General features: G+C 37.7%; 3 protein-coding genes, 1 long non-coding RNA gene and 1 pseudogene across 7 annotated transcripts in view; 1 reads left to right on the forward strand and 4 right to left on the reverse strand.

Moving 5' to 3' along the window:
* The window catches only part of LOC124169178, a 23,728-nt gene extending 22,722 nt beyond the window's left edge, over positions 1 to 1,006 (reverse strand). For both annotated transcript variants that reach the window (XR_006867049.1, XR_006867048.1), the window contains exon 1: positions 841 to 1,006. This is a non-coding gene — a long non-coding RNA (uncharacterized LOC124169178). The remainder of the gene's footprint in view (positions 1 to 840) is intronic.
* Positions 1,007 to 15,841: 14,835 nt separating this feature from the next.
* Positions 15,842 to 99,891, reverse strand: LOC124168767 (alkaline ceramidase). 3 transcript variants are annotated; one of them, XM_046547053.1, is made up of 6 exons: positions 18,396 to 18,834; positions 18,219 to 18,313; positions 18,026 to 18,125; positions 17,695 to 17,951; positions 17,454 to 17,591; positions 15,842 to 17,328 (listed from the first exon to the last, which is right to left on the reverse strand). In XM_046547053.1, the coding sequence occupies exons 3-6, from the start codon at positions 18,116 to 18,118 to the stop codon at positions 17,007 to 17,009; spliced, it is 810 nt and encodes a 269-aa protein (XP_046403009.1). In that variant the 5' UTR covers positions 18,119 to 18,125; positions 18,219 to 18,313; positions 18,396 to 18,834; the 3' UTR covers positions 15,842 to 17,006. The 3 variants fall into 3 exon arrangements, with proteins under 3 accessions (XP_046403009.1, XP_046403010.1, XP_046403011.1); XM_046547054.1 differs by having other exon boundaries at positions 18,219 to 18,335; XM_046547055.1 differs by lacking the exons at positions 18,219 to 18,313; positions 18,396 to 18,834 and adding an exon at positions 98,581 to 99,891.
* Positions 18,934 to 100,855, forward strand: LOC124168766 (mitochondrial uncoupling protein 2-like). Its single transcript, XM_046547052.1, has 9 exons — positions 18,934 to 19,031; positions 29,786 to 30,027; positions 36,214 to 36,499; positions 43,033 to 43,172; positions 93,970 to 94,085; positions 95,900 to 96,145; positions 98,162 to 98,302; positions 99,924 to 100,065; positions 100,678 to 100,855. The coding sequence occupies exons 3-9, from the start codon at positions 36,326 to 36,328 to the stop codon at positions 100,784 to 100,786; spliced, it is 1,068 nt and encodes a 355-aa protein (XP_046403008.1). The 5' UTR covers positions 18,934 to 19,031; positions 29,786 to 30,027; positions 36,214 to 36,325; the 3' UTR covers positions 100,787 to 100,855.
* A 4,256-nt stretch (positions 100,856 to 105,111) lies between these two features.
* Positions 105,112 to 119,540, reverse strand: LOC124169379 (zinc finger protein 836-like). The gene is made up of 7 exons (XM_046547969.1): positions 119,027 to 119,540; positions 116,786 to 116,947; positions 116,330 to 116,584; positions 116,145 to 116,240; positions 112,592 to 112,709; positions 107,362 to 107,473; positions 105,112 to 107,267 (listed from the first exon to the last, which is right to left on the reverse strand). The coding sequence occupies exons 1-7, from the start codon at positions 119,156 to 119,158 to the stop codon at positions 106,070 to 106,072; spliced, it is 2,073 nt and encodes a 690-aa protein (XP_046403925.1). The 5' UTR covers positions 119,159 to 119,540; the 3' UTR covers positions 105,112 to 106,069.
* On the reverse strand, positions 109,973 to 110,073 carry LOC124169882 (annotated as a pseudogene).
* Positions 119,541 to 134,779: the final 15,239 nt, after the last annotated feature.

Below are 134,779 nucleotides of genomic sequence, written 5' to 3' on the forward strand. Positions count from 1 at the left end.
GTTTTTTTCTATAAATGCACATTTTTTAGCTATTAGCGAAAAATCGATTAAAAGCGTTGATTTTTTTCGTCGACAAACTGTAACTTTCAATCGGAAATAACTCGAAAATATTAATTTTACGAAAAATATGAAAGAGGGATTTTTTCCTAAGAATTGGTTTTTGCATCGATTCCAATGATCAAAATGTATAAAAAATTTCCACCCCCGAGAATGGGTGGAAACCACCCCCAAGGAAATTCGCCCATCGGTATGATATAGATTTTTATCCTTGGTCTATTCACTAACTACAGTCAAAATTTCACGAAAATCGATGCAGTTTGAAAAAATTGTAAGCCAAAATGCTTCATTTCCTGGACTATGACCTCTCGGCCACATTGGCACTTGTGAAAGAGCAATATTGCTCAATATTACGAGTAATATTACTCAAGGGTAGCCAAGGTGCGCGAAATCTTTACATGTGAATGTCTCTCGAACCCGGGCCTACGTGGAAGAAAGGCGTCACACTTTTCTACATTTCTGCCTGTATGGTTACAGAAATAACATCGGAATTCAGATCCCGAACATCACACTCGCGATGTCTCGTTGTGAGTTTGATATAAACGATTGGACCAAAAGCTAGTTGGATATACCAATTTGACCGTGAGAGATGGTGCGCGTCCGTTGTATCAAAATTTGATAGAATACTTTTGATGCAAATTTGTCCGAGGGACACCGGCTTTAGAGATCGAAGGAGAAAAAACCCAAAGAGCCATGGTCCATGTCCTATAAGGGCCTTACCTGACGGAAATACGACAAAATATACGAACTCTTAAACGACTAGGATAACCGCGAAATACTTACCTATAGACTGACTTTCCATCCGATCAGGATGACTCGTGCTCTCTGAAGCTGACTAGTAGCAGCTCCTCCTTGAGCCCCACTAGGGCAATACTCCTCGTCGTCTTGCAACCGACTCCAGATTGCGGCTCCTTATGGAAAAATACAGAGCCTATATTATTCAGGGCGATATCGCCTTGTATCGTCGCGTTACGCCACGGATTGTCTTATATAAAGAAATCCTCCCCTTCTTCTCAACCTCACCTCCCTCCCCCTCCGCTTAAGCCTTCGTCCATCTCCCCCATTCGTGGCCATCCTTCTGCAAGGGGAGAGCGCGAAAACGCACGTTTTACGCACGATCCGGAATCACATAAAGCCTAAAGAAAGCAATATGAATCATAATTTTCTTTTAGAGCTATTATCTAGTATAGAGAATTTTTTTAACCGCTTAAAAGCGTTTTAAACGGAAAATAAGTCATGATATCATTTATTAGAAAATATGTTTCATATTATTATTTCATACTCCCATTCATTAAAATTTTACACGAAGTGCTGCATTTTCAGAGGCTAAAGGTAGCTACTTACTTGTAGATGTATTGGGTGAACATCTTTGCGGCTCACAAACGACTGAGGATCTGCTCTCGGTGCGTCAATTCTTATACGCGTTCCGTCCACAGCCCCTATATCTCCTGGAAATTCGTATTTTCGCTGAAAATCTCTTGACACCTCAATTGCAATTCCCCCTTTGGCCTTTTTATTATTCTCAGTGCCACACAATGGAGAGAGTACGTGACTCTTTTAACGGCTCTGATTGCTGTGGCTTTCCCCACAGAGAGTATGAAGGTTCAAGGTGAACCCTTCAGGGATACAACACACCGGGGCCGGAAACCAGGCCAGCTTATAAGCCCGATCACCCGGGGAGGGGCTGGGGAGATAGGAAAAAGGAAAGAGGCGCCGCCGCGATAGGAGCCCGTCGACGCCTCTGGGTAAGGATAGGTTCGGAAGGGATGGGACGGGGAAAAACACTTCAACGCTATAGAAGCGAAGAAGGCCCACTAAATAGCGAAACCAAGCAAAGCTATTAATGTTCTAACGATTTTGAAGGATTATTCTAAGAGGAAGAATAATCCAACGATCAAATCGTTAGATAAGCTTTCCCCATAGTAATTTTCTCACAAAGAGATCTGAAATAATGACACACTCGTAGTCAATATTTAGGGATTCTGTCAGATATCATTAAAGTCAACCGCCAACTTTTTACAATGGTAGGTACGGAAAAATTACGTACCTGTAACTATTCGGTGTCCTTAAATACCATTGCGCAACAAGAAGTGTCTTATCGGCATCTATGGGCTTCCTGCCGCTTTCACTTAACCTATTTGTCTCAGCAACTGCTTGGACGATAATGGAAAGGACGTACTCAAAATGGTCCGGTTAAAATTGAAGATATTTTTGAACTTTATACGCCTAGCGGAATTCCGTCTGCTCCTCGTCGGCCGATAACCCGGATTGATAACGGGGGGCAAACCAAGATCGCGCTCCATTGCATCGCAAGACACCAAGGTCCTTGGATAACTCCTTTACGGACCTAGCAAAAAAGCCAACAGAAACTAATTGTGGGCATGTTTCCGGAGTTCCCGTTATGAGATAGATATTACATAGACCATGTAATGATGAAAACAGGCAAGAGGACTAATCAATCAAAGGTTAGAGAGGAACATGTGGTGCTAGTTGAACAATCGGGGAAAGAACCTTTGGCGAAAGAAAAAGTAGATACACCAAATTCAAAAGGAATTGGGTATGATGGTACCAAGTGAGTAGGTACCGCCCAGAAAGGACGCATTATCCGTTTGCTAAAAGCCCAATACCGATGTCCTTTGCAGTGGTCCTTTTGCTAATTGCACTAAGTTGACTAAGCATTGCGACAAAAAAATTGGGAAGGCGAACTAGGGGCCCAAATTTCAGGACCTATTTGCTGATTGCTTCAAGAATGCCACAATGCTGTGGTAGGGAATGATCCTATATCAACATTGTCTCCCGAAATTGACTTAAATACGCTGAGAACTGATCGGCAGTATCCTTTGAAAATTTTCAATGTTGTGTTTTTTGTAATTTACTCCGAAATTTGGCATAAAAAGCTCCAGGAAAAGTGGCTTATCCCCCTTACAACTGCCAATAGGCTGCTGAAGCTCGGATTCCAAGTGCCAATTTAATAGATCTAATAACTGTAATTCAAAATGTTTGTACGACCGTCTGGCTTTTAGTAAGACTGGATAATTTCACGCACAATGGTGTTGTCAATTTGTGGAGGCTCATCAACTGGTTGAGAACTCTGCCGAAGAGCTGAAAGCAGTCATGTATCCGGTAATTCAAAGGCTGACAATGTAATGCTCGCTATAATAGCTGATGTGCGCGAGGAAGTGAGAGAGGGCGGAAAAAATATTAGGGGTACGTACGAGACGAAGTTGCCTCACTACGCATTCCTGTTTGCCTTCCACCATCTGCCTATGTATATTATCAAAGATGCAGGAGCGCAGCTAGGAATTAAGGCTAGGAGGGGTTTCTGGCGCAACTAATACTGGGGTGCCTGGGGGTGTGGTATACCCGCCAGGGTAAGCGGTAGGTGCGGGGGCCCACCGCTGGAAAAAAAATTAAGATAAATGGTTCAAAATGTTGAGTTTTACGGCCTTCTGAGGGATATTTTGTGGATCCTCACACTATTCTAAAAGAAATATTAATCCAATTAAGTAAAATAGATTAAAGTTAAAAATTTCTTTGACCTCTGGGTGGGGGTTTTATCCCACAAAACGCTGCGCCACTGCAAAGATGAGCGCCCTCCTAGCAGCACACGCAGGATGAATTTTGCTGTATTCGGAGTGCGGGAGGTGGAGAGGCGAGCGGGGAGGGGACGCGACAGGCCAGCCTCTTATCCTCCGCGCAGCGTGGGCGTATTGGAATATTTCATTCTCGGACGCGCACTCAAATTTGGGATTTTGCGGCATGGTCAGCATTGAAAGTGTTAACGGCGGCAAATACGTCAAAATACACTACATTTCTGAACTTCAAGTAAAGGAACTCGGCAGGATGCATGAAGAAAAGCATAAAAATATCAAATTTTTCGATTTTTGACCCTCCCCCTCATAAATGGCATTTGACTGAGGGTCAGGGGTTCACCTAGAGGTCTCAATTTTTTTAAGGCTTTCCTCTTTGTCAGTCCCACAATGTTTTTCATTGGAGAAGATGGATTTGAAAAAAATCGATTTTTCCAGGCCAAAACAGAAACATTACAGCAATCATTAAATGGACGCTGATGAGTGGCTGCATGTTTTGCCACAGGGAGGGACGCAAAGTGGGGAGAAGTGCATGATTCCCTGTGGTTGTTAATTCTAACGTTGAGGGGAGTTGAAGATTTACCAGTGTAGAAGGAGGCAGTGGCGCAGCGAGGGGGGATTTTGGGGGATATACGAATTCCCATATTTATCCGTTCGGCAAAACATCTCTCTTAATTTATCGCTTCTATCGGACCTGGAGTATTAGTTGCGCCTAAAAACCCCCCTAGCCTTAATTCCTAGCTGCGCCCCTGGAAGGAGGGACAGTGTTTGCATTGAATAAGGTTACATTCCTGGAAGTCGGGGAGAGCGGGGTAATACCGTGCACCATAATTTTAGATCCACTGGAGTATGTAGTGTTGGGTTTTTTGGTCAATCAATCAACCGAGCTTTTCTCAATGGGGTTTTATTCGGTGAAGTCGAATAATACAATGACATTACATGACACAATCAGGTGCTTCTCCTCCCGCGTCGACGACGACGATCCTCAAAATTTGACGGGCTTATATACCCGAAGCTCGTCCAGCCTCCGGTGTGTATATATACCACCTCTTCCGCGGCGATGATTTTACGCGAAGTGCGGAAGCAGGGGAAAAATGACGATACGAGTGTATAGGGACCAGTGTAACCTTTCCAGTGTTAGTGAAGGAGAATTAGAAAGACAGGCTTCTAGTGAGCACGTGCAAAAGCACTCTAAAATTAAGAAGACTACAAACTAACGGCGTCGGAAGCCGGGAACGGCCCTGATTGGCCCCAAAATGACACTTCAAAATTTTAACAATTATTTTTGAGTTTTACACAATTATTTCATTTTTTGTTGCATGACAATGCATTTTGTTCATTTTATATTTTTTTGTACATATTTTATCAAGTTTTATCGCGTCCAGCTTGCGTCCGCCTTATGTACGGAATGAGAGGAGAGGGAGGGAACCTTCCCAGGGAAGGAGGGGAAAAACCCAAGAATGGGAAGGAAAGAGGGAACAGGATGGGTTCCCCTATGAAAAAATTGTATAAACCTGTTTCAAAATTTTATACAATTTATACAATTGCCATGGCAATTGTATAAATTGTATAAAATTTTTTACATTCTCGACACTTCCTGTGCCTACCCCAATAGTAGTGAGCGCAGGGAAGTACTTCTGCATAGCGGAAGGTAAGTGAAACCGATAAAGGAAATCTGGGAGCCTCTGCCTTTAAGCCCGTGCATGCGACGAAAGTTTTTCTGTTTTGTCAACTTTTCTTATAATTTTAAAGACCAACTCGAACTGAGGTAAGGGAAACATTTTATTAGTGACTTTATTCAAACTAGTGGTTTTTAATAGCCCATGTCATGAGCAAATTTTTAATACCAAAAACAAGTCATATATTTTTTTATTTTAGGTTAGGGTTGAAAATGCTGCGTCATGTCTTTTTGAGGCAATTCCCTACACCTTGCAGGGGGCAATACCGTACAAGGCGCTAAGTGCACGGTATTGCCCCGTGTTGAACTATAATGTCCCATATAGTATTATAAGTTTTCTGAGCAGCTCGAACATTAAAATGCTTATGTGAATTACGAAGGACCTTTGAATGTGTGAGTTGCCAATCCTCTCAAGTACTGGCAAACCTCGATAGTCCGAACACACGACAGTCGGAACACCTCAATAATCCAAACGACCTTCATCCGTCGTGTCGTCAGTTTGTTTGTACTAATTATGTATTTTCATATTTTAATGCTACAATAAATATTTTATCGTAACTAGAAAAGGATTTTATTTAATTTTAGTTTTATGTTAGCTCACTTTTATTACAACTAAGATACGGGGTTGTTTTTATTTTAATTTTAATGGATGATGGATAAATATAAGTTTAAATTACATTCTTCATCTTTGTTTTACCCCACAGTCTTAGCAATATCGTTCATCATCACCAGTTAGGGGCAATAACAACTGATGTACGGTATTGCTCCGGCACTCGGGACAATACCGAGAAGTGTAAAGGCCGTTTTACACGGTACACGGAATTGCGCAGGCTAGAGCTGCATTAATTTCTAAAATGGCGTGGAATTGCGCGAATGCATGAACGAAATTAGAACAGGGGCTATTTTACCGTCCCGCATCCACGCATGTGTTCTAGCAATTCACCGCTTTACACGACGCAATTTTGATTGCGCCTTCACACGTACGTCAGACTGCGCAATTCCGTGTACCGTGTAAAACGGCCTTAAGGGTTTTGTAAAATAGGAATAGCACTAAAAGTAAGTTTAATTTTCCAAATATGAAGAAAAGAATTGGTGGGAAATCGAATTTCCTTCAAAATAATATGATTGCATATTTTGTTGAAGTGTTCAATTGAAAGATATAAAATAAAATTGCTAAGGTGTACGCTATTACCGCGGTCCGGACTCCCCCCCCCCTTCCCCGAAATATGAAAACAAAATTATCAATTAATCAAAATTATTAAGAATTTATCAGAAAGCCGTAAAACTTACCATTATGAACCATTATTCTTCAAATTTTTCTGGAGAAGGGTCCCAGCAACTCCAGCTTACCCTGGTGGGTATGCAATACCCCACACCCGTAAGTATTAGTTGCGCCTAAAACCCCCCCTAGCCTTAATTCCTAGCTGCGCCCCTGGAAGGAGGGACAGTGTTTGCATTGAATAAGGTTACATTCCTGTAAGTAGGGGAGAGCGGGGTAATACCGTGCGGCGGGGCAATACCGTGCACCATAATTTTAGATTCACTGGAGTATGTAGAGTTGGGTTTTATGGTCAATCAATCAACCAAGCTTTTCTCAGTGGAGTTTTATTCGGTGAAGTCGAATAACACAATGACATTACATGACACAATCCGGTGCTTCTCCTCCCGCGTCCGGCTTGCGTCCGCCTTATTTTCTAATTCAAACTAAAATGAGAAGAGAGGGAGGGAACCTTCCCTGGGAAGGAGGGGAAAAACCCAAGAAAGGGAAGAGAAGAGGGAACGGGATGGGTTCCTCGACACTTCCTGTGCCTACCCCAACAGTAGTGAGCGCAGGGAAGTACTTCTGCATAGCGGAAGGAAAGTGAAACCGATAAAGACAATCTGGGAGCCTCTGCCTTTACGCCCGTGCATGCGACGAAAGTTTTTTTGTCAACTTTTCTTATAATTTTAAAGACCAACTCGAACTGAGGTAAGGGAAACATTTTATTAAAGACTTTTTTCAAACTAGTGGTTTTTAATAGCCCATGTCATGGGCAATTTTTTAATACCAAAAACAAGTCCTATATTTTTTTCTTATTTTAGGTTAGGGTTGAAAATGCTGCGTCATGTCTTTTTGAGGCAATTTGATGCAAACTACCTCCCCCTCTCCCAACGCACTCCTTTCCTGTTCCCCATTTACTCTCAGGCTGAGAAAGAAGTTGCAACTTAGAAAGCTCAGAGTTGTATTTTTCCTGTTTTAGTTTTTCTTTTTATGTTCTATGTTTTAGTGATAGTGACTTGAACCAATTGTATTATGTGCTCCCTGCATATCATTTTTCCACAACATTGTGTATAATAGCCATTCAGAATTTCATTGCCTCAATAAAGGGACTCCTACTGGTCAATTACATTTGCAAACATACTTGTATGGAATTTTATAGTTTTCAGTTAACAATGCCAAGATTGCTTTTAAAAATTTGATCCACAGAAAAATATATTAAAGCAAAGTGCTAATAAATTCTTAACTATGAAATTGTTATTATTCAAGTGTCTCACTTTTTGTCCCTTTGTCCTCCATTTTCACAGGGTTCTCTTTTGAATTTCTGACAATTAGCAACTGATCACCCAAGAGCCTCGTCCTGCCAGAGCACCCTCAAGCGATCGCACAGACCGAAAATGTGCCCGGCATGATGCCAAGGGATCGCACACTTGTAGAGCGGTGAATTCGAAAAGGAGATAGCTGTAGCGTTCGGAGGCTCATGTTTCTTGCATATGCAGACTGTACTTATATCCTTCTCGTTGCAAAGGAATAGTTTTCTTTTATAATTTATTCATCTTTGGGTGTGCACTTGCTAACATGCGTATACGCACGCGCCGCCACTGCCCTAGAGGTGAGAAGGTAAAAGGCATTTGCGTAGTCATAATTTTGAAATAGGGGGGTTTACCAGAGATTTTGGGACCCTTACGGGGTCTATGGAAAACACCCCAGGGCAATGGGGGTCCAGGGAAATTTTGGAATTTTTGACGTTGAAAACATGTTTTTTAGACTCAAAAATAATAGTTTTGTATCAGTATTTATTAAAATAGAGTATATTATACCTATAAAATAAATAAAGACTCAAGGGGGGGGATTGTAACCAGGAAATCGCACCTGTGGTTACCCCAATGCCCAAGAGTACAAGTGATTTTTTTCTGAACAGATTTAGGTACACCAAATTGATGGAAGAAGCATACGTAAACTTGGTGGCCAAGGTATATGAATAAGTCTCTGTTCTGTGCCGAAAATTAGTCGAAAATCAACTGCACTACTAAATATGTATCTAGTTGATCTCGCTTGTTTTCTTTACCTAATTTCTGTACCAAACTCTGTTTAGAAAAAAAATCACTCGTACCCCATGCCTTCTCACACCCTCAAATGAGATTGTAGGCTCTCCAAGTGAACTAGTCTAAGGAATTCCTCTTGCGTCTCCTCCAGGTCAAATTTTACATGGATAGATGTTTCGAATCTTAATGATTGCATCGTCATCAGCCCTAGCCTCCCGCACCACTCTTTCACTCACCTATCTAGATGGCGATGCAAGTCAAGCATCGGCAATGGAAAACTTGACCTGGTTAAGAAATCCTTCATGTAATACACTCACTCAGTGCATCAGGCTGGACGTTGGTTCAGGTACCTAAGTGTGCAGATAAGACATTTGTGAATTTATAACATTCAGGTTAGGAGGGGCCATTCACATTTATTTTCCCCCTCTTGCAGCACGGATTTCATCCTTGCAGTAAGAGGTGGCTTCCCAAGGCAACGTACTTGCTGTGGGAACGTTAACTCCTACTACCCACTGACTGCCATTTGCAAATTTATTTTGCCTTCTTCCATTGTCATCTGATGTATGGCATTGAAAGTTGGGGTCATGCCTCTAAATTAAAAGATGTTTTTGATGCAAAAAAGGGCTATTATTTCTGGTTCAACCTCACTGGAGCTTTGTAAACCAGTTTATATAGATTGGGTATAATGACCCTTTATGGTCACTATATTTATTAGTGTGCATGTGAAGTACACGAAAACCTGAGCTCATAAGTAACAGGAGTCTATGTTCATCATCATTGCACCAGGATAAAGGAAAATTTATTAATCCCCCTCTGTAAATTATCTAAGAGTACTAAATCATTTAATGAAATAAAATTAAAGCTTTTTAGATATGCAACCCAACGAGGCCAGGTTTGTCAGCCTACCAAGATTTTAAATGATCGTTTATCACTGTCTCTCACCTAAAGCATTCTATTCACTACAGGAATTTGAGAGTAATAACTCTGAAATCAAATTTAAAGTGTCAGCTCTTGTTTTTTATATTCTATGACAATTACTATGAGGGTAGCCTTTTTAGTGTAAGGAATAGAATGTTCCTTATCACCTAGAAACTATAAATGGTGTTTATATAAACTTTTTGAGTTGGTTTATGCCCATGCAAAGTTTCATTAAGATCGGCCTGAAAGTTTTAAAACGGTGGCATGTCAAAGTTCCCAAATCACTGTATGAGATGGAATTACAGTGGGTGCAAAAAGAATTTGGACAGCTATTGTTTCTAGCTAAAATTTTCATTTTTTCTGTGTTGTGCTTATGTCATCGGCTTGAAATGATTCTCATTGTGTACCAGAGGCGGGGCGTGCATATACGCATGTTAGCAAGTGCACACCCAAAGACGAATGAATTATAAAAGATAACTATTCCTTTACAACGAGAAGGATAAAAATTCTGTCTATTTATGGATGTGATATGAAGCTCCGAATGCTACAGCCATCTCCTTGGCGAATTCACCGCTCTACAAGTGTGTGAACCTGTGGCATCGGGCCGGCCGCAAATTTGGTCTATGCAATCGCTTGAGGGTGCTCAGGCGGGACGAGGTAAGCGGGGTGTGCTGATCAAATGGGAGGTAGGAGCAGACTTAACACGACATGAGTGCGCACACACACATTTGGTGAGTAACACGTTAGAGTTTAGTGTAGAGTGTATATTTATAGAGTATTTATGGGCCCGTCAATGCATCCAGTGCCATATAGCGGCATTCATTTGAACTTCATATTAAAAATGCTTTCCTTTGCGTGCTTCTAGGCGCAATCTGCTGCTATGCCTTCTATACTAGGGGAGAGTGGGGCAAAACCGACCAGGCAGGTCAAACCAACCCCTTTAATATTCCCCAGTAGGTGTTGTTATCCAGCGGCAAAACTATGAACTAGTTGAAGAGGCCGCCATTTCGTGCAGATCGAGCTTGGTTTCGTTGGCATGCTTGACGATGTTGGGGTTATGTAGAGTTCTGAAGTTTTAACCAGTTTCATTTCCAACTTTAATGTCATATTTATTTTGATTTGAGAAGTGTAACAAAAACCTGGTTTACCGAAGGTGAGTACATGTGTTTATTTACTGTGTTTACTTATATTTTAACGTACGAGTAGCTTAGCTAATGATTTTGGATAACCTCAAATTGTCATATTTGTTTTACTGTGTACCTAGGGGCAAAACCATCAACAGAAAGCGGGGCAGAACTGACCGGGGTCGGTTTTGCCTCACGATATTTCAACTTATCAGCTGTGCTTCACTATACCTAATAAAATAATACAACCCAATTTATTAAGTTCTAGCTGTACCCGTTGCGGCTTTGCCCTCATTAAATTGAGTTTTTAAACTACCATATTACATTTTATATAATTTTTTTGATTATTTTACATTTTATACATTGTACTTTTTCCCCCGTATTATTATCTATTATATATCGGCGTCAAGTTCTCTCCAACCCCTTCCAATGGAAAAAAGTGTGTGGAAACAAATTTCACCCAAACCACTCATGCCACCTCCACAAGAAAAGGAAAGAGTTAAAAAGAAAGGAGGCTGTTTGTCGTCACCTTATAAATTAGAACTGGAGGAAGACGAGAAATAAAAGGAGGAGAAAAATAATATTAAAAAAGAAAGAATGAAAGCTAAAAACAAAGGAACAGTGGCGAAGAATGATTAAAATAAAAAGGGTCCTAAAAGAAAGCTTGCTTTCCAAGCCACAGCCCCCCAAATGTACAAAGTGAAGTCGAAGAAAATGAAAACCGATGCTTTCGAAGATGAGGAAGAATGTGAAGAAGACGAGGTGGCATGCATTTTTTTGCAATGAATTATATTCAAGATCTAAAGAGAGGGAGGGGTGGATTCTGTGTTTGAAATGTAAAGGATGGGCTCATGAGGTGTGCGCTAATTGTGAAGAAGAAGATGACAATTTCATATGTGACTCTCGCTCCTAAAATGTAAATCTAAAATTACACAGCGTTAATTTCTTATTTTTAATTAATAAATATTCCTGTACATTGTAAAAACAGTGGGTTTTGTAATGTAAATTCCCAAAAATAGCATTATAAACTTTTTTTAATGTAAAACATATGGGTGTCGGTTTTGCCCCACCAGAGGGGAAAAACCGTCATTTTGTCAGTATTAGAAAAAAAACCATATAAATTTAACCTGTATCAGTAAAGAATAATGCATCAGTATTTTATTTCTTTAAATAGTAAATATTGCAATTACGCTAATTTTGTGTAAATATTTGTAGCAGAAAGCCAAATTTCTCATGAAAAAGCTTAGCAGGTCGGTTTTGCCCCACTCTTCCCTACATTGGGAATAGTATCAATATTCCTAAATTTCAATTGGAATTGGTGAAAGTCTTGTTGAAGTAGTTGGAAAGTGAATTCCTGGCGTGTCAAATGTGAGATGGAATTTTAAGACAAGGTTAAATGAAACCATTTATTGTGTTTTAGTGCTATTGCTCAAGGAGGAGGATTACGCCTTAAAATTGAATAGCCAATGCTTAAGTTATGGCTAAAAGTCTTCCATAGAGTAATGCCACAAGTGAGTATACTCTACGATAAGCTACAGAGGAAATTGATAGACTCAGTGTCAGCAAAGGCAGCTATTAAGGATTTCTAATTGGCAGTAATGAATGTCAGGGAGAGCATTGACGCTATTTGCAGGCATTGAGGAGGAGAATAAAATGGGAAAGATCAAGAAGAAAGTCAGTTCTAGGGTTTTGAGGTGTGGGTCGTAGTGAAAGACAGTTGCGGAGAGCAGCGAGTCCCTCAGAATGAGGGATTGAGGTATGCAGTGAGGTTACATTAATGGTGGCCATGACCATGGTCTGATTGGGAGAGAGGGAAATAGAAATGAGTTTGGAAAGGAAGCCATGGGAATCTATGACGTATGATGGAAGGGACTGAACAGAGATGCACTCCATAGGAGAGTTTCGGGAGGAAACTATGGGGTGGCCTAGGTTATTTTCTTTATGAATTTTAGGAAGGATATGGAAAGATGGCGTTTATAGGATAGGAGAAAGAGGATATAGAAGTGGTGTGAGTCCGCTGCCATCAGGAAACTCTGAAAAAACCCGAATATGTATAGTGATTACCTCGGCCAATAATGATTCTACGATCGTTGCACTGGACACTAGCGACTATACCCCGGATTGCAACATACTATTAGGAGACTCCTCCTCCTACTCCCTCTCTCATCAGACCTTAACTCTGATTAAACAGGGAATTGAATGCCCCACTAAAAACAAAAGATCCCTCCGAGGGCCTAAGCTAGTAGGGCATTTCCCTTCTTTCACTCTCTCACACTCCTCCTGCAATAGCGTTTCCTCTCTTTACAGCTCAGCAAACAAGAAAAAAATGGGAGGATTTTATACCATTGAATATGCATAGATGCAACTACTAAACTATGTGCTAGATCACCTTAAATTATTTTTAAAGTAATTAGAAAACTTTGACAACTCTCATTAGAAATCATGGCATTATAGCCATGATATGCCATGGAAAATATAATATAACTTTGGAAAATTCCACAGTTCCAGATCCTTAAATGGTTTTCCAAATCTAAATCCACCCTGCTAGACAGTAAAATTAATCTTTAGCTGCGATCATTATTATTATTATTCAAAATCACTGAATGGTGGATTTAAAGTCATCGTTAGGTCAGGAATTCGGTACATTTTCTTAACATTTTTGGATAGCTAATAGAGACCACAGGCAGTTAAACCATATGACATTTTATCTTTTGCCTCAAGGATAAAAATACTTTCTTCTGCACAGGTACCTGCTTTAGTGTCAGAGGCATTTGTAATACTGAATTTTAGCCTTCACCTAATTATAGGTTTTCCAGTGATGGCCTTATAATTATCCAGGAAAACTTTAATGTGTGTAGGAATATATTTGGATAGATACTTGTAAACCTTTCTTGGTAAGATGGGATTTTACTGTATTTCTGCATTTGAATAAGAGTTAGCCACACTTATTACTTAAATAAATCACAGGGCACACACAAATTTTATAATTTGAATTTAGTTGGCAGAGATGCAGTCTACTTACATTACAAGAACTTGACAGCAACTAGAAAGTAGTCGTGCCTAGAAACAATGACTGCAGTGAACAAATGTGAAACTTTTATGTTTACAAGTGAATACTTGGCAGTGAAATAAGTAAAGTTAATCATGATTTCTGAACTGCAGTCATTGGAACATACATTCAGGAAGAAAGCGGTAAATTCCAATGATTAATTTGCATATTAACTCTTAACCTCCTAAAATACCAATGATGTTCACAGCCCATGGGACATTATATTGACTATCAGGCAATTGAAAACTTTAATAATACGAGTAGTGACATCATATGCTCAGCAGCCCATTACACCATGTCCGGTATAGTCCACAAATTTCCACATTGGAGAATGACGCCTTGTTAGCTTAACTGGCTAAAGCACTCATCTGGAAATCGGGGGATCCAAGTTCGAATCTTGGTGTAAGCGATTGATTTTTTCTCTGTGGATTTTTCACACAAAGTATAGATAGCACTCTGAAAAACCTTGGGGGAATTTAATGATTTGTGAAGGCATTGAATGCATAGATAAAGGATCTTGCAGGTTAAGATGGTGAAAAGTGCCCCCAGATATTTTGAAAAATAAAAAATATACACTTAAAGCGCACCCAAAATTATATGTTTCCCCAAAGTTTCAGGCCTCAACGATGGAAAATAACCCAAAATAATTGAAACACGATTTTTAGTTTTTTAACTATATCTCCAGTTAATATTTTTGTAAAATCGTTTTCTTGATTTTAAAGTGTATATACATACTATTACATTCTAACATCCTGATTTTTTTCAAAATTTTTTGACCGAAAAATAAACTTCTATATGAGTTTGAAATATTCAAAATTAAATTAAAAATTTTAGGAAACAATAGACACGCCGAAAAAAATATATATCCGCCACTATCCACCACTATGTTGTTACCGCTACCTTGAAGTATAGTTCTAATTTTTTCAGATTTTTGAAATTGGTGGAACACAGTACATAGTGACATTAGAAGATAGGATCGTACCCTTGCATGACTTATGAAAGCTCGCAATGAAACACCATTGGAATCAAAGAGTAAGTTGGCTAAGAGGTAAATCGGAGGACTTTCCATGTTGGTGGTATGACTTCTGTGGTCTGAACCTCTCCAAAATCATTTTTTTTCAGACACATAATACAGCCGTAACTTATTTTTCTCATCCACTTTTATGCATATTAACCACTGTCGTCATTACAAAACTTTAAATAGCAAAAATTCATTTTTCGTTTTCTGCTGATATCGTTATTCGTTTCTATCGAGATCTCTATGCACGAGCATATGTAAAATATTTCAGTCAGGTATTCTGGCCAACAAGTCCATTTTTGTATTACCTGAATGCTATATCATTTTCAATTATATGTAGACACTCACGAGACCCACTTAACTAATGGGGCCGGGTCGGCGAAAACTTGGAAGGTTTGTACATGAAGCAACAAGCATCATCCTTTGCCTTCACAGCACCATGAGCCGACAAGGACAGATGCGGATGCGACTGAGCTACCGAATGAGGAGTAAAACTCCATGAGAAAATGCACTATCGAAATTAAGATTAGCAGATGGAATGCACTGGAAAATTCACCTTCCCGCAGATGCTGGACCGTAGGAGTGTTTTTCTTTCGGGCTCTGTGGCGAGGTTTTTCCTATCTTTAGATTCATATTTGGACTCACCATTTACCTCTTATTGATACATGGCTCCGTGGCTGAGTAGGTCTGTACTGTTCGCAGTAGTTTGCAGAGGAGCACTGGAAGGGATCGAGTCCCAAGTAATCATGTTTTCATCTTTTAAAAGACAAATTTTTAACATCCACATAATCTATGCTGACGACTAATGAAACATTCTATGTTGAATTTTCTAAAAGATGAATTTTTAACATCAACATAATCAATGCTGATGACTAATGAAATTTTCTGCATTGAATTTTCTAAAAGATGCTGCTCCATGTAAACTTTCTTGAGCCACTCTAATACCTTAAATGATATTAAAAGTACAAAGTAGAGAGCTGCATTCAGCCAATCTAATAATATTGACCTTTGATGATGATTGCACTCTAAAAATTAAGAGTGATACATCTAACAGAACCAATTTCAATAATTGTTGATGTCATGAAGAAAACGTAACAGAAAAAGCATGTTGAAATTGTGTACGTTTATTACAGAATATATTGCATACATAAACGAGCTTAACCAAAATAAGCTCAAGAGATGATGTACCTCATTAATTTATCCAATTTAAACACATAAATATTGCATGAACAACTTCAGAACATAGTCATATGTAAACTACATTTCATCTCATATATTTCACATACCAAGAACATTCTTTCCGATGTATAAAATCATCATATACTTATTACAATTTCTGTAAAAAAATATTTCCCAGTAGCGGGGTTTCCTAGACTAGAGAGTATTTCATATCAGATCCTTCATAAAGATCACAAAAACAGTGTTTAGGCCAGTTCTATATAAGGGTTCAAACTCTGTAATTGGCAAGTATACCTCCAAAATATAGGTATACAAAGAAAATTGCTCAATTTTGGACACCCTTATCAGTCAGCAATAAAATATTAATAGATAACAATTAAAATCTATGACAATGTCTTCTGATTCTGACAGTGAAACAGATTAAGGATAAAATTGCACCTCCCAAAACAGAAAAACAGAAAATAATAAAGAATTAAACACGAATGAATGATTTTGAACAACTAATTTAAATGACAGATTAGTCATTAAGTAAAGGGATGGTTAAGCTAATTTATCACTCAAGTCCTAACCGTTAGAACAAGTTCTACATACATGAGCGATAGGGCTTAAGTTAGCCCAATCTCGTCTACTACTTCCCAATGACCTTACCCACAGAAAGCTACACCATATTACAATCTTCCATATTATTCCATTGTCACAGATAATCTTTGGCTAATGGAAGAGTTTAAAGGTAAATACTGAAGTGAATCCTCAGCCAAATTGGCTACAGTAAAAAAGAGGGTGCGAATCATCACATGCAAAAGGTAACTTGTACGTAATTAAATATTATTGCAGATTATACATGCTTAAAAAATAAATAGAATTGGAAAAAATTTGTAAATACATTAAAAAAAGGGTGAATAAATGAGGATATTGCAAGGAAATGCTTAAATTAAGCGTATAATTTATAGAGGGATATATAGAAGAGTATTTCATGTTATGATTTGTTGGATAAGTACTGTCTTAATTCATATCACAATTTACTCATGGAATACTATCACACCATGAGAATAAAATAATATCATTGTTCATGCAGATCAAAGATACTCCTCTATATTTCATTGTTACTAACAGTTTTGTAGTAGCATCGAATGGAAACATAGGGAATTCCCAACTCGAAATCATCTCTTGGCCAATATCTTAGGATTGGAGTTTGCTCCGGCCTTTCATCCTTCACAGAGAAGTAAGCAAATAGAACGCAGGCTGTGTAAGACGCTATGAATATGAAAATATGCCATAAACCATGAAGGTAAGGAAAATTAATGGATGACCATGCATCACAGAAGAGTCTATCAGTGACCCAACATGTTACAGCCAGCATCCATATAGCTGCACAGCGAATTCCTAGACGGAAAACTCGTTCACAGCGGCACCTAGCAAAGAAGGTTATCACTCATTTTTCGTACAAATTGAAACTAATGTAAAAATTAGCTTTAATTCTGACTAGACACGGTACAGCAAAATGATGACACGCGACTATCTTAATGCCATTACTTACCTCCTCATTTCATGGATCAAGAGTAAAAATGCAGGGAACCCTAGGCTCATCAGTGCAAATGCATTAGCGGCAGGGTGCAAACATCCAAGCCCAGTAGCGAATATAGCAAGTACTATAGCTGCCATGCTAAACAACTTCCTACAATGAAACATTACAGCAATAGTAAGATAAAAACCATATCAATTAGGAAGTTATGACCTAAGTGAAAACTTTGAACTTAATAACAACACGAATCACTTACCTGTCGTTCTGGAAAAAGTATGGAAAAAACCTTCGTGGAAAAAACAATGAAAAGGCTGCCATAAATACCCAAAGGATTGCAACTTCGTCCAAAAGCTGACCGATAAGGCTTAGTGTGGCATGGAAATAAGCAGAGCTGATCCCCACAACAATTAAAAGTATCCATATTATGTGGATTGCAGGGTTAACAAACCGGGCGTATTCTTTAAATAAATGTATGAGCACCGGAGGCAGCAGGAAGAATAAGAAATTGCTGAACTGGAATGAAAATAGTTTGTTATAGAAAACAAGTTTGCAGAAATGATATGGCATGAACACAGTCTTCTACTTACAGTGTTAACAAACTCGGCAATTAGTGGAGTAATACTGTAATTTCCTTCACACCAATCTATTGGTGAACTTCCTGGCTCTAAATTATGCCACATGTTGAGTCTGGACGCCGAAATGAATGAAGAAAATACAAATTAGATCGTATTCACGACTTCATTAGGATAAAATAAAACTAATTAACTCTATTTCCATTACCTCTAATTTATCCACAGACAATAGTCATTAAAATTTGAGCGCACACAATACAACGAGAGAAGTTAATGCGTAGGAGTCAATTTCTTCGGATTTAGCTGTATGGGACAAAAGAACGAACTGCTAACAATCCATAGCAACAATTTCGAATGAATTTCAATCCTCCTTTAAGATTATTACCTAATTTTTCTTTCCCATTCTGAGCAATTGTCAATTTTAAGCACGTTCTCAAAACAAAACAATGATATCGCAAACAGCTGTGACTTTCACGCGGCGTTGCCAAGTTTCCGGTCTCACATGAATCATCGAGCATGCGACTGCGATAATAGTGATTGCTCTGGCATAGCAACGACAGTCTGAGTTACTTTCAAATCCTTATTGTGGTCCTTCAATCACTTAAATAAAGGTATAAATAACCTATAATGTGTTCCTTATAGTCAATGCTCAAAATTAAGTGAAAGAGCATTCTACTTCAGAATTTTACGTTAAAAAACCTCTAGAGACAATTAATAAAGGACTTTCAATACTCTTTCCTAATGAAGGCCGGAAGAGAAGAGCATTTTGTACAAAAAAGCGATGGAAATAAATTAAAATAACGTTCCGTCGGTCGACTGCTGGTTCTCTCTCCTCTCTCGCTTGAGGAGGGGAACAGCGGCGGTGGTGGTAGAGGTACAGGCCAGATCATGGAATGATTTGATTGGACATGGACTCACACACCCACTGTTCGGGCTGCTTTTATTGGTCAATGATTTACTTATAGCTCCCGCTCGAAAAGAATCAGTTTTAGTCGCTTTTCAGGAATCTTCCCTGACAGAGGTAAGGCAAACCTAATTCACTTGTACAATAACACACTTGTAAAGGTATCATTAGTTTTCACTTAACCTAGAGCACTACCGCAGGCATGATATTGTTTTCAGTTCACGATTGCGAATTATTACACGCTTTCCTCAATGATTCCTATTTTGTGTCTACGCTCTTATTTAATTTTGAATCTTTCGAGCATACAGAGAGAAAATGTACAGCCACAGCATATTTGGAATACATAATGTCAGGAGGTACAGCATTAGTGAAGTGAAATATAGCGCTGTGAATGGGAATGAAGCGGTGTTTTCAAATCATTTTTTCGGGCATTCAATCCGATATTCTTATTATTATTATTATAGTATTCTACCGATTGAGGTAGGTTTCCATGGAGCATTCGAGAAGCGATCTGGTCTTAATTTATTTAAATTTACAGTTGCAGCGAACAAAATTGAATCGTGTACCTAGCGGTATGGCGCAAAAACTTCACCTGAATCGTTCGCGACCGCGAAACAGTTGCGTAAAATAGGCGAAAAATACAAGTTCGTTTAAATACACATGAAATCTCCCTATTCTGTTTGAAGTGCTTCTCGTATACATTCGATTTCTGGACATTAATTAAGAATTCACAATCCGGCACAACAGGGGCGGATCCAGGATTTTTTTCTGGGAGGGGCACAAGCAAGGCCGTATCCAGGATTTTGATCAGGGGGGGGCACAAGGATACCTCGTAATACAAAATGAACGCAATGGTAATGGGACCGTATTAAAAATCTTGCATATTTTTGAGGGTCTGGGGGGGGCCCGGGCCCCCGTGCCCCCCCCCCCCCCATGGATCCGCCTATGCGGCACAAGGTTAAGCGCATTTGCGAGTTTATGAGTCGAAAAATGACAAAATAAACACCAAAATAACAGTGTGGTCTCAGACATCTATTACGGAAAATCTACAATCACGAATGTACCATTTTAGATATTTCCGCCGCGTGATACAGACAATTCAAGAGACGCCAACATATTTACCGCCATTTATTCTTCAAAATTCATCTAATTATTTTTCCCGTTTCATGTAAGCCGACATTTGCCGGGAGTTTTCCATTTCCGAAGTACCGGCCGCGTTCCGTCTTCAATGCCGTTGCGGTCGGACCGTGGAAACTCGCTTCGCCTTCCATCACGCTGTTCTTATAAGTACATTAGAAAAACTTTCCCTTACGCTAAGAGCCAGGATCAATATATTTTTCCTTTGGATCCTAATTTTTAACGGCGAAGAGCTAGCGTTTTGTAATAGTTTTTGATGAAGCTACGAAACCACCCCTTGGTCTTGCATGACTACAGGACATATTTCCAAGATACTACACATTGGAGATTTGAGGTTCAAACTACTTTTCTCTTGGAGACACGATATATGTGCGAGTGAATTTCATCTGTAAAAATCTGTTTAGCCAGTCCAGCAAACGTATCTACCGTTTAAACAATTATTGCGCAAACACACTGGAAAGTTGAGGTTCAAACTACTTTTCTCTTAGAGACACGATATATGTGCGAGTGAATGTCATCTGTAAAAATCTGTATAACCAGTCAACCAAACGAATTTACCGTTTAAACAATTAATGCTCACATTTAACCTCACCAGTCGTCTCCCGCTAATCTTAAATACTTCATTAACGATACTTCACAACCCCTTCATCACGACTTTCGACGATTATAGAAATCGTATGCTTGAACTACAATTGTAAGAAATCGCCATGGAGAAGAAATCATTCGCCCTGACCGGGATTCGAAACCGGATCCCCCGATTTCTGGTCGAGTGCTTTAGCCAGTTAAGCTACCTAGGCGTCATTCTCCTGTGGAAATTTGAGGACTCTACCGGACAAGGAGGCTTTGCTCTCCGGCTGTGGCGCTACGCGCACGATTTGGACTGCTTGTGGCATCATATGCTCAGAAGTCCACACCACCTTGTCCGCTATAGTCTTCAAATTTCCACAGAGAAGAATGACTCATCGGTAGCTTAACTGGCTAAAGCACTCGAAGGAAATCTGGGGATATTGGTTCGAATCCCGGTCAAAGGGAATGATTTCTTCTCTGTGGATTTTTCGTACAATTTGTGCATTGCGAGTGATTCCGTTAAGTTATCACCGAGGCTAGCCTATTCCTACCTTAGTTGAACTTCAATGACAAATATACATTCCACCAGGAATCCCCACCAGGCGATTAAGTAAGCGATAAGGTAACAGTGAGTTTTTTCAGTCGGAGCCACAGAAAGGATTTTCCTCACTAAATGCGTGCACTTTCTGCAAATCGTGGCCTCTTCATCTTCACCTGACCCTATCTAGCAACCAAATGTATTATGACTTCGTATTCAATATTAAGGCAAAGGTATTTCGAGGTATTTCACAAGTGAAATTCCAATTTTAAGCTGGTAAAAAATATAGCACCAGTCCTGTGATGAATGTGCATCCAGTTTAATGTTGGTTTAGGTTCAGTGAGTTCAGGCACTGGTAACTTCAGCGCTTACGCCGCGTCCGCTGAATATAAGATCGCGAATAAGACCGGAATGAACTCCGTCCTACAATATATACTCGACACCTAAAGGGTATCGGGTTGGCATGGTGGCTAGAGAGTTGGCTTCCCACCCAGTAAGCTTGGATTCAAATCCGGCAGTGGCAGATAATTTTCAGAGACAGCACCGATCCCTGCTTGAATGCTGTGAGGAGGAAATCACAAGCGCAACACTCCGTCCGTCGGATGAGACGTTAAGACGTGGTCCACTAAGTTAAGGCTAACGCCGACGCCGAGTTTCTCTCCACCCTTCCTTCCATACCCTTCCCTGATGGCGTAAATTATTTCAGCTTTGGATCGCCTCCTCCGAATACCAAAACACCTCGATACCTCCACAGCACAAACGCTCAGCAATTGCCCACCGAATCAAATCCGCTCATCTAGTAGGCCATCAATAAGAATGCGCTCAGCTGGCACTAAGCCGGAGCATAAACGTTCACCTCCAATTCTCTAAGCTTCGGAGACGAGCGTTTGTGCTTCGGCTAGTGCCAGCTGAGCGGATTCGTCTTGTTGGGCTCCTAGATGAGCGGAATTGATTCGGTGTGCGATTGTTGAGCGTTTTTGCAGTGGTGGTATCGTAATGCCAAAGTTTTCCTTCACAATACTAGGAACTCAGTTTTCAACCGTTAATGACCAATTCGCTAGGACGCCAGCGCGCACCGCACGTCACAAGAAATATCCCGGAACGCTGTCGCTATAGGCGGATATAGGGGGGGGGGCAGGCTCTTACAAATTAGACAGCATTTTTAATCCGGTTAACATTACGTTCGTGTTATTTTGTGTATTACGGAGCCTCTATCATTTAATTTCTTTCAATTAATTTCAATTTTAATAACTTTCATATTAAAATAAAGAGAACATTTCGTAAAGTAATTGTTGAATCTTGTTTTTAGTCTCAAGTATGGGATGGTCGCCTGCCTGTCGGACCCTTGTGCCCTCCCAGAAAAAAAATCATGGATCAGCCCCTGGCTGTCACTTTTATTTCCCTTATTTTTAGTTCATATTACTATGTTAGACTTTGGAAAGGAAGGTTCAAACCGCTTTCATCTTAACCTTCCGTCGGGCGCAGTGGATCTGAAAAACAGCACGAGTGTTTTTTTTTCATAGACCATTGACGCTCATAGTAGCTGTTTGTTTTGACATGCTCTATGCAGAATCTTCCTTTATGAATTTATGCTGACATATCAGCGGCGGATTATTTAGCATATTTAAAAAAATAATGGCACAATAAAGCAAAATAAAAGAATTATTAGCTATACAAGTTAGCAAAATAAAAAACACCGATCTTATAGAATTCACATGCTAAAATACATCACATATACTAGTACTAACGTATACAAGCCTAAAGAGCACGTTAAATCGCACCTTGCTGGATCGGTCCGGTGCCTTACGACGGTGTGTAAACGGAATCGCAAATAAGACATCATTTAAGTGTTCGTTTACACTTATAATGGTGGTTTAAACTTCAAAGGTTAAGAGCCATGAGCCATGTTAAGAGTTAATAATGTTTATTCACATCCGTGCCTGTCAGGCACATTGCGCCTGAACTCAGCAATTCCAATATTGCGCCTGACGGAAGGTTAAAGACGAGCGAGCGGTTCATACGAGTGAATTTCATAAGGTTGCGGGTACTTTAAGGGCGAAAATCTGTATTAATATTGCCAGCCGTGAAAGCGAATCTAGCGACAGCAGCTTTTTCCGTCCCTGAACACATGTGAGTAATACCTGCGGTCATACAATACCAATTGGCTTGTGTGATACCGCTCGTCAATGGAAATTGTAAACGCTTAAAACGCCAAAATTAATTAAATCTACATCTCAACAACTTACATTAGATTACATCTACATAATACCCCGCAAGCCGCCTAAAAGGCGTGTGGCAGGAGGTGTTAGGACATCAGCCGTTTACACATTAAGTGAAGTGCTCTAACGAAGTTGGGACTAGCGTTTATTCAAGTCCTTTATGGTTCAGGGGAAAAACGAATTCACATATCTATCCGTTTGGCAAAATATCTCTCTGAATTTATCGCTTCTATCGGACTTGGAAATATAGTGTGGCTCTAATATTATGTTCTCCGTGTCGCTCTTAAAGATGTCCATTCTCAATTGTTCAAGCAATCTAAGCCAAGCGCGCAGCCTCCGAGGCTACAGCTGCTCCCAGCCTAATTCGCACAACATCTGGGTAACGCTATCTGTACGCCCGTAGTAGTTTTTGACGAAACGCGCAGCCTTCCTTAGTTATTTTATTCAGTTCCCGGATTAAGTCTTCCTGCACCAGATCCCATACGCTCGCTGCATATTCAAGGTGCGGTCGGACGATTGTGATTAGGTTAGATTCAACTTAGATTAGGAATTACAGACTTGTGACAGCCCTTAAAATGCATTAAACTTAGTATTTTTTCCCCGAAAAAGTTGGAAGCAAATATTTTTTTGAAGGAACTCCCAATAAACATAATAAAGGAATAAATTGAGTTGAATTTTCCACAAAAGTTTAATTGACCAATCAAACTTTTGTTTAGGTGTAACAAACTCAATGTCTCTTTTATTATGTTTCCTGTCACCAAGTTCCACCAAATATCGCCATCCAACCTTAAGTTGGTTACTCCCAATGTTTCAAAAATGAATTATTTTCTTCCCCGGATAGCATGTGAAAATTATATTTAACAGCATCTACCATGATCAAATTCTTCAAGTTACAAATTCCATATGATTCTTCAGAATTAATTTACGCTAATACATTTTTAAAAAATGCGAATTCATGAATTGTACGAGAAAAATTTATCTCGTGGAAGCACTGCGGTGACGCCCGGCATGCGCATTAAAATTATATTGACCGATCGATGTCAGAATTATTTCGGAAAATGTGGTTGCAGTAGAAAAGAAATGCCAGCAGTCGGTGTCCCCGGTGTAATTTTCAACGAGAAAATCAGCGTAAAATTTCTGCGATGCTGAATATCTTGATGCAGGGTGAAGTGGTATTGAACAGTGTTTAAGATTTGTTAAACCAATTACTGAAAGCATTCGGTAGGGAGACGTCTTAAATGGTTGACTGAGTGATTTTACCTCCATTAACATGCAAAAAATCGAACTATAAAACTCTGTTTCTGGTTGGTGAAGTAAACAGATGAAACGACTTCGCTAGATATTAAAGCGAGTTCATTCAATGATTAAGATATTTCTTTATTCAATTTCTTTGACATATTTTAGTTATTTCTACAAGACGATGGCATTGATTGTTTCTCTCCATTTCAAGTATCTCCTCCGAAAATTTGACCATAGCTTTCCACAAGAATTCACTTCAGAAATATGTTCTTAAAGCATAAATTCGTTCAATAAAATTTTATGAACCTCATGAGAGAATTGTGAATGGAGTAGAGGATAGAGAAAAATAGGCGACATTAAGCGAATCAGATTATTAACTTTACTTAATTATTGGATAAATATTGTATTTCAGTGTTTTATTTGATTTAAACTTCGAATTTTGGCAGCTATTGTTAATTTCCTACCGTATAACTCTACTTTTCACGAAAATCCTTCTGACCACAGTAGTCACCAATCGAAAAAATTAAATTTTGCTAGTCCAACGCTAAGTATCTATAAGGAGGCTGTTCAAATTATATATTGGACATTTATTTTTGTATTACTGCGTTGTTTTTTTCATTATTCTATGGTATTTGTTATTCGGCGACTTGCTAAAGAACATAAGTAACTGTGTTATCATTGTTTACTTATTTTAGTATAAGTTCGAAATTTAAAGTTGATTTTAACAAGGGTGTTTAATGATGATGAAGTGTCATTAATGCCTTAGCGATGTGGTTCACAAGGTAGAACTTAGATTTTGGAAAATGTTCATACTAATTTTAAACTTTGATTCTATCGCCATTTATTTTGTCTTCGATGGCTTACCACAGAGCATAAATGACTGTATTATTATCAAGTGCAGTATGGCTGGAGAAACTGCAGTCGCCTTTAGTCAATACTACGCAGAGGAACGCACGAAAACCATTACTAATATGAAGAAATGCCGCGGAAACCTCAGATCCAATCTGCATTATTGTTATTGTTAATTGAAGTAAAAGTTCAAAATTTTAAGTTGATTTTAATAGGCATACTTTCCGAGGGAATAGCGACTTCCACCGACTCGTAAAGGAGGGTACAAACACGTTGAGCGTGATGAATGTGCACATGGCACAGAAGGACAAAGTGATCCGAGTTTCACGGGGGCAAAATGTATAATTAGGGGGTGTTAACCAAAATTTAGGTACGAGATTATGTGATCTATAAAATTCATACTTTTCAATGCTATTCCTAGCAATTACAAACACTATATAGAGAAATATTTTCATCGCAATTACGAACTCTATACAGAGAAATGTTGAAAAAAAAGGGGTTTACACTGTCCTCATCACCGCGCTGCGGATATTTTTGGAAGCTGATTAAAATGCGACCGAAGTAACAACAGAAATTAGTCTTTTATGAGATGAAATTGGGCCTCTTCTTTGCAGTCCGTTTGGGGTAAACACTTCCAAACTTCCTCGAGTTGTTGTGCACGAGAGAGAACCGCGAACAAAAGTGAGCTCCGGGCTTCATTTGGCAATGTCGTCTTCAAGAAGTATATCTCTTTAGTTGACCTTGTTATCGACTTAGCGGAAGCGAGTCAAAATATAGAGAACTGGCAATCGGAAGGCAAAGACGGCAGACGAAACGGGGAGTGGAAGGACTTTCGAGCGAGGGAGGGAGGAAAAGGTACGGGACCGGTTTAAAGGACTTGCCGTCGGCCGTCCTTCGTCCTCCTCACAATCGATTCTTTCTCACTCCCTGGCTATTATCTAGATATATAAAAGAGGGTGTCTGTTTGCCTGTCTGTCCGCTATGCATTTCCATACGGCAGCAAGGATTGCGACCAAAGTTAGTAAATTATTGCATCTTATGCTACCAGACCCCTTAGTACTACTTTCGGTTGCGTCCGACGCGTGCTTAGCGTCGTTTTCTTTGTATATATATATTTAAAAGAGGATGTCTGTTTGTCTGTCCGCTATGCGTTTCCATACGGAAGCACGAATTGCGCCCAAAGTTAGTATAGCGCCCATAGGTGCATCTTATGCTATCGGATAGGTAGTAGCGGATACATAAAAAAACTCAAGGTGTGAGCCAAAGATATATCGAGCTACCTTTGCTTTTATCTTAATAAAAAAATATTTAAGTCACCCGCAAAGTTTAGGAAAGTTTTATTTAAAGTGATTATACACATATAAAACACATGCCTTCTTATGATACGCATAATTCCAGGGACTAAAAAATAACGCACAATTCCCGATTTTCCCGGTCGCTGGACACCCTGAATGTGTCTCACAAGGAGGAATGTAGATTTTGGGAAATGATTCGCTTTTTTTTATTTCGATTCAACCACTTAAGGGATCCTGACTAATAACAGCTGTGTTCCTTTTTGATGGAAATTTTGGGACAGAATATTTCTCTCACGCGTCCATAAAGAATGCAGCATTTAAGACATTATCTTAAGTCACAAGTCTTCTGAGATTACAGCCTGCCTTTGTAATCGATGCCTTTTGAGAAATCTCGGACTTTCTATCTCCGCACAATCAATGACTAAACGTACTCGAGGAAGTCACCCGGAATTTTTTGCTGCGTGTTTTCCCTTTTTATGATCTACCTTACAAAGGCAACCTTCAGGAAAACACATGGTCCTCCTATCAGAAACGTTAAATAACATTTTAAAACTTTCAAAATAAAAAAAAACTGTGATAATTTTAAATATTTCTCAAATGAGCACTGTATCACCATTCACCTGTCAATAGAAGAGCTATTAGAATTAGAGCCCTACATTATATTATTGATAGTTCTTAGTAACAAATGGACATATTACAGGTAACAAAGGGAAAGGTGAATCACTATTAGCCAGAGAATTAGGTACCCACTCTAAAGAGAATGTCGTTAGTCAACTATTGCGTGAGGAATGTAATAGATTGAAACAAAGAAGGTTAATTCCCGGGAAAAAGGGACAAATATTTGTTTTTAGCACCATTAAAGAGGGACACAAGGAAGGGCAGGATGTATAACCGATCAAAGCAGAAAAAATCATGCATAATTTCCGGTTTTCCAAGGAAATGTTCACAAAATTCCGGGTTAATCCTACGTGATTACTGCGATAGATAAGATTTTTAAAACACCCGAAATTACTTCATTAGTTTTAAATAATATTATATTTATGTGTTTACAAGGACTAGGAATGGAATAGTTAACAGAACTTATATGTTAAATTTATTCAATGCAAGCCAAGAGGCTGCTTCGACCTCTTAAGTAGATGCTGACGTCACCTGGAATTATATTCTTCGTGTTTTTTTATCTTACTTGAGTCAAAGATGCTAGGCATTTCGATTCTGTAGTCTTTTCTGACACTCCACGCTTCGAGGCGGCTATTAAAATTCCACTAAAAAAAATAAGGCACTTAAAATTACAAAAACTTCGTTATTTCACATAAAATAAAACGTAAAAACTTGTCAAGTTTTTCGAAAAAATAAAAGTTCGATCGGTAAAAACGTGATCGCGATGATGCCACACCACAAAAAAACTGGGTTTGCATTAACCCGTTATTCTTTTCGGAAAAATAAAACATTTCAATTTTTATTTTATGCGAAATAAAAAAAATGTGTTACTTCAACCATTAAGGCTTTTCATAATTCCGTTTTCGCTGTTCCATTTGCTACATTTATGCGGGTAATATAGAATTGTTAGAAAAATAAAAAAAGCCAAGCCACAGTTTACAAGCAAGAGATTTAAGAACCATACCCATTGTTAAGGGTCTGGAAAACTTTAAAAAGCATGCACAATTACCACCCAAAATAATGTAAATACGTTACGACCTAAAACGAAAAAGGAGTGATAGTTTAGGTATAATGTAATTCAATTAAATACGAATTTATTCACCAATACGAGGCTTTAAAATGCTAAGACGATTCTGAGTCCGGGAACCGGCACACGCGTTTCACTTTCTTAAGTTCTAGTTGTCTTTTGAAGCTTCTCAGCTCACATTCAAAATAGTTTTCGGCGGGCTATACTGATCAGAAGAGCTAACTTTCACCTTTTCATATATGCAGCCAGACGTCTGGTTCCAGGTGACTTTATACGATGAGAACGTTTCAGCCACCGAAAGAGCTAATGCGGAAGAAAATGTTCTAGGCGTGCTGAATCGGTAAAGAAACCCAGTTCAGATGATATATACCTTTTCCGTAATATTATATTGCATGATTTTAAATATAACGTGACGCAAATTTTATTAACTCATTCAAAATTAGCACAAAATGTTGCCTACACATTGGTTACATCGCCAAGGGACACTGCAAATAAATTCCTTGAGTGAATGAGTAAATTCATTTAAAACAGCACAAATTACCTTGCAAGACTTCTGGCTTTTTAAAAAGAAAATCTTATTAGATTTTCTTAAAAATAAAGTGTTAATACTATACAATAAGCTCTCAACTTCAACTTGCTGACACAGCTATCGCCAAAAATAGCAATAACAGCTTCAAATTATGAGAAAAGTATTGCACATCCATGGATAACGCTAAGAAGAAAAACAAACCTAGAGTTTGATTAAAAGAATGTAGTAAAAAAGAAACGAAATCGATAGCGATATATAGCGCATCTGTTGTAATACCAGAATATAATAAATTATTTGATATAAGGGGACTTGAGTGTCTTGTCGGTAAAATGACACGAATCGCAAGTAAACAACAAGTATGAAGTAGCTCCTTATTTGTTACGATTGAAGGCTTTTATTCTTTCAGCAACAAAAGGGCAACTTGCGAATTAATTCGCGTAATTTTTAATGATTTGAGCAACTTCATACAATGTGGCAAAAACTACTTATGCAATTAATCCAAAAATTTTATGTCCGAGTACAAAGGCAAGGCTTTACGAAATCAATATAAGTATTGAAAAAGGTTAATAATTAAGTTAAATTCATTAATAATTACTTAATTAATAAAACGAGACATAACGGTTATTTGGGCCTACCTAAGTCGGTCAGCGAGCCACGAGCGCCGGGGGGGAAGCAAGGACAGACCATAAAAACTATGGGACCGACTCAGGTAGCCGGCGAGCCCGTCAACCACCCTATGGTATACAAACTATAGTCTCGATTAACCGTAATGTACTGTGTTTAAGCTCAATAAGTATTTTCCCACTCTTTACAGGATTTATACAATTACAAGAGTATGCCGTTGCGGGCGATAACCCACGGCACTGCTCTCATCCGTCTCCAGGACGGTAGGAAGAACCAACAGCACGCCTCCACCCGCTGCTCCAAGCACGCCTACAACCACCACTTCAGGGAAGGAAAGTGCTAGTGTCACTACGTCCCTGCTCCCTCTTCTTCGCCTCCTCGCAACACCCTTCGGCATCCCGGAGGGGTTTCAATCGCCACTGGTCGAATAAGGTACGTACACAGGGCAGTGGCGTATCCAGGGTTTTGAAATAGGGGGAAGGGGTTACCGGAGATTTCGGGGTCCCTCCGGTGAGTATGGAAAACACCCAAGGACAAAGGGGTGACCGGAGATTTTTGATGATAAAAACATGATTTTTAGGACTCAAAAACACTAATTTTGTAATAGTAGCTATTAAAATGAAGTCTTTTTTATTCATTCAAGGCAATCTTACTCGCTTTTGGCGCCTCTTTCAAACGTTCAAGGGGAGGTGGGTTTGTAACCCGGAAACCCCTCACAACCGAGGCTAAGCCACAGACTACAGTGTCCAGCGACCGGGAAAATCGGGAATAGGGTAATTTCCTTCATCAAAGAAAACGAAATGCATTGATTGCGATTCCTTACCCACCATTAGTGTATTCATAATATACAAATTATTTGGTTTTAGAAATCCCGGTTAAGACGAATGGCCACGGTCAATTTTAACCTCATTTGAAAAAGGCCTAAATTGGCGCCCATGCGATTCCACTCCACGTGACGTCATAGGGACCAAGTTTCCATACGAGTAGATAGGAGTTTTACATGGTCTGAGATTGCCAATGCATACATGAGGCACAGAGCTCAGGGAAACATCTCATAATAATCACTTATTAAAACTGGCTAAGGTCGGAAAGTTTCCTTCATTTGATAGGGGAATAATAATCCTTATTTAAGCCAAGCGCTACCTGCCAGCAGGGTACTCAGCTACCTGCTAGGAGCCTGCGTCGTATCAGCGCTCAAGCCTCGCCCCAAGGTCACCTCACGCGCCGACAGCTGGAACCAGAAATACGTCACACGGACTTTTCCCATCATTCCAACTAAGCCGTCGAGTTTTCGCGCGCTTGACATTTTTAACTTTTCATTTAATCGCGAAAAATAGATATCGTCATTCGAAAATCTAAGAGCGTGAAACGCGAACTCCAGGAGTAATAATCTTTCGATTTAGGCTATAAAAAAATAATTGGAAAACACCCTATTGTACGTGAATATTTAGTTCCAGGAATTATGTGTGAATTATTCGTAAATTTTTCCTCCAACAGCAGGATCTTCAAAATCATTCAAAATAAAATTTTGCCGGGTCAGCACCCATTTTCTTGCCTAAAATGTGTTCGTCGTAATTCTAAGTGCAGCGGCCAAGTAAAAATTTTACAGCCGCATTGGAACGTGGAATGACAGACAAAACCAAAAAATCGAAAATTCTGGTACTCTTGACTCAAGTAAGATTCGAAAACACGAAAAATAGAATGCCAGGTGACGTCAACATCTACTTAAGAGGTCGAAGCAGCGTCTGGACTTGCACTGAATAAATTTAAATTTAACATATAATATGCGTTATTATCCTATTCCTTGTCCTTGTAAATACATAAATATAATATTATTTAAAAGTATTGAAGTAATTTTGGGTGTTTTAAAAATCTTATTTATCGCAGTAATCACGGAAGGTTAACCTGGAATTTGGTAAAAAGTTCAGGTTAATCTTCCGTGGATTTATATTTGGATATTAAGAATGTGGATATTAAGAATGAATTTCAGGTTAATCTTCCGTGGATTTGGGTATTAAGAAAATTCAATGAAACTGCAGAAATAAGAAGAACTAAAATTAAAATTAATGCTTTAGCAAACAATTAGTTAGACGAACTTTCGCCTCTTTACATTTGGGATAGGTTTGAATTATCAACAGGTGAATAATATCTCTCCTGTATTGTTCTCTCAGACATTTATTGCAAGCGAAGAAAGTAGAAATATCTAACATATCCGTAGGTATGAGACTTCTTACGTAATAGAATTCATCCTCACAATAATAATCAGTGGCGTAGCGAGAGGTGAGTTCCGGGGGGTTTGGACCCCCCCCCCCCACCCCGAAATGTAAAAACACAATTATTTTCTTTCATAAAAAAACAAAATATTGAAAAATCATGACTTTAAAAATGATTTCTTTCACAAATGAAGTTCTTTTGATGATGAATAGTTTTAAAATTAGTTTAAAACCCTCTAATTATTGTTAGTACCCAGTTTTTTTTATTTACCCCTGGTTTGGACCGCCTCCCCCTTTCCGAAGGAAATTCATGGGTACCCCACTGATAATAATATTAGGTAATTAGGTAAGGTGAATAAGCATGTTACGGAAACGATGTAATTGGGGTTTAAAATTGAATACATTGTAATTATTCTGTCGTAATCGCTGAGGCAATGTTTTGGTATGTTGATGGCATTAGCGGATACGTCGTCCCATAATTGTGAATCACCATTGCTCAGTTTTAGTAGCCGATCGGTGAATACGATGTCGTCGTTTATGTTACTTTCCTTTGGCTTTCTAATGAATAACGGGTTTTAAACCTTTTTATGAAGCTTAGAATTAAAAAAATTTGTGGAGTAGATATATACATTTATATAAATATATATGTACATATGTGGAGTAGATATATGTATACCTCGAGCGAGTAATCGACATGAAAAAAATCGAACATTTTAAGTCTATTAATGGGTAAATAGTGAAATTCGAGATCGAGATTTTATTTTTCGTCGGAATCCGGTGAGTCAACCTTTAAAATGATACCTCATTTATCATTGTAGTTGCAGTAATTACGGAGCATACACGGAATGACAGAAAAAGGCCTTTCCGTAAAAACAATAGATACAAAGGATTTATTATGTAACTTAACTTAGAAAAAGACGTCAAAAGACATAAATAATACTGAAGGTCGTCAAGGGAATAGTAAACCTGAAACGTTAATATTTCAGCATTTTTATGAATGTGTCTTTTTCAAAATTCACCGTAAACTACGAGGCAAACGAAATTCGAATGCAAGAATAAGAATGTGTATTTATTTTTCTTTCCAATTTTATATGTTTTAACTATATGTGACCATTATCACTAACTTAAATACGCAAAAGAAAAAAGTCTACAGGCATTAATAACAAACTTTACATGTATTTCTTATCGAAAATTTCAAGCCATATTAATAGGTAAAAAGTAAAATTTGAGATTGAGAATGCATTTTTCATCATAATCCGGTGAGTCAAATTTTTAAATGACACCTCATTTATCACTGTAGGTGTAGTAATAACGGAGCATATGAATGACAGAAAAAGACATTTTTGTAATGATATATACGATTGCTGTAATCGCAATGCATTAGCCAAGTTTCTGTCTCCTTTCATTCCCAAACACATAATATCTTTACCATAAAAGAGAGAATTATTTTTGTAATTTACCACTGCGACACTTGAAAATGCCGGTAGCAAAAATTATAACCTTTGGCAGTGGCAGTGCGCTTCATCCGTAAATTCTTACCGCATGCTCCCTACGACTCGAGTCAACAATCGCCTTCCGTCACCTTGGATATGCGATAAGCCGCCGGCCAAAGTCTGAGCTCAATTTTGATGTTACAATCGAGTTAACTTAATCGATCAAATTCGTAGCACTATCAGGAGTTGGGTGTATCAAGATACGGACTCAGCACCGAAACGATCAAACTCTTCACAGATACCTTGAACTTTGAGGTACCTTCCTCGTCGAGGGGAAGAGGGGAATCCTCTTCGGGGCGAAGTGGTTACCCAGGGCCCCTGCGGCTACGAGGTCAAGGGCCCCCAAAAGGCCCGCAGGCCATTGAAAAAAAGTGAGACTAAACAATTATATGATCATTTTTTTAAAAGAATTTAGCAAAAGAGTTTAATTTACAACTTGATACAATCGCAAGTTCAATTTACGAAGTGATAGAGTTTTAGGTACGCCTGATCTCTGAATAACCATGTTCACAATTTTACTTTATTCAACCCGACAGCCTTTCAACGCCTCAAAATTTTATTGAGAAAAAGAGCAATCCAAACCGAGGTGCGAAATAAAATATTTTTTTTAAACATCCCGTAATTTATTTAGTTCTACACCTAGTTTTTTAGTAATCTCGGGAAATTTTGTTTTTTGGAAAAAAATACTGATTCAATTACACTAAATACATTATAAAAAATAGACTAAATTAATGTCCTCGACTTCAAAAAAGTTCCCAATAGATATTATGCACTTGTGCCAGACCATCTCCCGATCCTCGATACACTTCTCAAACTCGATCTTTGCTTTGCCTTTAGCTCTGTCAGCGATTTCTTTGAATGTCATCTACACTTGTACAATTACGGTTCTTTAAGGCTATTTGATGTTTGGAAATAGGAAAAAGTAACACGGAGCCATGTTTAGCGATATGGAGGCTGGGGCATCGTTGCAGAATTGTTTTACGCCAAAAATTTACGAACAAGCAATGGTGTGTGAGCCGAGAATCGCAGAGCTCATAACAACGTGTCTAACCTTAGCGGCTGCCACAGACAAAGTAAACAACGAATACAACTGAAAATTTTATCATACTTCAGGGGCATATCGATGGTTAAGTTTTAACAACACGTATCTCAAATTTGGCCGGTTTGGGACGGCTATCTTAAACATAGTGTAATAACATCAAAAAAATTAAATAAAAGCGAAAAACAACTCTTTCTTTGAAAATGAATGCTTCTTTTTTAGTTTTATGAACTTTTGTTTTTTAATTTCAGCGTACAAGTAAAAAAATAATCGTTTTTTGCTCTCCTGAAAAGTTGCTATTTTAGAGATACGTGTTGTTAGAACTTAGCCATCGATATATACCAACATAATAAAAATATTGGCAATCGGACTCTTCAAAACAGCGAAATTTAACAATTCCCCTCATTTCCAGAACACACTTCGTATCTTAAATTCAGAGAACACTTGCTCACAATATACTTTGGTGCACGGAACTGTCAGCACAGGTGCATTACACAGTTACAGGCCCAGAGCCTTAACAGGGTCGGAGGCCCTTATAGGGATTACCACCCACCCTGACCAGTTCTCACCAGAATCCTGTAGTTAGTGACGTCACCTTATTTACCTTCTTGAATTTGGGAGGAGGAGAAACCAATAATGTAAATTCACCGAAATAGGAGCTGCCAATTAATATTTTTGCAGCAGCTTACGGGCGTTCCTCCACATTGTACTGTCTAAGAGCGACGATAGTTCTCCTGCTATCCTGCTCGCGTCTTTAGGTCACAAGTGACTTCTTCTGACCTGAAGAAATTGTCATCGCTCATCACCAAAAGCCGTCACCAATGTGGAGAAATAACTAGGAAACCTCAGATTCAATTAATATTTTTTTATTGATGACAATAATGAGCGACATGTACCACAAGGAATTTTTTTCACATCATTCCTATCCACTACCCGCAAGTTATCAATAAGTGGAATCGGTGTCGGGGGCTTTATCCTCACAAATTAATTATCTTCCTCATTCAAGACTAATATGAGCAATTTAATGCATTTCAAATTCCTTATTAATAGCGATATGGCGTCTAATCCGAAGAGCTGAACAGCGCTACGGTGGGAGGCCAGCGATACGCCTCCATTCAATTTTTTTCTTTCGTAAATTAAATATTATCACGACGAATTTATTAGAACTAATTAAGGAGGGTTTGAAAAATGAGAAAAATGGAAGGAGTGGCTACATCGCAAAAATCGCATTGCATTGCAGCGAAAATTGCATTAGTTATGAACTTCGTGAAATTATTTAAATTTCACAAAAGAATCCATTTATGTTCTTTCTCAAATACAGGGTGTTTCAAAAATAATATACGTATTTCGAATGCATATATTTATCAAACAAAAGACATACGAGTATGTAACTTATCGTTCAGACGGTATAGGCTCGATTAATACAAAAGAGGATCCTAAATTCGGCCTCTAAAAGTGTTGTCAACGATCACGCATTTAACTGGGTTTACGAAAGTCACCACTAGCGACGAACAAATTGATGCGATTTTCACGGGGAAAGTAGCGGTTTCCACCTAAATTTATCTATATGATGATGATTTATCAAATGAATAAAAGTTCATTGCTATTCCTCGCAATTAAAAAAATTATAATGCAAAATATTGGAAAAAAAGTGGATCGCATTGCACACATCACCGCGCCGCGGACATTTTTGAAAACCGATTAAAATGCGACCGAAGTGGCAATAGAAATCAGCCTTATACGGAAAGGAATTTGGCCTCCTCTATGCAGTCCCCTTGGGTATAAGATTCAAATTCAAATCAGATTGACAACAGAAAAATCAGGCTAGAAAAGTGTTTTAACTTTGGCATGTTCTTTATTTCCTCTTTTCAAGGTGTTAGTCCCCAGGACAGCGGCCTCTTTCCGTCTGGGAAAAGAATTCCAACGCTTCTTCCCCACGAGAGGTGAAAGCTTCCTCATAGAGAGTCGAGAGACAGAAGGACATTATGGCGACACCACCGACCACCAGGGGCGATTTCTCGTCCATCAGGGCCGCCGGATCTTCCGCAAAGGACTTCGCGTCGCTCCCCCTGCCCGTCAAACTGCTGACCGCCGGAACAGCGGCCTGCATCGCCGACTTCGTCACCTTCCCCCTGGACACGGCCAAAGTTCGACTCCAGGTAAGTTCGGTTTTTCTGACCTCGATTACACTGGGGAACAATTTTTAACTTAATTTCTGTTCACTTCAATTTTTGAGCCGGTTTCGGGTAAAATAGGCATGCTGATTTATAAACTGTAGACGTTTTGTGTAATATTTCTAACCCTGCCGCGTGAACGGCGGTGAAATACACAAGAATTTCCATGAGAAAAAGTTCCTCTGGACCGGGAATCGAACCACGGACCTTTGGCTTTCCGGGCCAATGCGCAGACCACTACGCTATCCAGGTTCTTTCCCATGGCAATTATACCGAGAGTCATGGTACTAGGTGTCTCTATGGTACTAGGAGTCTCGGTATAATGGCCATGGGAACTAAAGAACCTGGATAGCGTAGTGGTCTGCGCATTGGCCCGGAAAGCCAAAGGTCCGTGGTTCGATTCCCGGTCCTGGGGAATATTTTCTCACGGCAATTCTTGTATGTAGAAGTTTTTCTTCTGCCAAGTCAAGTTTTCTCATTATTCCTTGTGTAATTTTGACCACTCACCGCTTCAATAAGCTTCGGACACTGGAGGCATCATTGCTCTCCAATCGGCTGACATTAACCTTATGCAACTGTTGCTGGGTGACTGACCCGTCCGTATGGGATTTGACCAGCACGAGTCGAATGATTTGGTGCGAGATTTGAGTCTCTCTTAAATAGTTTGTCTCGGATAAATATCCACAGATAATGCATTCCAGAAAAAAGCTAGAATCGAAAATGTTTACCTCAATATTTATATTTATCTTTTGGTAAAAAAAATTCACTGTTTGATCGATCGCAATTTCAACTTGCAGTAACTGTATATAACACTTGTATAAATTCAATCATTCTGTACGGGCTGTGCATAAGGAAATATTTCCGTTGAAATTCATTCACATGCAAATTTTTTATGGGATATGAGACAAAAAGAGGAAATTCTGTAGGTTAAAAAGTTGACGTGATGGATACAAACTGAGGTTATTTTCTTATCCAGAGGCCAAAAGTTAATGAAATATAAGTCTAACAATAAGGCAATAATCAGATTGTACCCCAGTATTACTATTAAAGTATTCCACCGATTAAGGTAAGTTTCCACGAAGTACTTAAGAAGCGTTCTTGAGGAAACATCCAGTCCAAGGATTACAGAATATATCTCAATAAAATTATCCTTAGACCCGAAGCAGAGAAATAGGAAAACTGTTAATTTAAGATGACGCATCACTCCAGCTCTAACGGTCTTGTTTTGCGACATGTTACTCATTTAAAGGCTAGGCTGCATTTTTTTATTTTATTAAAATATTCTACCGATCAAGATAGGTTTCCATTGATTATTTAGGAAGCGATCTGGAAGCCTCCCATTCCCTCATGTAATTCCCTCTTCGATACATAGTAAGGCCTACTCCCTTTCATTCTATCTAAAAATCATTTTCTCTTCCTTCTTCTCCCTCGTTTACCCAAACCGTCTAACACTGTAAAGAATTAAAGAAAAAATATGCAATGACCAAGTTTTTAACATATTCAAAGAGTCTATCGTTGCAGAGCCAAAAATCTGAAATAGAATTGAGTTTTCAATAGAACTATGAAATGGATATTTCATTTTTTTAATACTAAAGCGTTGACGGACAATGTCGCCAATTTTTTTGTCGAATATTGGTGGAATTACTCACTTACATTTTCTGGCTTGATTACTTGTTACGGCGGTTTTAATGAAAAATGTTTTCCATATTTTGTTTCAATAAAAATGAGAAAGTGTATGCAAGATTAGTCTAAACCTTTGTACTAGTGGAGTCAATTATGTAAGCCATCGATTTAGTTCTGTTCAATGGAATTTCTAAGCGACTAATTGCAGCAGTCTTTTCTATCCTCATCTCGCCCTTGTGCTCTTATACGACGAAGTTGAAGATTGATTACTCGCTATACAGTTTTTTTCATGAAAAATACCTAATTATAAAAAATATTATTTCTTTTTTTACGAAATGAATGTGAAAATATTTTTATAGACTAGGGAAGACTGCTGCATTAATCGCGTAAAATTTCCATTAAACAAAACTAAATCGCTGACTTAATTGACTCTACTAATACAAACGGTGGAACCTAATCTTGGATACCACTTCTATTTATTTACGTAACAAAGTTTGGAAAACATTTTTCATGAAAACACCCGTATCGAGTAATCAAGGCAGACCTTCCTCGTATGAGGGATAAGGGGGAGATTACGTATATAAGGTAGCCGTAACCAATCGCGCTGAATTTCCATTTTTAAATACTAAATTGCTGATTAATTGGACCTACCACTAAACACAGCGTAAAATAATTTAGGAAAATATTTCTCATTTCACGAGACAAAATGTGGTAAATACTTTTAATGAGAAACCCTTGTTACGTTCAATGAAGCGAGAAATCGTTCGGATTAGGGCATAAGTGTAGCATGAAGAAAGTACTGAGGTAACTGCGTTGTATTTCCATTAAAAGAAACATAATCGTTTATGTATTGGAGCTAAAAAGTGTAAAATTATCTTGGATGTTATTTCTCATTTGTTACGGCACAAAATGCGGTAAATATAATTGATGATAAACCAAGATTGATAATCAAGCCACAAAAATTCTCGTTTGAGACCATTAGCTTGTAATGGGGAAGACTGGAAGTGTTTCTCGACTCGCATGGTAGGTGTGGTGTTTGTGACTGGAAGCAGGTTATGGGTGGGCAGGTGGAAAGCCCACCAGATTTCCCCCAAATGCCACCATCATAACTCACAGCGAGCACGGTCATCGCCGCTAGATACCTAGAGTGACCCACCTAACTATGCCTAGACGGGGAGAGAGATTTTGGGAGTCCACCCGCGAGCTTTGTAAAGATTCGGCTAACGGACCCGTTGGGAGTGAAAGAATGGGGTCTTGAGTAGTTTCCACGGTTCGGAGAGGAACATGCTGTGCATCTATCGATTACAATGTAGAGGAAAAGAAAACGGTGACTATGCAAAGGAAATCATGTCTTAAGTGCGTATTTACGCGATTGAGTGGTTAAAAAAAATTCTTTGGCGTGTGATGTTAAAAAAAATAAACCGTAATAAACTATTATCGCAAGCTTTCCCGGCGTATATAATCGTGGAAGTTTACTCTGTAATTCCACCGGATCAGATTCTCCAACTCCATCTCGGCCGACGTTTCGATACACGAGTTGCCCATAGTCATCATGCTCTGATGACGATGGGTAACTCGTGCATAGAAACGTTGGCCGAGATAGAGAACCTGACCAGGTGGAATTCGAGAGTAACCTTCCACGCAATAAACCATGTCCATCGAGAATAAAAAGCAAAGTTGGGGCCCAAAAAAATGCTAGTGATATATTCTGTATAATTACATTTTTCCCAGCTGGTCTGGCCGACAGTTACGCCATTTTCTTGCAACTAACGAGATTTGGCATCATTGACGTCCTTCGATGGCTAATAACTCAAAAAGTACGATGAAGTGCGTATATTTTCGTTTTTCGTCATTATTCATACGGTGCAACAAACGTTTTGTTAGTTTATTTTATTAAAATGGCACAATTATTCTGAGAGTAATCAACGCCTTCGTTTGCTTAAACTAGAACTGTGGAGTGTGGTAGCTTGTTAGGCAGCTAATTAAGGGGTTCTGAATTCAATCCCGGGTGAAAACTCCGGAATAATATACTAATTAACCAAATGAGGAACATTGTGCTAATTACATTAAAAGCAATGACTAATTAAATGACTAATAAATGATTAAGTTCTCTGTGTCGTGAAGTTGTACCAACGATAGACCAAATGAAACTTAACCCCTTCAAATGTTTCCCTTGTGCAAGAAAGGCTTGGAAATATTTTTCAACAGCTCTTACTTTAAAATGTAAGAAAACAAATGGTTTAAATTACTTCCAGATACGGGAAACAAAGTAAACTTTAGAAACGGAGCTTGAAAACGAAGACAAAAGGAAGGTTAGGAAACCTTCGCATTTGTCACATTGTCAGGACCCTCCGGCGCCCCCCTGTCCCCCCTTGGCACTTTTCGCCCCCATAGACTACAGCAACACCTCCCAGGGGACGGTAGCGCCCACTTTGGGAACCACTGAGATAGAGGAACGTCATTTATTGATACTATTTTACTACTATTTATTGATATTGTTTCAAAAACATGACCTTACACATAAATAACATCAATACTCTGGATGTACGCATTTTTTTATTTTTGCATTTAACATTTTTCTTGTAAATTTTGCACTATTTTTACGTATCATGGGTGATGCAAGTGGTTGCGATCACTGCAATTGAAATTTTCTACGCGAATTAATATATTTCAGTTCTATTTCTGTAGAAAAATGAGGCAAACACAAATTTTCTGCGGAAAATACACAGAAAATATTTTTCAGGTCTGAAAAGGATACTCGAAGCTATTTTACAGACTAAAATTTTGAGTCACAAAAATATTTCTGAGTGATCACCCATTCCCGGCTTTCCGAAAGAATGCAACTCATATTTGATAATACAACTTTAAGGCTACGTACTGCTTCCAGGTGAATGAGATTTCTTCCAGTGTAAACAGAACTGGGCCAAAACATCATCTTTCGAAAATATTGACGACCAAAAAATGTCATTCTTGAGGAAACTGCGGCTACTACTACGCAGTAGTCATTATATTGTTGATGCTTGAGGAACATGGAAGTGTTTATAAAAGCAAACATAGAAGGTAATATCTCCATACGGCTAAAAATATATAAATATCTAAATGTAGGACCTTCACTTACAGGCCTAGTGTTTGCGAATGCATCCTCTGCAATTAGGGCCCCCGCGCACTGGCAACTTTTACAAAGCAACTATTTAGTTGCTCTGTGGATGTTCAAATAAAACACACGAAATTGACTGTGGCCCCGCGCACGGGCAACTTTTTAGTTGCCGCAACTGCCGTGTGTTCCATAGGGACTTCCTCAAAGCAACTAAATAGTTGCTTCGTAAAAGTTGCCAGTGCGCGGGGGCCCTTATTGTCCAACATCGTAGTTAAGGAAATTTAAATTGCGAATAAAATGTGTATAAGTTCGTCATTAAAACTTTTCCCGAAACATGGGTAAAATAATTATACTTCGTGGTCCCCGGTTAATAGAAAGAGAAAAAAGAGACGATTAATTAATTAATTTATTTCCACTCCTCCGAAAACAGCACTATTCGGCCTTTGAATCGAGTTTTTGAAAACAGTCGACCATCAAACGTGTATATGCTATACAATTAAATAGAAAGCATAATTTTCAGCGCTTTTTCAAGATGGTAATTCTTAAACAATCAATTGGCATTATTGGAAAAAACTCCATTTACTCATCACACATAATTATGGGGAAAATTCTTAAACAATCAATAGGCATAATTGGAAAAATTCCATTTACCTACTTATCACACATAATTATGGGGAAAATGGAGTTTTTCCAATTATACCAATTGATTGTTAAAGAATTACCATCTTGTAAAAGCGCTGTAAATGGTGCTATCTAATTAATTGTTCAGCATCAGAATATTGTTTCAAAGGAACGGCAGAAAATTTGGAGTTTGTATTTTTGCGTTTCCGTCAAAAATTCTCATTTGAAAACGGTTGTTCCCAGGCATCAAACTAGTAAATCACGAGAAAATGCCTAAAAAACCTTCCATTACAACACCTCATTCCTTTATTTATGAGCTGAGTCGCTGTAAATACTTGCAACTTGTTATCACCGAAAAATGTTACATTTTTAACACAATGATATTTATGTTATGACATTGTTAGAACGAATACTAGCATGAAGTTGAGAAAATAATAGTTACAATGGGAATTTATATTACTGAATATAAAAGACCGCATCAAGGTGTCAAATGTAATCAACATAGTGTCATTTCATTCTAATACTTAGGGTCAAAAATTATCAATTGCCGATGGGAAAGAAAGCCCAAAACGTCATTCCCTTGAAAAGCAAAAGAAGATGTCACGGAACGGCTTCGATTCAAATAATACTAAGCATTTACCAGTTAAATTGAGGTTAATCATTCTTATGTGGCTGAATTCGCTATTTTCCCAAACATAGGCCAGTAATAAAATAATTCCATCAACCGTCAGTTTGACCAATGCATATAAATTATAGAGTTGTGATGTAGTACGTAATAACAAATTGAAACCTCAAGGTGCGTCGTGTCTTCTTCAAAATGTCATGCACTTTCCTTGGGCAATAAGTGGCTCAGGGATTCATAAGGTTCTCAACCCTATGTATATCCTTAACATAGATGCGTACGTCTATTCAGGAAGCCGACAACATTAAGAAGATCCATCGTCATTCCTCAAGTGGATTGTAAATCAATCTCAATGAGAATGAAACGACCGTGCAGTTACGGCGGATCCACGGCTGTTAAAGGGAGTGACCCTGCCCAAGGTCTTAGCAGTGTCCGGCTCTTCGACGCATTTGCGACGGTCACAAGGCAAATAACATATACTCCCCAAAGGAACACAAGTGAATGGGTTTAAGCGATATCTGCTCATTCGATCTCTTTGTTTGTCCCTATTATTAGATCCAAGGCGAGGGTCGACAGCTGGTGACCACGCTGGCCAGTCCCACCACGGTCCAAATCGTAAGGGCTGGAGGAACGGCCGAGGTCTACCAGGGCCTCGTCGGCACCATATCCACAATGGCGCGCCAGGAAGGATTCAGGTATGTCCATGATTTAATTAAATCAAGAAGGAAATATTCAGTTCAAGGATTGCAGAATAAACCTCAATAAAATTACCCTTCGACCCCCCGAGCTTGGGAGGAGTTTCGGAGTGGGGCAGGGAGATCCCTGTCTCCCCCGACTTCAATGATAATTAGTCCGAAAAATATACGAAACCTGTAAATTCAATCACAATGAAAAAAATTTTTCTCTTTACAATATGTATCCAGAAACGCTTCAGTTACTCCATTTTAATAACTTTTTCTGCTATTTTTTATTTTTAAGGAAACCATGTAATATGCATTACATGTGATACATTATGTTATAGATAACTTTTACATTAAATGGATATGTATCACATATTTGGCAAAGGTTTTCATTTCACATAATCATTGAGAACTTCCTTTGGCGCCCGCATCTTTAAGAATTAAGTATACATCATCACTTGGGTAAACCCTCTTACTCGTTTCCCATGCGGGGAGCTGACTCCCTTCAACATAATTAGAAGCTAAGGAATATCCCATAATTCACTAGAGGGTGTTTCACAGCCCCTAAACCCCCTGCAGGATTGCTGCCCCCCTACCTCAATATAAAACTCTAAACTTCGCTCATGCCCACGAGAGAAAAAGGAACACTGATAAATTAACAGGACGCCTCACAAGACTCTACCGGTCTTGTTTTGCGACATGCTGCTCATTAAAAACTTAAGCTGAACATTAAAATCTTGAAAATTTCAAGGTAGAAATGCATAGAAGTACAGAGTACTTAAAGAGTGCTTTTCAACATGAAGCTAAATTATAAAAAGATGACCTCGTAATTTTCTCAGATGTTATATTTTTATATTTGAGATACAACCGATAAGGATTTACTAAACATACCCTCGAAATTTCAATTTCATATCATACGGTTTAGGCCTAAGATATAGGTCGGGATAGAAAGAAGAAATGTGATTGCTCGAGTAAGAGCCAATGTCCTCTTAGTATGAAATTTGTAAAAATAATTGTTGCCTTGATTTTCTCTAATAAATCCGTTTTTTTTGCAACCACCCTCTCACAACAATTTCTACTTGCATTTAGAAAATGGAAACACATCAAAATATATCTCATAATACCTATAATTTTACTTTCTTATGGGGGCAAACTATACATATTTACCATAAATATTTAATGATGACCTGGGTTCAATAAATTTAATTCATCTTTAAGAGAGCGGTAGAAACTGAAATACCGTCAATAATAAAAAATGCAAACTGAAATAGCTTTTATATATTCAGAGTGGACATTTTCACATTATTAACCATTATATATTGCATCACATTTAAGTAAATATCTCCATATATTGATAGAATTATTTTGCAAATAGTCGTAATAATCAGATTGATGGTCTTAAACATAATATTAAATCGTTTAAATATAAATTCATTTGTAAGCTGGATAAAATCTTCAAATCAACACTAAATAACCAAAATTACATACTAGTCCAATATTTTGGCAAGATATTATAATAACCCCGATATTCCGGGATATAAAACACATCCCTGGATTTTGTATCACATGTTAACGGGGATGCTGAATTAGGCATTCTAAAGCTCAAAGAATTTTATCCTTTGAAAATTGTGAGTCAAAACTCTGATTAATGGAATGTTATTCTCTGATTCAGAGTTGAACGTACTTTTTGACGTAAGTTAATCGTCTCACAATAGGGTGTCCAGTAATCAAAGCAGAAAAATTCATGCTTAATTCCCGGTTTTCCATGGACATTTTGCAAAATTCCAGGTTTACATTACGTGATTACCTGGCTAGATAAGAATTTGAAAACACCCAAAATTACTTCAATACTTTTAAATAATATTATATTCATTTATTTACAAGGAGAAGGAATAGGTTAGTTAGCACAAATTGTATTTAAAATTTAAATCTATTCAATGCAAGCCAAAACGCTGCTTCGACCTCATAAATAGATGTTGACGTCACTTGGCATTCTATTATTTGTTTTTTTGAATCTTACTTGAGTCAAGAGTACATTTCGATTCTGTGGTCTTGTCTGACATGCCATGTTCTGATGCGACTGTAAAAACTCTACTAATACAGTGTGATTAAAATTACGACAAACACTTTTTAGGCCAGAGAATGGGCGTTGAACTGGCAAAATTTTATGCGAAATGAATTTGAAATATAAGATTCTGAAATTCCCGGTTGGAGCAAAACTTCATGAATAATTCATGCAATATTCTAGGGGATTAAAAATTCGCGCAAATTTCCCGGTTTTCCCGGACAATGTACATTGTACACCCTGTATAAAAGTACTTGCAAAAGATGTCTCATTGACGTATCCTTTGACGCAAAGCCGCCCTAGAAGGTGGACAGTTCAAGGGTCTGTTATGAAATTCTGTCGGTACTCTTAACTAGCTCCGTGATCCCTACTAAGCTTTCACCTCTTGGTCTAGGCAATGAGACAACGTTATTCCGCCTAGTCAAAGCGTCGGTTCTCAGAGCGGAAGGAATGACGTCAAGTTTCTTTAAGGGTACTGCAATAAAACCCCTCACGTGGAGATGGCACAGGAATAAAAAGTGCTCCACCAATTCAATCCTTGGCAAAGGTCGCCGAGGTTGTAAAACGGAAACTGTAATGTCGACATAACCGCAAGCAAACTCTTCCATTTGCAAACGAGTGAAATTGATATTTCGTGGCGGATTTTTTTCGCGATAACCATATTTATGGACCTATCAAAAGATTTATTGCTATGTGACACTTTGAACTCAACGAATATTATTGCTGAGGCTCAATACTTTTTACATTCTAATGGCGACACCAAATAACTGGACAAATGGTAATATATTGATACCAAGTTCCATGGAAGGGTGGCATCAATAACAGTATGTTTCATAATCGCTATCACAGATTTTTCGCCCAGTACTACGCCCTTCTTTACATGACTTTGCTACAAGTCGAGTGATTTAGATAATCCGAAAATAAAAACAGGAGAAAATTTATTTCTCCTAAAAACGAGGTTTACTCTTTCGTACGTCGAAAGGTTTGGGCGATGACTTAGATATCGCATCGGTCTCTGGGATTCCGAATGGATAGCTTTTCTATCCGTTCTCTCAATGACTTGTAATAATTTAAGAATAGAAAATTTTTCTTTGAGGAACATCCTTAAGGTTCCAACATTAAATTAGGATACGTAAAAAAGGATAATCATCCTCGTATAAACTGCCTCAAGCAGTAGCGGATCCAGGATAGGGATAAAGGGGGGGAGAGCCTAGGGGTAACCTCCCACCAGTGGTGGAGGTCCGAACAAAATTACATCTAGAATAAATTGGATGCCCAAGTAGGGGGATATTATGGAAAGGCATAATCTCAGAAAAAAAAGCTGTTATTTTGCAACGTCTTTTCCAAGTGGTCGTCATAATAATTCCCTTATTATATTTCATGATATTTCCCTTCTATTTAAATTGAAGTTTGCGCTTGAGACTATATACTGGATTCCATCCAGACACAATGATATTATTGGAATGAAAAAACTTTATTCCAATATGAGGCAATTTCACGAAGTTACGCCGCAAACCATTCAATTGACAATGATATTATGTGAAATGAGAGCATTATTAAGCCATTCCGCGTAAAAAATAGAGAATACGCCTTAGGAGTGCTTAGTTTCACTTAATTTACAATCCCCCCCTAGTCCCTCTTTGTATCCCCCACTGGCCTCAGGCACTCACTTCACTACGCGACAGCTTTTCCCGTCACCAGAGTATTTCTGTTAGCACAGCCCATTTCTGCCGCAGCTCGTCTCAAATTTCAAAGATAAGACTCTGTAATGGACCTGGATTTCTTTTTTGTGCCCTCACCAACGGGGTTGGCCATGCTTATCGGACTCTCAACTGAAACTAGTCTCTGGCCTCCGATTCTGGATGCCACTCGATAAAGACAATGTATGCTACGCCCAATGAACTCTGCCCTCCTCCCGTCCCCGAATCACAAGAAATAGTACGTCCCATCTATTTATTTACTTCCCACAACTGAGACCATAAGTCTATTTTATCATTCTCGGCATTAAACCAGTCAAAATAATGGTAGGGAGCAAAAAAAAAATTTACGGCCACGAAATCATCGGTCACTGACCGTGAATTTTTAGTGCACTAGAAGAGATATGGGAGGCAAAACAAAACACTATAGCACTGTCCCTACAAAAAGGATCGACAGTGGCGGATCCAGGATAAGGAAAAGTGGGGGTTAAATTCCAGCAGTAGTGGGGGTTGGAAAAAATTACCATTCTATTTAGTGTAAATTGGATACCTAAGGGGGGCTAGAGCCCACTTACTGAGTATCGATACTCAGTGGAAATACGAAATTTCGTGAATGAATGCTGGGTTGCGAGGACAGTGTAAAGCGGTAACGCATTCGTCTGCGAAATAATTATTGTACGCAAGATTGAGAAATGAATGCAGTGCTAACCTGCGAAATGACGCATCCCGTGTAAAACGGTCTTTACGTCACGTCATACAACTTCTGCAATTTCTCGGGCATCCTGTCGGGTAAGCGCACCTCTTGACACGCTCATAGGGAAAACATAACACAAAGAAAGGATTTTACACTTAACTATTAATCCGCTCGTTACAAACCTGTTTGCTGGGGTACGCCTTTCCACGACGTTAGGCTTACATTGCTTGAACATTTGAGAATGGATATCTTTAAGAGCGACACGGAGAACATAATATTAGAGCCACAATATATTTCCAGGTCCGAAAGAAGCGATAAATTAAGAGAGATGTTTTGCCCAACGGATGGATATGGGAATTCGTTTTTCTCCCCAGCCATAAAGGATTTCAATAAATGTTAGTCGTAATTTCCTTAGAGCACTTCCTTTTTATTTGTAAACGGCTGGTGTCCTAACACCCCCCTGCCACACGCTTTTTAGGCGGTTTGCGGGGTATTATGTAGATGTAGACGACGTTTTTGGGCTATGCACACGTACGGACACACATAACGATCAATGTTGTAGAGCATTGTAAAAGCTGATCCCGTGCGCGGTATGCGTAAATCATCTTTTCCATTGTTTGCTGTTACATATGAATACAATCATCATGCCTGCTTTGTTTCTTTACCTAAAAATCCTGCCATGTGACCACGAATTCCAAGTTTCCCACTTGTTTGAGTACTATCCTTAGCCTGGTGGCTTGCTAGTTACTTATTATAAGTCTAGAAACAACTGCAGCGTTGCTTTAAGCTTATCAGGTGAAAAATATTTATAAAACTACAAAGTGATACAATTGAACGAATAATAAACGCAATAGTTATGGTTAAATGAATCACAATTATAATTGATTCCTTATTCATACTACCTGAAAGGAAGGAGAGAAATTCACTAAGACCATGATTCTATTCTACCTTTTTCAACTTTCTACGGGTCAAAATAACGTTAAGAGAGAAAATATTACCGTCACGAAACCATCGGTTCACAGGCATCTGAGAACATCAATTATAAGAGCATTAGGATATCATTGGAAATGGAATATAGTTAAGCAGCACAATACGGAAGGCAGAGCTATATTCACAGAAAAACTGCAGCTAATTAGCGATGTCATTCCCTAGCGGCCATCATAATAATTCCCTAATTATATTTAAATTAGAGCTCACGCTTGAGACGATATACTATTTTCTGTCTTGACACATAAATGGTCTTAAGTGTTAATATTGTCTATTGACATGAGTGCATCTTATACACCATTCCGCGAAAAAATAGGGAATACACCTTACAAGAGCTTAGTTTCACTTTATTTATAAAATAATATTCACTGCCACTATCACAAGAAATTTATTGGCGAAACTCCACCGAACTTGAATATTTTCATTCCTTTGTAAATTAAAATTAAAATGCCTTAAGCGGCACTGATGCGGTCCTCTTAAAACGAAAATCACGTCATCGTCATCAAGAATTGATCCCTTCGACGTCCTTAGATAAACTCAAATCTCGAGAGTAATCTCCAGTCCGTATCTCCGTTCACGAGGACGTCTCTTTGGGGATCTCCGCGACCTTTTCGTCGTGAAGATGTCCACGGGATTGGCCCGTTGGCCACCACGCGAGGGAGATTAACGCACAAGGCCGTTGAGATCGCTTTGGCGGCGAAGTCGACTCGCGATTGATCGGTAATATGGCCAGTTCAGTACAGCACCATCACAAAAAACAATAGGGTGGTTTCCTATTATTTTTTTATTGCCTGAATCGAAATATTATTACCCCTGGAGTACGTATTTGACGCTTTTAGATTTTTAAATGACGATATCTACTTTTCGCGATCAAATGAAAAGTGAAAATTTTCAAGCGCGCGAAAACGCGACGGCTAAGTATGAATGCTGGAAAAACCCCGTGTGACGTCGTTCTGGTTACCGCTGCCGCCAAGTGAGGTGACCTTGAGATGAGGCTTTGAGCGGTGATACGACGCAGGATGCTAGCAGGTAGAAGAGTACCCGGCTAGCAGGTAGTGCTTGGCTTATATAAGGATTATTAATACCTCATGAAACAAAGGAAACTTTCCGACCTTAGGCAGTTTTAATATATGATTATTAAGAGATGTTTCCGTGAGCTCTGTGCCTCGTTCATGCATTGGTAATCTCAGACGATGTAAAACTCCTATCTACTCGTATAGAAACTAGGTCCCTGTGACGTCACGTGGAGTGGCATCGCATGGGCGCCAATGTGACCTTTTTCAAACGCGGTTAAAATTGACCATTGCCATTCGTCTAAACCAATATTTCTAAAACCAAATAATTTGTAAATTATGAATACACTAATGGTGGGTAACGAATCGCAATCAATGCCTCTCGTTTTCTTTGATGAAGGGAACTACCCTATTGGATAGAGGCATTGGTGGATTTAGAGGGGGGGTCATGGTCCCCACAATTTTTACCTATTAATTTTAAGAGTTTTTTAGTCCTTGTTAAGCAGCAAAGGGAATTTATAAGCAAATGCATATCTATTTTCACGTTTTTATTGGATGAAACATTAATACTGTATAGGTATTTTAAAATTCCAGCCGGCAATTTGTTCCTTATCCTCTGTTAACCTTCTTATACGTATAAAAATTTTTAATTTCATCCGTTGTTAAGGATAAAAACGAAGTTTTAGGATCCAAAATGCGTTAAAAATGGATGTTTCTTAAGAATTTTACACGGGAGAACGCCCCTCTCTCCCGTGGAGTGTTCCATACTCTCCGTACCCAAGTCATGACCCCCAAATTTGATGCTGAATCCGCCCATGGAATGAGAGCACATCTTTCCAAGATCGTATACACGGGATGAATTCGAGAATCCAGACAAGTGAGACGCCAACTATCGGCCGAATTCGGAAGTAGAGCTCCGAGGATACATTGCAATTACCTTAGTGAACAACTTAGACAAGTCATTGGCATTGTTGGGCATTTTATGATTTTTCTTGTTATTTTTTTGGTATTAAGTTTTCATGACGTCGTAAGAAACATATTTTATATGTTCAAATTTATGCACAGTGCCTTTTAGTTGCCACTCATTGCTACAATTCAACAATTACTGTGATGGTGGGTTGAAGGTTTAAGGCATTTAAGGTAACCAACGTATTGCACTTTTTCTTTTCTACCTTGCTTATAGAATAGTGTTTTTTAATCGCAGTCTTGCATTTACAGTCATTAAGAACCCTTTCAGTAATCACCGTCAATGGGCATTAATCCTATCAACGTCTACGAAAATCTGCAGAGTTAACACCAGGTCTTTCTTCTAAGTGCACTGAAAACAATTCGCTGAACAACGGTGTTGCAGGTCTTTTTTCAAATGCCAGATTCTTTCAATTTCACAACGATAAGTACCAATAAAAATATTATAAACTCAAAACATTGTAATACAATGGAAAAAATGCATTAATAATTTAATTTGTGAAAAATAACTTAATTTAACGTTTTTTCACAAAAATCGTCCAAAGCTTAAATTTTTCACAGCGAGGACAAATAAGATTACACATTGCCCTAACAAGAAACCGCAAGAAACATGTTATTCAGTATCTAGTCACGCGCACGGCTGCAAATATAACCATTGGTGATATTCGCCGTGAAAACATTTTTGGCTTAGACGGAATTGGAAACCGGATCGGGAGTTCCGCGTTCGAATACCCTTTAAGCCAAACATTTTTTCATGGAAAATTGCTCCGTGGTGTATACTAACTTCTAATTATGCATTACCACAACGGTCGGTCCGGGGCCTGCGATTTAGGTTAGTGCTCTCGTACTTGCATGTTCTCCGGTACACAATGACGTTGAGGATAACGCGACATGGTATTTGAAAACAACTACTCTTGTTCGAAACGCTTCGTGTTGATTTTGATTCCGATTCCACATCCTGTGCATGACTCGGCTATCTGCGGGCCTTGAATCGGTCGCAATCACATTCTTATGTTAGTGCAGGTTTGAGGGCATTTTCCGTGTATTTTTCCATTTCCGGTCGGTTTTAGAGAGATCGACAGGAGAGTATTCGGAAAATTCTTTTTCCTTCAAACCTTTCCATTCCACCCACACGCACTAAATTGTCCTTGTGACCTTTACCCAGGATGACATATCGCTGATACTCTACACTCGCGACAATTGTTCATATTAGAAAAAGATGGTAACAGTCAATTTATTTTTTATGTTCAATTGGAAAGTGTATTTCTCCATTTGGAAATAAGATTATCAAAAACTATTAAATCAGCAATCCATAAGCATCTGCAATTGGACTGATTAACTTTTACGTAGTTTTAACAATCACTTCATCGGTATTCCCAAACTAATTTCATTTATGGGGTCCGTCAGAAAATATAAAACTATGCATAATAAAATCCGATGGATCAAACAGTTCTAATATTAAGTAACTAATCACTAGCTAACAATTAACCAACTAACAATAGACTAAGAAATAAATAATTAATCGTAAAAATATTATGTGTCCAATATACTAACAGTTATGTCGACTGTAAGACGGGACTAATAACAGATTTTATAATGCCCAGTTGAAATTTTGCAATGCATGATAAAAGAAGTTATCGAAATTTAAAACTTCGAGAAAAAATCGAAAATTTATCATATGTAGGACTAAAATCAGCTGCTCATTATGCTAACGTAAATTGATTCACCGTAACTTTTAACATTTCTCTAGGTTACGGCTTCCTAATACTAATAATTGATTAATATATAATAGGTTAATAATAATTAGGTTAATAGTAACCTAAGGTATGCTAAAAAAACTGGCCGTAATTGTGATGCTATGTTAAAGTAAAATAATACGGAAAAAAAACATGTAGCGGAAATTTTCTTTTTCGTCTCGACCTGAAACACTTTCCTTGCTCGCATGAATATCATTTCAACGCCTTCTAGTCATCGGCATTCTTGAATCTACCTTCCGACCGCCTACCACTTGCATGTTTAGAAAACGAACATTACCTGCCAGTCGCTTTCTTGGGTAAAATCGTAGAGGAAGACGCAGATGTGAGGGAAGTCGGCCGGAATTCCGATTGGGGTGTTTCAGCTTCCGCGCTGGTAACTACGCCGGCTGGCGGGAGCACGGGGAAGGGGATTGTAGACACCAGGGAGTAGGGAGAGATTGGGGAATGCGTGAAAGTGAAGGCTGGAAAAGTTGCAATGTTATGACCAAGGCCATCCGTCCTCCCACTTCGAGTCGCTCGCGATATCTCCCAGATTTCAAACGAAAATATCCGGTAACTAAGGCCCAGAGGATCTTGACATGTTCAACCACAGCAAGTAAACATGTGACTACTGCGCAAATATAGAAATCACGAATATTACAAAATAGTATCTTCAAGTCGGCCTCTAAATGTGTTGTCAGCCACCGCGCATTTAAATGGGTTTTATAGAAGTCGCCACTCGCGTCGCTGACGGACAAATTAATAATAATAATATAATTTTATTCCACTCATATTCAAATACATTATATCGAGAAAAAAAACCTGCAATAATTGTGGAATATATAGGTGCCCCTTTGTGGAAAAGTTTTGGGGCTACCTTCATACACTATTTAGAACATGACTGGTGCTAACATACATAAAAAATACATTTATTTCGTTTAAATGAATTATTTGTTTTCTTGACAATGGCATTCGATTGTGAATTTACAGTAATTTACACATGGATAACTTTTCTTAACACACACACTTTCATAACACACTTTCTCTCATAACGCATAAGAATAGGGTAGTTTCCTTCATCAAAGAAAACGAAAGGCATTGATTGCGATTCGTTACCCATCATTAGTGTATTCATAATACACAAATTATTTGGTTTTTGAAATACCGGTTTAGACGAATGGCAAGGGTCAAATTTTATCCTCATTTGAAAAAGGCCAGATTGGCGCCCATGCGATTCCACTCCAGGTGACGTCACAGGGACCTAGTTTCTACACGAGAGGATAGGAATTATACATCGTCTGAGGTTACCAATGCATGCATGAGGCACAGAGCTCAGGGAAACATGTCTTAATAATCACCTATTAAAACTGGCTAAGGTCGGAAAGTTTTCTTCGTTTGATAAGGTATTAATAAACCTTTTTTAAGCCAAGCGCTACCAGCCAGCAAGGTACTCAGCTACCCGCTAGCATCCTGCGTCCTATCAGCGCTCAGAGCCTCGATCAAGGTCACCTCACAAGGCGGGAGGGGGAACCAGAAATGCGTCGCACGGACTTTTTCCCATCATTCCTACTTACGCGGCGCGTTTTCGCGCGCTTGAAATTTTTCACTTTTCATTTAATCGCGAAAAATAGATATCGTCATTTAAAAATCTAAAAGCGTGAAATACGTACTCCAGGAGTAATAATCTTTCGATTTAGGCAATAAAAAAATAATAGGAAACCGCCCTATTACATACAATACTTATACCTTTATTTGAATTGATCCGAGTTTCACGGGAGAATAAGGTATAGTTAGGAGTGTCAACAGAAATTTCCATTCATGATGATGTGATCTATCAAATTCATAACTCTTCGATGCAATTCATTGCCTTTGCAAAGACAACACTGCAAAATACAGGAACAAAGTGGAACGCAGAAACTTAATAGAAACCAAGGGGAATGCAAAGAGGAGGCTCAATTCCATCACATAGAAGGCTGAATGCTATTGTCACTTCGGTCGCATTTTAATCGGTTTTCAAAACTGTCCGCGGCGCGGTGGTGTGCGCAATGCGATCCACTTTTTTCAACATTTTGCATAATGTTTGTAATTGCGAGGAATGGCATTATAATATTATGATTTTGATAGATCATATCATCATGAATATAAATTTCGATTTATATCCCTAATTATATCTTATTTTCCCGTGAAACTCAGATAATTTTTCCGTTAGCGACGCTAGTGGCGACTTTTGTAAACCGATTTAAATACGAGGTGGGTGATAGCACATTTAGAGGCCGACTTGAGGATCCTCTTTCGTATTATTCATGATAGAAACACCGAAAGTCGCTATGAAAATGGGCGATTCCATGAAAATGTCAACCTTTTCTGTCGAATTAAAATTTAGGCTGGAAATATTTTATCTTGATTAATCAACAGCTAAATGATTGAATTTTATGAAATCAGTATTTGAAACATTATTCAGAGCCTTATGAAAAGATTTCAACTAATACTTCGATTCACAGACCTTTAAAGATGTTTGAAAACATTACGCTTAGAGGTTGACCTGGAAGTAATTCCGTCACATGTTAATTTTGGGCATATTTAGAAGTTATTTCGATAATTAATTTTGTTTCTGTATACAAGCACCACCTTCATAAACGTTTTTTTGATCATGTACAGTTAGAAGTTTTGCAATTGTTATGTATTTTAAAATTTTATCGAAATATCTTATTGTATAGTTTTCTCTAAAGGTAATTCCGTCACTAATGGAATTGCCCAAATAATAGTTTGATTTGAGCGGAATTGTAACACGGAATCCCAATTACTCAGCCAAGTTTCTACCAAAACTCAAAATATTCTCTACACGCATGTTTTAACTTTTGCCAGTCCAACGCTGTGCTCACTTAAGCTACATTCTCTAATTCCATATTGCATACTTTTAAATTGGTGCCGACTGCGTTGGTTTTTCTTGTATTCTTGTTCTTCGTTAGCTTGCCAAAGATCATACATAAATGTATTTTAATACCTATTTCAATCTCTACCACTTAAATAGCCAATAGTGTAACTGGTATCATACCTGCTCGGCAATCGAGAGATAAGGGACAATTAAATGACAATATAAACTGAAATTTTCTTCCTTTGGTGTTTTTAACAACGTTAGTTTCGAAAGAAGACGACATTTTTATACGCCCGATGACTTGCATATTCCAGAGGCGTTTACGACATGAATATGAATTTTGGATCTTATGCTCTTAAGGCAACTTCAGGCGTACCCAAGGAAATTACAAGAATAATCTCAATGAAGTTCCTTAATTTCAACGACAGCAAGACGCATAGCTGTTTTATATTCACTCATTACGTCAGTGGCGTAACTATGGTGGGAGGATGAGGGGGAAAGAAGTCCCACTCAAAAGCCTCAGAGAAGTTTAAAAAATATTTTAAACTATTGTCTAGTTTTGACATATAATTATTGCATTTACTCAAAGTGAAATTTTAAGTGTCAAAATGATGTAAAATGTATTTCCAGGAATGTAATTTTTCAAAAATTTTCCCGGAAATTTTTTCGGAGGGGGGGCCTCACCCCCAGACCCTCCCATCCCCCCCAAAGCATATTCCTAGTTACGCCACTGCATTGCGTCAACGAAACACCACTTCGTATGCCGTCCACGATGTTTTTCCATGACCAAGAACTATCAATATAATTTTATAAAGAAGAATTATCATCTAATAAACCCTTAAAAAATCTGTTCTACGCGCAGGATTTACCTATAATAGATGAGATTCAACAAAATCAGCATTTCAAAATTCTGTTCGAATTAGATAGCGCTAATTTTCGAAAAATAGATCGGTTTTCCGAAATTTTGACTGAAACGGTTTTGTGTTCAACAGTTTTACTACCTAAAATATTTGCAAGAGAAACATTCATATCTAATAAGAATATCATTTGCGCTCCGAGTTACAAAGATAGATGTACTACCCATGTTTTCTAATTCGAATTGAAATATAATGAATAGGTATAACATCTTAAGGGCAAAGTCTCCACGCATTAAAAGAATATAGCTCTAAAATTTCATGAGCGAAACCCATGCCAATCCAATTGTTTTTGTACAAATACTCATGATCAATCGCTATGAGTAATTTGAGAAGAAAATATTTCCAATAGTTCGTGTCACAGGAATCGTAAACTAATTAGCGACAGACAAAGGTGTCCATTCTTTAAATTTTATGATACTTTACAAACGGCAATAAAACTTGGTGATATTTTTTTAGAAAAGAAGGGAAATCTGAAAAACTTCTACATTAAACACATCCATCAAATAACGTTTCAGATGAACAAAATACTAACCTATAACATTTTATAGACCGATTGTTTACCTATAAGTTTTAATACACGCGCTATTTTTAAGGATCAGCAAGAGAAATATGAAAGGAATCCAAAACGCTGTTTCTTTTTAGAGATAATAATGTTTACTTGTAATTGTGCAGTGGTAGACTCGCACAAAAAAGTTTCACTACACAGCTTCTTTGTTGTTTTCTCAGTAAAGACACGACCATTTTTTTAAATCTCTAAAATTCCGGCTCCATAAAAACCTCAGAAATGCCTCTTACACCTAAAAAATGAAATAAAAAATAGAGAAAAATAACTGTTCATAAATGGAGATTTTAACTAATTTAAAAATCTTATTTTTCATATAACTGTAAAAACCCTCCTACAGGGGTTTTTCGTAGAAATATTTCATTCTTGCGTCGTGAATTTTAATCCACAAAAAAAAAATCCCCAAGATGGGGATGGGCTATATCGGTCGAAATTATGTCCTAATTTTGTACTTACCGCGAAGGAAGGATAGAAACTTCCCAACTAGACGTGAAGCCTTTTCAACACGCCACAGACCTTTGACGACACTGAGATGTTCATTAATATGACACTGAGGCAAATGAGTGACCTCTGAAGAACGACGTCAACTCTTTAAAAAGCGGCAAAAAACTGCTCTAACAACGACATTTTCCGTATCTGCTTCCACGGCTTTATGGACAAAAAGAGTGCAGTATGATATCAGTGGAAAATATATACGTGATACAAGAGCGTACAACCTAGTTGCGCAAAAACAGAGTCGAGGCTAGTATTGAAACTCCAACTCCAATATTATGACGGAATAATGAAGTGGATAGCAAAGCAAAAATTTTTACGTAAATTACGTTAAATAATAAAATATCACGTTACATACATTACGCATGGTTTTAAAACTTGATTTTTTGGAAATTAAGAGTAATCTAGAAAAATTCCACGTGGTACGATAAACACATCTGTCCGGTTTTTAAGTTTTAGGCTATATAAATCCACTGTGGATATAATTTAGATACATATTTAATGGACCTGGTCATTACTTTTGTTGCATATAATAACTATTCCAATAGCGTTACACTAAAAAATTTCAATACATGCACTGAAGAAAACATTTCATGTTTTAGGTACATGAAAGCTGAAAGGCCCACTTAATTGTAATTAGTGTCAGACCTTCACAGGCACTGAATTAAATTTTTATACTTGTGACTTTTATAGAAATCCTGATGTTCCTTCTCCTTCCTGAGCGCTCAATTCATCGTTAACAATATGCTTAAACAAAATAACAACAAGAAAACAAACTCCCCGTAAAAATAATGATGAACTCCCCAGCATATTTTTCCTCTGAGGGCTTGATAAAATAATAAAATCAGGATATATGGATGCTTAGCACTCGTGTATGGAATTATATACACGATACACACTCTTAATTAAACATACAATAAATATGTTTGCACCTAAACTTGTACGCGTAGGAAAAAGTAACCTAAGTATTTATTATTAAGACATTAACACCTGGAGCTGAATTTTATGAAAATTTTTAAAGAAAAAAAGAGTTATCCGGATAACTACCATAAAGTATGACTGATACATTTTTATCACTTAATATATGTGTCGCTCACTCAACGGAAGAAGGTTTGGCACCATTTTAAAATCTCAAGCAGTGTTCATTACAAATAGAGATAAAAAATATTATTTAAGACGTATTTCATTATGGTTGACAATTCGAAGGAGGAAATTGTGAAAATTTGTCCAAATATCAGAGAGATTAGGGACAGCAAGGTGGTACATATCAGTAAAAGTGAATTGATGAACGCAACCTTAAGAGAAGGTATCGCTAGAGGTATCACAAGTCAGAATAACAGATCGTGACAAGATTACAGGTAAAGGGACAAATCAGGTATATTGAAGGTAGAATACATATTTAGCAGCAAACAATGGAAAAAAACAATTCAGTAATGAGAAAGCGACGCTAAGGACGCGTGGGACACATCCAGAAGAAGCACTACGGGATTTTGGAGCATAATGCACCTACGTACTAACTTAGGTCGCAATCCGTGCAGCCGTATGGAAACGCATACTGGACAAACAAGCACGCATTCTCTTTTATATCTATAGACCAGCAGGCAACCCGGCGTTGCTCAAGAAGGATACTTCCAAATGAGTGGATTACTTGGAATTAATGGTCACGTAGTAGGATTTTTATGTTCTCTCTTTGAATGTGTCAAGAAAAAAGCCTACCCGGCAGTATGTCCAATCCCAGAAGTCGTATGACGTGACTTAACAAACAGTAACGAGAAAACGACACAAAGGACACGTCGGACGCAAATGATAGTAGCACTACGGAGTTCGAAAGCATGAGATGCACCTATGTACTAACTTTGTTTGAAATCCTTGCAGCCGTATGGAAACCCATAGCCGACAGACGAACAGACATCCTCTTTTATTTACATCTACTACTAGCAGGCCAACCGGCTCTGGAATAGATAGTACCCAGAGAAGTGGGAAAAAAATATAGTAAGACGGTGAGCGGAAGATGCTGAACAGTAAACAATGGAAAAACGATTTCCATACAGCGCTCACGGGATCAGCTTATACCCCACTCCACAACATCGATTGCTATGTGTGCGTACGTGCGTAGACCAAAATCATCGTGTGAACACGCATGACGCAGCAAGAAGGCTTGCACCAAGAAGATTTATAAGCGAGTGTAGTATCCTTATATACTTTCCATTTGAGAGTGTCAAGAAGTGTGCCTGCGCGGCAGGATTCCCAATCGTAGAATTTGTATGATATGACGTAACAAATGGAAACGAGAAAAATACGCAAAGGACGCGTCAGACGCAAACAAAAATAGCACTACGGGGTTTAGGAGCATGAGATGCACCCATGTGCTAACTTTGGTCGAAATCCGTGCAGCCGTATGGAAGCGCAAAGCGGACAGACAAACAGAATTCCTCTTTCATTTAAATCTATATACAGGATGCGGCAACGTTAATTTCCTTTTTTCAAGACTTATTAAATCCTATCGTATCGATCAGAAACTTTTTACTTGCTTTTTTTTACAATGTAGGCACATATATAAAGTTCTGTTTCGCACAATCTTGAAGACCAAGACAGGTAGATTCCCTATTCCTCAGACACTAAGTAAACCATTTTCTGGCGTTTGTCATGACTGTTACCAGCATATCAGGGGGTATGCTGGCAAATTCATCCCGAATGTTGGCATTCAAAGCTTGCAGGGTCCTCGGACTGTGCACATAAACATGAAATATCAAAAAATCCCATTGAAAAAATCACAAGGGGCCAAATCGGGAGAGAGGGCCGGCCACTCCAAATCGCCCCAAGTTGAGGTGAAGCGCTCAGGGAAGTGTTCATTCAAAACAGCCATCTATGCTCTTGAAGTGTGAAGCGACTAAATGACCCATGATGGCGATTGAATTTTGCAGAAACAAAACTTTATAGCCAGCCTCTCGAACGAGACCACTGGGGAATGGCGCCCATTTTAAAAAAGGAAGTTATGTTGCCGTACCATGTAAAAAGATGAAGCGAGTTGGCCGTCACCAAATAATACTGCTCGATAGGGAGGTATCGTCCTGTCGTAGTGTTATCGCTAGTCGAAGAATCGAAGCAGCGACCTTCAAGTTGGCAGATCATCGATGCCAGTTCAGGCCGATTCGCCCCGGATTCCCAACACGGTGATGGCCTCGCCGAGCAGGTGGACGAGCTGAACTGCGCTCTTGAAAGTTAGTCAACGCTCGCCGTCATCGCGAGAACTGAATGGGACCTTCGGAACTCCAGAGTTCAAGGTGCGCAGTTCTTCGAACGCCGGGAAAGTATATTAAAAAAGAAATAAGTGAAGGTGGGTTTGCGCCGCTCGAGTTTCATATGCAAGGGGCATGGCAAGGACCATGGCAAGGGGACTGCATGGAGGAGGCCCAATAGGGTAGTTTCCTTCATCAAATAAAACGAAAGGCATTGATTGCGATTCGTTACCCACCATTAGTGTATTCATAATATACAATTATTGGGTTTTAGAAATCCCAGTTTGGACGAATGGCAATGGTCAATTTTAACTGCATTTGAAAAAGGCCAGATGCCACTCCACGTGTAGTCACAGGGACCTAGTTTCTATTAGAGTAGATAGGAGTTTTACATCGCCTGAGATTACCAATGCATGCACGAGGCACAGAGCTCAGGGAAACATCTCTTAATAATCACCTATTAAAACTGCCTATGGTCGGAAAGTTTCCTTTGTTTCATGAGGTATTGATAATCCTTATAGGTATAAACCAAGCACCCACCTGCAAGCAGGGTACTCTGCTACCTGCTAGCAGCCTGCATCGCAGCGGCACACATGTCCTCGTCCCAAGGTCACCTCACAAGGCGGCAGCGGGAACCAGAAATACGTCACACGGGATTTTACCAGCACTCATACTTAGCCGTCGCGTTTTCGCGCGCTTGAAAATTTTCACTTTTCATTTAATTGCGAAAAATAGATATCGTCATTTAAAAATCTAAAAGCGTGAAATGCGTACTTCAGGAGTAATAATCTTTCGATTAAGACTGTAAAAAAATAATAGGAAACCACCCTATTCCATCCCATAGAAGGCTGATTTCTATTGCCACTTAAGTCGCATTTTAATCAGCTTTCGAAAATGTCCGCGGCGATGAGTGCGATCCACCTTTTCCAATATTTTGTATTGCAATGTTTGTTATTGCGAGGAATAGCATTGAAATGCAATTAATTTGATAAATCACATCATGATGTATTATTGATGAATTTATCAAAAGTAAATTTATTAATACATCGATTTACATTAGGGTTAGGTCGCTTTCATGTACAGTGGGGTGATCTAACAAATTGATTTTCTACCGGGTGATTATACCGCTCTGAGACTGGATGTATTTTAATGTTTTATCATTGAACCAATCAAATATGACACACACAATGAGTGAACTAGAGAAAAATTTTATCGCCTAGGGGTTACTTCGGACAAAACGCAGCACTGAGTAATTAGAGGTACAGGAAACGGTATCACTTATCTGTGATATCCTAATTCGCATATTACATCAATTTAAAGTTTTCTAGCCGTAAATAGTTGAAATTAGCACGAACTTATGATCTAATTTTGGACTACATGCTCATCTTTATAACAAGAAGTTTCACGTAAAACAACCGTGACATCTAACAAACGTTTTTAATGACAGTGAAAACCCAGCGACATAGTTCTTAGCCTATGCGATGCATTATTTAAACAGATAATAAAAAAGTATGTCTTTACAAAGACCAGAAATTGTTAAAAATAAAGAAAATTTTACATAATTATTTATATCTCCTTTCCCAAACAAACTGTGAGGCAATTATGACATAGCAATTATGTTCATACATAGACACTTTAGTTAAACCATGAAGAATCTAATGCCTTTCGAGAATGAAAAACTAGTCCCTGAAGTCCAACACTCCGTTTTAGATTAGATATGAAAGCCAGCTGAGCAACGTAGCCTTCGCGAGAGAACACGCGCGCAATGCGACGAGGGAACTCACCAACCATTAAACGGAAATGGAACTTCCTAGATCAACATTCATCAATTCCACCTTCAATTTCATGAGCAAACCTTTCTACTCCGGGTCTTCGCATTGAGCTTACAACATAGTCACGAGTCCTATCTTATCCGTGTCCATATCGCTGTAAAACGAATTTTCACAATTTTTATGTAAATTGATTTCAATCAAGTTCTTTGCTTTTGCATGACCATGGGGTACTAGAATATCACAGATTTACTTGATTTATGGCTCTATATTTTATAATTTCCCCATAATGACGTCGATTAAATTTAGATTTTGTGATCGAAAGCTGAAAATTTCAAAATCCTTCTGGGCATATATTGGAATTAATAGATTCCAATATTATTTCAGATGATATGTGCCGATATTTAATATCTTTGCCGAATATTTAAGACTGTCATCAAAAATATGAAGAATTTTCCAAATCTAAACGGAGATGACCAAGCAATTGCAAATGATAAAAAAAACTAGAGGAAGTCACAATACTGCATAATGGTAAAAGATACGTGTAATTACTATATAATATAACTACATAATACTTGCCTGAGATATCCTCATTCGCAGATTACACAAAATTTAAAGCTTTCGAACTCTAAATAGTTGAAATTTGTATGAACTATAAAACAAATCTTGGGCTACATGCTGAACTTTACGACCACAAGTTAAACTTTAAATAACATACCTGACAAACTTTTTGGACATAATAACACTGAAACCTCAGCAAAATACAGTTTATTAAGTTATGTGATGTTTTATTCAAACGCATCATAAAAATAAATTAAAAAACTTAATTTAGTTACCAAAGAGATGATATTTAAAAATTAAGCGTTACTGTTTCAAATATGTAGAGTTTAAATTAATAAAAAAATAATAATTCACGCAGTCAGAGGTAAATCGTGGTATTTCGCGTGTCTTTTTCACCTAGGTTTACATTAATTTAGGTGGATGTCCTGATATCCTTTCATCAGGATTATCAGGATTATTTAATCAGGATTATTTAATTGCCTAGCAAGCTTAAAATGGTGCGATATCCCTTCAATACCATTATGGTAAGGGCTGTTACTTTCTTCGTACCACCACTCACTACGAGGATTTTTTATAGGAGTATCAGAAAGGTTTTGAAAGGTGGAAGGCGCCACATCCACTAGGCTAACACGACTCACACCCTTACCTTATTGCGCAAATCCCTAATGATGTCGGTCGCCTCTCCCGATAACCAAAAGATTTGAACAAGTTCAATGAATTTTTAGAGTGATTGCGCAAAAATACGGAGGAAATCGAGTTTAGGGGAGCATCAGGCTCAAACGCAGTTGCGTTGATATTACTTCTGGACAGTCCGGTTAGTCGTGGTGACACAATCCGAAGGGCCTGGTTTCTTTCTTCCACTAACAAGTGCAAGCTGAGAACACAAAAAGAGACGTGGAGTGAACTCGGGAGGCCGCTAACACAATAGCTGCAAGGCCAAAAGCTTCACCTCCGTCTAATTAAGGCGACCACTAGAGTGTTGGAGAGCTCTTTTTCGATACCCGCGACAACCATCGAACGTCCTTGTTCGTGATAAAAAAAACTAGTTTGGTTTATCTTCCGGCGTTCATTTTTCGTCAATGCACCGTCACCGTGACGTGGAAGATTTTGAGAAAATTTGGCGATTTTTTTCCGCAAAAACGAAACGAATATTACTTATTTACATGCTATCCCTAAAACCACAACGTACACCAAATAGTAATACAGTAATTAAATACTTAATAAATACGTAATAACCAAAAACCTTGGAGGCCTTAATCCTTAATTTTACGATTTTTTGACGCCAGTACATTCACACACGCTTCGAGCTGATATTTTGAGGTAAAATAAGTTTGATGCATATAAAATTCGCAGATTTCAACACAATGAGGGGGAATTTGTGCAAAATAAAATAGGGAAGTCAACTTTTCAACGGAATATTAACCAATATCGGCCTGAGATTCATTTTTGATATACCTAACGCGATTTTTATTGATCCCCTTGCACCTCAGTGAAGAATTAAAAATGATTAAAAAAAAAATAATTGGGTGTCATTGGAAGCAGCACAACGGGTTAGCTAAGTAGTTTATTTTTTCAATCTTTTTCCAGAAAGATACCAAAAGATTTTCAAAATTTTCATAAAGAATTCCACAGAAGCACAAAAAACATTGAAAATAAATATGGGTAAAAGAAACATCGATATTATGTGGGGTGAAGTAATCGGAGAGGATTTTGTTGAATAAAAATTATCGAATATTGCTGTAGTCAAACTCAAATTTCACATCGACCTAAGTCTAGAACATAACAAAATAAGGCGAGGTCGGAGTTAACAACGTGAATTTTGACACAAAATACATACACTGACAATGAGTAACGATAAAAAGTTTAGAAAATAATATCTGCTGTGATATAATATATATTACCACCGTAAGAAAGACCCTCCATGAAATTCGATCACATATAGTAATGTCGGATGAATATTGACTGCATTGTTCTTCGGATATGAGGATGGAGTGTAGATAGTTGCATTTTAAATTTCATTGAATAGTTACTTGGGAAGATAACTGATTCGAGCACAAAATATATTGATCAAGTGATCTCAAGCAGAAAAGTTGCATTTACTTCCTATATGCGAGTAAAAAGGCTTTAAAACGATATTTGAGCGACCAAGCCAGAGATGTTACGGAATCGGAAATTGAATAAAAGGAATATTTTGCTTTTTAACTCTTGAAGAGGACTCCTGAAGGCTACTTGTACCGGAAATATTGGCTTTCGTCGTCAACTAATGTAGCCAATATATTTAGGATATCGTTTAAATAAAAGGGACTGCATAGAAGAGGTCTAATTCCATCCCTTATAGGACTGATTTATGTTCCCACTTCGGGGAGAACTTCATTCGCATTTTAATCGCTTTTCAAAAATGTCCGCGGCGCGATGATAAGTGCAACGCGATCCACTTTTTCTCCAATATTTTGCATTTGATAGATAAAATCATCATGAATGTAAATTTCGGTTGATACCCCTGATAATACCTTACATCTGTAAACCCATTTAAAGCGAGGTGGGTGACAACACATTCAGAGGCCGAATTGAGGATCCTCTTTTGTAATATTCGTGGTTTAAATAGTGAATCGGCAAAATTTGCATTCGCTGTATTCCGAGAGGATTAAGTATTCCCAGGTTTGATTTGACGTTCTCTCGCCTACTCTTCAACTTTCCTCTCCAACTTCCCAACGCCTCAAGAACAAGGCTGAATGCCTCTTAAGAAGTTCAAGGCGGTCTATCCCCACCAAATCAACACAACTTCCTCTCCTCCTACGCCCGCTTACCCCCTCCAAGATCCCAGTCATTCCCCTCCCCTCCCGACGCTTTAAAATAATACTTATGCGCACGCGCTTCCTGTAAGGACACCCGCCACAAAAACCGGCGCTATGTAACGACGCGAGAAAATTACGATGTGGTACTTATTCATTCACCCATAATGGACTCCGCTCAACACTTGAACCCATTCCAAGAGTTCCAAATCATCGTAATTCGAAGGGCTGCAGGAACAAGTGACTTTGTGAGCAGTCATGCGCACCGGTGAAAAGTTAAATACACCAACGGATGAAGTTCGCCATGAAAAAATAATTGACTTACCTGGATCTCCGGGTTCGATTCCCGGCTAAGTCAAATATTTTTTCAAGATTGACTTACCCGGATCTCCGGGTTCGAATCCCGGCTAAGTCAAATATTTTTCATGGCGAACTTCACCCGTTAATGCATGTAATTCGAAGGGTTGTTACACGGATTCAGTATTTTAAAAACTTTCTTAAATCAGTAGAACTTGTAATCGTGGAAATTGCATGTGTGTGCATATACACGCATGTTTTTCTTTCAATAATTAACAACTTTCGGCTTCGACAGAATTACTAGTGAAAAACAAGGGCGAGAGTGACACTAGGCTTTTCCGTCTGCTTTCTTACAGTTGCCAGTGACAAATTAATTCGCACAAAATTGTGAGAGTTCATATTAACTCCGCATTAAGAATTTACCCTGAACTAATATGACACGCTAGGGTAAAATTTAAGTTTCCTATGAAAACTTCATGTAATAAACTTTCCTCGAATCACAGAAACATGACAATTTCTCTTTGACAAAACTGTTCCGCCTTGGTTGTATTTACTCGAACAGTGGTAAATTGTCCACCATTTTGTTCCAAATGTTATCTCATTCTTGGTTTATTAATAGTAAGAATACTCTTTTGGTCCAGCGATCAAATACATGGTATAGGGAAGGTCAGCAAAAATATAGCGCCATTTTCCAAACCCCAATTACAAAATTTACTAGCACAACACATACAATAACAATATTACACTTTGTCATCAGTGAAATTAACAACTATGTTATACTTTCGATGAGGTAAAATTTTCTTGATTTTGGACTTAAAACAGAAAAAAAACTATTATTATACTTCAATTCGTCAGGCAAAAAATTATATAGTTTCAGACCCATTGAATTTGGACCACACAACGCAGATGTAGCGCGAACATATGGAACATGTAGGTCATTGGAACTTCTAGTAAAATGATTGTTCGCAGCAGCACTGATTTTACTCAATTGGGTAATATTATAATTAACGATTGCTCAATTGGCCGCTCCTTGTCATTAGTCGTTTTAAAAACTAAAACCATTTGTAATCGTCACTCGTTATATTCACTCAAAGGTATATTTTCGAAATTGATAATAAGGGCGGTTGACATGACGCTACCTTGGTTTGACAAGGTTCTAACTGACCATCAGCTGGTTTTGAGAAAAACCTTGTCAAAGTTTCAAACTGCTCTATTTCTATTATTAATAGGAATTTATTTTTGATTTTTGGCAATACACTAGTGATCCACTAGATACACTAGTAATTATTACTATAAGAAAATATGTTATTTATTTTATTTTTTACATGTTTATATGAGCAATAAAATAAGTAAAATGCAGTTAGAACCTTGTCACACCAAATCTTAGTTTTTTCTCCTTGCAATTGGAACTTTGTCACTGTTCTAAATCTGTTATTATTTTACATAGAGGAATAAAAACCGGTGCAACACATAGAGAAACATAAACTTAGTTATCTTGAGTGAAAACACCAAATTTTGCAAAAATGTCAGTTAGAACCTTGTCAAACCAAGGTAGCGATGAGTAGAGCTCGTCCCTTGTTGCCGGATTGTGTCGTTGTTGGTGTTTGGGCGGGTATGTCATTGAAGCGAGTTGAGAAAAGGAAGATGAGGAAAATAAGTGGGTGGAACCCGGAAGACAAGATGTGGCCTTGACGGTAGAAATAGCACCAGTGGGTCATTAGCCCAACTTTCCGCGTCGCATATATCGCTGAAAATTCACTTGTCAACCATAATAAAACAATAGTCTAAATAAATACTGAATGCTTACTCTAAATCATATTTAATTGCATATTCTACAAGTAAAAACATTGTAATAAAAAAATACAGCGATCGTGAAGGGCAATATCAGTTTAACATTACATCATTCCCTTACAAGGAATATTTAACTGAAATAACTTGTTCATGAGTGTCGCCGTTGAACAGTACGCAGACTTTGGGACTATACGATTTAAAACCTGAGATTTTAAAAAGTGAGAAAGGAAATATATTTGTGCTTACGCTGTAACAGGCTAAAAAAAACTCAGTTATAATCTCACCCCTGGAGTAACTATGCATGCAAAGAACCTTTTATATAAACCAAAGGCTAAAAACTTAGAATTTTTTAGTGTTAGAGTCTTTCATCATGATATCTATATATTAATAACAAATTAATTGGAAGGACATCATGTACAAAAAATACAATCAGACTTAGTTTAGTAGTTTACATAAAATTTTCCGCACAAATAACTTCAGTGGCTGCTTAATATTAACCCTACCTACAGCAAATGTTCACATATGAGAGCGCGCGAATAAAATATACCGAAAAAACTTCCTAAAAATGTCAAAATATACGAATATTGAAACCGATGAATATAAAATTAAAACATTAATAAAATGCTATTAACATTGACACAAAATTTTGGACTCTTTGATACAAGTAAACCGGTCATTACACCAATCATCTGCATCAAATCATCCATTAACCTTGGCTAATAACCTTCTCGAAGGCACTCTTTGCCATTGAGAAGGATTATTCTACTTCCCTTTGCCATTGAGAAGAACGGATTTATTTTCTGCCGGCACTAGGCTCGGCTCTTTACTAGAAAGTGGATCACGACCATTGTGAGCACGAAACTCCAAGGTCAGAAGTATTTCGAGCAGAGTTTGAAGTAATTTGCAATTCAGTCTGGTTCCCCTACCACCCCTCCCCCTTCCCACTCCTCCTCCAACGTCACTGGCGTTTATTTAAAGCAGTGGTTCACAAAGTGGGCGCTACCGCCCCCTGGGGGGTGGGGTGTTGCTGTAGTCTATGGGGGCGAAAAGTGCGAAGGGGCCGGCAGGGGGGCGCCGGAGGGTCCTGACAATGTGACAAATGCGAAGGTTCCCTAACCTTCCTTTTGTATTCGTTTTCAAGCTTCGTTTCTAAAGTTTACTTTGTTTCCCGCACCTGGAAGTAATTTAAACCATTTCTTTTCTTACATTTTAAAGTAAGAACTGTTGAAAAATATTTCCAAGCCTTTCTTGCACAAGGGAAACATTTGAAGGGGTTTAGTTTCATTTGGTCTATCGTTGGTACAGCTTCACGACACAGAGAGCTTAATTATTTATTAGTCATTTAATTAGTCATTGTTTTTAATGTAACTATCACAATATTCCTCATTTGGTTAGTTAGTATATTACTCTGATTATTATTTCAAAGATACCGATTAGGGGGGCGTTGAGTATAGGTTTATGGATGCAAGGGGGCGGTGGCTCGAAAAAGTTTGGGAAACTGATTTAAAGCATCATTCGAGGCAAAAGTGTCCGCACATCGGGCTTTGCCTAAGTCGCCGGCTGGGCAGCCGAGATATGTGACGAGAAAACCTTTATGGGAAGCATTATATCCGCTCGAACAGTTTTTGATTGACAAATCACAAACTAAATAATATGCCATCACCTTGAAATTTCCGTATTACATAGAGTGATGGGTTCTCCATTAATTACGTGAGGTGATTTAGGTGATTTTTGCACCCTCACCCGTCCCCACTAGTGAGATATCGTGAGATTTAGCTCGACCCCCTCCCTCTAATCTCACGTGAGATTGTTCAAAATGTGTATTTTCAGTGTAAGTACATTTATATATGCTACATTGCGTTGGATTTATTATAAAAAATTATTTTTAAATTTATTTTTATTTAAAATTAATTAAGACTAGTATTTAAGAATGAAAAATCGATATTTTAAACTATTTCTCGCGGAAAAAAAATACGTGATACTTACCAGTACCCCCTGTCTCCCCCACGCGAGATTGGGTGAGAGTCGGCTTGTCCCCCTCCACCCCTAAACAACTCCTGTAATTAATGGATGCCCCTTTAATTATTAGCCGTATTTAAGATACTTCCTTTCTAGAATTTGAATATTTTCCTAAAATATTTTCTCAAGTGTCAATTTTGACAAAGATTTCCTCTAAATATTTTGAAAATATCAGAGTAATAGAATGCTTTTTAAACAAGTATTAGTCCTAAAAAAGACAAATTACGACCACTGGAGCAGTAGCAATGCGCCGCTTTAAGAGGACGCACTGCGAGATGCAAAGATGGGTTCTCTTAACAAGGTTTTACTGAGAAATGAAACAAATAAGTTTTCCCGAAAAAAATACGCTCTTTTAGTTGTACCTTATGGCTTGAAGACAAAACATATTGGGCTTTCCATTCTAAATTTTAAGGAAATTTCATTGGAAAATCAAATGTTTACATTGGCCCTCAAGACGATACCGGATTGCTAATTAAAACTTGAATATAACCGTCATCCTGAAAAAAACTTATATGAAGGTTGCGACACCGTTAGAATAGTGATACAAATAATAATTAGACAAGATGACATACTACTTTTTGATTTATTCACGAATGAATGCTGACCTGTAAAAATTTTTGTAAGCGTCCACCGAACGGCTAATAGACAAGTGGAATGGAGGTGACAAATGTAAGCTTTTTAATAATGAGTAATTATAATAAGAGCCAATAATGAATGTTAAACTTTTAACTCGCACGATGATATGGCTTCAACTTTAAAATGTTAACTCCGTGGGTATATACTAGAGCTGGGTATATGAATGAAGCAACGCTGGCTGCAGGCCATGGGTGGGAGGTTGTGTTTTCTTTTAAATTCGAACACTACCGGAAGGCCTTTTAGAATATACGCACTTCTAGAGTACAATAGGGATATACCCAAACGATTTTTAGAAGTATTTGTACCAGCAAAGATCGCTCAAGGACTGGCCTTTGGGCGAATAAATGTAGCCGTAGACCGTTGAAGGAGGAATTGAGGTTTAATTTACTTTTATAACGTGAGATTATATACGGTTATGGTGAAAATTAGCCGATTATTGAGCTAGCCATTTTCGTAGGATTCATAGTATTAGTTAAAAATACAACCTTTGCAATTCCTATATTCTAATATACTTTAGAACAGCAATGGATTTAACTAATGAAAGCAAAACCTGTTAAACAATACATATATTAAAAAGTATTCGTTTTGAGTCGTACAGTAGCGACGTCCTCAAGTCGCCGGCGGGCCAGCGAGGGATATATAAAGAGACAGCCTTAACTGGCTCGGAGGAAAAAAAAACAAAGCAAGTACAACAACAACACTACCCGAGTTGTCGAAGGCCTTCAAGGGACGAGGTTCATTTTTTTTCCTTTGGCGGGAAGGAGCTCGGAATATGTACGCTTTTCTTCATATAAACGAGCGTAGTATGCATGAGCATACAAATTATAACTAGCCATGTAGCACTCTGCGGATTGGTATAGGATGTTTGGAATCACAACGTTGTTTCTAGATACTTTTCCTTTAATTTCTATTTATGCTCCCACATGCCGGGACCAACCCCCTAGAAACTACTTCAGAAGCAATTTTATCTCTAGGATATATTGACCACAAGAATGGCACTTGATTAAGCTTCATAAGCGATATCCATTGCTGCTCAAAAGCAACAGAAGTGTTCGCAGAATTGGTAGAGTAATGCTTATATGTTTGCTATTTTTGAAGAATGGTGATTAGATCGCCTCTAATATGGCTGGTATATCAAGGTAGCTAGATCGCCTCGATAAAAGTAACATGAATTTGATGAAATTTGGTCACATACTCTTTATAAGAAGCAATTTCAGTGATCCAAAGAAAAAGGAATTCCCATGTGCCGTTTTTGAAATATTTGAAGGTAAAATTCGGATAATTTCACATGGGATCTTATGGAGGAATACAGTTTATTCGAGCTAACGTAGCTCTTTGTAACAAGATGTTGTTGAGACGGCATTCATTAGAAGCAAAATTTTGTGGCAAATATAAATACGAACAGGAAAGAATATTTACATGATATAATAAGAAAGATATTTACCAAAAACTGCCTGAAACTGGCAATGCGGCTGGGAACCTCTGGTACCAGCCTCGCAAAATGAAAACCACTACACTGAATTCACCTACATTACGCAAATGTATTTAGCTTTCCGGCATTTAAAAACGCCTTACATATCTTTTTTGATTAAAAAATTTATCAAGGATTACTTAGATTGTGGATATTTAGTCAAGGTGTGTCGTCAACAGTTCAGTGTGCAAAGGTTCGTAGCAGTGTTGAAGTTAGTCAAGTTGACTACAGTAAATACCTTTTAACAAATCATTTTTGACGCTTGCATTGTGCTGGGGTACAAAATTGCACTCACATTTCATTCCTAATTATGTATTCTTTTGTTTAATTTTTTGGCGACTCTTTTGCGTAAATAACAAGTAACCCGAGTACGTCACTTGACTCCAGCCGATGCCGCTCCAACTACTTTGTAGTGCCTAATGCTTACCCTATACCCTTTAGTACCTAATACTTGTATTTTAAAAAAATAATTCAGTGAATACGTTGATTGAAACTTTGTTAAGCCCACCAAACTTTTTACTTGATGACCCCGACCAGTTTCAACGCTCGACTGTCTCTCTACCACTCTTTTTAACTAAACGTTTCAGTAGATATTTGAACATATAAACGTGTAAGGAGCCACCAACCCCGTATTAGATATCAAACAAGGTTATTTTCCAGTGATCCCAAAAACATTTTTTTATGAGCCTATGATTACAGTATGGTCAAGCTTGAATTTATCATAAACGTAACTGTAAATATAATCATACCATAAAAATAATCTTAGAACCAAATTACTTCTACAACAGGTCGACAAACACTCAATTAGATAATTGACTGATCCTAATACAACATGAAAAATAAAGTCTATAGTCATTAATGCCCAAAAACATTAATCACGCATAGTTTAGCAGAAAATAAATTCGCGTGTAAAAAAAAGTTCTGATGGGTGGTTCCACTACTCTTGCATAATAGCTTTAAATCAATCAGGAGATAAATCGAAACGTGAAAGCACTTTGAAAAAACACAGGAGTAAATAGATTAAAAATGTCTCAAAACAAAGTCTTGGAATCCATTAGATGGTGATAATAAGCCAGCGTGTCAGAGATAAAAAGAAGAATTAAATGCTGTACAAACCCTCGCTAATTCAGGTTGAAAGAATGCATCATGCTATTCGAAGCGAAATTTGTAGATGTCTCCCAAATATCTTCCACATGATGTGCGTTTTTAATTTAATACGAAAAGCTTAAATATTTTAGCCATGGATCGATTAAATATAGTCTACGACAGCGCTTCCCAACCTTTTTTTCGTCCCGTACTCCTCTTCATGTATATAAGTAATATTGTACCCCCAAAAATGTAACGTGCACATTTTATCGCATAATTTCACTATTAGTAGGGGACACTTTCAGTTATAAGTAATTGTAAAAATAAAAAATTTGTTTTAAATACCCCATATTATATGCATACATATTTCCTGGTTAAGGCGCGCCACTGTTGCACGGAACCTAGCGTCCCCCATTACCGATTATTTTCGGCGCACCCCCAGGGGGTACGCGTACCACCGGTTAGGAACCGCTGGTCGATAGAGATACTTGGGTATATGAGCTTACATCAACTGGATAGACACCACAAAATTTTCTACGAAGCAAGGTCTAGTATTTGGAGATGAACCAATTTCGACACACTCGCCAACGCAAGAGACACCAGATTTCTTGCGATTACGTGTGCAATAGTGCAAACCCTGACGAAATTAGACCGAAGACTTTGGCTCGCAAGAGGAATGCCGGTGACGGACGTTCAAGTTGTATTTAGTCCCAATAACATGATCGAATTGTAAAAGATGATTTTAAATGAAAATCACATCATAAAAAGCGTATTGATTTTTCTGAATATATTTCTCGGCTCTATAGTGTAGCACCACGGATGCCAGAAGCAAAAGGGAAATAAACAGTAGAATACAACAGGCAAAAATAGCTTTCAACAAGAAGAGAAAGATATACGTTTCAAAAAACATGAGTATCAAGATTAGGATGAATCTACTCAAAACTTTTGTATGGAGCATAATGCTTTATGGTAGTGAAACTTGGACGATAGGAGCAGCAGAGAAAAAAGAATTGATGCTTTTGAACTATGGTGCTACCGTAGAATGTTAAAAGTTTCATGGGTAGACCGGGTAACGAATGAGGAGATACTGGAAAGACTGGGAGTGAAAGCAGACCTGTGGAGTATTCTAACTGCAAGGAGAAGTAAATGGGTTGGACATTTACTGAGACAAAATAATGGATTGGTAAAAACAGTTTTAGAGGGCACTGTGGAGGGGAAGAGCGGCAAAGGAAGGCCGATGTTGAGCTATATTACCCAAGTAATGAAGGACATGGGCTGCAACAGCTACCTGGAGCTGAAGAGGCTGGCGGAGGACAGACAGAGATGGAGAGACTGCTGCAAACCAACCCAAGGGTTGATTACTTAGAAGAAGAGAAGAAGAAGATAGTGTAGCTTCCAATTTCAGACACCAAAAATGAGAACGCATCTTCCAAACCACTTTATATGATCTTCTTCATGATAAAATAACCAACCAAGCTATTGTAGCCACTGTTACGGTTATCCCATCCACTTTTTCAATTTTCTCACGGATATCATAATTTCTAAAAAAAAGCGAATGGACATCATTGCTAATTTCAGAGGCAGTGCTATTAACCGTATACATAGTTTTTTCCATTTAGCGCCCTCATTTCACACGGCAAAGCCAAAGACAAACCGGAACTGTAGATGAGTAATTAATTCAAAGCGAACGGCGACACTAATAGTCAATACACAAGCTTAACTGCGCGTCAAAAATTCATTTGAACAAAGTGTCCACCAAGTAATGCGCATAAATTACACCAGTCAAATTTGCAACACCTTCGGCGGAAAAATAAATCGCATCTGAACAGAGGCTTGAACGAACGAATGTCTTATCAAAATGTAACGTTTTTCGAGCTCTTGGACAGGGGCAGATATTAAATATTACGGGGAAAAAACTATCCAACAGCATTCTCCGAAAGACGATAAATTTATCTACACGGACCTCCAAAACAAAGCAGCATGACCACAATGGAATGCGTTGTTGCTTCTTCTCGTTTTTATCAAATTAGTCAAGCCAAGCCGCATGGCTTAAGTATTGCTTGGCAAAGATAATGACGAGTTTTTCATCGTAAGTTTTCCAAGAACGACGTCGTATGATGAAGGAATATCTCTGTAATCATCTTATCGAACATAAGCAATTACACGACGAAAATCAAGAAATTTCATCAAGGAACCACTTCAAAGAAAGTGTGGTAGCCCGTTCATTGATAAAGGGAAACTCTGAAGGACGAGACGATCTTCTCAACGATGTACTGAAGTGGTCCTTAAGGCTTCCGTTCGTTGGACCTGTTGATAATTTTCAAAGATAGGATGGGAATCCGACACTATTTACGAAATCAGGAATTCCGACTTAATTGCGCATTTAACTGGGAAAAAAATTCATGGAAGGTGAAATAGGTGCCGTCAAAGGACATGTTTTTTATTTTTTCTAATTTATGCAGCTAAAGATAAACCTTCTGGGGGGCATTAAATATACTTATTTTATAGGATATTTTCACCACTGGACATCGTCAGCTAAAATCGAAAGCGACTTACATTGAAAAGCGGCTAATATTCGGAGAAAAACATAAATAGGCAAGGACGGATACAGGATTTTTTCTGGGGGGCACAAAGGCCTGACAGGCAAACGGTCCTCTTGTATTTGAGAATAAAAACAACATAAAACAATTCGAGGGGCGTCCATTAATTGCGTGAGGCGTTCAAGGGCCCCTTAGAGTATGAAACATTCTCTTTATTTTAATATGAAAGTTATTAATATGACATTAAATGCCTGAGGGTCCGTAATACACAAAACAAAACGAACTAGATGATAACCGGATTAAACCCTCCCCCCTAAATTCGCCTATGGATCGAAGGGTCCGAAAATTTCGAACTTCGGATCGAATTGTTTTCTGTAAGTAAACACTTCCAACGATGGTGTCAACATGTTAGTAAGGCAGTGATAAAAGGCGGGGCATAGTTCAAGGAAGTAGTCCACGTTCAAATATAAAAGTATCAAAAAATGATTTAAAAAAACCTTATTTACAGCCTTGATCGATACCCTGCTCTATTTTTTAACGTAGACTATTAGAGAACATTCAATACGTGTAATCTGAACATTAAAACCTGTTTTTCACTAATCAAAGTATCTGCGTCCAGAAATCTACTTACTTCCTTCATGAATAGGAGTAAACTAAATAATTGTAATCATATCTATCATCGACTTATCTTCACACAGATGTGTACTCTACTTTTTCAATTACAAGAATTTGAATATCATAATTAATGTTTCACGGTCAAAAATCACGAACTGAAAATGTGTGACAGAGTTTTCAAATCATAAAAAAAATCGGGATTGTCGAGTCAACGTTGAAACGCGTAGTGAATTTGGAAAGAACTACAGCGGGAAAGTACTAGTAAGACTTTCATGTCAGCGAATGCCCAATAAATTTCCGGGAAAACGCTGTTTTTACCCTTCTTATTTAATAAATGCTATCAATCATTCGGGTGATCAATAAATACGAAAAAATCTCATATCCGAGTTGTCGCGTCCACATCTCCTTTAGGAAGTTTATTACTAATACCGTTTCGAGTTACTGTCAATCCAAATTATATATTTCACTGGTCAATATTAAATGATCTTCAGTGGAGCGAATTAATTACTTACTTTAATTAACTTAACGAATTAGAGCGACTAAATACTTACGAAAAAAATACTAGGCTTATGAAATTCACATATTCAGGGTAGTTTTCGCCATGGTAACTTCGCACTTGAAGAATTAGTTTCGACAGCTTCTACCATATCACTTCAACCGAGATTTGAACCAAGGATTATCCGATAAGTAGCTGTCTACCCACAACTAATTTTTACCAGACTACCACACAGACCCAATTTATCACTAATGGGTTAAAATTACAGCCATTGCTAAGACTAGGTTTGGATCAACTTCGGGATAACGTGAGATACAAATGGCTACGCAGCTTACTTATTACTATTTATATCATCTTCTGTTGCCTTCTATCCATGGATAGTTTTTCAACGATACATACGAAAAGTATTTTTTTAACAGTGGGTCAGAATCTCCTTTCACTTATTGATAATTGATACATACGTCAAAAGGAGCTTTTGAAAGGTTCTGCCAGCGCTTCAATTCAAAGGTTTGTTTGAAAAGGTTAGATTAAATATCACCCCAAACTAAGCAACACCATCAATTTCACACCATTTCACCCATTGCCTTTTCCCGGTCTATCTTGTTCTCCACTCATTGTTAGACATCAATGATTGATTCCTACGTCTCGAGTAGCTTCTAATTCCAAGTTGTCTTTTACTGGTCAATGCTAAATTAGCGTGACCCTGCACGAAATAGCCGACACCTCAGTCTCTGATGTCGAACCAATATTACGATGCATGCCCATGCATTAATTAACTAAAATACAGGTTGTTCATTCAGCAAAAGGATCAAAATTATAAACATAAATGCAAAGAGAGGCCATAAAAAACTTAAGCACAAATGAAATGAACACTCACACGCTCACAAGTAAGGTTTCGAATTTTCGACCATTTCGGTCATAAAATGTATTACAAATTTGTTGATTTCACTAATGGCAGAATTTAATACTGTTATAATGTGCATTTGTGCTAATAATTAGCAGATTGTACTATATTTTTTTGTCCTGTCCTATACCATGTACTTGATCGCTGGACCAATTAAAATTATTATCATTATTTTGATCCAGAAGTCTCCTTTTAGACATCGCTGATTGATATATACGTCCCGATCAACTTTCAATTCAAAAGGTATCTCCTACTGGTCAATGCTAAATCGCCGTAAGTGGCTGAAAAAATTAGAACGAACGCGCACGATTTAGCCAATGCCAAGCGAGAGAAGGTGACAAACTACATATCGCGCTACATCCACTGGTGTACACATTTCTTCCCTTCCGGAACGGCACGTGCGGGGAAGATGGATAACGCAAGCGCCGACCAGCGGTGGAACAACCAAGGACGAAGAGGCGGTGAAGGGGATAATATCCTCACGTGGATATGAAAGAATGTGGGAAACAGATGAAGCAAAGAGGAGGAAAAAACGCCTTCCGTAAACTCACCTCGAATGATAAGCGAACCGAGATCCTGCTTCCGTCCCTCGGAACAATGACTTTGCACTGTTGTCGTCCCGTTCACTCCACGTAGGACCGGTCGAGTCGCAGAACATTAAACGTTACTCACATCCGGAAAACTAGATAAATAATGCGATGTTTACTTGATAAATCGATCCGTCATGGCCGCACTGAGGTGAGCTCAAAGGTGTATCCCATGAACTTAATCTCTATATAAATAAAAGAGGATGTCTGTTTGTCTGTCCGCTATGCGTTTCCATAAGGCTGCAAGGATTGCTACCAAAGTTGCATCTCATGCTCCCAAACCTCGTAGTGCTACTTACGTTTGCGTCCGCCATTTACGTCATTTTCTCATTACGTTTCGTTACGTCACGTCATACAACCTCTGCGGTTGGACATCCTGACGGGTAGGCAGACGTCTTGACACGATCAAAGAGAAATAAAAATCCACCATAATCGTGAAATCCAAGTTTCCCACTTCTCCGGGCATTATCCTTCCGGAACAGCGCCGGTTGGCCTACTAGTCTATATATATAAAAGAAAGTCGAAAATCGTGTTAGTTAGAACACTTATAACTCGAGAACGGCTGCACCGATTTCAATGAGATTTGGTTCTTTGGATTCGTCTCAGGCGGGGTTAACATATAGGCCATTAAAAAAAGGATAATTTCACAAAAAAAATTCATCTCTTTCCTATGGACATGCTTTTAGGAGTTATAGTAACACAACAATTGATAAGTCGGTCAAAACTACAAATTAAATACTTTGTTTTGTTTTTACCACTTTAATAACTGAATTTAGTAACAATATAACATTTTAATTACTAAATATATTCAAAATATTAATTAAATTGAAATTACATTTTTTAAATTTAATTCGAGCTGATTGTAAGCCCAGCCGTGGCCCAGCTCGAGTTGACACTTCACTACCGTGTTTGTAAACAAATCTCCAAGCAATTGTTGACAAACTGTAATGTCCGTGTTCCGAATCAAAGATGGTTGATTTAGCGAGCAAGAACGAAGATGTGGATGACTAAAACGAGGTAAATTCAAATAGTTCGTACTCTGCATGGATTCGAATCTTTTAAATGTGTAACAAACGAAGACGAAATCACCAACTATCTATCTGAATATTTTAAGTCCTTGGACGTACCTGGCTTACCAAGGCACGATTTACAGAAAAATGTAGTTTCTGTGCTCATGATCTTTCGAAGCCTAAACCAACCATAACTATCCAACGGAACGTGTGTGATCATTAAAAAATTGGTGATGAATGTGATTCACGCAACTTTACTCAAAGGAAAATTCAAAGGTTAGGAAGTCCTCATTCCGTAGATTCCATGATCTCAACTCATATGCCCTTTTGAGCTTAAACGTATCCAATTTCAAATTCGTTATGCATTCGTGATAACGATTAAAAAATCGCATGGTCATTCTTTCAGTTTTTGTGTTGTTTGTGATCATGTGCTAATGAAAACCCATGATTTTCTCATGGTCAATTTAGCGTGCTATGTTCACGAGTCGATAAACCATCCTCTGTATTTCTTCCTTCGCTTCAAGTGCGTAGCTAGGATAGGGGGTTTTGGGCGCAGCTAATACCACGGGTCTGTAGGGTATAGAAAACTCGCTAAGGTAAGCGGGAAGTGTGGGGGCACTTTCCCCAGACATTTTTTAAGATAAATGGTTCAAAATAGTGGGTTTTGTGGCTGTGTGAATAGTTAAATATGTTTTGTTTGTTAGTCATCCGTCCCCCTAATATTAATAACAAAATCTTTCATTAAAAATTCTCTAAGCTCTTGGGGGGGGGGGGGGAGGTTTATCCCCCAAAGCCTCCCCTCGCTGCTTCACTGATTTGCTTCGCTATATTTATTTAGCTTCATCCGCTTCATCTTGCGCCTGATACAAAACAAAAACTGTTGTTTATCAGAAGGTGGTTGACGCAAGACATTAAACCCGAGTGTGTAGGGCTCACCGTGGTGCGTTTACGCATGCAGTACGTTTACGCAGTGCATTTTTTCCAAATAGAGATACTAAAACTGGCGCGCCTTATGTCATTTAATGCGAATGCTGCTTCATAGGGCTTTTCTTGCACGATTTTGAGCATCAGTCAAGCGTCGGTCTGGGGTTGTGTCAACCTGCCCTCTGAAAGGGCCAAGTGTATGCGACAGACTTGGACCTAAAAATATTTTTTTACAGCTAATAACGCAAATAGCCAACAGTTGAATGCGTATAATTTTTATTTCATAAACTACTTTATTAAACCACAATGCCCAAAATTTCTTAAGCCAAAACGTAAGAAAATTTGTTGAAAAAAATCCGCGTAAACGTGCTCCGATCCACCCCATGTAGATTCAATAAAGAAAATGTCTTTCTGTCAAGCAATGTTGGTACTCATTTACGTAGTTTTATTGAATTTGTATCCTTATTTTATTATAATAAATTAAACATGATTAAAAACGATACAGCCGCTCTTGATTTATAAATGGTGTAAGTAAACTGTAAGTTCATTGATTGTTAGGCGGTACGAAGTTCGCCGGGTCAGCTAGTAAAATATAAAGGGAAGAGGCACGATTCGTCAAAACGCTACGAGCGAACGCATAACGTTAATTTGACAATGCTTGGAGGAGGCGACTGACAGCTAAGGTCATTTGCGCCATGAGGGAGGTGCACAGGGAAGGGTGAAGTGCAACCCAGCGTCAGCATTAGCGTGCTCTTGACGAAAGGCGCCAAGATCGTCCCACCCGACGGACGAAGTGCTGTACTTGAAGCGCCCCCCACATGGCAGCCAAGCAGGGTTCCGGCATTCTCTGAAAAATCTCTACCATCGCCGGGGTTTGAACCTGTTTCCCCTACATGGGAGGCCAACACGCTAGCAACTACACCAACCTGAACCATAGCATGCTACATAGTTTATATATACTAATTATATTGGGAGCCGCTATAAATTATGGTGGTTTAAACACACTTAATGAGAGTAATGAAAGAAGTAAGGAGAAAAATGTGGAGAAAGAATATGCTAACTGCATATTCTTTCGGTCGGGTAAACATAAAAAAGTCTTACGGAGCAAATATTTGTGATATAGCTCTGAAGAAGCTAGGGTTCATTAAGCCTGTCGTAGTGAAATCTTTCGACGAAATAGCGAAAGAAAGGCCGCACCATAAATACGGGGGAATTAAATAAATTTCGGAGAAGAAACGTATGAATAACCTGTGAATAAAAAAATTCAAAGGAAAGCCAAAAACGCTACGCTTATATTTGCAAAAAAAAAACAGCAACTAGCGAACAGAGAACGTTACACAACTGTTACATATGGAGCCGCAATAAAATCGACGTCAACTTGCCCCGTCAACGCCCCGTAGGCGTGCAGTGCCGAGCTAATACTCTTGCGATACATTTAATACGTGAATTTTAGCGTACATTTCGGTGCACATACCTAGTAATAGCTTTCCTCTATTATTCAGTCAGTTTGAATAGGGTAGTTTCCTTCATCAAAGAAAACGAAAGGCATTGATTGCGATTCGTTACCCACCATTAGTGTATTCATAATACACAAATTATTTGGTTTTTGAAATACCGGTTTAGACGAATGGCAAGGGTCAAATTTTATCCTCATTTGAAAAAGGCCAGATTGGCGCCCATGCGATTCCACTCTGCGTGACGTCACAGGGACCTAGTTTCTACACGAGAGGATAGGAGTTATACATCGTCTGAGGTTACCAATGCATGCATGAGGCACAGAGCTCAGGGAAACATGTCTTAATAATCACCTATTAAGGAGGAACCATCATTTCAAACATGCCCGAAAACCTCCCCTTATTTTGACATATGTTGTTGCTCATTATTTTTTCTATCGAATAGTGAAAAAATATTACTATGTCACCGGCCATTTAAGAAAGATTTATGGATTTGAAAATGACGGATTTCCACCTTGAAATACATTGTCTTTATGGGAGAATGATGACCTTCTCTTGTAAAACATTTTTTATCTCAAATTTGGCCCGAAATATATCGTTGAAAAATTAGCACAGCATAGAATAGACATCGATGCTAAATATATGTATTTTTTTAGTAGGGGTTACCGATATGTTAGCGCCAGTATTTAAGTTTAAAGAACATACTTCCGGTTTTCTGCAGAGCGAGCAGCCATTATGCGGCGGAGGTAGTGGCAACGTTGCAAATATACGGAGGTTAAATATGAAGAGCGATATTGCACCCGCGACCGCTGCATAATTCCAGTGAATTGGATTTTTCGGAGTCATTTTTGTACGTATTCATTAAACGAATATTCAGTTCATCTCGAAACGTGCTACACACCGAAATATGAAATTTATCAGTGCTGGTTGTTAAAGTAATTCCTATATGCGACTACATTTTATTAAACATGCGAATAATCATGACCGGAATTCAATACATCCCTTGAAATTGTCGGCGTATCGCTTCAAAAGCGAAAATGATATAATATAATGAGACTTGCGATAGTTTATCTGTTCTTCTGAATACTACTTCAAATTGTTTTACTTTTATATCGAAAAATATGCATCGTTTTCAACTTGTAGAAAATACTCATTTAAATAGAAGTTCTAAGCGTAAAGTAGAAAATCTAGCGCATTATGTATTTAATCATCAGTTTAATTGATATTAAATGTCTAGAATAAGGTGTACAGGTAAATGAATGTACCACGAGACAAGCATATTGCCGTTGGGTACCAACTATGTAGTATTTGGAAATACAACTTCGCGAACGTACTAATTAATCGAATATTCACCCATGTAATTCTTCGAAAGTATAAAATAAAATAGACAAGAGTACTTCCTTTTTCACTGACCAAACAATTTACTTTGATACGTTTTCCAAAGGTCCAATTAGCATAATTTGAAAAAACAACGGTAAATACATTTACCTATTCATGAAGTCATTGCAGGAGGATAAAAATTAGGATGCATTCCTGAACAATCGATGGCAGCTGACATAAGTGAGTCCGTAGAAGTTGCAATGCCAGCCTTCCAAATTTACTGAAACTTCGGCACTAGGAACAAGTATTATTTAATTATCCTGATACTAATGATTCGAATTACATTTGGGTTATAACTGACACATTAGTTTCTAATTTTTACTAATCAACTCCTTATTAATAGTATGGATGAGGCTATTGAATGGAAAATCTACAAAGAAATAAACATTAAAGAGCTTTGTGTCAGTCATTCGACAGGGACTTTAATCTTCATAAATCAAGACATAAACATTGATTATTTAAACAATGATGGACACTTTATGTTGGGAAATATTGCAAACATTTCTTAAGAAATTAAAAATGCACGTAAACGATTCGGTATCCTTCAACAGATGCACTCGTTGAAATCGCTTCGATGGAATTGATGGATTCACTTTCGGCCACATTTCGTTTCCTCAAATAATCCTCTTACCTTTATCTTCAGACACAAATTTGCCTTTAAATCGGCATAATGACGCCATCACTTCAGCCCAAAGGTATATTTAATAACTTAAGGCTAAGTAAAAGGGATAATAAAACGAGTAATATTGTCACAATGCAACGTAACTCTACGAGGTAACGTAAACAAACAAAGGTGCTCAACCGGTGTGAAACTACGATATGTTGGCTGCGTTGTCAAGTTGGTGGTCAGCAATTATAAATAAACCATTTTTCTAAATTAGGTTGAAATTAACAGAGCAAAAGGTCTTATTAGTTAAGTTCATTTTATTCATCACAAATGATGTAGTTATAAAGCTTTACTGTATTTCCAGAGAAAGTACTTAAATTCCTCCGATACCTATGAGTCAATATAACAGCCATTCTTCATATCACTAGATTATTCCATTTTAAGTAAAATTCATGCATTGCACAGCTATTTTGATTGATTTAGCATTACTTTTAATTTTTATGAATGACTAATTTAGCAATTTTAACTCGTTGTTATCGAGTTTATCTAACTAATGAAAGCAGTATTTCGAAGCGCAGGTTCCTCCTTAAAACTGGCTAAGGTCGGAAAGTTTTCTTCGTTTGATAAGGTATTAATAAACCTTTTTTAAGCCAAGCGCTACCATTCAGCAAGGTACTCAGCTATCCGCTAGCATCCTGCGTCCTATCAGCGCTCAGAGCCTCGATCAAGGTCACTTCACAAGGAGAGAGGGGGAACCAGAAATGCGTCGCACGGACTTTCCTACTTACGCGTCGCGTTTTTGCGCGCTTGAAATTTTTCACTTTTCATTTAATCGCGAAAAATAGATATCGTCATTTAAAAATCTAAAAGCGCGAAATACATACTCCAGGAGTAATAATCTTTCGATTTAGGCAATTAAAAAAAAATAATAAGAAACCACCCTATTGTGTTAATTGTGTTGAGCGCATGTGTGTCATATTTTATACAACTGAAATATGTGTGATAAAAAAAAATTGGGCGCAGATGGGGTAAATACGAGCATATAAGTTTCACATAGACACTAAACGCAGGGAAAACTTTGAATATTCGCTGACAATCTTTACTCGACGGAAATAATTGGTTTTAAAATGTCGCACCACCATTTAAAAAATTACAAATGTGAACGCAAGCTCTACAAAAGATAGTATGTTCTAACATCCACGTCAACAGTGATAAACTAGTCACAAATGAGCGTTTCCTATCCCTTCCTTCGCATTCACATGAGAGTACCCAGAATCGAGATGAGGGGGTGGGGGCAAAAATAGCTGTGTTCGTTCAAGTTGTAACTTCTTTGCGCAGAAAAGGTTAACTAAACCAAAATTTTAAAGAAATTATGACACCACTTTATTAGTTTTTATAATTATTTGCTTGAAAAATAATGATTTTTATTTTAGTTCCAAAGCTTATACTATTATCATTTTTCTTCAAAAGGATATTTTGTTCATAAATTTTGTTTTGAACTAAATTTATTTTCGCTTCTAGGGGGGGGGGGGCGATTTCCCCCCTCCCCCCCCCCTCCCGTGGGTACGCCCATGCTGCATTCCACACTTATAATTTCTTCCCGACCACAGTTTCCACAACACATAGTAAAGGGACAATAAATACCTACACCTATAGAATACAAACATTGCATTAATTCGAATAGGGTGGTTTCCTATAATTTTTTTTTTGCTTTAATAGAAAGATTATTACTCCTGGAGTACGTATTTCACGCTTTTAGATTTTTAAATGACAACATCTATTTTTCGCGATTAAGTGAAAAGTGAAAATTTTCAAGCGCGCGAAAACGCAACGCTTAAGTATGAATGACGGGAAATATCTCCGTGCGTCGTATTTCTGGTTCCCCCTCCCGCCCGGTGAGGTGACCTTGAGGCGAGGCTTAGCGCTGATACGTCGCAGGATGCTAGCGGATAGCTGAGTACCTTGCTGCAAGGTAGCGCTTGGCTTAAAAAAGGTTTATTAATACCTTATCAAACGAAGAAAACTTTCCGAACTTAGCCAGTTTTAATAGGTGATTATTAAGACATGTTTCCCTGAGCTCTGTGCCTCATGCATGCATTGGTAACCTCAGACGATGCATAACTCCTATCCTCTCGTGTAGAAACTAGGTCCCTGTGACGTCATGCGGAGTGGAATCGCATTGGCGCCAATCTGGCCTTTTTCAAATGAGGATAAAATTTGACCCTTGCCATTCGTCAAAACCGGTATTTCAAAAACCAAATAATTTGTGTATTATGAATACACTAATGGTGGGTAACGAATCGCAATCAATGCCTTTCGTTTTCTTTGATGAAGGAAACTACCCTATTAATACAATTAAAAAATGAAATTGAACCATATAACTCAATTTTCAACTCTCCCTGAAAATCACGACGACATCAGCTCCGATGTTAGAAGCTAGACCAATAACTCAAGGTGTATTAAATGTACGCAAAAACCAAAGTCCATAATACAAGTACTCTAAATGAAATATCAGTTATGATGCAACAACAGACTAACAACCGTCATACAAAGAGACTGCAAAAAAAAAAGGTCGGTTAGTAGTGAAAGAATATTCCGAGGCCGACTAAAGCGTAAAAATGCCAAACCACAGACACAGCTGAAGGTTGGCTGGCGTGGTAATGATACGTTTCACCCGATGCAATTTACTCGGGGCTTTTGAAATGGTCAAATCAACACATTCATGTCCAGAGATTTCTAGCTCATTTCACCGATATTTTCCACTTCTTAAGGACACTACAGCCTCATTTTATCTACATTTTCTGCAGGTGTTAGCATAAGTCTTCACAGCCTCAGAAATTTTGTAGTTACAAGGGTAATTATAAATTCGAACTCGGAAGATCCGGAATCGAATACCGGTCAAGTTTAATGACTTGTCCTCCGCGGAATTTCTGCACTTCGTGCTAGTCACGGTTGGCCCCGCAAGGGTACGCTGGCTAGTCAGCGCTTACTTCCTTGAATTAGAATTATAATTTGTTCACTAAATTGGGTACTCATAATGAATACCTGGAGACCGACCGTCGCGAAAAAAGTATAGATAAGCTTACTATATTTACTTCCGAGAACATTTAACCCATCAGCATATAATATGTCATCCCATTATTTACTCCAACTGACACTTCCACAAGGAATTCAGAATAAAAATAAAAGGTCGAACCAGATTTTTTTACGTAAACAAGTAGACATTTCTTCCGTGACAAAACGACGCATATAAGATACCAAATGTTAAGAATTTCCTATTTAGTCAAAATAAAAATAAAACAATAATGAAATTATGATATTGAAAATTAGTAAACCAATTCATAATTCTCTAAGCTGTCTAGTTCAACTAATTTAGTTTAACCAGACAGCTTATAAGTAGAGAATGAATACGTACTCTTTTGGAGAATGATTTGCAAATGATATTATTTATCCTTTCAATAGTTGCATTTAAAAGTTACCTAAAATAATCGATTTATGAGACGTTCCAATATCCATAAACAAAATGAGAAAATCCCAACGACTGAGATTCGGAAACACGACGACGAAAATATGGAATATTACGCATATAATTTTCACCCTTTAGATATCGCGAATTTTTATTTTATCTCGCATAGGGTGGCATGAGAAACGATAAAACCGCCAAATGCCCCTACCACACGAGGTCGGCGGGTGACTGTGAACCGATTGCTCATCCATGAAAAAGACTCTGAGAGAGCTCTGTTTCACGACCACTGAAATACGCACTCAATTAGGTGTGACGCATTTAAAGTTGACAATTTTCGCTAGAACTACGCAATTATCCAAAAAAAATAGCAGGTTTCTATGAAGAACTTAATGATGATTGCAAAATTGGTGACGAAATGTTTAGACTGGTCTTCAAAGATGTGCACCTCACTGAAAAGAGGTATTAATTCAAAACTAACATGGGGCAGGGCTGCCTGGAGAGAGGGAATTGTTGAGAAAAATGGTAGGAATGGTGGAAACAATATTTTGAGGGTATGTGAAAAAAAGCGAAACGCTGACGAAATCTTAAAATGATTACCCGCAGAAGTTTATTTATACATATACCACAATATTTCATTATAAATGAATGCTAAGCGTTAAATCTTGTGCCGTCTCCCCGAACCATAAAGGACTTAAATAAACACTACTCCCAACTTCGTTAGAGCACTTCACTTTTATGTGTAAACGGCTGGCGTCCTAACACCCCCTCTCACACGCCTTTTAGGCGGCTTGCGGGTTATTATGTATTATTAGATGTAGATGATTAGACACAATCAAATCTAGTCCTCGTAATAAGCCATTCAGGTTTGCAACTGGGTCGATGACGATATGTCTACTGACGTTTTGTCATTGACCCGATGGAAAACCCGAATATCTGTCTACGATGTAATATATCTCGAGAACACATAGGACAGGCTATAAAGATGTAAAAGAGAAGAAAGTCGTCGCTATGAAAACGCTAGCGGATAGGAGGACGAATGGATATCTGCGTCAAACCAATCTTAGGATTGTTGACTTACTATAATAAGCATTATTTTCACGAACAGTTGACACAAATATATCCCCAAACCTTTAATTATCCCCACGAAAATTAAAATATATATTCGTAGAAAAATATATCATGGAGAATTCATCTTCCAGATGACCGATATTACTATGGCTTACCCATAAATACAGATATTAATGAATGCATTTACATTCTGGCCGGGAAGATTCGCTCGGAGATATCTTAGCTCGAGCTGAGGAGAAAGAATTGAGGAGTCAAATTCGACGAGTACATCCATGAATTAAGCTGGTGTTAACACTCATACTCGAATGCCTACAGGTAATCCACGGTGCTAAGTGTTCACCGTATAGTAACAAGTGCCCCTGGCAGGACGACCTGGGATTATATGACGGCCTATGTCCTGACGACCAATGCGTCTCAAGTGGTGTGAGCTAAGACCGCACTCCAATTTCTCTCATTAGAGTCATCTGTTTACATTTCTGAAGAGGCTTTAAGTTGGTGATCAAACACAACCATCCTAGCACTAGGTGTCACGATATCTTATTGGCTCTTGTCATAAAACTTCGGAGCTGATTAATCCGTCACTTGGATTTTGAAGTCGGAAAGTGTATCATATTTAAAGTCCTACCTAATTCCAGAGATTGGTCGAGTACCATAAATCGGAACACATTTAATTGCAGTTATTCTTTGGCAATTCTTTTATGTTAACAAACCACCACTTCATTTTTTTATAAGAAATTATAACGTAATATTTTATTTTTCAGCAATCAATAGCCCGTGATTTATTTCCTTTCTCTAGTTTATTCTAATTTTTTATACTACTTCAATACCTTCTATTGCAATTTTGCTTTTCTGCGAAGCAATAGCAATTTCTGAAAGGGGATCAAATGCGATGATGTATTTATTCCGAACTCAACAGTCTATTACTACTAGTTCTAGATTTTGTCCAATGTGTTTGGTACATAGAATATTTTCTACATCAGCGTTTCGCCATATTTTGGCGTAATCGCACTCAGGCTTCATTATATTTATCCCGAAGACCTGATAACTTAGTTCCCTCTAGAACTATAAATATTAAAACCATCTTTAAATGGGAAATTCCCTACAAAAAAGCTCCTCATTTTTGTGAAACGAATAAGCAGTCACACAATAATATTTTACAAGTTCGATTTTTAACTCGTAGATAGCAAGTGTCTATATTTTTATATTTCTGCCGATTGAAATTTTTATTTAATAATATATACCGTGATATTATTCTGCTAACTCCTACCTTAACCTTTAGTCATGTCCCTGACACCGAATTTCAACTGAGAGCTGCGCAAAGTTGCTTCCTAATGGGCCGCCGTAACTTGGAAATGTGAAATGAGACCAAGTTCATTTAAAAAATAATTTAAAAGATAGAATAGATATTAAATTAAAGTAACTATTTGTTCAGTCAAGAATAAGAACCTATCCTAAAGTATGGTTAGAAAAATGAGACTATGGTCGCTATTTGATATATAACCCATCATAAAACTACGTTTCATCTCCGCATATAACGGTTACGACGGAAATGGAAAGTGATCAATTCAAAAGAGAATAACAAAAATTATCACGGATATTTATTGGGCGATACTACGATGACGCAGTGACAGAATATATTACGGCTTTTTTTTTAAGATGACAACTTTCAAACCCAAAGTCCGTAACTAGTTCAAGGCGCAATAAAAAGGGAGCCATAATGTGTTCCCATTCGACGCGCAGTTAAAATTTCGGGGTGAAATTTGACGCTTAAATAAGTCTCTCTTATCGCTGAGGTCACATTAATATTTTACAGACGGCTGCATAACCAATGCGTCGTATAGTCCGTATCAAAATATTATCTCGCAAGGCAGGGGCTACGCTGGGAATAGGGTGGTTTCCTTCATCAAAGAAAACGAAAGGCATTGATTGCGATTGTTTACCCACCATTAGTGTATTCATAATATACAAATTATTCGCTTTTAGAAATACCAGTTTAGACGAATGGCAAGGGTCAATTTTATTCTCATTTGAAAAAGGTCAGATTGGCGCCCATGTAATTCCACTCCACGTGACGTCACAGGGACTTAGTTTCTATACGAGTAGATAGGAGTGTTACATCGTCTGAGATTACCAATGCATGCATGAGGCACAGAGCTCAGGGAAACATCTCTTAATAATCATCTATTAAAACTGGCTAAGGTCGGAAAGTTTTCTTCGTTTGATAAGGTATTAATAATCCTTATTTAAGCCAAGCGCTACCAGCTAGCAGGGTATTCAGTTACCTGCTAGCATCCTGCGTCGTATTAGCGCTCAAAGCCTCGCCCCAAGGTCACCTCACTTGCGGCAGCGGGAATCAGAACGACGTCACATGGAGATTTCCCGGCATTCATACTTAGCCGTCGCGTTTTCGCGCGCTTGAAAATTTTCACTTTTCATTAAATCGCGAAAAATAGACATCATCATTTAAAAATCTAAAAGCGTGTAATACGTACTCCAGGAGTAATAATCTTTCGATTTAGGCAATAAAAAAATAATAGGAAACCACCCTATTAAGGCTAGGAGGGGTTTTAGGCGCAACTAATAAATCTACATCTACATCTACATAATACCCCGCAAGCCGCCTAAAAGGCGTGTGGCAGGGGGTGTTAGGACACCAGCCGTTTACAGCTATTAAAAAAAAAAAAAAAAAAGTAGTGCTCTAACGAGGTTGGGACAAACGTTTATTAAAGTCCTTTATTGTTCGGGGGAAAAACGAATTCTTATATCTATCCGTTCGGCTAAAAATCTCTCTTAATTTATCGCTTCTGTCGGACCTGGAAATATAGTGTGGCTCTAAGATTATGTTCTCTGTGTCGCTCTTAAATATATCCATTCTTAATTGTTCAAGCAATCTAAGCCTAGCGCGCAGCCTCCGAGTCTCCAACGGCTCCCAGCCTAATTCGCTTAACATCTGGGTAACACTGTCAGTACGCCCGTAGCGGTTTTTGACGAAACGCGCAGCCTTCCTTTGTATCTTATTCAGCTCGCGGATTAAGTCTTTCTGCACTGGATCCCATACACTCGCTGCATATTCAAGGTGCGGTCGGACGAGAGCGAAATAGCACCTTTCTTTTACTTTCTCATCCGAAAATCTTCCCACAATACGCTTGACGAATCCTAATTTCTTCAGGGCTATGCCGCAAATATTCTTTATATGAGTTCCCCACGTGAGGTTCGAGGTTATCGTAACTCCCAGGTACTTCACTTCGTCTGTTGCCTTTATGTTAATGCCATCCACTGCATAAACATTGTTAGTGTTGGACGAATTCCGCAAAAAATGTACCGCCATGCATTTGCTCAGATTAAGTTCGAGTCCCCACTCTTGACTCCAAAAATGAACGTTGTTTAGGTCAGATGATAGAATTTCATAGTCAGAGTGATCACTAATTTCGCGATAGATGACAGCGTCGTCAGCAAATAAACGTATTTTACTGCTAATGCGGGAGCACAGATCGTTAATGTATATAATGAACAACAGGGGGCCGATTACGCTTCCTTGTGGAACACCTGATGTAACTTTTACAACATCAGAGCTAATTCCGTCAAGAACTACTTTTTGTTTACGATCTCTGAGGAAGTCGCGTATCCAGTTTACAACTGTTTCGTTTAATCCGCATGACTGTAATTTGTATAAAAGTTTGTTGTGAGGTACAGTGTCGAAAACTTTCTTAAAATCTAGAAATAGTGCGTCAACTTGTCTTTTCGATTCACCAGATTTTATAACGTCGTGAAGAAAGAGCGCGAGCTGTGTTTCGCAGGATCTATTTTTTCGGAATCCGTGCTGACAGTCATGGAGGAAGTTACGTCTGTCCAAGAAAGTCATGATATTACTAACAACGATATGTTCAAGTATCTTGCCTATAATTGATGTTAGGGAAATTGGAATACTGGGAGGTCTGGAGGGTATGGAATACTACATAGGGGAAGTTAGATTTGGGTGCCCTCCCCCAGAAATGTTTTTAGATAAATGGTGAGTTTTACGGCTTTCGGAGGGAGATTTTCTTAATATTTACACCATTCTATAAGTAATATTAATACAATAAAGTTAAATGAATTATACTTTAAAAAATTCTCTTCAGCTCTGGGGGGGGGGGGGGAGGGTTATCCCCAAAAACCCCTCCCTCGCTGCGCCACTGTCGCAAGGTAACCCTCATTTAAGATTTTCATTCCATTACTTTTATCCGCCACGAAAATATTTTCAAACTTAATGCCGATTCATGCCTTTTCGTCGTCACGAAAAGTAGGTAAATCATTATTTTTTAAATAGCCTTCTAAATAGATTTCGCCTCAAGCGAGTTCTCCGCAACGATTAAAATTCAAGCACAATCGCATTCAACGTATTTGAATTAAAAATGTACTCTACTTAGTATTTTAAAACATAAAATTTACATAGTTTTATTTTATCTTCGGAAAAATTTTAAGTACGGGTTTCATTGCTGACTTTCAAGTCAAAAGCAAGGTCTATTAGAGGGAAAACAAACAAGAAAACCTCTCTCTAAAAAGTCATTTTTATTCAGAACGGAATGATTTCTTCACTCATCCCCACTTAAAATTACCATCTATTCGGCGGCCGACCATGTTGAAAAGAGCAAACCTTTTGAAACTGAAGAGGAAATTTGGGGATTTCTCTTAAGTTAATTATAATTAACTTAATTAAGTTGTTTTTAATATAATTTTCACCATAATTTTGGGTGGTTGAAATAAGTCGGACAATAAATATACCCGAAATATTTTCCAAGTTCCAGCACAATTAAATCCGAAAAAAACCTAAAATAAAAAAACAAGCAAAATATAGTTAGGCTAATGTAAATGGTCCCATTTACTGATAAAAAATTATAGGCGAACAAATCTTATTTTTATCAGCAACAGGGGTGCCGACTTACGAAAAATATTGGGGGGGCCCAAACAGGGGACCTTGCCCCGGTAAATTTTATAAGTAGTGAATTTTAAGGTTTTTGAGCCCTTTAGAAGAGTCACATGATCAACATTAGAACCCTGATCACTCGAATCTCGATATCTGGACACGGGGAAGATTGACAAGCCTGAAAAATATTTTCCTCACATCTGTAACGAATTTTGGGGGGGCTCGGGCCCCCTCAGGCCCCATGGTGTCGGCGCCACTGATCAGCAATGCATAACTACCACCTACAAAAAAATCAGCTGAATAAATTATAGAATTTATAGAGAGTAGCTTGCATTACTTGAAGATAAACTATGTCCATTTGACATCAACCAGTGAAGAGATTTAAAAATAGACAGATATACCTATATCTGATATATATTCATTTGGTTCACCTAAAGGCTGTGAAAGGAAGGCCTTGGGGACCTACCAGATGGCCCTCAATTTAGAATTCCAATTTCATTCCAAGATCAGGCCCGGAACTAGGAGGTTACCAGGGGGGGGAGGGCAACGATCAGTTTTCCGCCACCCCTCCCCTTATCCCCCCCTCGCTCCCTCCCTCACAACTAAAATTTAATACATCTCTCAGCTATTTTTTTGAGATGCAGTAGTTGTAATTACACCCTATGTTTTTTATCATGAAGTTTTACTAACATAATTGTTTACTAATTTATAAATTAATAATTGATGTGAAATAATTTAATTAGAAAAATTAAATAACTTTTAAAATAAACTTTTCAAAAGATCATAAGCTTTCCCAGCGAACACAATATATTGATGAAATCTTCTTGGGTTTGGCACTGAGTAATTTTGTTTCAGGCAATGTTTCCATGATAGACTCGGTCATCGTCATCAGGGCTAAGACTGACATGACTGACATGCCAAACCGTGAATATTTCATCAAACTTTTCAAATTTAGCCACCCCGGGCAAGTGTCCCTTCTGCCCTGCCCTATTTCCAGACATGTTCATGATAGCCAAAAATTCTCCTGTCCTTCACCATAATTCTCCCTTAAAAATAGGGAAATTTTGAGCTTTACAGTGATGATTGTATTTAAAGAGACATCCTTTTTAACAACATCATTTACATTAAAAGTATAATTTAATTAAAAACTTTTTGCTTTCCAGTTTTATGTGAAGCATATCGTTTACTTATAGGAGCTTGTATAACGGACTCTCAGCTGGTCTTCAAAGGCAGATGTGCTTTGCGTCTGTGCGCCTTGGCCTTTATGACTCAGTGAAAGAGATGTATGCAAGGATCCTAATGCCAGAGGGTTGGTTAATTTTCCTTCTTCTGAAAAACCCTACATGTTAATGTCACTGCATGATTTCTTGAACACATTTGTTAAGGCTTGAGTGAGAAAAAGTCTTTGTTTTCTCCTTTTGGCTTTTCACTTAAAGTGACTGAGCTAGCCAGGCATGTAGCAAGACATTTGCTTTCGGGGAGCTTTGGTGTAATTAAGGTTGCCTATACTAGTATTTTACTTTCAATCCACACATTGGAAACACCTATATTTCATTAGATCAGCTACATATTTTGTTTACATTATGATGAAAGTAAAATTCATTGCTTGTTACTGACAGACTTAATGAAATGTTACTATATTAAAAAATGGAGAGTTAGAAGATAGGTGCACCCCTGGGATGGTGGTGCCCTCTGTAGATGTGTCACGGGTGGTAGCCACAACGGGAAAAATTTGGGGAGCTAGTGGGGGAAAGGGCTGAGGCCCACAAAGTCCCCCTAGCAACATGCCTGGAGTAAGCCACTTAATTATTGATAAATAATCTACACATTTCTTTAAACATGCACAAGAGCTAAGCCATAACTAATGTGTTCAAGTATCTTGTCTCATATTCATGTTATCATACATTCCCCATAATCCCAATTAAAATTAGAACTTGACCATTCATAAATTGATTTCACATTTAGCACAATTTAATATTAAATGAAGCAATTCAATAGCAACCTAAAAGCTCCATTGTAAAACTACATATGTCCTCTGACTCATGTTGGCTCAGTACTGCTAAAATAACAAATTACTTCTGAATTACAAGGTTGTCACACCCAAAATTAACCAACATTGGTCAACAGTCTAAGCCTCTCCAATGAATAATTTTAACTCTAATAAGAATATCATTTTGCAATACCACAAATTTAAATTAAAACCAATTTCTTCTCAAATAAATATTTGATTAATAAAAATGACAGCATTAGTAAAACTAATATTCCAATCTGTAATTAATTATTCAACTGCCAATATTTCCCCAAAGTAAGCTGCAATTGAAATTCTTAATCTTGTTAAACTTTAACCAATGACAGTTCAAGTGCAAATAATAGTGGATATATGCAAGTGGTATCGTTCACCATTTAAATACTTTGCAGCACTTTGTACGCCTCATTTAAGAAAATCGGGATCGTTAAAATCAAAGAATCAAATAATGGTACTTTAGGGAATTGCAACATAACACTTAAAAAAAGTGTTCTCAAAACAGAAGAGAGGAGATCAAAACATTAAAGGTTAAGATCATAGCAGTATTCTAGTAAATATGAGGCTAGCAAATAGCTGTAATTGCACCGATAATGAAATTTTCTGTGAAAAAATTAACAAGACAGGGATCATCATGGCTTGATCAACCCTGTCAATTGATGTTACCACAGTAAATTTCATCCCGTTAGCAGTAAAAATAACTTCAACCTGTGCACATCACTGCATTAGAAATCACTCATTCATGCAATGCTTTCAGTTGACACTATGAAGAGATCCCCTAAAGGACTGGTTACACAAATATTAGCATATACTTGTTCAAATGTGAATGCATTAACAATTTTGGTGGACTGGAACAGAACATGAAAAAATGCTAGAACCAAACAGGTTCTATTTTCTGTCTATGAATTACCAAAAGTTGGGCAGTTGCAAGGTGCATTTTCACATTCGTGCTTTTACACATTACCTCATACATGTTAATGTACTGTACAATCTGGCCTGAATATATAAAGCAGTTGGAAATTACTGTATGATGGATAATTCAATTATTATTGCAACATTATACCAATGAAACAATGTTAATTGAGTTAATTTGCTTTCAGGATCTGGAGTTGATGGGAACCTGGGTGTAGGAGCCCTTGCAGTAGGGTTGAGAGTAGGAGCAGGAATCACAACTGGCGGCTTAGCCGTCTTACTCGCACAACCTACAGATGTTGTAAAAGTTCGCTTCCAAGCACAAAGGAAGGTACTAACTGGACCAAAGACACCAAATAGTCAGAAATACAGTTCAACTCTCCAAGCATATAGGATGATTGGAAAAGAGGAAGGCATTCGAGGTCTGTGGAAAGGTATGTCACACAACTTTCAATTTGGTGCTTTCCTGACATTGGCAGATTTAGGGGTGCATGTGCACCCTCCCAGACGCTTAAAAATTAGACAAGATTATTATACGGTTATCATTATGTTTGTTTTGTGTATTACAGATCATTAATCATTTGATATCATATTAATAACTTTCACATAAATATATATATACATATTTTGTACTGTAAAAATTGTTACACCTTTTTAATCTCAAATATGAGAAAATCTTTTGCGTGTCTGACCCTTATGGCCCCCCCGCCCCTAGAAAAAAAATCCTGGATTCGCCCCAGCTCCCTGAATTAGAAGAATAGACTTCATGATGTGTTCTCAGGATTGCCACCCGTGTTAGGAACTGCATTTTTACTGATGTTTTGATGTATGATGAGGCCATCATCCTGAGGGCTATGAAGTGTCAACCGAGAATTTTTGCTTTACATTGAGTAACTCATGGAAACCCATGCTCAAAACCATCCAAAAGACGAGGCAAAATCATCATTCGCACAGCCAATCAGAGTGCACCATTGACGATGGCCAATCAGGAGTCACCTGACCAATGGAGTGGCTTTATTTAAGCAGGTCACGAATTCTCACTCAACACTCATTGCCCTGAGAATGACGGCCGAGTCGGACATCAAAACATCGGCAGAAATGCAGTTCCTGACCCAATGGCATTACCAAGAACTCTTCACGCAACTTTCTACAACTTCAGTATGAGCTATGAATTAAGATAGTTTAAGCAACACAACCTTGGTTGCCTTGTTGGCCCCCTAGTGTTTCCCCAGTCATTCCAGTGACATATTAGGCCCTAAAGTTGGGGAGGCAAGTGCATGGGTCCTTTGATAGGTTTGTAATATTTGGGATGTGAGAATAGCATGAAATTTTGGAGAGGGGAGAGAGACCACCCTCAATAGTCATTATCACTCTCGAGGTTGAATTGAGGCCAAGCTGCAAAATATGGAGTATGCCAAGAGGTAGTCGAAGATAAGAAAGCCTGTGGGTTAGATGATGTTGGTGCAGTAACAATAACCACCTTGGTTAAATTAAATTTGCTCATCCCTTCATTGACCCTCGATGGACCAAAGAGTGGTTACGATAAAATGAAACCAGTCCCAGCAGCCACTTTTCCCTAAAACTTAACACATATGTACATCCCCATATAAACATAAAAATTCCCCTTCTTTTCAGCCACCAACTCCTTCAATGACCAGCAGCCACTTTTTTCGGGAAATATCCACTAAAACCCTAACTGAGGATGAAATTTAATAAATGCTCAAATTCGGTCAGCCTTTACATATAGGGAATTCAAAAAAAATACATATAGCATAGTATTTAATAATTATATGTTTGGGTTTCAAGAGTGATTATGAGCACCCTCCTCAGTAAATACACGAATAATTATGAAAAAAGTTTCCAAATGAATATAATAAGTGTCTTTAAATATTGATGGTGTGAGATTTTACCAATTTCTCATGAGGTAATGAGGATTAACGTTTACATTTGACAAAATACCGCTGGGGTTTTCAATGTTACTCTGTAGCACCCCTTGAAGATATCGCATAGGAGCCACAGCACCCATTGTAGACACGCCTAAGGGAGATGGTATGATTGTTCAATACTAAATTCGCATCTTCAAAATGATTCGTCCAAGGGTGGTTACTTCAATGAAAACACGTAAAGATAGTTAGTGGACTGTATTAGTATCTAAAGAAAGGTTCACATCACAGGATAGATGTTTCTCAGCTGATGCCATGCCAAACACTTCCCCTTTATCTATGTCCCTGAGCATTCGACACCCCTGCACCATGTCACGTCACCCCAGGGCCCCCAACCCAGGCCTCCACTCACCCCAACCTTAAGGTCCACACAATGAGGATTGTTTGGTTTGGGATTATGCACCATAAACATAGGGGGAATGGGCAATCCTACGGCCATTTAAAATAAAATGAGACTATGCCATATAAAATTAGATATTAATTATACTGAATCTCTACTTTCCACAGGAACTATTCCAAATATTAGCCGAAATGCCATAGTAAATGTCTCAGAAATAGTGTGCTACGATATTATAAAGGAATGCATTTTGCATTATAACCTGATGACTGATAATGTTCCATGCCACTTCACCTCAGCAGTCATAGCAGGTAAGGAGCTGCAGAAGTCAAGTACACAGCTATCGTAATTGTCTATAATTTAAGCCCTTGCAAATAAGACTGAGTTTTCTTTCATAGTCACAATCATTTACCAAGCCTCTGGAAGTAAATCAGTAATCCAGTGGATGTAAGAGCCTGAAATCCTTAACAACGAATAAGCGGACGTACACCAACTTTTATCAAATACCGCTTGAAAAAAGTTATTCATCCGAGAGAATGCACTTGGCCTTACAATAATGAACAAAAGTAAAAGTAGGCAATGCACTTACCCCCAATTACTGGTATATAGTTTTCACGAGCTGCTCGGTACTTCTGGTCTAGTTGGACTGTGACAAGGAGCTCCGCGGAATAGATGTGAAGAAAACGGAACAAGCCAGAAAATTCACACTTCACTAGAGACCCTCGAAGGCAAATCACTGAATCGGAATAAAATGCGATCAGGCGCGTCGCCAACAATTATACGCACCATGCATTAAGCAATGCTAACTCGGTGCCGGGCATCTGATAATAATTATTGAGGTTTTGAAATCACAAATTGTCTTAGCTGTCGTTCCATATACTTCTGTCAACTGCCTCGAGCAATCACGGCCATTGCGCTCATTTGATCCAACTATGAATATGATAAAATCCTTCACGATTGTAAATGATTGCGAACAGAAATTTTACGAGGATAATAAAACGCTCACCCGAAAAAATGCATTTGTAATGGTTCGCGTGAATGTGTAACACAAGGATAGTGACAAAAACTAGGTGTGTGAGGAAATTCCGCTAGATTTTCCGGAGGTCTTCCCCTGAAAATAGATCTACCTTATTTGTATATCGTAAAAGAATGAAATTCAAGCAAGGGCAAAGTTACGTACGTCCTTAACGAAGTTGAGGATATTACATATCCCAAGAAACGGAGCAAATAAAACCGCCATTCTCACTATTAATGCGCTAGCTTTTGTTTACTGTTCCTCCAGCGCGCTATGTTGAAATGCCAAAATACTACTGTCACGCGGGGCTTAAAATTGCCACGGTATCTTAACTGCTGAAAGTCGTGACTGAGTTAATTGCTACGATCGTTGAGTATTTTGAGAATCAGAGTGTCTTGGGCCTATGATAATGACTCCAGAGATAGCCAAATATTGAAGGAATGGCTGAGTTTAGGTCCATGTTGTATGTAAATTTCATGGATTTGTCGAACAATTACGATCCACAATTTTCGGGCCGGGAAATTCTCCGGAGTATCGTGGAGTGTAAACATTTGTTGCACACAAGTGTTTGAGTAGTAGACTATGAGCTAAGGTAATTGGACATTATTGTCACAATTGGAGAAGCTCAACATCAGTAAGAATTTCAAATTGTGGGCCAGCTTCGATTGACAGGACATGAATTTGAACTCTGACTTCTTAATATGCATAATTAAATATAAATAAATAAGTAGTCGGGTATATATGCATTATTATGTATGTCTTGAAAACGTGAAAGGCCTTTCCAATCATAGTATTATAATACAAAGTGACACTTCACTGGTTTTTGGCCATTTTTATTCATTTTTTTCTTCCGATTTTTTACCATTCCCCCATTGAACACCCATTTATTTGTTAATATGTATAATTGGTTCCAATAGGATTCTGCACAACAATAGCAGCATCTCCAATAGATGTAGTCAAGACCCGTTATATGAACTCTCCTAAAGGTCAATACAAAGGTGCTACAGACTGCGCAATACGAATGTTGGTTCAAGAAGGACCAATGGCATTTTACAAAGGGTATGTATTGTTAAATGCAAGTAAATCACCAAATCAATTCAAACTAAAGACCACTATACATTATGTACATTAACTAAAAGCATGAGAGGCAAAAATACAACCTTCACTGGAAGAGCGAACTTAATATAACAAGTGACTGGTGTAACAGGAAAGCGTTCATTCCACACTGTACACTATGCCAAGTAAAAAGGTGCATTGAACCACACGTGGTAGATTCAGGTGGAAGAGATTCCTTCCAAATTCAAAAGAAAAAGTTTTCTATCGTACCTGTGATTTAAAACTAGGAAACAAATAAAGTAGGGACACATTATTATGAAGCTAAAAATAAAACAATAGAAAATTTGCCCATGTAAAACTTTAAAAAATGTAACTTTAATGTTAGTCAAACACCATGATCATTTGATTTATACTTATTAATGATTTTCATGTTGACAATATATATGTGGCATCAAATGGAAGCGATTGAGATTAAACGTAAAAGATTAAAACAAAATAATTTTAATGGAGTCAAATTGATGCGAGGCTCGGAACAAGCTGTAATTTTTTACTAATAGTTATTTTTATCACAATTTTTACAGCCTCTGAAAATTAATCAATTAATTTTCCTTTCAGATTCACCCCATCCTTTGCCAGATTAGTGAGCTGGAATATTGTGATGTGGCTGACTTATGAACAGTTGAAAATTTTTGTGAAACGAGTCCACAATCGCAATTCCACTTAATATTTAGTATCTCAGAAATATAATATATTTTTGTAAAAGATGTTTTAAAATAAATTGTTTTTTATAATACCTACAAAAATTCAGTTACATTCTTTTCCAGTTAACCCTTGCCCAAAATTTTCATTTCAAATTATTTATAACAGCCCAAAAATTTCATTTCATATTATGAAGTTGGTGATACTTGTGGCGCTCTCTTGATATTTCTAGTTCTCCTTGAAATAACTGGGAGCCAGGATTATTTGATCCCATACCTACGGTATTTCCTAAAATTGAAGCCATGATTTTTAAAAGTCCATTTCGCACGAATTTGGAATGAATGATTTCATTTGTATTCGTTTTCAGCTACTATCAGTGAATTGATTTATTCTATTAATGCATATTACACAGTGGTAGATCCAGGGAGGAGCTAGGGGTGCCCTAGCCCCCACTGCTGCAGCATCCAACGAACATATGATGAATTAGTAATTTTGTTCAGTTTTTTAATATATGTATACTGAAGAGGAAAGGCCTGAAAACCCAGAAGTTCACAGATACCTCCGTGTGCGACAGCACTGGCCCAATTATGCTGCAACTGAACACAAACATGCTGGGAAGTTATCCCCAAACTATCCTCTCCCCCTATCCTATATCCACCACTGAAATTACACATTAGATATCTATCCATGATGTTGAAGTGACGTCTTTACACAGCTTTGAAGGAAGACAGATAAAATGATTTGTACCAAAACTGTGCTGAATGGGCTTGGACTATTATGGAATTCCTCGCTTCAATTGTCGTTACATTTGTTCCTTATTTTGAGGGCTTTCCGAATTACTCCCACTCTGACAGTTTTCCCCTTGCCAAGGCTTCAGCATTGATAACATTGATGTTGTGGCCCCGGACAAACTATTCCTTAACTCTAATACTCATCAAAGAGTTCTAGCCCAATGGTGGTGCCATGATCCTTTACTCTTGTGTATACATATGATTCTACCCAGGGGCGCAGCTAAGAATTAAGGCTAGGGGGGGTTTTAGGCGCAAGTAATACTTAGCCTGCAGAAAATTTTTAAGAATAATGGTTCAACATGGCGAGTTTTACGGCTTTCTGTGGGATATTTGATTAATCCTAACACTAAGCTATAAGTAATACTGATCCAATTAAGGAAATTGGATCAAACTTTAAAATTTCTCTGGGCTCTGGGGGGGTTTATCCCCCAAACCCCTCTCCTCGCTACGCCACTGATTCTACCTATGTCTCCTTCACAAACCTGGTCACCAAGTTCAGTTTATCTTTTTCGCCAAGACATCAGATGACATCCCTAATTTACTTACATAGTTTGAATATTGTTCTAATACCATGCTTCCATAGTATCCAGGCTATCTTCTCAGGGATCCCCTTGATGTGAGACAAGTATCATATTTGTCTGAATATAGTCCCCCCTTTTTTTCCCAAAAATGCCAATGATAAAAGTAAAGAGGGAACTATATTCAGACGCATTTTTATAATTTTTCTGGAAATTGAAGCTTCAAAATTAGGGGGGGGCTATATTCGGAGAAATACGTATGTTTTCCTTGCATCGTCAACTTTTTCCTCATCCAACAGCAGAGATGAAGATTCTACTTCATATGAAATGGTCTTTGGTATCTCTTCCCTAGCCATTACTAATGAGAATTTCAATTAGTTGGTACAATTTCTTGTCCTCTAACCTCCGTCACTCATATAACGTAGATAGGTTAATCAAATTTACCACAACCTGACTTAATCGTGATGGACAAAGAGGTTAAAAGATATCTGTTGATGTTAAATGGTTTCCCATGTATAGAATGGCCCAGAATTCCTCCTTCTCTTCAAGCAATGAAAATTTTGAGAAAAGATAGCTTCCTGCTGCTTACTTCTAACTTCAGGAATAATGTAATTTATGACTGGGCATATTAAAATTGGATGTGGTCATTTCTGCAAATGCACCACATGAGATTGTTGTCCAATGAAGAAATGACTTTATGAGCACCATTAAGAAAGTAAAAAAAAACTGTTAGTATGCAGACTAAGAGAGAGAAAGATGATTTTCAAAATTTTTAATAATCCATGAAACCTTCCTCCTATGTGAAATTCTATGACAACTTTATTGCAATGCAAATTTAAACATAAAATTAGAATTCCTATTGAATGGGAACCAAGCCTGAGATGCTCTAATGATATAGAAATTTATGAAATGGTTATTACTTGAATAATAGGGACAGTCTCCTCTGAAAAATGCAACACCAATAATAGTACAAGGACTGTCCGGAAAGTAAAAGGCCTTTGATATAAAAAACGAAGTGTAAATAAAAATTTTTATAACATAAATTTTGAAGCTAAACTCTTTGACTATTTTTATCCATAATCACTATTTAAATTAAGGCATTTATTATGCCGTCGCACAAGCTTTTCAAAACCCTCTCAGCAGAAATCTGCCACCTGCGAGTTCAACCACTGGTTTAGGTACACCATCATGCAGTTCAGCATCAGAGTCAAATCGTTGCGTAGCGAGCCACTTCTTCATTGAAGGGATCAGGTGGTAGTCCAGATAGTCCGTCACTGCCAAATCTGGGCTGTGCAGCGGGTTATTGCAAACTTCCCATCCAAAACCATCCATGGGCCCCTGGGTTCGAATTGCCATGTGTGGACGAGTGATATCATGGGGAAACAAGACTCTCTTGATGAGTTTTCCCTGATGCTTGTTTTGTGTCTCACATTCCAATTTTCTGAGTGATTATTCTTTGACTGAACACATCACAAATCTGGCGATAAATTTCAATTGTCTCGGAGTCTTCTGTGGCGTACAGAATTTGTGGATTTCTCCATTTTCCAGGTTATCGCCGCGTTTCGTAGCATCTTCATAACAATGCGTAGAATCTCTGGCCAAAGAAAAGGAGCACCTGATGACGACCCTCAAGAGGAATGGATACAACAGAGAAATGATCCTGAAAAGGACTGCACAAGTAAAGAAATGCAACAGGACACTAGACAAGGAGAAGCAGCCAAATGAAAAGCCAGAAACATACGCTACCATCCCGTACGTCTCCGGAACATGTGAAAAGATCTCCAGAATCCTAAAGAAGAAGAACATCGTCACGAGATTCAAATGCGCGACAAAAATAAACCAGATTACAGCAAAGCGAAAGACAAGATTCCAAATAATCTCAACGAAGGGGTATACCGCATACCATGCTCATGCGGTAAATCATACATCGGTGAAACATGCAGATCCATGAAGATCCGCCTGCAGGAGCACAAGAGGGCCACACAGAACAAGAAATTCGACCTCTCAGCAGTTGCTGAGCATGCATGGAGTGAGCCTGGGCATAATATAATATTTGACGAAGCGAAAATCATCCCAAAAGAAAAGAGGTATTACCCCAGGCTGATAAGGGAGGCAATAGAGATCATCAAAACCCCCAAAAATTTCAATAGAGAAGACGGATACAATATAACCAACGCCTGGAGGAGAGTGTTTAGAAATCCAACCAATCACGGCGCAGCAGCATCGGATACCAGCCAACAACACTGCGGCCGCCAGGAGGGAGAGCTATATACTATACGCGGCAAAAACACCGAGAGCACCACTTCGACCTGAAAACACTTGGTGGAATCCTGGCAAAACTGTCGACACCTCTGACAACGAAACGGAAAATGGATAAATCCACAAATTTCAATTGGTTTGTGAATTTTTGCCAAGAAATAACTTATCGCTGCTGGCACTTGACAACTGATGGGATTATAAATTGCAGCATTCATTTTAACACTCCTCTGTATACAAAGTACAATAGGCTTGATGTGCAAGATGCCATGGCTGGTTGTGCACAAAGTGTAGGAACACTCTGCGCCAAAATCACGGTACTAATCCCACCCAGTGCCGTATCATGACAAAATGTGTGTTACTTTCTGAACAGCCCTTGTACATAGATCACTAATTATACCAAATAAACTGCCATTATTGGCCAAGGAAAAGATTCTTGTATTCGCTCATATTAAAAAACTACTACTCATGATTAGGTGAAACTTTAAAAACTAAGTCTTTCCATTATACACTTTACAAAACTCAATATGTAGTTCAACAGCTGTAGATGTTAGTAGCAGCTTTCCAACTCAATCTTAGTTATTCCTGGACGTCTTATATGGGAAATAATTTCTGTTATCTACCTTGCATTGGGTAAAAATGGCAGTTTAGCATTTTCGAAGCATCAAAATTGAACTCATTCCAGGTATGTAACCAGAAATTTGCTTTAGGGAGCGCTTAGGAGGTGTGCAGGTTACCTGTACTATTTTTTAGTTGTCAATTAGCAGGCATTCAAAAACCATACATTTCATTAAGTTGGCTATGTATTTCTTGTACTATTTCATTTGCATAATGCTAGACATTATATTACTCACAAGTTAATGGTATACATTATAAAATACAATTCTTTGTGTACTAAATAACAAGCAGGCAGGTTTGCTCTGATAACAAGTGATGTGATGAGTCACAGACGACCGACCATTATGTATCTGGTGGCACCAACCAGTCTGGCTAGAATGCAACCCATCAGTGGGTCACCATGAACTTCTGGTCACACCACCTGGGTCACCAAATAGACTCACCAATTTCATGATTAACTTCTCATTTCACTAAATTAAGATGACCACAAAATGAAGAAAAATAGTAGATTTACCGTTCTATGGCATGGAGGTTGGGTGTGACCATAGAGTAAGTATACACTTATTCCATGGTGTGACCAACCAGTGGGTCATGTCGGCTCGCAGAAATTTTTCTCAATTTTTAAGGTAAATTTTTTATTTTTTTTTGATGATGAATGGAGAAAATTAAGGTATTTTTGCGAGCTAATATATCCATTTTAACTATTCAAAATAGTTTTTATAGCGATCGATGACCCATTCAAGTTCCCCATTAAAACTTGAATATGAATAATCTTACCCATTTGAATAAAAACATTAAAATAAGAGTACAGAAAAATACTTCATTTTAAACAGTATCCACCATAATTATACCTTTACAAAAGAAAACGTATTGATTAGCATCAACAAATCTCCATGCAAATAATTTAAAAGATCTTACAAATAAATTAAACTACATTAAAATGGCAACATTCAACATTCTCTACCAAATGCACCAACATCTAATTTAAATCTATTGACTTAGAACATGAATTTATCATTAAAGCATCATGGTTACCAATATTGTGTTTCACAGGCTGATACTTCATAAGTTCATGAGGGTAACAATGTTAAAAAAAAATTGAAAATCTTGTCACCTATGGTACCTTTAAAGTGCCTTTTCTTTCGTGTGTAACTTGCTGTGACTCTTCAGCTTGCCCAAATCAAAAAACTTTCGGTGGCACACATCACATTCGTGTAGTTTCAAGTCCTGATGATTCAACCAGTGCCTCTTCATTGACCGACTGTAAGAGAAGCGTTCACCACATGTCGGACATATGTATGGCTTATCACCAGAGTGGACTAGCATATGCTCCTTAAAGTCACCACTTTTACTAAAACTCTTTGGACAAAAAATGCACCGGTAATGACCATCAAGCCAGTGCTCCTTGGCATGGTCCATCAAGCGCCACCTATCCCAGAACCTTCTCCCACAATCATTGCAATCATACCTCTTCTCCTTATAGTGAACCCTAAGATGCCTTTTGAAATGTCTCATGAGATACTTCTTGCCACACACACCACAACGCTTCTGCTTGGCACTTGATTTGCCATGCACTTCTTTTAAATGAGCAATAAGCTCTTCTTTTAGACTGTGAGGTTTCATGCACAGGTCACAAACAAAATCTTTGTTATCCTTATGCATCTGCACATGCTCTTCGAGGTCTTTGCACTTCCTAAACCCCTCACCACAAACTGCACATTCATATGGCCGTTGAGAAGTCTTGATGGCAAGGGCAGACTCTATAATTCTTGACCCTTGACCGTACACACTGCTTAACGACTCATCACCAACACACTTCTTAGAATTCGGCCGTTCGAGAAACAAACAGTCATGTTGAAAGAGAGCAATCATGTCCAGAAACTGCAATCCACAGTTTTTGCATTTGGGAGCTTTCTTAGTCGCATGACACTTTAAATGATTTATCAACCTGCACTTGCGCAGGAATTGCTTCCCACAAATATCACAGTCATACGAGTCCAACTCATTTTCCTCTTCATCTGAGGTTCCAAGCACTCCGTCAGCATGGCTTTCAGAAGAATCACTGGCTAATACTGTGTCCTTTCTAACATCAACCTGATTCTGGGACTTACTCACACGTTTTTTCATGGTAGAATGCATTGGTTTTCGGTTTTTGTTTCTAACATTGGTTTTTGTCTTCACATTAATATTGGTCTGATTCTGACTTTCACGTAGACATTTTTTCCCCGAGGAATCACTGACCCTCTTTTTGGTTTTCCACATTTCCCAGATCTCCTCCTTTGCTTTAAGAAGTCTGTGAATTGTTCTAATGCCAACCCCATATCTACAACACAAAAGGAGCACATGCAAATTAAACAATTGAACTGCACAGCAAACAAAAACTGTATGAAGCCCAAATAATTTGAGAAAACACAAACCTTTTACTCAACTCACGCGGGCTGCGTTTAGAACTCAGATGTTCTTCAATAACCAGTATTTTCTCCTCGATTGAAAGGAATTTGGCCTTGGCTCTCTTCTTTTTCGATCGGGCTGGAAGAAAATCTCTAGAGTCATTACAGGCATATAAGGTAGAAAGTGAATGATCAAAAAATGCAGGCACATTTGTTCTCAATTTAACCATAAAACAGTCAACTTTAAAGAACTTCGACTTCTAGTATTCTTCTTCATTTGGCATTATATTTAATCTCAAACATGACAAATGACCCATCGTACTTCCCAGCTAGATATTTATTCAATTCAAGGCTTGCTTTATATGCTCGCAGCAATTTCCAAAGCATGACTCTCCTCATGACCTCCAAGGATGAAATTTGGCATGAAAAAACTACACTAGAATCCTAATTAAACGTTTTTTAGGGGGGACAAAATTTAAAACACTAAATGAGGACCTGCCATTTTTTTCAGGTTATAGGGTTTGTAATGATAAGGATGGCTTTCTATGAATAAAAAATATAATTTTAAGTAACAAAAAGGTGCTACATGTGGCCAAAAATTCACTGATTAAATGTTCTATTGGAAAATAATGGACTACCTGTAGAGAGTGGAGTTGAAAACGGCATAAGCCATCAATTGTATTATTATTAAAAATTATTATTGAAAACATTACCAGAAAACCATCACTGTAGCGGCCCTCAGAGAATAACTGTTGCCATCAGTCGTCACATATCATAGAAGTCAAGTTCAAGAAGTGAAAGATAAGATAGTTACAGGTTATTAAGGAATAACTTAGCTCCATTAGATCAGATTTGATATAAAAAGTGCCTGGTGTTTGGATCAGAGGGGAGCAAAAAATTACAAAAGACAAATCATCCCGCTTGCGAGTTGAAGGTCCCAGTACTGCATTTGTGGAAGAGAGCAGATGAAGAAGAGTTCCCCAGTAGATTCTATCGACTCTTGCTAACATTACATGAGACTTTTCTTTTTGATGAGCAGAAATTCAAAGTTTTGTATAATTGTTTGCATGAGCCGTCATGGAAAAATGTTAAACCAGGCATAAAAATCTTAAGTGGGAAAATTTTTAACGACCATAAATACGGAAACACTATATCTGGATAATTTTTACATTGTTCTAATAGGGAATGAATCAGGAACACAAAACATAAATGCTAAATGCGGAAAAACGTTAAATGCGAAGACTTTAAAGTTGGATCCGACTGTATTTGGTTTAGCCAGAGTTCGAACCCAGATCTCCCGATTGTTGGTGAGTGAGATGTTACCATTTTCACCTCCAAGCCGCATCATCTTAAAAGGTGAATCTCAGAACCTTAGAAGATGATGGCTTGGTGATATATGGCTAAGTCAAATGACTTTTTTCATGGCAAATTTTGCATTTTTCCCACGTGCATGACTGCATATAAAGCTTTTTTCTCACTGTAATGCTATGACTTAATGAGTTCGACCTTACAGTTTGATTCAAATGCACACATAGAGGAGCAACATTTTCCAGCATTTTAAAGATGCATGGAAGTCCGAAAGAAGGAGTTTGCATCTATACCATAATGATCTTGTTTGCCAATATCCTTTACCTATTAATTATTATGGAGTTTAAAAAATCTGACTCACGTCTAAATGCTTGAACATGATATTTTGCACGCTCCAATGACAAGCCACATGTCTCAGGTATCTCACTCAATTTCAATCTGCTTCCACTAACAATAAGCAACATACCTCGGACTTCATTTATGGTTTCCTTAGAAATAACCTCATTTGGGTGACCTGGACAGCCCTCACCAAATACAGTGGAACCTCGATCAATCGTTTTTCAGGGGGATGGACGATAAAAAAATGTGAATGAGGGAAAACGATCGATGCGGGAATGTTTGGCTAGGTTGCCTATGTCCCAGGAAAAAGTGGCAACTAATACATTCATGCTGTAAAAAAATGGCAAACAATCATCACAGAAAGATAACATAAGGATGCAGTTTGTGATGGAGGCAGTAAAAGAATCGTTAAAAAAACCTTTTCCAAGAAAAATAGGAAAACTTACATACACAAATCCAAAGGCAGAGAAGAAGTCTGTAGCAGTGAAAGGGAGGTGTGTGATATTTTTAACAAAGCACATTCCAGAGAAAATTGGACAGCACTTTGGAGAAGAACAAGTACAGCACTAAGGACATTAGGAAAAGAATTGCATTAGCTAAGGAGGCATTCAAGAACAGGAAAGAGCTGATGAGAAGACCATTTTGTAAGCATAAGGGAGAATCTAGTGAAGAGTCTGACCTGGAGTGTGTTTTACAGTGCAAACATTTCGAAACTTAGGAAGGAGGGCAAAAAGAACTGAAGGCCTTCAAGACGTGGGTGTGGACAAGAATGGAGAAGATGAAGTGAAACTATGGGGAGAGAAATGACAAAAAGCTAGATCTGATGGGAGATAAGTGGAAACTTCTAGAAGAGATGCTTAGCAGACAGAAGGTTTAGTTGGAGGGAGTAATGAGCAAGGAGGGGGTTAAAACCTAGGTTACAGTCCGGCTGCCGAGAGTGGTCACGACATGCAGAAGGGTCTACTTTGGGGTAGGAGGCAAAGTTGCCAGGTAAGATAGGGAAATGCCCACTTTACATACTGTGGCGCAGGGGCAATGCTAATCTTCTCTGTATATTTCCAATTTTAAAATAAGTACCGCCGAAGCTAGTACCCCCTATATATAGTAGTATAGTAGGGCCCCCTTCGCTTCTATAGCGTTGGGGTGTTTTTCCCTCGTCCCGTCCCTTCCGTTCCTATCCCTTCCCAGAGGCGTCGGCGGGCTCCCATCGCGGCGGCGCCTCTATCCTTTTTCCCCTTCCTTCCCCTCCCCAGGTGTCTGGGCGTATAAGCCACTGGCTTGGTTCCCGGCCCCGGTGCATTGTATCCTTCGAAGGGTTCACCTAGAACCCTCAAACTCTTTACATACTGTGGCATTTTTCAGTGAAACCCCCCCCCGGAAATTCCTCCGGACATCCTCCTAACTTATTCGCAGAACTTCTACCGCTAAGGTTTTTCAAGCAAAGGCCATTCGACTAAAAGTCTCTTCGCCTGGTCTCTCTGACATCAGCCTTCTACCTCGCCACTTTGTTCGACAAAAGACGGCGATTCTCAACCAGCAGCTGGTGCTGGCACACTTACATTTGTACTTAGTTTTTGTATTGCTTAAGGTTCATTTCTTTGAGATTTTTAGTGATAAATGGTCACTGCTGAAATGGTTCTTATATTGATTATCTTCACTTTCATATGCTATTTAATTTAACGCGACTTGTAATTTAGATACAATTGTTTCTCTTGTGGTTATTTCTCTTGTTTTTTGTTGAGTTTTTTCCCTCACCTACCCAGTGACTGACGAAAGGAGTTTCCCTGTGCCTGGGCTTACGTTATGAATTGCCAAGATTCGATGATGTGATGCCACAATACTATCAATAAAAGGCACTTTGTTACTTCTACAATATAGTTAAGACATTCCAGCCTGTTTTGGCTGTTACACCATTATCAAGCATAGAAAGTATCTAGAATATCAAAGAATATCAGCTGATATAGCTGTATAAGAAATTATTATAATGGTGTAACAGCTGAAGCCGGTAGAAATTTTAAAAAATACCGTATTTGTCTGAATATAGTCCCCCCTTTTTTTCCAAAAATGCCAATGGTAAAAGTAAAGAGGGGACTATATTCAGACGCATTTTTTTATTTTTCCTGAACCTGACGCCTCGAAATTATGGGGGGGACTATATTCGCAGAGATACGGTATATTTTGTAAGTAACAAAGGGTCTTTTATTGATAGTATGGAGCCCTTCCACCATATACCACCACTTCAAGTTTCGATTTAACCTACTTTACATGTAAACAAAAGGCTTCCGTGAAGAAAGGAACCAGAAGGGACGACAAGCGTGAAGGAACCAAAGGAAGAATTCCTTGTTTAGGTGATTCGAAGAAAGGGCTTGTTTTAGAGGTTCAGGCTTATTTCGGTGCTTCATATGCATGTGAAAACATTGCATGACTAGGCAAGAGAGTGAGGAGTGTTAGGGGGACAGCGATTGGCTGCAAACCGTGCTGGCGCAGGGTTCTCGGCCCCTCCTTTTGAACTGTCATTGTACAACTCTCGCTGGCCGGACTGTAGAAGGAATAATGTCAGGTAAGCACGGAGACGAACGAAGAGAATAGTATTTATTGATAGAATGAAAGGGAGTAGGCCTCATTGAGCACAAAAGAGAGATATGAAATCTGCGCTAGCTAAACTAACTTGCAAACACTCCAAGTAATTCTACCTAGACTGGTTGCATACTTTAACAATAATCCCACAAAAAATATGATGACCACCTTAGGAAGAATTTGAGTAATTTAAATGAGAATAAAAACTCTGGTTGCAAAATGTGCTGTAAGGACTTATAAATGCCATTTACTAGGAATGCTATGAAGACATTATGCGAAGATAAAATTTGCTAATGACTACTTAGAGGTAAAATTTAAACTGCGACATTTAATGCCAACTTAACACTTTGAGTGCCGGCTGCTAAATTTAAAGCCCTACTGAAAAATCCAGCCATTTTTACTATATTCGCACAATTTTTAAAACATTAGCATCAAAAATATATTTATATCGATGTCCATTTCAATAAAAATGGACTTTGCTCTTCTTTATGAATGAGTTGAATAACATTTATTACTAATTTTTAAATATATAATTTAACAATGAAAACCTACTGTTTTTGGAAAATAAAAAAGTTGCAACATATGATGTACCGCCATAAAATGCATAATATTTTTTAAATACGCTCAATTTGAACAATTAAAAGCATGGAAATCATAAAAAAGCATTGTTCCAAGCAAAGCATTATAAATCCTGGATGACAAAAAGGGTCAATGCACCCTCAACGAACTGTCCATTTGCCCAAAGAATTTTCACACTAAGTGGCCTAAGATGAGGATGCCGGTAGCTACAGAGGACTTTTCGTCCTCAAGACATAAAGTGAACTCTTTTTCCATCGAGCAGTTGATTTTTGAAAAAACAGAACCCCTAAGCAGTATACTGGAAAAGTACCACGGGCGAAATATTACGGCTTCACGCATACAGAGCCAATTAAGTGGAAAGACGTAATATTACGTCCATGGCAATCCTCAGAAGGATTAGCAGGACGCAATATTACGTCCATGGCACGCAAAGTGTTAATCATGAGTATCTCACCTTTGGGATCAACGTTCTCTGTAGAATGGTTGTTATTATGCATCATTTCTGCTCTTTTATCCATACGCTCAAGATCTCGTTCATTCCTGGCCCATGAATCACCTCTATCCATGCCATTCTGAAATGTATAATATTTTTTATTAATATACTGGAGAGGAAAAAGGAAATCGAAGAGATTTGTATGCAGGGTGAGGAGAGAACACTGCAGAAAAATAAAAGGATTAAAATACAAATAATTTTTCCATGTAATTACCTACTATTGGGGAAAGTTTCTCCAATGAAGAAAATAACCCACTGTTAATAAAAAGCAATAATTGAAAGCTATCTGATATACTTACAATGAAATTGAGTCAATTCCCCAAAATTTATGGTTTTAAAGTATATCCCATCCAAATTTACCCCCTCTTATAAGGAAGACCCACAAATTTTTAATTCAATTGACAATATTAACTTAAAGAGGATCGGATTTCTGTATATAATTTGCAATCAGTGGCAGCTTGCCCATATGGTCTATCAGATGCCACCCCTCCCAAAGATTTGAAAAAGAAAGAAAATTAAACACCCTTTCAATTATAATTATAAATCTAATTAAACAAAGTACCTTTTCAATCTCATACATTGAAAATTTAGGAAAAACACACAAAAATAGAGCGAGAATTTCATATTTGTAGCCGTGGGGCGCTAGCCAGAACGTCCCAATCCATCACCATGCAGTTATATGAAGAGTAGTAGTGGTGGGTGCTGCTGGTGCTATGATGCGTCTAAGCTTGTGCCTTTTGGAAGTTTTGGGATGCTGCCGGAGCATATGCAGATCAAATTTATCCAGTGAGTTGACATCGCTGCACCGGCCGGAGGCCGTATAATCTGGCGTCTACTTGGTGTTGCGGAATACCTTGTTTTGGTGACCAGTTTACTTATTGTGTGTAAATTATTTTCTCAAATGAATGATTGATAAAAAATAGACCTAGTTGTAGTTGAGTTAATCAATTAGTGATTGCTAGTGTTTTAGTGTTAGAGATTGTTTAGTTTATTAGTGATTCATAATGGCCTCGTCTGTGAACGATGCGAATTTTATCATTAGTAATGGGATTAAGGACCTGGAGCATAGGACCTAGCTCAAGAATTTAGGCCCACCTATACTACGAGGTTGTACCAAAAGTAAGGTTCCCAATGAGCTACAATGTTGAGCGAAGGTGCTAGGCTAAATCCCACAACATTGCCGTTCGCAGTGGTTCCCCTACTCTCGAGTCCGCCAGTCCGCGATTCACTGTGTCGCTCATTATTGGCTTAGCAACCGACAACAATGAAAGTGATGATCCCCGTTCCCGCCAAGAGTGAGGATCGAGCAGTAATCCGATTTCTCCTTGCAAGGAAGTTACCGCCATTGGAGATTCATCAGCAACTGACTGAACTTTAAGGTGAAGAGTGCATGCCCGTTGACCACGTCCGCAAATGTTGCAGGGCTGTTGCTGAGGGCCGCACGGAAGTTCACGATGAAGGACGAAGTGATGACCGCCGGTTTTGAATTGTCCAGAAGATCAACAGTGAGCTGCTCAAAGATTGGAGGGTCACTGTCCGTGAATTTGTTGAACGCATTTCTGAAGCTTCTCACGGCACAATTGAAAGAACTTTAACGCAAACGTTGGGTTATCGCAAGATGTGTTCTTGCTGGGTCTCCCGGATGCTGACTGACGGACTCATGGAGCAACGCCTTGACACTGCTCGCAAATGTCTTCAGCAATTTTAAGGTGGGGGGCAACAAGGAGAAGTTTTTGGTCTCTATCGTCACCGGAGATGAAACGTGGGTATTTCATTTTATCCCCGAAAAAAAACTCCTAGATGGCAAACGCTTCAGGAGCGACGATGAAGTCAGAGTAGAGGTCGCACACTTCCTCAACGGGTTGGCGGGAGACTTCTTCAGCTTAGGGTTAAAAAAGCTGGAGCAAGGTTTTTAAAAGTTTGTCGAAAAAAATGGAGACTACGTTGAAAAATAGGCAAAAGTGTAAGCTTTTAAGCGAAGTGAAAATTAATATGAATACAAAAAGTTTTGTATTTGTAAAAAATATGGGAACCTTACTTTTGATACAACCCTCGTAAATATAAACCAACAACAAAAGGCCTCTAAAGCACGAAACAGTTTCGTTTGGAAATTTTCCAATAATTTGTACAACTATGCTAATTGGTTGTGTGGGAAGTTAAACATTCTTTTTTTTTGCTATCCTTATTGGTAATGGGAGTTGCAGACCATGCATGGACGGTGGATGTTGTCTCGGTTTTTAAACATTTAAATGAAAAAGTAAAAAAAGATAAATTGAGAGAAAAACATATTAATGCTTGCATTGAGTATGCTGCGTTACGCAAAGTTGACATAAGAGTCCAATTAGATAGTGCATACAGATTAAGAATTCAAGTCTGGACTAAGCTGATCCGTATGACTGAGAGTCTACTGTACATAGTATTAATTAATCAAGCTTTATAAGGAAAACTAGGTATTTTCGTTGAAAAAAAACAGAACATATGGGATCACAAATTTAATACCTAGATTGCCTTAAAAACTCACTAAAATACACAAAATATTAAAAAATTTGACCCCCAGGTGGAGAGTGCCCCCCTAGCATTTGATCCACGAGCCGCCACTGTCATCAACACTTCAGGAGGTGATAGGGGAGACAATTTTAAGCATTTTTTGTCCTATAAGCAAGTGGTAGCAACTCCTTAGTTGCTGAGCTATGGCGATGCAAGCATTTTTTTGGATGCACTTTGCAGTTATGTACCATGAAAACGGTTTCTCTTGGGTATCCACTCTTTTCAACATTTTATTCAATACTCTGGTGGACATTTTTTAATAATTAAGGTTGACAAAAATATGCAATTATAATTGCCTGAAACACTTATGCTCAAAATGAGTGAGATTACGCAATGGTGTTGTTGATACTCACCCAAAGCTCTCATTTAATGAAGCTAAACAATTAATTGTTACAGACAATTATGATAGCAAATTTTAATCCAACCTTAATTATTTAATGTCCTTCAATCAAGGTTTGGTAAAATGTCAAAAAGGTAGCCAAGAAAAACCATTTTCATCGCAACTTTAAAGTACATACAAAAATATATACAGTAAAACCTCTGTGTAGTGAACCTCTTTAAATCATAAACCTCCATACTTCATACCACCCCTACGGTCCCGTCGGATTTACATTTAAATTTAAAGGCAAACCTCTTTGTAGTGAACCTCTTTATCTCATAAAATCCCCACTTATCATACCAAGGAGACACCCCCAAGACAATTAGAGACCATTAATGCAGCCGCAATTATATACATGTAATGACATTTTCAGCAATAAATGTTTCATGCTTATTTTTCTTCTTATACACCTTTAATATGCTGAAATTTTCACGTGAATCATTAGTTATGGCCATATCCACCTTCCTCAGGTGGTGATGGTGATGGAAGGTGGATATGTCCAATGGAAAATTTAGTAGTGTGAGTGCTTTTATCTTTATAGTGTCTATTGTATATGCCTATAAATTGCAACTAAAATATAATTCTTACCATTTGTGACTCACTCCCTTCTATACAGCCAAGAAATTCTCTTGGACAAATATCATGCTCAAATTCAATATTTTCCATTTTAATTGGCACTACCATCTGTAAGGAAAATTAAATTAAGTTAAATATTAAATTAAAACATCCCTATCAATTCTTCAAGAGAATATTTTTAATTCCTTTTCACAAACCTTTTCTATGTCAATGTTATCATCACCATTTTGAGAGAGTTCTTTTTCGACAATCTCAGACCAATCACCGTCCTTGCCAATTTCAGACACTAAATCAAACACTCCAAGTTCATCCCTCAGGTTATGGAATATGTTTTCATAAAGTCCATCCCGTGATGATAATTCCATGAGAACATCACCACAGCCTCCTTCCTTATTTACGGGGGATGATACATTATTGTCTGACTGACTAACTTTTCCAGCCCTTCCAGACCTCTGGAAAATAGCATTTTAATAAAAATTACAATAAAAACATATGCATAAAAAACTCTGATAATTACAATATTCCTTGAAACACAGCTGACAAAATTCCACACAAAAGAAGGCTTTGCCTTCAATATTTCTTGCAAATAACACTATTGTTTCAGAGCTAAACATAAAAAAGAAAAAGCATAAACATACTTATTACAAGCTTACCTTCTTTCTAGCACAATCAGTTTCCTCCTTCTCCATACTAGTAAATCGGCTCTTGTAGGAATCATTTGACTGAATGCATTGAAGTTTGAAAAGATGAAAATTACCCAGTTTTTCAAGGCAAGTAAGGCAAAGCAACCAAAATAACCCAACTTCATTCTCCACCTGTTTGAAAACAATATACATAATAGTTACAATACAAATGACTGCAGATAATAGCATGGCTACCTAATTTCTAAGCAGAAAAAAAACCACCATAATTATGACTACTAATTGAGCTGAGGATTTGAGAATGAGCATGAATCGGAACATGTAAGTTATATTGTATTAAATATATTGTGTATTTATAATACTAATACTGCCATATTTTTCGGAACTTTATTGCTTGCTCTCTTCTTGTAACCTGGTTGCCATTGTTCAAAAAGGATCATCTTTAACAAAGGGTTCATCAGATAAAATATACACCACATTTTTTCCTTTACCAGAAGTTTTTTCAATTACTCCATGAAAAAACAATAGGTTATGGGTCCAGTGCTTTTTTATAACCTGATAAAATAGCAATCACGAAGATAAGTGAGTGGATAGAAGTTATCAAAGGCTTTTAGGAGCTTTTGAGCTTTGCCACGTGAGATTTCACAGCCATTATAGGTCACATCATCAAGCGATGAATAAAACCAATACCAACAAGGGGGAGAGTTCGCTTACCTCTCACACATAACGATACCTCCACAGCATAAATGCTTAACAATCGCCCACAGTATCAAATCCGCTCATGTAGTAGCCCCAGCAGTACTAGATGAGTGGATTTGGCTTAGTGGGCGATTGTTGAGCATTTATGCAGTGGAGGTAGGAATAAGTTCTTCTGACATCAGGGTCTCCCTTCTCCCCCACCACTTCGGTGGAGTGAGGAGGGTTGACGAGTATATTAACGTCAACCAAATCCCTATTTTTATTAATCGCCTGATGAGGCGACCAGCAATCGCCGCAAAAGCTGATATGACAAAGCACAATATGCAACTGCTTCCAAAAGCCTTTGATACCAATGAATCTCGCTGCCAAAGCCTACATTTTGAGTGGATAGAAGATTTTGAATTTAGTTGGAATAGAAGAAGTTTATGAAGTCATGGTTTCAAAGGTATACCTTCAGACAGATTGAAAGAAGACAATTATGATACTTGGGAGTATACGTGCACGAACTACCCTCAAAACCTGGAAGTGTTGGGAAGCAATGAACTATATTGAAAATATAGATGAACTCTCTGTGACTAAAAAAACAGCAAATGAAAATGCCAGATCTCTCCTCATTCAGTCAATTTCTGACATTTACTTAGATGATGTGGGACAGTTAGACTAGGCAAGAGACACATCATGAAATTAGGATACTTATATTTCAGAGGGGCATGTATATTATACCAGAAAAGGCAATTTTTATTAGGATGGATGAAGATAGAAGAATGAAAAGCCCTTCTTCTTCTCCCTGGAAGAGAAGAGGATTGAGCTTTCAGATCTCATAAGCAATCAAAGGGTTGTACATCTAAAGAAGAGCATAAAATGTGGGAGCTGCATGCATATGGAACCAAGTAAAAATGTTAAGCTTCAAATGAAATGCAGGCTTTGATGGGGAACATGCCGAAACAGTGGAAAGGCCAAAAAATTAGACGATAAGTGAATACAAATGGTTGTTTCAAATTGAAACTGATGAAAATGGAAAGATAGCAAGGTACAAAGAGAGACTAGTAGTTCAGGGTTTTCCCCAGATTCTAGGAGTTGATTATTTATAAATATTTAGTCCTGTTGTGACAATAATGGTTGTACGAGAACTTCTGGCAATTGGCATTGAAAGAGGATGGTATACTAAGCATATATTGATATCAGGTCAACCTATTTCTACGCTCCCGTTAAGGATGAAGTTTATCTAGAGTAGACAAAATATTTTGAGGATGAATTAAAGGACAGCAAAAATTAAGTTCGCACTGTCCTTTAATCCTGTCAGTTTTTTCACCGAACTACACAAATAATAGTGCATGCATCATAGTCTTATGAAATACTAAACTGTGGTAAACGGATGTGCGAATAAAAAGGAAACTAGGTCACTCTCCAAGACAGAATTAAGCAATTAACCAAAGTCTACACTCAAAACCAGGTCAGTTTCGACTTACATTCTTCAAATAAATACAGGGAAAACGGATACATAGCCACGACGGTCACCTCTGGTGAAAATAGAAACAAGATGTCCGTACTTACTTCTATTTGAAGTAGATCTTTTATGGCCTCATTCACACAAAATCCACGTAAATTTTCTTCAAAAACGTCAAATAAAGTGGAAGTTCCACCAAGACACAACCGACATATCCGAGGATCAAACATAGGATCCATGTCTATACGGTAGAGCAAATTTCAACTCAAAGTTTGACGTTCACTAAAAAAATTAATTCCTAACTCCCACTATAGCTTTGGGGATAAAAATTTTGACTCGTAAAACACTGCGCACACCGTAAAACGTTAAAAAAAATACACGGCAAGTGGATTACATGTTAAAAAAAAACGTTAAGTACTTTCGATAAAAATTCATTTCCAAATAAACAGTTCACGCATCACTTTCTTCCGCAAACATCTTGCCGTACATTAAGTAGCACTGGTTGCTTCTTTAAAAATTACGTAATACCAAAAAAACTCTCTCAACAAAAACAAATCCACAATTCCACGAACACAGCTGTTTCTGTCAAGCCCGCCACGATCGCCAAGCGACCGTCCTCTGACAGTGGACATACGAATCTCCGATTCCCGGCCACGCTTTTTCACCCCCTACCAAGTGTTTGCCAACCCCCCAACCAAAAACCAAATTATCAACTGTGCCATTATTCTATAGGTAATAAGGTAAAGACACACTCATGAGCCGAAAAAATGTAACTTTGGTGATTTAAAAGTTGGCAACAAACCACAAACACCTGTCATTTTAGTACCAAGTTGACGGCGTAGCAATCGCAATAGTTTACGTGCATATTTTGAATGGGAATTTTCGGTGTCATCACTTCATACGCTCATTCCTCGGCGCCACAACCCTTGTAGGGTCTCCGTGAAAATGCTCAACCAGTGCCTACGATTCTTTGCCTTGATAAAAAAACAATTATTATTCTTCATACAAGAAAACAAAATATAAAAAATTCATGAATTTACAAAATATTTTTTAAACAAATGAAGTTTTTCGATTATGAAAAGTGATAAATTAGTTTAAAACCCATTACTTCAGTACCCTGTTTTAAAAAGTCCCCCCTCCCCTAGTTTTGGAGACCCCCGCACGAAATTCCTGGCTACGCCACTGAATCATAGCCTTTCGCCTTGTCCACGGCTTACAGGGATGCCGACTGGCAAAAAATATTGGGGATCTTGCCCCGGGAAATTTTATAAGGAGTGAGTTTTTATCATAGTTCGATATTCTTGTTTTCAAATTTCGACTAAGGTTATGTGAATTTAATAATGCTATGTGAGCCCTATAGCCTGCTGCGGTTCTGGCTTTCATTATTTAATATTTTATAGCACAAGCAATTCCAAATATGTGAACTGACTACATATTTTATATTTGTTCCTATTTATTCTATAAATTTATATTTCACGATTTCACTTTTCCTAGAAGAGAACATGCTTTGGGACTTGCTAATATTTAGGGTACATCAAGCACAGAACTCCGTCCAAGGAATTTGACATTGAGCAGTAGGCACTTTTGGAATACTTCCTTAAGAATAGGCTAATACTGATGCTGGTATACTCCCCATCCTCTCCTATCAGGCCTTCCCAATGGCACAAATGACAAGAGGTGATGGTCAATTTCTCCTAATTTTGAGTGCCCACCACTTACTACTGTTTGTTACTCATCATGATCACAAATTCCATTAAATATCACCAGCAGTGAATGTGTTACCCTGACAATCTAACCCTTGCCCATTGCTTTAAAAAGTAGTCTAGCTGAAGCTTACGAACTATGTTAGTAATTTAATGAATGGTGTCAGTGTAATGTAGATCTGCAATCCTGATCACAGTGATTTCATTGAAAAGTGGAAGATTGCGAGTGGTTCCATAAAATTAGTACTTATGCCTATGAAATTCAGTTTTAAGTCAGTATTCTCCTCTACTTTTTTAACCTTGCCCTTACATCACCATAATATTTATCATTACATATTTTTATGAATTGCTCTTGAAATCATGTGATTCCACTTGATGGGTTCATCAAATAATGTTTACCCATTTACCCTCTTTGCATTCAAGAATATGAATTCATTTCTATACCTAATACCTATTCTTACGTATATAAATATACCTTTTATAGACTCTTGTAAGAGACACACCTTTTCTTGCAGAACTGTGTCCACTTCGTAAGCATATCTTATCCGCGTTCCCTGTCTGGCAGCCAACTCTCCAAATTGCTTGCATTACCAGCCACTTGATGCAAAAAAGAGATGCACCTCTTACCAGGGGTGCAACTAGTAAGTAAGGCTAGGGGGGTTTTAGACATAATTAATACTGGGGGTATGGAATAACTGCCAGGGTAAGTGTAAGGTGCAGGGGCCCTCTTCCAGAAAAATCTTAAGATAAATGGTACAAAATGGCGAGTTATATGGCTTTCTGAGGGGTATTTTATAGATTCTTTCACTATTTCATGAGTAATATAAATATAATAAAGTCAAATGGATTAAACTTTATAATTTCTCTGAGTTTTGGGGGGGGGGGGATTTCATTCCCCAAAACCCTCCATCGCCACTGCCTCATACCCTAGTTTATGTAGTCATTTACTTAATACTACGCAGTGAACAAGGGGTGGACTAAGGGTATTGTTTTGGGAGAGGTCATTACTTTCAGTGATATTTCGTACTTCCTCTTTATTTTTCAAGCGAATTTAAGACAGCATTGTCCTCTCTTACAATTAACTTGATTGACAATCACAAACGTCCACGCCCTGGATGGTGGTCAATCCACCCAGGCGGGATTCGAACCCGCTACCTCTAGGTTGGTAGTCAGGGACTTTACCCCGGTGCCACCAAGGCCAACATCAAAACGGTGTTCTGGCACAGGTTAAGAAAAGACTTAATAGTCAAATAATACTTTTATCAGTTTTGATGCCTCAACATTTCTAATATATACATTCATAACCAAAACAAAAAATTATTTTAAATATTCAGACATAACTTGTAATAAAAAACACTGAGTAATATTTGACTCGTAAAAAGTTAAGGAAAGTGCACTCTGGCACTGCTAATTTTGTCATGACACCACTGGGTGGCACCTCGTTGGTATGCAACACCTTTCAGCAAAATTGTATCTGAGATCTATACGCTTAGACCAATGGCTTTTGGATAATCCTCTATATTATTTCTACTGTATAGATACCTTTTTCTCAACTTATACGCAACCAAACTCTACAAATGCACAGAATTTATCAGAGAACATGCAACGGCATATCTTACTTCCTAAATATTGCTACTGTTTCCTAAAATTGGTTTTTAAAAATAAAAAATAAAAATAAAATAATCGAATCTGGCAAGATTGTCCTCATCCCAAGAATACAGTTAACGCCGTCGGATCCCACCATGCTTTTTAATTTGACTTGCAGACAATTTCCCATTAAGGTTTCCTATGTGATGACTTTTTACAAGGCTCAGGGTCAGACTTTGCAAAGAGCTGGCTTATTCCTGCCTGACCCTGTATTCTTTCATGGCCAACTTTATGTAGCATTCTCTAGGGTAAGATCTTTTCAAAATATTTTTGTAAATATTAAGGAAAACGCTAAACAAGTATTAATAGAGGATAGTGTAATTACTTCCAATGTGGTGTTTTAACCGTTTACAGTCCAATGTTCCCATTTGGGAACAGATTTTTAAAAATTCATAAAAATTATATTTCATATCTCTGATTAATTTTATAGCTTAGGTTATATTAATTAAGTATGGAAGTATTTTTTAAAGTTAATTGCATGACTTGTTCATACATTTGTCGATAATTATACATTTTTAAAGTTGGTTATTTTCATTACCTCTGAAGTGAGTATGCGGTTTATCCAATATTTTTCTCTACACTACCTCTCAAGTAACAAATACTCATTTATTAAAACGATCAATATACATTACATTGTTAAACTCAGTTTTTTGGTCAAGTTTGTATTTATTTTCCAAGCAATAACAAAATTTTGAGGTGTGTTCCCATTTGGGAACATTGGACTGTCGGCATATCTAAGTCAGTTGCTGTTTTTTGCCTCCGATGAGTTATCCCTAAACTCTTGTTGTTTTATTTTTTTCGTCCAATACAAAAGAGTTTTGAAACATTATCGCTTCTTTGGCCTAATTATATCTGAATTCGCCGCCTCAGACTGCTTGCAGCTATGTAAACACATTGTGGTTTCTTGTTGGACATTGTGGTATGAAATATACCCAGTCAACTCATTCTATCGAATCTCTATTTAGTCATTCTGAGAGTCGGTTTTGTGATCACTATCTTTGAAGAACATACTTTTTTTAGAAACTTCGTTAAAATGAGCTCATAGGAGTTTCTTAGTTTGGAAGAAGTAGTCGAATATTTAGACGTTCTAAGTGACGATGAACTGTCGGAATACGAGTTGTGCCAGCTTCCTCCTGAAGAAGACCCCCGTTTGACGGATGAAGAAGATGTCAATGAAAATGATCTAGTGGAAATAATTCCGGCTGACAAATTAGGGAAAATTAGCCTCACTCTACCAAACAGAGATGATGATGGAGAGAAAGACAGTGTAATTAGAAGGAAAGGAGTAAAACAGAAAAGAAGTATTTTGGGAAAAGGTCAGTAAAATAAATTGTCCTCTTACTTCGTTTCGGAGTTATGTTCTTTTTAAAATTACAATTCAGCATCTTTTAAGAATTCAAAACTTTTAATTTTTCAACTTATATATTTCTAAGCCATGACGTAATTCAATGATTGTATAATTCACAGGCAATGTTTGGAAAAACAGAATCAATTTGAAAAAGAAATTCCGTCAGAACCAAAGCGGGGGCTAGATAATCATCTGGAGGAACTGGTTGCCATGGAGCCGATTGAAATCTTCTTCTAGTATTAACCACAGCAGTACCTGAATCATGTTGCGAACATGTCCTCTCTTTATGCTCAACAAAAAGGCTCATCTCTTGATGTTACGTGGGGAGAGATTGGTCAGTTCTTCGGAATACTTTTGTTTAGTGGATACCACACGGTCCCCCAAGAAAATTTGTATTGGTGTTCTGAAGAGAATATGTCGATTCATATCATTCCATCAGTGATGATCAGGAATCGTTTCAAATAAATAAAAAGATACTTTCACTTGTCTCATAACAACATGTTGCAAAAGGGTGACAAATTGGGAAAAATATCTCCTTTGTATAGAGAGTTGGGAAAAACGTCGTGCAATTTGGAATCTCCCATAAGGAACTAAGCCTTGACGAATCTATGGTGCCATACTACGACCATCACTCGAGCAAAATGTTTATCAAAGGAAAACCAATTCGTTTTGGGTACAAAATCTAGATGCTATCTGTTCATCATCAGGATATCCCTATGCGATGCAAATATACGCTGGGAAAGAAAAAAATTCTACTGGACCGCTGGGAGGCAGGGTAGTATGCAATCTTTTGGCTGTTGTAGAGCACCCTAAGCAAATTGAGTTATACTTCAATAATTTCTTTTCATCCCACTCACTGCTAGTAGAACTGGCAGATAGAAGCATGAAGGCAACAAGTACAATTAGCGAAGGTAGGATAGCCAAATACCCGCTAAAACCATCAAAAGTGAAAAATTTCACCGAGGGGATTTTGATTTCATATGTGATGGAGTGGTATTTTTCTGTCGATGGAATGATAATTCAGTGGTTACATTAGGGTCCAACTGCTTCACTAATGATCCATTGGGTTCTGTAAAGAGATTTTTTAGGAAGGAAGGGAATGGGATAGAAATTACACAACTGCAATTGATAAAAAAATATAATTTGGGAATGGGGGGAGTTGATGTATTGGACTAACTTCTGAGTAGCTACAGGTCAAAACTTCGAAGCAAGAAATGGAGGTGAAATCTGTTAACAAATGCTTTGAATATGAGTGTTGCCAGTGCATGGCTTTTGCATAGGGAAATCCACGGAAAAGGGTCGAAAACGCACTTGGAGTTTCTCCGCGACGTAGCCACAAGTCTCACGTGACTGCACCCAAAAATTATCTCTCATCCTGGACCTAAGATGCACTCTTAAGTGAAACGAAGAACAACTGGGGGGCATATTCTAAATATATCTTCACAGGGAAGATTCGTAGTCTGCAAAAAAACACTCGCCTCTAATGCACCGAATGTGGAAAAAATGCATCTTCACTGTTTTTCAATGTATAATGAGTAATCCATAAATGCAATTTATACACTGTACAATGAGAATGATGTCTTATTACATGTATTTTCTACCAAACTTATGATATTTTCGAAAAATATAAATGCTCAAAAAAAAAGTAAAACTTCGAAATTTTATTCACTTGAGTGTCCAATGTTCCCATTTGGGAACATGCTTGAAAACGCATTTAAAAATTTTCGTTCGGGTTTTCTTTCATACCATGTCTTAATAAGCTGTAAAATAAATAGAATATGCAAAAAAAATAATAAAAATCAGTTGGTAAGTTAGTTTGGCCTTTAAAGGGTTAAAGAGGTCCTCTGACCTCAATTTGTACATGAACATTCCAATTAAATTTGTACATAAGACCCTGCCTTTTTTTCTACATTTTAAAATTAGAAACATGCCTATCCCCCTGTGGACCTGCATTGAAAAGAGCGGGGGAAGCCCGGTGGGAGCGGGCGCATCACGCTCGTCACCAATTATTTTAAGCATTGTTTATTAGACTGATGAAATAAATACTGGAGAGCAACCATAAAAATTACCTATTTTATATTATATTATCTTACTTATACTCTTATATTACTTACATATCTCTGGGGAGCAGGGGCCCTCCCCAGAAAAAATTAGGATAAATAGTGAGTTTTACGGCTTCCTGAGAGATATTTTATAAATCTTTACAAAATTCTAAAAGTAATATTAATGCAATTAAGTAAAATGGATTTAACTTAAAAAAATTTCTGAGCTCTTGGGGGGCGAGGGGGAATTTATCCCCCAAACCCCCCCCCCCCCCCCTCACTGTGCCACTGGTTGTATGATTACTAGAAAGGACACATAGTGCAATGTAACAGGAATAGGGGTGCTTGGTTACGATAGGACATGCCTCCAAATCATTGGTGATTGTCCAAGGGTCAATGAGTTAACTTCCAGTCAATACTCCTAAATACATAAAAATACACTAGCCAATGCACGTCGAAAGCCTTCTATTTGTAAGTTAGGAAAAATAACATTTGCTTCCTACAGATTAACATTTCATCTTGACTGGTCTTGAAAATGATACACAGTATTCAAACTGAAACTAGCCAAACGATTATAGGTTAAGTAGTAGGAAGCAAATATTATTTTTCCTTACTTAAGATGGAATTCTACAACGTTGAGACCTCAACAATTCAGCACCTCTATTTGTATTTTTTTGATATGCCGAGTGAAATTATGTCCCAGATACCTTTTACTATGGCAAAATAATAGTGGAGCTCCACGATTATACAGAATTATCAATCCCACAAAAAATACAATCCAATACATTTGAGATTAATTTTAAAGGTCTGAATTAGCTATTTTCCTACAGGTATTTCAATTAAATACAGTCAAAGGAAAATGAATATTCACAGAATGCTTCCAATCATAGTTGACAGTATCATACCAACTCGGACACCAACAACAGGTTAGCTATTGATGTACGAATTTTAAATTACTTAACAGATTAACCAATCACTGGGACTGATAGCTTAACTCCACCAATCATTTGAATATTTCTGGCAAATTAAACTTCCATGATGAGCCAGAAAATGTTCATAGCTGAAGCTAGTATGTAGCTGAAACTACTGTAGACTAAACCCAAATGTAGTCAAACCAAGACGACAGAACTTTTGCAATGCTACAATAAAGTAAAAAGCACCTCTTTATATTCAAACCTCCATGCCAAGAATCTCAAGACGAGGCTCAGTGTTAACCTTAAAGAAAGTGCTCATTAGGTAGTTAAAATACCAGCTATGATGAGTAACCCCTTAAGTTCACCACCAAAAACTATCTGATTAATGAAGTCTATGATTCATTCACAAACCTAAAATTCTTAAAAGCAACAAAAAAATCCATTGGGGTCAGTTGGTAAATGGCCAGTTCACACAAAAAGGTAAAATATAAGTCAAAAACATGAATAAAACTTTATTTCATGAGCAATACATAATGAACAACAAGATTTAAACTATTAACATTGATCCAAGCATAATGAAACAGCACTTCAGACCATACAGACCAACCATAGTCAATTTCATTGCAAAAAAAAACTCCAAGGAACATTGACATTGTGAATGGCAAGTGAAAAAAAGATCAACTGAAGACAGAGGATTGTATCAGCATTTTCTTTATAAGCACTTTATGCACTCACCATTTCGTAATAAGTACATAAAAAATCATACATGAAAAATTTCGCAAACAAGATTTTGCAAGACATATGTCATATATGTACCTTATGTAACCTCAAGTTAATATTACACTTATTTCAAATACAACAGAATGGCCCAGATAATATATGTATTCACAAAAAACTACCACAGCATAAAAAAGGGGAAGATATTTTTTAGGCTTTTATATGATTAATACAAATATGCATACTCATTGTGGCAACTAAGAACAATACTTCTTATAGCACCTTTCAAATAACCTGCTGAGAATCAAGCTTTGATATCACATATTGCTGCATATAATGTGCATTAACAATGATAATGGGCATCAGCTAAAGTCTGTGTATAAGTAATTCATTAAATAAACTATGTTAGAGGAAGGTATCATTAAAAATTAGCATGACTTACTCTAGCATTTACTAACCAGCAAAATAAATGAATTACATAGTGCAAAGATACCTACATATTACCTTGTCAGATCTTTTGTCTCAAATATTCATGGGACAAATATATAAAATCTTGAAAATTGATGCACAATTTTGAAAACTTTCATTGTTAAACCAGTTAGCCTGACAAAGCCAGCTGTACAGCTGACGCTCATTTGCAACAAAAATAATAATCACAGAGTCCACAGACATTTTCAAGGTTTTGCCTTGTCTGATATTAAATTCAAGGAATCTCATCTACCACAACATTCCATCGCCATAAGTGAAATGTAATTACGTGCGTCAGGGGGCATCCATTAATTAAATGAGGTATTCAGGGGGAGGAGGTTGTCAAGCCGATTCTCACCCAATCTCGCGTTGGATAGAGCGGTGGTCCTGGCAAGAATTACGGAATATTTTAAATCGGAGCGAGGTTGAAGGAGCATATGATTTTTATTGTAAATCAAATGGACAATTTGGTTCCCGTAGTCACCCTTGAGACCGAACATGAGTCCCTGTGGACTGAATAATCTTTTTTCAATTAATTATTTTATTGTTAAATTTTTTCACTGTGATTCTGAACTAGGATCTTGGTAATCTTATATAATCGTCTTACCTATCTTGAGTAAAAGTAATAAAAAAATAATTTTTTAAAGTAAGTCCAGGTAAATAAAGTATAGATTAACATATTTACACTGAAAATACGCATTTTGAACAATCTCTGGTGAGATTAGGGAGGGGGGGGGGGTTGAGCTATATCTCACTAAGGGGGAGGAGAGGCTCAAAAATCACCAAAATCACCTCACATCATTACTGTACACCCCATAAGCAATAATGAGGGGGTAGGGGGCTGAGATTTCCTCACATTGTTTTGCACGGGGTAATGTGTAAGTGGGTGCCCGTAACCAACTTATTGAATACTTTTGTTCACATTGATACAACATGACTAAATTAGAATGAAATTTACTGGGGAGATGGAGTGCTCACTTGTAAACAACATGTCTGCTGCAATCCCACAGCTATATATTCAGACCCTTAATTATCTGTCAAGTAAGTGACCATTTTGTAGATAACCTGCCAATCACTTCGCTAGCCAGTTCCCACAAACTAACCCCACACCTTCCTTTCCTAACCTTCTCACTTGAAAACATCCACTTTTCAGTTGAGTGGGCACACAAGATGGAGAGAAAAATGACAAAATCAAATTAAAGCACAAATTCTTATGAAAATGATAATGAATGGAATATACGTCTATTTCAATTATCACCTGTTTGGAAAACCCCCTCCATATGGATGCTTCATCAAAGCTCTAATATATCTCAGTATTATTAATGATCCAGCATTTAAAAAACAAGTAAGAATGACCACAATCTAGACTCAAAAGATTTGATATAACCATTATAGAAGGGTTAACAAATGTAAAGTAATAAGAATAACTCAAAACAAAAGGTATCAAGGTGAAAAAATATGACACAAAATATCTACCTAAGGTTTTTGGGAATAAGGAAAATTGAGATTAAAATTAAATGAACACATTCACAAAATTACACACATTCAACCTTAACAAGGATTTTCTAACATGATTATGAAAATTAAAGAGTAAATTAAAACAGGGCTAAAGGAATTATTTAAAAAATCATTATTATTAGTTAACAGTGGTGTAACATTGTAATTCATTATTCAAAATTCACCTGTAGCCATGAATTTTGTTTGGGGATAGGGGGTCTAAAACCGTGGGGGGAAATTTTTGAAAAACAGGGTACTAAGTAGAGGGTTTAAACTGATTTCAGCACATTACATAATCAAATAAACTTCATTTTTCAAAGAAATATTTTCTAAATTCATGATTTTGCAATATTTGGTTTTCCTTTGTGATACTAAGTAAGTGTGCTTTTATATTTCCGGGGGTCCGGACCCCTCCCCTCTCGCTATGCCACTGCTAGTTAAGGCAATAATTTGCACAAGAATGCATGCAAAACCAAATAAACACAACGTCAGCAAGCATACCCTAGATTTGCAATAATCTCTGAAAACTTTGACAAAGTAAAATTAGGTGACACTTCACAGATAGCAAGACATCAAAGAAGATTGATATTTGCTCTGGAAGTACCTACCTCAGTTTAAAGGTTTCACTTACACTTTAACCAAGGATATTTACAGTTATTACATCCATTGGGTTCAATGCAACAATTTTTATTTTTACTTCCCTCCTCTAAAAATTGTGTCCTCAAAGTTCTAATAAACAGAACGTAAAATTCAACAATAAACATCCTGAACTTTTTCCTTATTGCCCAATACAATCTTTCTGACATTACAACTTAAAACAGCAATAACGTCTACAGCATACGTTCATAATCTGTAAGATCTGCCCTATGCATAAGCAGATCTACGCATAGGTACAAAATTAATAAAACAGGTAGCACTTTCAAATCATTCAACAGAAAGGATGTAAAACTGAACTGCAAGTTATTAGTCGAAGGAAAAGAGAAAGAGACATTAACTTGAGACATAACTAACCTGAAGACTAAATTATAAACTAGGTGAATGAAAATGAGGTTGAAACTTATATCGAAATATAGTCAATACATAAAAGAGGATGTCTGTTAGCATTGTGTTTCCATGCAGCTGCACGCATTGTGACCAAATTTAGTATAGAGGTGCATCTCATGCTCCCGAACCCAGTAGTGCTACTTTCCGTTACGTTCGATGCATCTTTTGCATCATTTTCTCATTACCATTAGTTACATCACATCATACAACTTCTGCAATTGGACATCCTGACAGGTAGGCACACCTCTTGACATACTTAAAAGGGGAAAACATAACTTTAAGGATACTTCACTCCCCTATTTACCCTTTTACTGATATATCGGCCATCGCTGATTAAGAGAAAACTGCCAGGGGCCGATTTATCGGCCCAAATTATTTCACTTTTTTTTCGTGATTGTGGCCTTTTCAACGGCTGTGGTTTGTGTAAACCCCCATAATCTATCTATGGTTATAAGATATAAATATATCTTAAGAATTGGGAAAAAATGTAGACTTATTAAATAAAATTAAGTAGCTGAAAAATTTTTAAATCTGAAATGTTGCTAATTCCGGAAACTAGCCTTGGCAGTCTTCGTACATCCCCCCTGAAATGGGCTGGAGGTAAAAGGGTTAATCTTCTCTGTGTAAAGCTTTTTACTGGGGCACGCGTTCATACAACATTTCTGGTCTACACACATATGCACAAATCACGCTCTGGAATGGGGCTTTAGCTGATCCTGTGTGTGATATATGGAAATGATTTCTTTCATTATCCACAGCTCAGTGTCTTACTTCAATTTTGAGTCAACAGAGAGAAACATTGGAGTGGGAGGGGAGATCTAAGTTCCCCAATTCTCTGGGTACTATGCTTCCCGACCACAAAACTTCTTTCTAATTTTCCAAGAAAATATCAGACAGAAGGAGGTTCAAACTTAATCAACGGAAGCACATTGAAATAACACAAATAATGGACATAGAAGAATGATGTTGATGATGCATGAAATGAAACAGCCATTATAGATATATGCATAAAGCATGGAGTCAAATTTCTTAAAATGCATTTATAAAGGTATAAAGGGTAGCTGTGAAAAGTTTGAATGCATTTGGAGGTACAAACTAATGTCATTACTTTATAGTGAACTCATCCTAGTGGTTCTCTACTCTCAAAAATGCCTCACAGCCTTTAATGCTGATGACATAATTACAATGCCACATCACAGCCTTTTAAGGAAACAAATAGGATTACCATACTACAAAGCAACTTAACAAGGAAGACAGATAGTGTGCATACACTACTTTACCATTCCTATTGAGTTTTTTCTCCTATATTGAAGATCATTATATTTTCCCCCTCCATGGATTGACATAAGTCTATACTTATGGAACAGCAAAAGCACTTTGAAAATATTTGGGCTTGTTTATGTTCTAGGGGAAGGTTGAAAGTAGGCATAATTAAAAATTATGCAAATAAATATTATCAAAAATGGAATGAATTAAAAATATTATCAAACGCTCACTGCAGTGTGCATGGCTTATATACATTCAAATCTACCTCTTTATTTCTGATAACTTCAGGCTCAATAATGAGAAACCTTTCCATGGTGGAAAGTAGAGAGCTTAAATTCAGACACACACTATAAATCCATCAATCAGGAATTATATGATATAAAAAAGTTAAAGAATAAAATAAAATTCAAAAGCCAATAGGTTGAACTGTATGTAGTACTGATTTAAAGTTAACCAGAAAAAAACATAATAAGATCATTATGACAAAAGGATGTCAACTTAAGTGAATGCTATATACCCCTCCTAACCTTAGCTGTATGCTAAGTAAGTCCATCCCCATAAATAGGTAAGGTAGTTAATATACAGCGCCTAAGATACACATATTGCACACATTTAAGAAACTTAAAAATCTTTCCAAGAATGCATTGCATTGCAAGGAGAATCCTCAATGTGTTAATTATAAAATGAAAAAATCCAAAAATAACTTTACACTGCTCGGAGTAGCTGGAAGCCTATTAGACATTTTTAAAAAAGTCACATTACAGTATTACAATATTAAACCAAATAGAGATTTTAAATACCACTCAAAGGCTTACTGTACTTGCCCAAATATAGTTCTTGCCAAATTACAATCCTATGTTACTAAACATGCTCTAAATTTGGATTACTTAGCAGTTGTGCAATCAAGTTAGATTTATGCAGCGCAGAATATTTCCAAGACATTTCAGGAATGTTGTTGCAACACTTTCCTAGCAGTACAACTTGGTGTACACTGAATTTTGAAAAAAAATCAAGCCATCACCTAGAACTGAGCATTTTTTAGTTTAGTGCAGAACACTTGCAAATGATTTTCTTTTCCAAGACCTGCAGGAAATTTGCAGGGAGTCCAATAACATTTGGAGTCATATGATACAGGGCACTAGATAGTTTTTTCAACTAATATGTACATTTAAAAGGTCAAAAGTTCATTTTTTTAGCCAAAATTTATAGACAAAAGGTGTGTATAAAGGGATTTGAGAATTTTGAGCAGCCAAACATGTAGTCTGTGAATTATACACAGCCATGATTGTCATGTGTTCAGGCGTAAGTGTCCATTACATGGATTCAATTTCACAATATTTGACACCAAAACCTAATGATGAGGACTGTACCAATGTACATTAAAAGAGCATTTTGTGACAGAGGTTGCTCAAGTTTTTTTATGCATAGTACATCCACTTCAACTTTCAAAAATTTTAGGTACCTGACACATCAACATAGATTTTATGAATGTCATTCAAAAAATTTACCTTGCATTGTAAGTGAAAGTATAATTTCAAAAGCATTAAATAAACTGAATGAAATTATAAACCTGTATCCACCTGAAAATATTCCTGGTTCAAAGACTTAAAATTTGCTAGCAAGTCAATTACTTTTATGAAAACAATTTGGCTAAAGCACAGTTGGTAGCACGCATTAACACAGAAAGAAAGGGGGTCACAAATTTGAAAAAAATTTGCTGCTTCTTAATTCAATGTTCAAAACACCAAAAACTCACCAAATAGATATGATTTAAAAATGAAATAAAATTGTTCATAAAACGTTACCAGAGCTCACATTCCAGATAATCTTGATGGAACACACATCTAAAACTTGTTACAAAAATTTTTGTGCGTACGTTAAGGATAAAAACTCAAGCAGTTTTTAAGACACGGACAAAAAAGGCACTTAGTATAGGGGAAAACAGATAATGATTAATATGTACTCTCATTATAGAGTATATTAAATTGGCGGATATATACTAACACCAAAACAATTACTAAACTCCATCAAATTTTTAAAAAATACTTGAAGGAGTTTTTTTTTATTTTTGCCAACCAATAACACGCCATTTTCAAACAACTAAAACTGAAGTATTGAATATTATAGAGCACAGCATATAGATAAATGTAAGTGAAATTATAAAAATGCATTGTGCAATTAAAAAGCACTCAAATGATATGAAAATTAATGAACCACACTAAAGTGGACACCACTCAAGCATTCAATTTCCATGAACAATGAAAATAATTTAATATGCCCATAGATCATTAGATAATAGAAATATAGTGAAAAAAAATTCAACACTATTTGCAATAAGAGAAAGAGAAAATACAAAAAAATATAATGGACACCTTTAACAGTATTAATATTTGGCTCATACCTTAAAAATATGCAAGTAACAAGTTGCTTAATACTCGTAACAATTTTCCTTCATTTGAACAAAATGTTTATGGGAACGAATCAAGGCCGCTTTCAGGCAGTTTGTTTGCTTTTCCGTGTTTTTTTTTGCCACGTACCATTCACATTCAATACTTCACACAGCACTATGCCATGCTGAATGGAAAATGCACACAGGTCTTCCTAAATGCAATTTCAAGACACCCATACAAAACTCATTGCTATTTCAAGTCATACCAAGGTTGATAAAAAAAGTCTGACTGTCAAAAAGCTGCCTGGAATTTCATCATGTAACATGGATTCTCTAGGACTTAATTACTCAAACTGTTAATTGTCAAATAAGTTTCTGAATTGCTCAAAAATGTGGAAGCAGATAACAGAATTAGAATTTAAAAACAAATTTGAATGCACATTAATCTAATGAGCATGAACATTTGCATCAGATAAATTTCATACTTTTATCACACACACAATTACATTTTGGTGGAAGCCCCCTTCACTGCAAAAAGCAAAATGAAAGTGCAATAGGGTGAACACTAAAAATGAAATAACTTTTTCAATGCACAGCAGGGCCAAGAGGTAAAGCTATAAATATTATTGATTTCGTTCTTGGGTCAAATTAGTTGCTGAAAACTTTCAACTTCGTTGAAAATTACTAAAAATGACCCTGAAGATACATTCAGAAAACAATAGCACTCTACACAAATTTCTAATTTGGCACAATTCATAACATCCACAACCAACATTACATTTCCTGAGCATATGAGATCAACCCACACATTTCTGTGTCAATAAT

This window comes from Ischnura elegans, chromosome 12 (assembly GCF_921293095.1).
Source record: "Ischnura elegans chromosome 12, ioIscEleg1.1, whole genome shotgun sequence".
Taxonomy (NCBI): domain Eukaryota; kingdom Metazoa; phylum Arthropoda; class Insecta; order Odonata; family Coenagrionidae; genus Ischnura; species Ischnura elegans.

Bases quoted from the DNA above. Each gene is read 5' to 3' on its own strand.
- LOC124168766 (XM_046547052.1), top strand. From the start codon at position 36,326: ATGGCGACACCACCGACCACCAGGGGCGATTTCTCGTCCATCAGGGCC. The intron at 36,500-43,032 runs GTAAGTTCGGTT...CCCTATTATTAG, and splicing joins CGGCCAAAGTTCGACTCCAG to ATCCAAGGCGAGGGTCGACA. The intron at 43,173-93,969 runs GTATGTCCATGA...GTTTACTTATAG, and splicing joins GCGCGCCAGGAAGGATTCAG to GAGCTTGTATAACGGACTCT.
- LOC124168767 (XM_046547055.1), bottom strand. From the start codon at position 18,118: ATGTGGCATAATTTAGAGCCAGGAAGTTCACCAATAGATTGGTGTGAA. The intron at 17,952-18,025 runs GTAAGTAGAAGA...TTTTCATTCCAG, and splicing joins TTGCCGAGTTTGTTAACACT to TTCAGCAATTTCTTATTCTT. The intron at 17,592-17,694 runs GTAAGTGATTCG...GTTTCATTGTAG, and splicing joins TACTTTTTCCAGAACGACAG to GAAGTTGTTTAGCATGGCAG.
- LOC124169379 (XM_046547969.1), bottom strand. From the start codon at position 119,158: ATGGATCCTATGTTTGATCCTCGGATATGTCGGTTGTGTCTTGGTGGA. The intron at 116,948-119,026 runs GTAAGTACGGAC...GTTTTCAAACAG, and splicing joins AAGATCTACTTCAAATAGAA to GTGGAGAATGAAGTTGGGTT. The intron at 116,585-116,785 runs GTAAGCTTGTAA...GCTATTTTCCAG, and splicing joins CTGATTGTGCTAGAAAGAAG to AGGTCTGGAAGGGCTGGAAA.